Genomic DNA, 144179 nt, shown 5'->3' on the forward strand with positions numbered 1-144179 from the left:
GCTATGTTAGCTTTAGTTTATGTTTGCTAATGCTCATATTGATAAAGCTAACTTAGCTATAGAAAACAGTGCTGTGTAGCTAATGGAGCTATGCAGCAATCAGAGCTATGCAAAAAAAGGTGCTACTGGCTAATTTAGCAAAAGCTTAGCTCACAAAGCAGCTACGTAAAATATGTATCTATGTTATCTGTGAAGATATGCTAGCTAATCCAAATTTGCTAAAGCTAATGTTGCTAAAGCTAACTTATCTATAGAAAACAAGGCAGGGCTATGTAGCTAATGTTGCTATCTAGCTTAAATAGTTTACATAGCTTATACTTATTTCGCAAAACAGCCATTTAAGCTATATTTATATATTATCTATGTAGCTATGTTAGCTCTAGCTATGTTTGCTAAAGCTCACATTGCTAAAGGTAACTTAGCTACATTGGTCTTATGTGGTATAATTAAGTAGCTAGTGTAACTATGTTAGCTTTAGCTAAAGCTAACAAAGCTAAAGTGAGCCACAGTTCGTGCAACTACTTCTAAAACTAGTCTATGTGTCTAAGTCTGTAATGTTTTCATTGTGGTTAAATAAATATAACTGCCAGACTTTGCTTCTCAATTAAAATTGGATTAAATGAAAAATCTAAAACTTGGAATGCATTGTACCGGCAAATTACAGCAATTCCTTTCTGAGAGATACAGCGTCTTAGATGAACTGGTCAGTGATAAAGTTGTGTGCAAACATATGGGTAGTGATGGTTATTCTGTTTCACTGATGATTTTGAATCATCATAGAAATCTAGCCTTGATAATTTCTTCATCCTCATCATTGTAATGCACATTGCTGCACAGGGTGCTTATTGTAATCATAATAATGGAACTATGGATGTTTCATTTTGATGACACAGCAGAGCACATTTCACTTCTTCAGCAGTTATAAGTGAGCGTTTTTGGCCTGGGAAAGGTCTTACCTCTGTCTGGGCTGTAAGAACCGTTCTGGGATCTGTCACTGTTGATCTTTCCTCCAATAACTCACCATTAAGCATCTGCTGCTGATCAGGAGGCTCTGACTGAATCAAGTCTAGCAGTCTCATCTATGGGTCCTCCTGCTGTGACTTGATACGGTCCGACTTCCCCGCAGTGCAGGAGAATGTACACTTGCAGACACGCAAAGAAAAGTTAAGGTGACAGCAAACATGAACAATTCTGCAGAACTAATTCAACAAAATGAGCATTTACTTTCTGATGCATTGTGGGTTTTGTGGGTGAATAAAGTTTTGTTATTTATGATAGATATTTTTACCTGTGAGCTCTTCATTTAAATCTCTAGCAAAACGCAAACTGTCCTTAAGTCCTTCTACATTATGACAGCAAAAATAGAAAAAATTAAACGCTGAGCTTCTTAGCTTGTTTCCTTATCCATTTTTGTATTATCAGGAGTGCCTGTACAAAATAACTCCCATTTATCTCATTGCGAAGCTTCCCCTTCTCTTTTTAAGAGTCTATAGACATCTGGGAAGTGAGGAGACCAGTTGCCAGAGTTTTGGGAGCAGCATGTTGTCCCATTCTTGTCTGATGTAAGATTCTATCCAAATGTTTTCTGCTGATGACTGCAGCAGGCCGGCTCAGTACCTGGACTCTTCAACTGTGAGGCCATGCTGTTGTGTTAGATGTGGTATGTGGTTTAGCATTGTCACTTTACTTCTCCAGCCTTTTGTTGCCCCCCTACTTTTTTTGAGATGTTACTACCATCAAATTCAAAATGAGATAATAATTTTTCATGAAACGGTAAAACGGTGTATCCATTTCAACATCTGTTATGTTCTATTGTGAATAAAATATGGCTTTATGAGATTTCCAAATCATTGCATTATGCTTTTTATTAACATTTTACAGTGTCCCAACTTTTTTGGAATTGGGGTTGTACTTATCCTTTAAAACAACAAAATAAAGCATTCAGACAGTGTCAGAGTCACACACCCACTTTTTCTCGTTTTATTCAGTGATAAATAATTTCCTATGATCATAGGCTTTATGTGAAGACATCCGATCAAGGCAAGAGACAAATTAGAGGGCACACGTTGCCACCATTAGAAAATAATAGCAGAAACAAAAAACAATGAGGTAAGAAGTTCTCTTTTTTATACATTTGTGGTGCTTCTATTTCTGTTACCTATACTGTTGAATGCACAGTGCTTTCTAATACAGAGATCCTGCCTTTTGTGTCTGTACATTATTAAACAAAAACAGGTCATGGCACAATACTCAACCAACCAGACAGGGCACTGCAGAGTGGATAGTTAGCAGTTTACATCACCAGGCTGAGAGTAAGAAAAACCGAGCAGGAAACAGAAATACGAAACAAAACTCCAAGACTGAACCACTGAGCTCCGTGATTGACCTGACACATAAAAACACACACTTCAAAAAGTGGTAGAAGACGTTTGGAGTAAATCTCTGGGCTTTTGAACTTGTCTTTGACAATTCAAAGTTAAGTAGTGGCTGTAAATACGTGGACTTTAAAATATTTGTGTAGAAATGGAGATAATCACTCAACTTTTTCTAATGTCAATAAGAAATCTGATTTTTGATCAGTTTCAAAGAAACTCTTCATATCTGCAGATAAACCACAAATAAGAGCTAGTATCAATTCTGGGATACGTCATATGCTTTAGAACAATGGTTCCCAACCTAGGGTCCGGGCCCCCTAGAGGGGGCACCTAAGATCTCAGGGGAGGGTGCGGGACCCTGTCTGCTCTGATGTCAAAACTAGATGTACATATATATATATATATATATGTGTGTGTGTGTGGATATAGATATAGATATAGATATTTTTAAACCATGATAAGAAACATAATGTATTAGGGCCAACCTAAAAGATGAAAAATAAAGAGAATGTTTTTTTCAGTCAACATTGTAGAGAAAAAAGAAATTATAAAGCTCTTATACTTACAAGAAATCAAACCCAGAATTTCTGAGATTAAAGTAGGAAATTAACAAGAAAAACATACAATTTTCAAGTTTAGTAAGTCTTACATTTTGACACTAGAACCTCAAAAATGTCAAGCTTTTTAAAATCGTAAATTTACAACACCTAAAGTAAAAAAATGCAAGAAATTAAACTGAAAACAGTGGCTGGAATCTCAAAATTCTACGTTTTGGTTCACATGCATTTACAGCTATTAAAGTAAAAAAATCTTTTTTTTTCCTTGTGATTAACAACTTTTCTAACTTGAGAATTTTGAGTTTTTTCTTGAAAATTAACAGATCCTTTTTATTATTATTTTTCTAGGGTGGCCCTAATACGCCATCGTAATAATGGACAGATTATACATAGATTTTTTGTCAAGAAAAAGTGCATGTAGCTCTATCATGTTGTGAATTTGTTGATGAAAAAAATTAAAATTGATGTTTACTTTTTCCAAGTGGGTTCTGGGTTGGGCTTAGCTTTTGTTAGGTATAAGTAGGGGAGCCCTAAGGAAAAAAGGTTGGGAACCACTGCTTGAGAATGTAAGTATCCAATATAAATATAAATACCCATGTATGCCTTATAGCAAACATAAGTAGCTAAAATGAAGACAGTGGTAAGATCTAGCCCTAATAAGGGGATTTTTACAGTACAGTGTGTGATTCTGGGTGTGTTTTACAATCATGGGCCTCAGTGGCAGCACACTGAGGCACAGCCCCATCAAGGACTGGACCTGCAGTCCTGATGCCTTTACTGTTCCGACAAAACAAGACAAAAATTACTCCTGGCTCTTTTCTTTTCTGTCCAACATTAAAGGAGAATACCACCAATATTCAGCATTCACAAATGTTTTTTTCACTCCTTAGGTAACAGCAGTTTCTGTGTAGAAAATTTAATACTGTCTGCTATTATTAGAGATACTGACTGAGATGTAACACCACAGTGAAGTCTGAAAATACCATGAAAAGGCCTCTCTTCCTGTGGTTATACTTAGAGAGCATTACTACAAATACAAGAGGAGCGTGTATGATCAGATGGTTATTTTCTAAATTCACAGTTTTCTAGTTATTGGCAAATGATGTGTATCAGTGTCATGGCTTTATCTTAGCAAAAAGCTGTCTACACTCGCTAACTTCAACATAATGCAAAGTTTTAAGCCCAGTTCAGACCAAAAATTAACGAGACGGGTTGAAACTTACAGCTTCTACTGACAGGTTGCTCTGCGATAATCTGTGAAATCTGTCTCTACAAGAGGGTCAGAACTGCACAGTCACCGTTTTTTCATGTTTTTGTCATAATGTTTATCATTTCTATATAAGTTTCATCACAAAATCTCCGTGGTCATCAATTTTGTAAGGTGGCAGTGCAATTTCATGGCACATCTAAACACATAAAAGCTTTGCTAGCTCAGTTTTGTTATAACTAGTGATGCTCTAAGTGTGTAATTTCACCTCTGATTACAAGCTAAACATAACTGCTTTAACCTGACTAGTCCAAAGCCAACTTCATACTATAAAGGTAAAACATCACACTGTAGCATCTTGAAGTTGGCTTGTAGAATAGGTTAAAGTTAGCAATGCTAGCACTGTCAGTCTTTGATCGTCTTTGCAGCTTAACGTCCACAATCCTGAGCTGAATGTCATCATTTAATGTTTAGGTTACATGTGTGAGTATAACCTGACACAGCCTCTGGACAACTTTATCCCCATTTTCTAGATCATTGTAGAGCTAAACTGTGCTGTTCTTTCAAGATGCTATTGGTGCTAAAGCAGTTAGCGATTGTAAATATCAGAATAAAGAGCATTGTGGCTGTGCAGTAGTCACTGGGAAAAACTACAGTGCCTACTTGTGGCAGGTGACTGCATTACAGTTTAGGTCAGTGGCTCTCAACTGTTAGGTGGGGTATTTCTAGTGGCAAATTCACCTTTAAAAAATAAACTGTGCCAGACAGTATCTCTGATGTATGTAAATTCTAGGCTGACAAGTTTCTATGTATTCTATTTTACACTATTAAAAGTAGGGATGCACAATAATTACTGGTACTGATAAATAACTGTCCGATATTGCAAATATTTTATTATTCTGATAATAAAATATTAATTGATAAAATACACTAATAAATAATGGTTGTAGTTTCTTTCCACAGGAGATTAGACATTCTGAAACAGTAGGTGGCGTCACAACATGTGACCCGCTCTCTCAACCTTAACGATGGACTATCAACAGAATACGAAGCAGCAGTAACCACTAGCATCAGCGCCAAGCTGAAGGCTCAATGCCAAAGGATTGCTGAGTCAGCAGACTTCTGAAAACAGCAAAGATTGCCAGAGATGGCCAAAAGGCAAACCATCAATGACTAAATCAATCTGACGCGCTCCTGATCCACTGCTACTTCTTCAGGCTCATTCATGTTCTCTGTTTGAAATGTATTTGGTTACAGACGGACCTTTCTGTCCATACTCTGCATTCATTTTTAGTTCGTTCTTTCAAAGCTTACGGATAAGGACAAATGTTGTAATACCACCATCTATGGTAGGGGCAGTGTTGAGCAATGTGGCCAACAGTTTAACAGAGTAGCAAAACCAAAGGAAGAAGATTCATTTCGTGGGAAAAGGTGGAACTTAATCGAGTTTTCTGAGAAAATATCACTGAATATTGAGGGAGTTGTTAGAAAATATAAACATAACCATGATGTAAGCTTAACTGGGCATAAAGACAACCAAATCTACATTTTTGCAAATAAATAGGGTGAAATAACAGGTTTGCATGCATGTCCTGTTTTGGTGGTTGAAAAATCATTTATGGATTGATTTTGGGCATTTGGGTCACGATTTCACATTGTGGTTTTCACACCAGTTAAAACCACTGGTTTAGATGGAGTGTTTGACTGGGATTATGGGCCTAAATGATTAAAAATTAGCATCCCTAGTTATAACAAAAATATCTGCTGGGAATAATTAGACAAATTTAGCTCCTACATTCTTGAGTTTCTCATGTATTATCTCATATAATACCACATATCCTGCTTTCGTGTGCAGATAATGGAGACAGGAGTTTTTAAGGGCTTAAGATTTTCTGGGAAAAGTTAAAAAAGAAAGATATCTTTTTCAAAAATTCACTGTGTAAATATGAATATTCCACTTTGAGCAAATATTTATTGGTGTTCATAGCCTATCAAGACAAGATTTCCATTTCCCATTTATCTGCTTGGAACAATCTGTCTGCAATTGATGAACAGAATCAAGTCGAAATCAGACTGCCTGATTCAAGCTGCGAAAACTCAGTTCAGACAGCTGCGACTGCCATTAGTGTCGCTCTAAAACACTCTTGTTGTGCTGAGAATCTTTGGTCTGAACTGGGCTTTACATTGAGTGGCATTCTCCTTTATGGTTCCTCCTGTTCAGCTGCACAGGGAGCCCTCCTCTCCACCGCTGCTACCTGCTCCAAAGCTGCAGCGGGTTGGAGATTAAGATGCAGCACACCTGCTGCACCTTCCTGTGGTCCACAGCAGCCCACACAGCTGCTCCCACAGCTGCTCTCCTCAGAACCCACACCTGGAGCCTTATGAAGTGACAGGCGAGAGAAAGAAAAAAAAAAACCTGCTCTAAAGCCAAGCCGGCAGAACCCCCTCCCCCGAGTTCCCCTTTAAGGACCCAGCTCAGTGAACCTCAGTGAGCTACTTCAGTGGAAAGGCAGCAGGGGGCGGAGGGACAAAGGAAAACAAAATAAAGAACACAAAATGTACAACAACAGAAAAACACACAACTGAAATAGCAAAGAGGAGCCAAAAATAGCAACAGGAGCGGCTGTGACGGCGCAGATGTGTGCTGAGGGCGGGCGGGCAGGGGGTCAAGTCGAGGAGTGGCGGTAGTGGTCCTCAAGAAATGTGTGCCAGCATTGTGACTGCAGTTGCCATGACAGCGGCACATAAAGCACCCTTTTCCGACAGATCAACGACAGAGACACGGCCATATTTTAAATCAACAGAGGCAGGATGCAGCAGTGACCTCGGCTGCCCCTCCCCTCCGCCGCTCTGTGCCCACACCCTGACTTTAGTGTTTGTTCTTTTCATTTAGGTCTTCCGAGGTGCTGCGGTCCCTTGACACATAATCCAAGACATCCCTGTTTGGCTTTCCAGGCAGAGTTTGTTGTCTTTGATTTTTCAGTCATTGTGTGTTATTTTTTTTGTAAATCCCATTAAACTTTCAGAGCCTCCTGCGGCAGTCCAGAGGCGAGCACGGTCCAGTCCTCAGCCCGGGAGGCAAACTTTGCCTGCAAACAGAAGTCCCACTATGGTGAAGAAGATGGAGAGGACGAAGAGCACATACGAGGAGCCGACCACTGTGTTGTTGGGCAGCTTGTACGGCTGGCCTCCCACCTCGTTGATATAGAAGCCTATGGGGAAGATGAGCGCCGCCATGCAGAACAGGATCACTGCAGGGAGGGAGCAAGAGAGGACGTTTTAGTTTCATGCACATATAAATAAAGACACATATTCAGATTCTTAGATATTCAAGATCATCTGAACTACCCTTCTCTGACTAAATATAAAAAAATCAAACATCTAAGATCAAATTAAGCTGACAGTATAAAAAATTATCTACAAAGTCTTATGATTCAAAAACTATCATTTTTTTAAAGTTGTGTTTAGCATCAGCTTGATTGTGTCGTGGAGTGTGCAGGGGGTCATAAGGACCAATCATGGCCTGACCAGCTGCTCCCACCAGTTTGTAGAATTTCTGGTTTGTTTGAAATTTCTTTCAGGGCTTTTGTTACCCTAAATGCACCATTACAAAATGACAGTGTCTAAAATCCCAATAGCAATAACAAAAGGGATAGATATAATTAACTATAGTCCTTAGTCCTTCGCTGTTAATACTTTTCTAATACAAAACTTCATTCTCCACACCCAGGCCTGTTTACAGCCAGACCCCTCGAATCAAGAAATCCCTTAAAAGAATGGCATCTATGGGAGAGTTCCATGGCCAAAATAAAGACTGACTAAGGAGAAAACAAAAGCTTGATTCACACTTGACAAAAAACATCTTTATGATCCAAAAGACTTTTGGGAAAATATTCTGGCGACTCACAAGACAAAAGCTTTTTGGTAGGTATTACACTTGGGGCCAGATCCTCACAAGGATTGCACTGCTTTTGCGACCGCTAAACCTGTGCAAATGACAGAAAAAAAAAGCGTGCAATCCTCAAAGCATACGCAAAGGGTGAAATGCACGCAAACTGAACACAAACTGCACTGCCACTCCTCGCTGCGCCGGTCCAATTTGCATGCATGTAAATTAGGGAATATTCATAAATTCAGTGCAAAATTGCCCCCTTCCTATGCAAATGAGCCTCATTGCAAATACCACCTAATCCTCAAAGACCAGCGCTAATTGCCACAGGCAGTAAAGTGGTGCTATTTACCGCCAGTGAGACCCGTGTATTAAATCCACGCAATATCTCTTTCTCTCTCTCTCACTCTCTCTCTCGCTCAAAATGATTGCAAATTGCTCTCAATTGGTGGTAACTGTGGAGCATAGCCTATATAAGGGCTGTCATGCCAGGACTCTGCGGTAATCATGGCAGCAGTGATTGTAGCCAGGCGAAGGCACCGTGGCAGGCGAGATGGCAGGCGAGATGGGAGGCGCGCACAAGAAAGGATTTATCGGAAGAGAGTATCACTTTTTGATCTAAGCGACAATGAAATCATCTGCAGATACCGGTTGCCAGGCCGCATGATCCTTGCGCTACTAGATGACATCAAAGATGACATTGAACCTGCCACTCAGAGTTCCCATGCGTTACCTGGCATTGTCAAATTAGTAGCTACATTACAGGTTCTTTTCCTGCCTGACTCTGCCATTGTCGTGTCAACTGTGATCTTGGAACAGAGCCACTTATATGCCATGGGGCTTATTGCAATCAGAGGCGCAAATAGCGCTCAGCTGCCAAACTGTGGGCGTGTTAGCACCTGCATATGATTAGAGCAAATTCTTTTGAGGATAAGGCGCTAAAACAGGGCAGATTGCGTGAGCTAATTCTGCGCAAATAACGGCGCTATTAGCAGGAGCAATCCATTCTTTGTGGATCTGGCCCTTGGTGTTAAAATAACACAGCATTCCATAAAAGAACAGCATACCAACAGTCAAACATGGTGGCGGTAGTGTGATTGTCTGCGGCTGCTTTTCTGCTTCAGGACCTGGACCTAAGGGCGTCATTGATGGAACAGTGACAGCAATGGAACCATGAATGTCCAGCCATCAGTTTGTGACTCAGGCTCAAACATACAATAGTGATTTCAAAAAAGGCTTTAAAGAGGACTTACACACAGACGCTTTACGTACAGTCATGGACGAAAACATTGGCACACCTGTAACTTTTCCAGAATATACACCATTTCTCCCAGAAATTGTTGCAATTACAAATGTTTTTGGTATGTACATGTTTATTTCCTTCATGTGCATTGGAACAACACAAAAAATCCAAAGAAAAAAGACAAAATTGACATAATTTTACACAAAACTCAAAAAATGGGCCGGACAAAATTATTGGCACCCTTTAAAAACTGTGGGTAAATCATTTTATTTCAAGCATGTGATGCTCATTTAAACTCACCTGTGGCAGTAACAGGTGCTGGCAATATAAAAATCACACCTGAAGCCAGTTAGAATGTCTAAAAGTTGACTCAACCTTTGCGTTGTGTGCCTGTGTGTCACACCAAGCATGGAGGAGAGAAAGAAGAGCCCAGAATTGTCTGAGGACTTGAGAAGCAAAATTGTGGAAAAATATGAATAACCTCAAGGTTTCAAGACCATCTCCAGAGATCTTGAAATTCCTTTGTCCACTGTGTGTAATATTATCAAGAAGTTTATAACCCATGGCACTGTGGCTAATCTCCCTGGACATGGCTAGAAGAGAAAAATTGACAAATGAATGCAACGCAGGATAGTTGGAATGGTGGATAAACATCCTCAGTCAACTTCCACACAAATTCAGGCTGCCCTGCAGACTCAGGGTGTACAAGTGTCAGCTCGGACCATACTTCGTAATCTGAATGAGATGAAGCACTATGGCGGGAGACCGAGAAGAACCCCACTGCTGACAAAAAACTGCTGTTGCAAGAAGCACCCTTCAAATCTGAGAGACCTAGAGCAGTTTGCAAAAGAAGAGTGGTCAAAAACTCCAGTTGAGAGGTGTAAGAAGCTTGTCGATGGTTATAGGAAGCAATTGGTTTCAGTTATTTTTTTCCGAGGTTGTGCAACCAAATATTAAGTTGAGGGTGCCGATAATTTTGTCTGGCCTTTTTTTCTGAGTTTTGTGTAAAATTAGGTAAATTTTGTTCTTTTTTTTCTTTGGATTTTTTTGTGCTGTTCCAATGCACATAAAGGCAATAAACACATGTATACCGAACACATTTGTTGATAGCAACTATTTCTGGGAGAAATTATGTATTTTCTGGAAAAATTCCAGGGGTGCCAATATTTTCGTCCATGACTGTATGGGAGATGCATTTCTGTCACTGTAAGGTTTCCACATTTCAGTAAAAGCAGATTAAAAGTCAGGACTATTGTGATTAATGTAAATGTCAGAGTCAAAGCTGAAATAATCTAAGTGTTTCAGCAAAACCAGAGTCTGGCAGTTCATCATTTGGTTCTTCCAGATGACAAAACGACAGACTCATTGCTCGCCACATTGCTCACAAATACAAATCTGAAAGGTGACAAATGAGGAAACTCACGATTCATTTGAGAGACCTTTCTTTTGTGAGAGACCAAAAACAGATAATGTCAACTGGAGCACTGCTGCTGACATAAATATTCACTTTAGAGAGCTCACCTTGACTTCCAGGAATAAAAACTTCTTCAAAATATTGCTGATATTTTTCTAACCATACTTATCCTAAAAATATGATTTCTTTGATTTTCAAGAGCCCTTAATTGCCACGATTCCTGATCTGCCCTTGACCTTTCTAACCCAGTCGTGGGCTGTAGATAGTTCAGAAGTGCCAAAGAAGTAGAAGATTTAAGACAGCAAAGATTCTAGCTAAAATAAAGCACTCTAACTTGCACAGAAGACCCATGAAGCTGTATTACTCTGAGGCTGTGCTGCCAAATTATGTCCCAAAATACTCTTCAAACAAATAAACAAGAAAAAAAGGACATAGCTGAAAAGTTTCCATGATTAATTCCCACCGTTGCAGACACAAACTTGCGCAGACAGCCAGAAAAATACAGGTCAGACATATTATAACACACATAGACACTTACAGGTCTGCAGCTTGGTATGGCAAGCACATGAACAGTCTGTAAGCTGTGTTAGATACTGTCATGTTGAGTACTAATGTACAACGACAGGCCTTATGTTTAAAGACAGGCTCCTGGAACTCAAAATGACGGGTGAGTCGGCCTTTCTGCTGTGTTGTATTGCTTTAGTAAAATCTTTCTGATTGTAAATGCTGAAGGAAACATTTCTCCACAGTCACTAAAAGCATTAAAAAGCATCCTTCTGATGACGCATGTTGAGCTTTTGTGGAGCATTTAGCTAAACTTTGTCACTACAAACAACTCCACTTGAGCCCAACACAGATTAACATCATTTCCCAAACTACTTGCATGCAGACATGAATGTTTCTCTGCCATTCATAAATAAGCTCCTTCTACCACCACAGGCTGATTAATATGGTTTAAAATTTCTCTACATGCTCAAAGGAGCAAACCAGTAATCAGATTTCAAGCTTTCTATTTCTCTATATGCTGCTTCATTTCCTTCATGCAAGGAAGTCTGCTCCTGAAATAAAATGTCCTACATTAAAGAAATGACAAACTTTAGGGGGGTTTGAGGAAGCCGTGCTTGCTGATGTTGTTGTAGTTTTGTTACGACTACCACTAGATGTTAGACAAAAGACAGAAATTAAATGAAACATCTTTTACAAAATAATTCAGACACATTACTGTGACCCTAACCCTCAAATTCCACATACTCCATCGTGTTCCCAGATTGCGATTGTTTGCTCCAACTGCTCCTTTGCTCATGCCCTCAGCTACCAGATGTATTCCTGGGGGAAAGCACAGAGGAGCAGGCAACAAAGCAGCTGGAGACTTGAGATCACAAAATCATGGAAGAACTATGAGTTTGCATGGGAATAATATGTAAACAACAGAGAACTGCCTCTGCTGTTGGTTAGTTAATTATGAAGCCAAAAGGTCTATATGCTCTAGACATAAAATGCAGTTTTACATAAATTCTGTGGTTTTCCATCTCAAAAATGATCAGTTCTGGGGTCCAGATAGCCTAGAGGCTTGGCTATGCTTTCCACATGGAGAGCCACACTGACACCGAATGTAGAAACGTGATGCTGAAATGTCAGGTGCATTTATACCGAGCGCTTGCTTCCACCTCGCCACAAATGGATATTATTCTAACAGCTAGGGGGCAGTGTCTTCAAAAATCCCATTCGTAACAAGTTTTATACATCTGGCATGTCTGCAAAAAATTCTAGAGATGTGTGCAGAAGGGGCATGTCTGAAGATTTTACGTCAAATTTGACGTGTGGACACTCGCGACTCTAGCATAAAACAGGCTTAATGGTGAGGTTGTGCCCCATGTTTGAAGGCAGCCCAAGTTCAAGTCATGCCTGCTGCCCCTTTCTCACGTTTCTACCTTTCTTTCTCTCATCCCCGTTTCCAACTCTACCCACTGTCCTCTTCTTTAAAATAAAAGACATAAAAAGCCCATATCTTTTAAAAACAACCTTTTCTTTGTCACTGGTGTTGTGGTACCCTCTAGCCAAATGATAACCATTGGCTTGGATGGGACTAATGTTGATATTGTGATGAGATTTACAGTTGGGAATCTGTGCATTGTGTTTTGTTTTGAAACAGGCCGAATGCTTTCATTCTTCTGGGATCATTCTGCTCTACAGGGATTGAAGCATTTTTGCAGGGGCATCTGGTGACAACAGACCTGCTGCACTGGTCAAACAGAGTGGAGAGGTGCTTCTGGCACACCTGGAGCCAACTGGAGAGCATACAGCTGAACTGCAAAGACTGGCTAAAGAGTGATTCGCTCTGGAGCACACTCCACTTGCAGACCTCAATCCAGCCTTTTTGCTCTGATGCTTTTTTGTTTTCTGTTTGCATCACTTTTTAAAAATGTATGAATGTGTGAACTGGAAACAGTCCTGAACTGACCTCTCTTCACACCATGCCTGTGAAGAGAGATTATTCCAAAGGCAGAATGGATCATTTACAACTTCCTGCAGATGAACTAAGTGCTATCCTTATAACTGTTGAGGTAACTTCAGGCTGCAAGGAGACATGGCAGTAGCTTAACCAAAGTGTGCTGAAAGCAAGAATAAGGCATGCAATTAATCATGTTTGAAAAAAAAAAGGTGCTTTAATTGTGTCCCTTAATTATCTGCAGTTAATGCACCAGCCCTAAATACATCCAGACACAGCCTCTGGATAACTTTATCCCAATTTTCTAAATCATAAAGCGCTAACTGCACTGTTCCTACAAGATGCTACTGGTACAAAAGCAGTTAGCGCTTGTTAATATCAGATTGAAGTGCACTTTGGCAGCAAGGTAGTAGTCATCAAGAGCAACTATAGTGGCTACTGGTGGCAGGTGGCTGCAATAAAGTTAAGATGGAGCATTTGACCGGGAATGTGGCCCAAGCTGATAAAAAATGTTAATATAACAGACTTGTAATTCTAGTGCTGAGGACAGGATTGTTTAACTGTTTAGCCAGGTATTAATAATAAATAAGAATACATAAAGTACATTTTTAACCAATAATCATGTAGCCTTTATACACTTTATATATACTAGTCAACAAGCTGCTTAAAGTAATCATGATTTTTAAAAAATTATATCACTACTATCAATGGAAGGCAACTATTTTTGTATTTTATAAATTCCACTCCCTTGTAATATCTGTTATCACTTTACCCACAATGCAACTGACCTCTACTAACAGGTCAAAACATTAGGCGTGTTATGCTTTTAGCAGCAAATGCAGCCTTGACCAGAGTGAGGAGGAAACAGAAGTCTCTAAGCTCATTTCTTTCTCACCACAAACAAAAACTTGTATCAAATTTCCCAGCTGTCTTTTGGGTCACAGCAGTTTTTATTCAACATTTTTCCACTCATGCAGTTCACCTTCAACCCAGTTTCTAATTGGCCTTTAACATTTTACCATGGGCAGTAAAATTCTGCAGAAAAGCAAAAGTGCTCATTTAATCTATGGGGAGCTTGTTGGGATGTTGTGCACAGCATGGCTCCTCTGCAGAGGTCATTGGTGACGTCATTACTGTATTGTAGGCGTAACCTGTCACTATGAGAGGGGTTAGCTCTTTCCCGTCTCATTAGAAGATGTTCATACTGAAACTTTTGGTCTTTCTTATGCAACACAGAATGATATTTAACAGCAAGGCAAGCTGTGACTTTATGAAGCACAGATCAATGACTGTGCAGGATCTGTGGAAAACGATTCATGTGCTTAAAAATAACTCGTTCTTGGATTCTAAGAATACTGCAAGATTTCTCAGCCAGCATTTCTTCGAGAATTGATTGTCTTTGGGAGGATGTTGAGTGTGGATGAATATCTTTAGAGTTAACTGACACATTAGTGAATTATTTTAGTCATCTGAACAGTGATTAATCTCCTTGGTGACAGCAAGTGAAACCATTTTTAGCCCATACTTTTTCATTCCAACCTGCATATTTTCAGAGCTGCTCAGTGCCTGAGGGATGCCTTTTCCTGGTTTCTAAAACCTCACTAATGTTTCCTTAAATAGTTTCATGCAGCTTGAAAAGTCTGTAGCAGCATAATGGGATTAAGAGACATTTTGTGGTTTAAATATTTAACAAAGTGGAGGGTGATGTGGATACAATCCTTTGTGAGAAACTGTGACTGCAGAAATAGAACAGATTTATTTGTTTGCAGGTGAAGTGGCAATACAAATGCCTAGAAAATCAAAATACATATGATTTTTAGTATTCTCATCATTGCAGAAATTACATAAAAATGCAAACAGCAATCAGCCTTGGTCCTTCACTAGCATCACTTCCCCTCATTATAATAAAACCAGGGATATTTACAAGGTGGTTATCATAACATAAACTCTATGCATCACAATGAATTTAAATCACCCACATTTTTGTACAGAATTTGAATTTGAATAGCCGCTTGTAAAATAGCTGCACATCCCACAGTACTTTCTGTTAAACTAAAACATTGTTTACACAGTGCATACAATGCATTAAAAATCTAGGATACCAGAACAACAAGAGCTGGCTTTCTGTTTTATTTTGGATTTAAATCAGGGCTGGCAAAAGATTATCTTTTTAAAGATTATATTTTGAGCTGTCTGACTTTATTTTGATAGGACAGCTGAAGAAATACAGGAAATATGAGTAGAGAAAGTAGGGGAAAGACCATTTTTAACCATGATTAATCTCAGAGTGTAGTGTATCACAATGAATCACATCCCATTGAGAGTTCCTAATCAAATTTCAGACTTTTTAAAATCTGAACTTAGAAAATGTAATACCATGTCATAAATGCCCAAATTTGATTAATTCTAGCACGTTCAAAAACCTCTACTCTAATAAATCTCCCATGGTGATACTCACTGTAACACATTTTTGTAGATGTGCTGAGCTGATTCTAAACAGTTTGATTGTTAAAAAGGCAGAATTCAGCTTTTTGTCAGTTAAGACCCATCAAAATAAGAGTGGGCTGCAAGGATTTTTAAGTGGGCAACAACCCAGAGGTTAGAAAACTGGACCAGAGTTCCACAACAGTATAGAGATTTTTCAAATCCCAGTGAGTCACATTAAATCAGAGAAGGGTCCCTCACCCAGGAAACTTAGAACATCCAATACTGAATATCCTGAATTATGGAGAATATTTATGCAAAAATTTATGGAGGAAGACGATTCAAATCATATAAGGATGGCTAGAAAACAAATATTGGGTAAGGGTATTGGTTACATGCACTAATAATTGGGATAGATGTCCTCCTTTAAAACCAATTTCGGTCAACCCTTAATTCTTAGGATGCATTGAGCTTCATCCACACCTAGAAATAAGGATGACCATTTGGTATCCAGAACCCCAGAACAGATATAAATCCCTGTAAGTCTCTGTCTTGTAGAACAAGAGGGCTTTAACATGGATCACAAACAGCCAGATCCATGTTGTGCTGACTTCACCCAGCCAAGCGTTTGCTGCTGAGCATAAATTATGTGTCTGGTAACCCCGCATCGACATGCACCCAGAAAAATATTTATGTCTGTCATTTGTCTGCTCATTGCTCTGTTTATCTCTGAGGGGGGTGTGATTGCAAAAGGATGCTGTGAAAGGTAGGTGAAAGTGGAGCCAGAAATACGTTCCTCTGCATTATTCCTGCAAGCTTCACAGAGGTAATTGAAGTGCAGCTCATGGTCCACTGCTTCTCTTAAGTGGCGAAACTGATGACATACGCTGCCCCACTCACCTGCTGCTGCTGAGACTAATAACTTAAAGTTACTGCTGTACAGTTCAGCAGTATCCCAAGAATTTACATAGCAGTCCTGCAACGATGAGTCAGTGTTATTAATTACTGCAACTTCTTCAGAGGTCAAGTAACTGTTCTCCTTTTCTATGTGAAAGGACCAATGGTATTCTATTTCCAGCCTCTGAAATGTGACGACTTTAGTTTTGTTGTTTTATGAATGTAAGCTTGAGACTCCCCTATCTATGACTGCTCAGAAGAGACAACAATTTTGAGGGAGGTGCAATGGGCCTTAAACGCAAAAATACCACCACCAGAGGGCTCTCAATGAAAACAATAACAAAAGATGCCAGGTACAGAGACGCTGTTCAGCTCCTTCCCATCCCAATTCACTGCTTCCTTCCTGTTTTGAATTGAGAGCTCTGGGTCATTTTTAACAGCTTTTCTCCATCACAATGAGAAATTCATCCATGAAACAAAAACAGTGGTTCAATGTTAACTTTTACATCTCTTTCGTAATTATGCCTGTTTTTCTATTTTATGAGTACAAATATATTTTTGGGAATGTTAGCATTATCAATAAAAGAGCTGAAATCAAAACACAGGAAAAAAAAGACCACAAAGTGGCTACAGTACACTATGTACAAGGGGCAAAATCATCAAAACATCTCAGCTCAAGCTAACTTTCTACTCTGGGGCCATGCAGGGTAAAGTCTGTTTATTGTTCAAATAATTTCAAAATTTGTATTCTGGTATGCAGCCCAGTAATGTCCACAGAGCAGCGCAGTGCATGAGTGAGAGGCATTCAGGTACCTTATTCAACCTCTGTTACAAAATACCTGCACCAACCATACAATGTAAATAAATGTGGATAAAGTCTAAAGCCTAGTTTTGACTTCTGCACTCAAGCTACTAGGCTGTCATGAGCACTACATACTTATGCATTCCTGTGTCCACATCATTTTTGCAATGTGGACACACTACATCTTAACGCCAGCCTGATTTTTACTCCAGTTTCTGGTCCTGCTGCCACAAGTCCTGCTTATTGTGCACAGAAAATCATGGCAACTGAAACCGAAGGTTTTATGTTGGAGTTACAGCTGATAAATACTATGCTGTGTTTATTAAACTGCAGTTATTGCAATAAAAGAGATTTGAGACATCGGAAGAGATGCAAAGTACACTGAATCAGCTGAGACAGAAGAAGGGGGCATTTTTTTGCACTTGTTCAGCCACAGAGAGATACATAGACGAGACAATGCAGATCTAATCTATTTGAAGGGAGGGGTAGATTTGACTAACTGTGTTGTTATCTGCAGCCATTTATCTCAATCTAGAGTACAAAAAATAGGCCTATAGATGCCGGCAGTCGGACAGTGCTTCCTAGCACATCAATCTTAGTGCTTGTGGTTCACATAATTTTGATTCATAGTTTTGACAGGATCTGTCTATCTTCTTCCACTTATCAGAGGGCGGGTTGTGGTGGAAGCAAGTCAACCCAAAAATCCCTCCCTCCAGTGACACTTTCTGACTCTTTCTGGGGGATCCTGAGGTGTTCCCAGGCCACTCTGGGTCTTCCTCAGGGCCTCCTTCCAGCTGGGCCTGCCTGGAAGACCCCCAAAGGGAGGCCTCCAGAAGGATGCCCAAACCACCTAAGCTGGCTCCTTTCAGGTGGAGGAGCAGCGGTTCTACTCCTACCTCTCTCCAGATGTCTGAACATCACCCTATCTCTAAGGCTGAGCCCAGCCACCCTCAAGAGAAAACTACGTACAGCCGCTTGTATCTGCAAATCTCAGTTTTTCGGTCATTACCCAGAGTTCATGATCATAGGTGAGGGTTGGGAGGTAGATCAACCAGTAAATCGAAAGCTTTGCCTTCTGGCTCAGCTCCTTCTTCACTGTACAAGACTCTGAGATACTTGAACTCCTTCACCTGAAGCAGAGACTCACTACCCACCTAGAGAGAGACAACTTCAACACATTCTCCCCCAACTACTTCTCAAAAAATGTACATTTACCTCTCATTTGAAGTTCCAGCTCAGGTATGACCCTTTCATTAATCTGGGCATGATGCTACCTTAGTGAAAAACAGGATTAAATATTGTAGATATACTGCACAGATGTTTTAAGGTCTGGATGACAAAATATTTTTTTTCTCTAATAAGAAAGCTCTGTTGCAATGAATGTTAATCAAAGGAACCAGAACCAACAGATGGACTGTTAATGTAATTTAATCTGATTAATGCTGAAGGTCCTCCCAAAGCCTTTGTATATTTCTGTCCAAATAATAAAGGTATTCGGGGCTGTCACTCATACCTGAATGCAGTTAAATCTATGATTATTCCCACACCTAAAGATGACAGTCGTACCTTTGGGAAACACTACTGATGTGTGGGGAGACAGAGGCGGGTCTGTGCAGATCGTACAAAGCTGCCCATTCAGATGTGGATGATCTGAACCTGGTCATGCGACAGACTGCCCACCTTCTCTCAACCTGCATCACCTGTTTGCCCTGAATGAATCACCCGCTCTTCTTAAAACCAGCTCCACTTTATTTCAGCCTTTCCACTTGTGTCTTTACATTGGCACCCACCTCGTTGCTCTTGACCTCTACAAACATGATTATTCACTCAGCCTGACTTGTTTACTTGTCTCTTCTTAAGCCCCCGCCCGTTTCCTCACTTAACCTCTCCCCTTCTCCCCTGCTCGGCAGAAAGCAGAGAGGTTCTTGCCATCAGAGCGTAAAGGAAAGTTCAGCACCATCAGATGGAAAAAGCTTGAGGCTTGGCACCTTTAATGCCTCCCCTACATTTCAAACAGGTTCTTGAGATACTTGAGGATCTTTAAAGTGTCAGCTAATGGTGTTTCTTGAAGAGTAACTAAACATCCAAACCACTTTTTCAGATGAAAATGGATGAATGTTGGTATTTTGTAGTGTTTTTGATCAATTCCAATCAAAGTCGACATACTATGTCAGATGTATGAATTGCAACTGCCCTGACTACTGCAATTTAATTTTTCTATTAGCTGATCTGGAGGCAGGTGGCTCAAACTTTTTCAGCAGCGATGGTTTGGAAAGTAAATTTCCTAATTCAACGCCTCTGTAGTGAAAAATTACCGTCAACTTCATTGGTAGCAGCCTGAGATTGTGGGGACAGTTTATAAATCCATGGTTACAGTGGATTCAACCAATCAGAGATGTAGCTGTGACTGGTTAAAATCAAAATAAGACAAAAGGTATAAAAAGAGACCAGCATCAGGCATTGAATCTATAAAAAACTTGTTCTAATAATACACCTCTTTTTTAATATGGCCAACAGAACCTCAGCAGCAGGACAAAGGTGACAATTTCCCTCTGTTTCCATGGCAACCGCCTCACTTTCCTCTGACTGAGCTCGTTAAACAATGACTAGATGGCTTCCAATTTAGCCTGTGACACAGATTTGTGCTTATTGGACAGACAGTTTGTGGAAGGGCTTGGCGTTTCTGTAAAGTGGTGATTCAGAGGAAGTTTGTTAGCGATTAGGAAGTGATACAAAACCTAATTATGACTCTAGAAAGCACAGTGTTTAGAATCTACCGTATGAAAAAATAATAAATAAGGCACAATGTTCTAAAATATACACACAGCTTAATATGCAGCTAATAATACAGCACATTTTGATTTGACATCTACTGCTCTATCTGTACATGTGTGCTTCCAGCTGTCTGATTCCCCATCAAATCTGAACCTTCCCACACAGCTTTACCAAAAACATCAGCCCTGCTACAGTACAGAGGATGGATACAGAGTGCTGAAGTGCATGTACACAGAAATCAGGTTGAAAACACAACAAGAGAGTGGTGATACTGAAGGTAAAGAGGGAAAAACAACACCACAGAAGAGCCTGAAACACAAGCCGCCCACTCAGGTACCAAAGGAGCTGCATTACTCAACAAATCAGCTTCAGGGAGCGAGAGTCGTCGTCATGTAGCGGTCAAAAACAACGCTCATATTTGTGCAAATTTATGCAACAGAATGCAAACACACCCCCACATTTTCACGTCACTCACGAAACACAAACACAAAAGGTGCTGTGTATAGCCCTGGATGATTTATGTCACACTTTATCTACTCATCTAAATTAGCAGCACATAACTGGGCTAAGACGGATTTTTCACACTGATTCAAGCTCCTCTCCTTTTATTATTTGTCGCCCTAAAGGGACTATGCTCATGAAAATACTAACATGGTGAGGATGACTTGCTAAAGGTTATTTCAGGACAGATTCGCTGAGACAGAGAAGACGGTGCAGTAGGATGCTCTAGTAAGCCAAAACTATTTCATTCAGTGTTGGAATTTCATCGTCTCTTTCACTTACTGCCGGTAAAGGCGATCCAGCGGGCGTATTTGGTGGCTTCTCGGCGCCAATGTGACGCCACCAGCAGTCCGCAGGTGACTGTGAGGGAGATAATGCCCATGATGATGAAGAAAAGTGTGGTGACCCACTCAGGAGGCAGCCGTGGAGGAATACAGGTCCGGTCTCGTCCATGGATGGTCTGGCATTGCCGGACTAGACCGACCGTAAGTGCACCTGCAGAGAGAGGTGAAAAGGTAATGAGGTGACCTGTTACTGTAAAATCTTAAATGTGGAAGATGCTTTTTATTTCACTGAAAATTTGTCTGTGTCCTTTACAACTGTGCAACCAATATACAAGAACAAAGTGCTGAGAAAGTCACTGTCATGAAGTTCAGTCGCCACCATCACTTAGTACACAAGACCTCCATTCAGTGCAAGAAGCTGCTTCATAGCTCAAAACATGCAAGCAAAACAATGGCAGTTTTGCACAGCTTTCCTTTCTCATTATATCAACAACAATCAAAGATAAGATCATAGAGTTTAGTGTGTAAGCCTTGTTGATTACTGGTTTGACCAGAGAATGTGACCAGCAAAGGTGAGTAGTGTTACTGTTGGTCCGTACTTCTCAACCCTCGAATGTTACCCTGGGCTCAGAGCTAAACTCTTTTTATGATACCTTGCAGGATTGCAAACTCCACATGATGAAAACAGATTGTACTAAAAGAACTCAGCTGCACAGAAACTAGTGCAGCACGATTTAGTAATCATGCGCAACTGCAATTATACTGGAAAAAATTGCAATTTTGCAAAAAGGATATAACATGCAAATGCTTTTAGGAGTCCACTTGCTTGGCTATCAGGAAAATGCAGAGAATAATGATAGTTTTGAATTGTGTATTTCTTGACAAAAAGCATACAATTATTTAATAGAATAAGTGGGAATATTAAGCAGAGAATCTAAAGTTTTTATCAATAGTGCTTTTAAAATAACTTTATTTTCTCAACTTATTTCTGTGTAGTGCACATTTTGAACACAGAAAGTTTAGAAGGCTTGGAATGTCAGCATTAGATGCCTGCAGAAAATTTAAATGAGTTTATGAAGCATTTCCATAGCAATATCGCACATGTAAGATTGCTGCACGATTTGGTATTAATGTGCGATTCTACAAGACAATATTGTAATTTGCGGTTTGAATATAATACAAATGGTATCACGAGTCTTCTTGCTTAGTTATCAAGCAAGAAGAAAAATGCAATGAACCAAAGAATAATTACAGTTTTATAGAGTGTATTCAGTTAGAATAAAACAATACAAAACCAGAAGTGTTTACCATATTGCTTTCAAAATAACTATGCTATAAAGTGCAATAATGGCACTGTTGTAACCTTAAAGGCCATCCTGCAGGCATTTTTCTAAACTTTTCAAGCAATACTTAAAACAGAATAATTGCAGCCTTTTATGCGATTATGAAATTCCACAGCCTAACATCACATTTGCAATTGGATTAATTGTGCAGAACTAACAGAAACTGCAAACTGTAGACTTCACTGAAAACAATGGAAATTGTTCAACAGGAAGGGTGTTAACCTTTTTTCAGTCTGGAATCCCTTTAAAATCTTAAATAACAGCCTGAATTATACTCAAAATTTCACAGTAACTGGTTTATTCTTATATGAAATTCATTTCATCATCATCATTTACTTTATTTAAGTCCTCGGAAAGCACACTGAGGGACAAGCCTCATTTTCAATGGAGCCGAGGTGTACAACAGAGCAGATACAGAGAAATCAAACAAATACAACAACAACAACGGCAGAACATGAAACAGATGAAGCCTGATAATTCTGAATAAAACTAGTAGAATCATTTAGAGATCAGGAATAAAACAGTTAAACAGTTAAAATACTAAAAGCAAAAAAAGGTGAAATCAATAAGATCTGAAGTTAGAGCCTGGAAATGCCTCAGTGGTATTAGTGTGGTCAGTTTAAAATGTTTCTGAAGCAAATACCAGGTATTCGGTGCTTAATAACTGCAAGCAGGTCTTCCTTACTCTGCATTATTAGGATTGTATAAAGGATAACAATCGCTAATCAAAAGCACTGTCTACAAATCTATTTATTGATTTACTCTGTCATGTTTTTCAGGTCATGTGGAGGTGTGGCTGCTCCTCGATGAGCTTGTGGACCTCCTCAACTCTGAAATCAGCAGAAGACAGCAGCACCTTTCAGGGGTATTTTGTTTTCTTCAGATCATTTGATATTACATACTGATGCTTATTAGATCATTTATCAGACAATGTATCAACTACAGCAATATCAGTGTATCCTGATATAACCATTATCATTGACCATGTATCGTGCACCCTTTCTGATCATTAGATACAGCCCCCATCTGTTATGTTGTAACTGTTCTGGCCAGTATTGGAGCCAGCTGTTAGAGCAGTGATCCAGTGTCATGGCTTACATCTTTGACAGTGAAGGTGTGCCTAAAGAAAAACATCAAGAAGAGAAAAATATGAGGGGAAAGAAAGTCTTACACTGAAGAGGACCAGTAAAATGAAGATAAAATTGGTTCCTCAATCCTTGAAAAGTTGCAGGGATGCAGGAGAAAAACCTCCACAAGAGTGAGAGAGGTAGAGGTAAAGGAGGAGGAAGAGAAATGAAGAGAGAGGAGCTTTTCTAATTTGTTACCAGTACAGTTCTGGCGAGGAGCTGGGGAGTAGCTCACTCCACACTGGTGGGTCCAATTATGCTGGCAAAGATTGTTTTTCTGCGCCTTCACACTGAAGGAGAGAGTAAGGACTAAATCAATCCTGCCAATTACTGCATCCATCCCACGCAGGTATGGCACACAACACAGGCAGTCTGTTAAAAGCTGTAATAAAATCAGTGACATTTTCTGGAGTTTTTAAGGCTCAACATCTCAGTGAATACAGGAACAGGCCTTATATACTCCACTATAAAAGATCCCTCTCCTCTGTCTCAGAGTTGTGGTGACTATCTTTGGATGTTTTTGTATGCACATGCAACACGGCATGACTTGACATTGCACTGTACCAATCCATCACTGATCAGACAGGAAGACTAATGGATTAATGCCTCACTCTGAGTCATGAGCAGAGTGCTCTGCTAGCGCCTGAGTGTGAAGGCCAGTACTCAGAGAAAGAACATGCTCCGATGGTGCAGCAGCTCTGGAGGGACGCCATTCAATTAGAGCGCGTCCTCTAGGGGAATTTCTACCCGAGTAAGCAGAACGGCAAACAGATCAGTCAAACCTCTGCTGATCAGAGGTCTCGGACAAAACAAAGGCAAAATATGAAGGACAAAGGTGCTCGTTTAAAACATTAGAAAGGGTGTAGGCATTAGGGGTCATAGCAGTGCTGACGTGTATGACGCGTAGCATAAGGCTACATGTTTGTATAAACTTCACTGTCCTTTGTGTCTATAGGGTTGGAAAGTGTCAAAACTTCAAATCAATTTCATATGACAGGTGCTTAGGAGAGGAATGAGTGCATCAAAAGATGGAGGGAAAAATCTTGCACACACCAAGAAGTGGTCAGTATTTTAGTCAGTTTACGCAGGAATCAATATGGTTTGCTTTTTTAAACTAGATAAATACAGGGGATATTTTTTTTCATTAAATTTTGAAGTAAATAACAATACATATTTCCTTATTTGTGTCTTCCAGTACAGTATCAGTGCAGGCATTGCTATCGTTTGCTTTTTTAAAGTCTTTAATAACAACTGTGAATGTTTCATATTACTGAAGACAAACTCATTCACTGCACGCTTCAAGACTGCATTCACACTGCAAACTTCAATGCTAAATTCTAAGTTGTACAATTTTGAAAAAAAAAAATCTAATTGTGATGATTTTGACTCATTTTGCAAATTGGTTATGAACTCTGGGAATGATCATTTTGATGCAATTCTCATATTTAACAAGAAAATCACAAAAAATGAAGAAAACAGGGTTTTTTTGTACACTATTCACAAAATATGCCACTAGAATGATTGCATGATATGTAATGCTTAACATCTCTGCTGCAAAAAAACTTTTAAACTGGTATTTTGTCACAAATTTCAGGTTATAGAAATATTGCACCATCTGCAATTTGAAAATTGCAGGACATGATTGCGATTTAATCTACTTTGTGATTAATTGCCCAGCTCTACAAAGAATCAGGTTACCTTGACCCATAGTGTGAATACAGCCTTACTCTTTTCGTAAACAAATATCAGGACTCCATTAGACAAAGTCAGAGAAATAACACCACTGCCCATAAACGCCTGCCCCCTCTTCATTCCAACAAGGACAGTAAATCGGTATGAATGCAAACCTGCTTCACCTTTAATATGCATCTCAGAGCAACACCTTTCATCAAACTGCAGTTGTTTTCTTTGTGTTTTACTGCACCACCTCATTGCTCATTCTTGCCATTTGCTCATCAACAATATGTGAAAGTATCTTAAGGTATAAGAAAGTCAGTGTGTTTTATAATATGTTCTTTAGCTATTTTGATAAATAATAGAATCATAAAGTACCTAAGCTTTGAAAAATGATATATATTTTATGAGATATGTGGATAGAAATCTATCAAAAAAAGCAAATTAACTGCTGCACATTCTATGAGCTGCACTGTTGTATAGTTGAGATAGTGTGTGAGTTTACTTTCATTTTTTATAATAAAGAGAAAGAAGCTACACAAAATTGGATGCCTACGACGTCTATTTTGTTTCCATCTCAAAGCCAGTATCTGATGCTGTGACAATCCTTGTCAGAAAGAGACAAGGACCTGTAAATCTTTAAATAAACCTCTCCTGCTATTTTGAGCAGCTCAGAATAAACACTGTGTGGTTCAGTGTGTTCTAACCAAAGGGTTTTACTGGCAAATATTCCTCTCACAATAAAACAAGGACATCATTTCTTCACATATTTGAAGCACAACCTGAAAGAAAAACTAATGAGCAGTAAACACTCCGCTTCTGACCACAAAACCACTGGTTCTCAGAGAAGGCGAGCCTGTGTGGGCGACATCATAAAAGCCCAACAGTGGCTCCGCAGGTGGGCGGTATGTGCATGAGACAAGTATGTGAGCTGGGATTTCAGAAGGTCAAGCATGTTACTTGCTCTGTCTAGCACCTGAATGCAGGCGTTTCATAACTTGTCTGATAATCTTTGTATATTCTCCCTTTGGATAAACAGCATGATGCCTCAGAAATAAACAGCCTGAAATATATGAATCCTGAAAGAAAAGTGAGAGAAGTGCTCCTGTTTGGCCAGGGTGTGGTGGGTTCTGCAGGCTATCCAGAGGAAATCCTGCCCCCCTTAATGACACAGTGAAAGCATTGCTTTTACAAGAACAACCCACACAAACAATGCCAGATTTTCAAAAACAAAGGCCATGGGAGTCTGGTCATGTAGATGAACAGCAAAATAAGAACTACAAACACGTACAACTGATTGAAGTGCACATGAAATTTTTGGTGAAACTGAACAAAACAGCAGCTGAATCTTTGGTACATGCACTGAGGTGTGTGGGGAACACTGCATGTCACGTGTGTTTGAATGGCATAAAATATGAAGTGAAGGCAGATACTGGCTCCCTATCAAGTCCCGTATCAACTACAAAGTCCTCCTCCTCACATACAAATCTCTCCATGCTCTGGCTCCCCAGTATCTTTCCGATCTCCTCCATCCATACACACCATCCCGCAACCTTCCATCTTCAGACACCGGCCTACTTTCCATGCCCAAAACCAAACTCCAAACCTATGGAGACAGAGCCTTCAGTGCTGCAGCTCCCACCCTCTGGAACACTCTTCCTGCAGACATTCGTATCGCTCCACCTCTGGACATTTTCAAAAAACGTCTCAAGCACCACCTGTTCACCACAGCCAACAGTCTTCACTAAACCACCCCTTACACTCATCCTACCCCTCACATAGTTTGTCCATGTATATGTGTTCCTGTAAAGCGTCCTTGGGTTTCTTGAAAGGCGCTATATAAATTCAAGATATTATTATTATTATTATTATTAGTATGTCCAAGACAATGAACGTTCTGGGCGCCCATGCGCATCAGAAACGTCTGAACTCATTCAACAGATTGAACAAATCATTAGGAATGATTGATGACTCAGTATAAGAATGATAGCATAGATGGTCTCCAGTGGTAAAAAGACAGCTTGGCAAATTTTGCATGAAAATTTGGACATGACAAAAGTGTGTGCTGAGGTTGTCCCAAAACTTCTGAATCCTGCTCAAAAGGAAAATGCAAGCAAATTTGTGGAGACATTTTAGAAGAAATTAAAGGAAACTCCCCTTTTTTTTTTTTTTTTTTTTTTTTTTTTTTTAGAAGGAGTAAGTACCTACCATGAAACTCGAATCTTCAAATACAATCCTGAGACAAATCTATTGGAAAACACCATCTTTACCAAGGATAAACAAAGTATGACAGAGCAAGTCCAAAACAAGGCCATGCTGCTTGTTTTCTTTGACATTTAGAGTGTCATTTTGAAGGAGTGGGTTCCAGAGGGGTAAATGATGAATCAACACTATTGGTCCAAACTGGTCCGAGAAAAACTAGAAGAAAGAGACCACAACTGTGAAAAAACGACTTCATTCTTAATCAAAACAACGCACCAGCTCACACTGCGCTCACGGTGAAGCTGTTTCTGTCCCAAAAAACAAATCACAGTGCCTTATCACCATCGCTACTCAGCTGATCTAACACTGTGTGACTGTCCTTGTTTCTAAGATCAAATCTGTGCTTAAAGGAACATGTTTAGAAAAGAACTAAAGAGGTTTTGAGACAACTATCCGAAGACCTACTGCACTGCTTTGATCAGTGGGAGACCTACGTGTATCAGTATTGGTATTGGCTAAAATGAGTCTGGAAATATCTGCATATTGGCAAAAATTCAATATTGTGCATCCCTAAAGCAGACAATGTTTGTGGTGACTGCCAGCTAATGCACACATTAACCTTCTTGAAAGACATTGACAACAGCGACTACAGTGGAATGGGAGTATGAGAAAAGATGAAGTGACTTGAGCACTGATAATGTGATAGTCATAAGTTGCCGTTAATTATTTTGTCTCACAGTAGTGTGTTTCAGTCTGTGGAGGAGCTGACAGTGAAGTTTTGACAGCCTTGTTCAAACTACAGAGCTCTGGCTAGTGCTGATGCTTTATTTATTGATGTAATTTAGGTACAAATACCAAATTACCATCACTTTTTCATTTCATTTAGACTTGAAGAACTAATGGGCAGCACACCACAAAAACACAGCATAGTATGTGCAATGTAAAATCTTTTTAACAGTAAAATATAAAAAAGTGAGAACCCAAGTACTTACTCACCTTCACAAATACATTTTCAAAGGGGCTAGCAGGGAAAATTTAGAATGACAAAAAAAAGGTCAGCCCGAAAAGTTCACAAAATTTTCAGGAGGTTTGTGTTAAACACACAAAACTGTGTATAAAATGTAGCTTAAAGACTTCACAAATATTAGGGAACATACTTTCCTACATCTAGAAATGAATGCAGTCTAATTTTATCTCATCATCTGCACTATTGCCATAGCAATTCATTTCTCACTGTACTGAACACTTACGCAATAACATTGAAAAGAAAAACAGTAAGGTCAGAACTTGTGACAAAAATGGCCCTCTGAAAGGCTCCCAGGCTCACTCAGAAGCTTTTTTTCCTGAAGTCAGCTCAGTATTAAAGCATAACCTTGAGCGAGTCAAAGAACAGAAGGGACTGATGCCGGGAACGAGAGAGAACATGAGGTAAAAGTTTGAAAGCCGCAGTTAATGGCACCTCTTTATGACCGTTTCCCCAGATCCTCTGGCCTCCTGCTGTTTCACGAGCTCTCTGTGGAATTCCTGCCTGACAACAAGCAGGCACGCCATGGTCCACAGATACAGGTAAACAACACAACAACTAGACAAAGTCAGGCTGTTGTGGTTTGAGGTGGACTGTTATTTCAACATAAGGAGTTACATATCTTTAACTCAAGCAACTTTGCTTTAACAGCCTCAGTTGTTTTAACTTGTAAAGGACGAAAAAACATTTGATAACTTGGGAAGTAGGACTGCACAACAAATAGAATTTTAATGTTATCTCAATACAAGCTTTCACAATAAAATGCCCATATGATTCTCTATCAGTCACACACGCTGGAAAAATGGTCCGAATCCTCTGTACCCCAATCTCTTCGTGTTAGCCTGAAGTCTGTTCTGCACTCTCAGTGATCAAAATACTTCTCTCACCATGCCTCAGCCCAAATGAGAGGAAATGAGGTCTGTGTCTGCTCATCCTCTGCATGATGATGTTGTCATTAGTGGAGCACAGAGGGTGCAGCAGTTTTAGAGCTCTGGACGGATGAGTCAAACGGGCCTCTGAACCGTGGTGGGCTGCAAGAAGGAAAGCTGAAGCAGGCAGACAACAACAAACGCTTGTTCTGTTGCTGATGCGAGAGGATTTTACAGCCTCACTTACACTGTAGAGGCACGGGAAAACAGATGCTGAACACGGCCCGAACTAGACAACAAAACATTGGAGGCAGACTGCTGTTAAACACACAGCAAATGTAGGAAAACAATTATAACTTAAAATCCAAACAGATAAAGCCAAAGTGGACATCCATCCCTTACTATTGGTAATTGGTAATGCCATATGTGGCACAGTCTAAATTTGTCTAGACTTGTTTTCAGTATCAGGCATGTCGTTTTTCGTTTCAAGTACATGCTTTGATAGTACCGCCTCATTGTAGGCAAAGGTGTCATGGCAGAGACATGAAAATACATGAACATCCAACAAGAAGACAAGGAAGACACTGAGGCGATAGTTTACCAGGTTCAAGGTCTGTGTTTTTCACAGCCAAAGGATGAATTTTCCCTAAGCTTCAAAGCACGTTCAGCTATTTTCATTTATTGTTTTTGAGAATGATGTGAATTCATAGGGCTGTCAGCAAGTCCTGCATTAACTGCGACTAATCAGAGTCCATAATTAGAGTATTAGTTTCTTTTTCCTGATTATTCATATGCTTTTTGTCTCTTTCAGGACACCATGGTTAAGCCACTGAAATATCTCTACACAGCCACAAAATAAGTCCACTGCTGCATCTTAACCTCCTGAGATCTGAGCTTTTATTTTTGGATTCATTTTTAGATTCTCTGACTTATTTTTGGTAGGCAGGACCTGAAAAGATTAAAAGCTCAGGCTTGTCTTTGAACAGGAATTAATTTTGAGAAAAATGATGTCCAAAATCAACTCAAATCCCCTTAAATTTCAAAGAAATTAACTAAAATTTCTCTGAAAATTCTTCAACATTTTCTTAGTTTCCCATTAATTGTACCCCAACCAAATATTGCAGTGAAACTTTATTATAACGCCTTAACATTCCGAAAAAATTTACATCAAATTTCCATGTAAATTTCAGAAAAAAAATTGCCAACATTTCAAACAAATTCCCAAAAATGTATGAATGTATTTCCCAAGAATCCATGAAAATGGCAGAAGATTCCATAAACATCCAATGAAATTCCCTGAAATTACCATAAAAATTCTGGAAAATGCAAAGGACCGTGCCCCCATTTACCAATCAAATAAACAAAATTAACAAATTCCTCAAATTTCCAAGAAAATACCTAATAACTTTTGAGAAAACTGCCCCCAAAAATTCAATAAAATGACCAAAAATTACAACGACATTTCCCAAATTACAAGGAAAATTCCTTAAAAATGTGCAAACAAATTATTCTTTAACAAACATAAATTATTTAAACTTCAATGGACATTCTGGACAATGTTCTCAAAAATTCTAATCGTATTAATTATTACTATGTTGTGGGAAAGCCAAAATGTAATTTCCTCATAAGTGCATAAGGGACTTAGTAGGTTTGATCTCATTTCACTATAAAAATTCCACAGACAGCTCAGTGGACAAGTCAGAAATCATCTGAACCTCCTGTTATCAAACATTTACATATGACTCTTCCTCTACTTCCTTTTCAATCAGTAAAAATGTTACTTTATCTATGAGTAAGTTAATGTGGTAATATTTGATCTACCCAAAGTTCACTAGTTACTTTAAAAATAAAAGCAGGCCTGTCGTCAAACAGTAAGTCAATTATCCTTAGTTTAAAACAGCACAAAAATCCAAAATGAATCAAAACTTGTTATTCAGCACACACCAGAGCTCACTGTCTACACAGTGATGTTTGTTACCCACAAAAAGAACCACTTAGAACCTCACCTGACGTGATGACAAAAACTACCAGGTACAATCTCTGATGGTAAGTTTTAAATTAACAAGTAAAGAAAAGTCAAGCTGGTGTCACATGGCAGAAAACCACCATATCATAATAATATAAGTAACTTAAGAACCAAACGTGCACTTTAACTGGTGGTGATGGCATTGTAAAAATATTTTTCATGGTAGAAGTAATATTTCACAGCTTATAGAAATGGTTAAGAGCCCGAGTGCTGCATGATTCCATAGAGAACACATGAAAAGTTACATTTTCAGATCGTCCCTGCCTGTTGGTAAGGAACAAGCTGTAGGACAAACTGCTGGCTTTGCAGCTCTGAGATGGATGATATTGGCTTTAGCAGGTTTCAGTTACCCTGAATCAGTGTGTCCTTTTGTTTGTAAAGGGACACCATAATAACAATCCTCTTATTAATTACATCAATGAACACCAGTGATTGGAAACTGAGCATTTTTCTGCCAGAGTTCATTTAATGTATTCAACACATACTTATTGTTCCATTTACTAAATCATGCTCTTTGATTAAAAAACACATGATATTCTGTGTTCAAAAGGTCGGGTTCTTGCTCATTAAATGCTTCAGAAACTTGAGATGATAAATGATCTAACAACCACAGTTGACTACATCTGCTAATGCAGCCTCTTTGCACTGAGGGGAAAATTAATGTGTCTGTTTATTATCATACAAGGGGAACTGGATTGCATGCACTTCGAGGTAATAAATGTATTCTGCCATGAGGGAAAATGTCTGAGTGTGAAGATTATTTATAACCATGATGATAAGATGATGAAATCAGGATGACAAAAATGCAAATGGCACTCATCTCTTCTCAAATTATGGCATGCTTGAAAACAGTGTAACATGCTCCTGTTGTTACTTTCACACTTTTGCTTCAACAACAGTCTTATCTCTGATGCTCCCTTCATACAATCAGTTTGCAGAGTAACCACAGACTACCGCTCAGGTGGCTTACAAACAGCTCAAAAAAAGGAGAGAAAGACAAGGATTTCCATATTAAATTGTTGATTACTGTGATACTGAAATGGTCCCTGATATGGCAGAGTCGAAGAACAGGAGGTTTAAGCAACAGTGCAATCTTTCCCTCTTCAAAATATGAGTTCCAAAGTTGACCAGACAGTACAATGACTTTCAACTGAGAGAATAGCATCTTCCCCATAGTAGGGCTGAACAATATGCAAAAATAAGCAAATTGCAATTTTTCCCCCGATATTGCAATTGCGGTTTTATACATGATTATTATTAGGTTTCACATCTTATATATTTTTCAACAAATTACAGCAAAAAAAATTTCTATACTATAACCTACATTCAGTCAGGAACACTCTCATCGTACATTCAACCATTTTATTCAAAATGGAGTAACAGTTTTACTTGGCAGACAGCTCTATATGCTATAAAGGAGGCGGCTGGGGTGGGGGATGTGAAGCTTTGCCAGCATCAGCAGCATGTTGTATTAGCATTGATGCAAACAGGGATTAGTGAGCAGTACGTCATAACTTAATGGACCACTGTGTTGAGAGAAAGAGCTGTGACTGGCTGTGGGAGCTGGGAGAAAAAACTGGCTATCAGGTGATCGTGGCTGGGGGTGTGACTTCTGTGAACTAATGCTAAGTTTTATCAATATTAAAAAGAATGAATGAGGGCAGAGCAATTACAAAATACCTAATTAGATTTATCTCTGCTCAGGAAAGGAGGATTTTTGTAAACCATTCTGAAAGAAAAACACTTGAATGTTTGCATAAGGGCATAAAATCTCTGCTACTGCAAAACATGAATGTATCAAATTGGTAATTTGACACATTTCAAGTTAAAGGAACATTTCAACTTCTGGGATGTGTAAATTGTAGCACACCATATTGCGATTTAATCTAATTTGTGACTAATTGTCCAGCCCTACCCCATATCCACAGAGTGCCTATGTCCCCTGCTTCCAGCACTATCTAGCTTTAGCAGCAGTGGTGGATCTTTTGCATTGAATGCACATTGCTTCATAGCTCTAATTCAGACAGTTAGCCTGCCTCAGTCTGATTAGTTCAACAGCTGAGGCTAAGAGAAGAAACCGGACTAGAGTTAAAATGGAACAGGCTTTTAAAATTGGCAAGACCTTGAATGCAAAAGTAGTCTGATGACAAACTGGCTATGTTGTTTCTGACAGTTACAAACTGTTTTTACTGCACATCCAGGAGATATTATTCTCTCTCTCAGTTAACGAAAAAGTAACAATCAGAAGCCAAATGTACATCCCTGCAGAAATCATCCAGACACTTAAAAGTTACAGCACTAAATCTATTCTGTAACAGTGTAGTAGTGCTATGAGACCTTTAGCAGGCATCAAGTACACCAAACCCAACTTCTTCACGTTATTGCTTTAAAAACTATCCGAAAACAATTTCTAAATCTAATTTAAGAGACTGTCCCCGTTGAAATCAAGGTTCAAACTTAAGAAAATCCTTCAAATGAGCAGATGGTGTGAGAGCCTATCATTATTTCTGTTCTTGGATTCATTAGTTAGATTAAAAGTCAGTCTGTACCTGGATGTCATTAAACATTTTTATGTGGGAGTGTTTGTGTGCACAACACTTGTGAGGTTATTCAGGCCATCCACTGTGGTGGCAACTATCAGGGGGAGGGAAGAATCACAGTTTGACTCTGACACTGCAGGAACAATGGCTTTGTCTTGAACCTCAGCACAGGAAATCAACTTCAGCTGTTACTGCCTGAGGATATCACACTGAAGTGAGGACAGTGTCATGAATCCATGTTTTGTCTTTTGTGCTAATTAACAACTTCTCTCATATTTCTCTGTCATGGAAAAACAGCATCCTTTAGGGTGTCAATTCCTACATGAAGGAGCATTTCCATTATCAGAGTAGATGGGTATTAGAATCAGCAATAAATCAGTGCACATAAGCCTTGAAGTTCTGATCACCTCACAAAAGCTTTGATTTAATCACTTTATCAAAACAGGAGGCAAGTGTCACACGCTCCTTGAGCAAGGTTAGCTTTTATCTGTGCTGACCGCCTCGGGGAACATGCCTGTTTCTCCACACTCTGAGTACAAAGACGACACACTGAGCTGCTACAAGGGCAGGTTGATGAGCAGCGAACCCCTCTGATAAAACGACAACAAAGCAGGGAACCAGAGATCAGCTGATTGGAGGTAACACAATGAGGGGATTCTTCTACTAGGTAATAAGTTCAAAGAGTTCCTCAGTCTGCAAATGAAACCGCCCACAATAAAATTAAATCTGAAATAGCATTACATTAACCATCACTGTAGGAAAGTAAACATAGATCTTATTAGGCTAAATCCATTTAGTAGGACACCAAATGCAATAGTAATCAAACAATGAACAATTCTCAGAGCTCAAACTGACAGAAGACTCATTTTAAATGTAAAAAATGTGAATAACCATCTTAAAACCAGGACAAAAAGGCCTCAAACTGATTAGCTATAGCAACTAAAGAAGGATCAAGGTCAACAATGAGATTTTGTTGTTTTACACTGTAACCACTATCAAGAGGATTTCTTACAGCTGTATTTTACTGTATTCTCATTCATAGATGTCGTAACCAAAGCCCTTATAGACTTATGCTTCTGCCCAGTCTAAAACCATGCTCATTAGACTAATTAGTTACTCTGACTTGTTAGCAGGTGTGAATGTGAGCATGTCTGCTTGTTTTTCTCTTTAACTGACTGGTGATCAGTCCACAGGGTACGCTGCCTCTTAACCCATGACAGGACGAGGAGAATAGACGATAAATGAATGCGAGTTTTGTTATGCACATATGAAGTGTCAAAACTCTCCACCATATTTAAGACCTAAGAAATAAAGAACTTTGAAACCTTGTTCAGTGCTTGCCACAGGATGACACTATACCTTGCTGGCAGGGGTGACAGAGGGGTTATCCCACCTTGACTTGTTTTGTAGTTTTATTTTTTGTTCATTTCTGCCTTTTTTGACAGAATTCATCGGCAGTTCTTTGTATAAAAATGTTTCACTTGAAACTCTGCAAATATCCATGATGAGGTAACATATCACAACCATCATCCTAGATTGCATGATAGTATCAGCAGCAAGCTGCTGCAGAAAAACAACGGCATAAGAAGCTTCATTTTTAACATTTAATGCAGCTCCTTCAATAGTGGCCTTACTGGAGGGACAAAATAGTGGACTCCTCTCTCTCATACCGTGATGGTGATACATGGATATTTAGAAAATAAGAAAAACAGTCAACAGATATTCTTAGGTGGCTGTAAATAAATGAGGTTGGCTCAACCAAGTAGGTCCATATGTAGGAAACACTGCCATTAACTGCATTATAGTTGGAGGAAGTAGAAGAGCTCAGTGATCTGGAGTGCAATGGCAGAAACTGAGACCTCTGGACAAAGCCATCTATGTTACTCCGTATGTTTATGAGCACAGTTAAGTGGAGCTACAGTTTCAGCTCAGTGAGGCATTTTCAGTTAACTCTAGTCCTGATGTAAAAGCACCAGTGGTGAATTAATTTGTTGGAAGTATGTTTAAATCCACTACAGTCAGTGGTGATGTGCCCCCTTTCTGCTTAGTAACCACTGGATCTTGTTTTGGTTGATCCTGCTTACAAGTTAGCAAACAGCTGAGTAGTTAAATGTGGAAATGTGAAAACATGGACACCTTTACAACTCAGTGTATTTTCTAAGTGCTCGATGCTTTACTTTTGGTATCAGTACAATGCACGCTATCACTCTAGCTTAGTGATGACCGAGGCAGGCGGCAATGAGACTTACTGTGCAGAACGTCCAGTGCAGCTTGGGTTGGTAGGCATGCAAGAGAAAATCAAACTCCAGCTGCACTATCTAGATGTGATAGGCTGGCCATACACTAGACGATTTTAAGCCCAATTTGAGGCCATGGGGTGTATCCTGGGTGGAGGCTCACCACAAACGATTTTTTTTGTCTGAATAACTCTCAAGTGTGTGGTATCAACATGATTATTTTGCAGCTCCAAATGCAGCTCATAGCCATCCAGTAATGCATATGAATACCTCCAACAACCGATGAGAGCAGGCAGACTGGGTAGCAATAAGTCCCACATTTTCACAGCTCACAGCTAACAGACCTTTCCTTAATTCAAGCCAGGATTTCACCCATATTTTTTCCCTTGATTTATGATTTTTTGCTGCAACCGTAATGCATGCTAGTACAGCCTGCGGTGAAGGGGGAGCAAGCCAAGGATATCCATAGTCATTCATGTTTGTTTGAATTCTAAAGTCACATTTGGTCACACAAAATTTAAAATCAACCTTTTGTGCTTGCATGTCCACCTACTGACTTACTATTTGGCTTCATCAGTAACTGGAGCCCTATTCACACATGCCCAAAAACTCCTAAAAATCAAAATGTTAACATGTTTGAAAACCTATTAGTTTAAACTAGATGGAGGCTAACATTAAGACGCTTAGATATTAGTTAATTCAAGACATCAGTGTTCATTTTAAACATAAAACCATAAGATAAAATTTACAAGTTTACATCTACTACTTAGCATTAATGCTGTAGCTCTGTCTTTAAAGCTGAATAAACATGAAATGTGGTCCAATCGCTCTCTGGATTTTCAGTAGGGACTGAAACCTTTTGTTCATGGCAGAAATCTATTTTGAAGCTAACTACTTTTCAAGAACAAACAACACAATAATAGATTATTGATCAAAAAAGAAAGCATTACTTAACTATTATGAATTGTTTTCTCAAAATGATGAGGGGGAAAAGAGTGAGAGAAAGGGGGGATGTACGTCATTTGTGTTGTAAAACAATCAGAGAGCGGTCACATCTCAGTCATCAAAGGGAGCAGCAGAAACAGTGAAGGGAAGTGAGAACAGAGGTGGAAGTTGGTCGCTGTTCGACACCCACACTAGAACAACACCCACACTGGCCACAACACTGCAGTATAAATATAGCAGGCCTTCAACTTTCTGTAAATGCAGGTACAGAGATGCTGTGCTTGTCCTAGAGGGAAGTAAATGAGCATGTTTTTTGGCTGTGGCATGCTAATTTTAGGTCAGAATTTATCCAAATACAAAGGTTCATTTTGGTCTTCAGTAGAACCAGCTCTATTTGACTGATCATGGTGGCCTTGTTTCATTTGCATCCTATTATTACTATTTTTCAGGCTGCTTATTCTACCAATACAGCCTATGTTTGCAATGGTGGATGACTGACCCTCCCTGACCCAGTTACTAAGCTGTCATCCTGCAGAGCGAACAAAGAGGAGCAGCTGTCTATCAATAGCCTGAGTGTGTTTTCAGGGCTGACACAAATAAATCGGAGGACTGGCAGCACGTGTCTCTGTTCAGACTCAGCAGGGACGCCGCAAATAAGCACCTGCTCTGGTTCCTAAAGTGATTCTTGATTACATCGATCACATAGAGGTCACTTAAATTGCAGAGTCACCACTGAAATACAGAAGCACGATTAGTTTTAGTGCATAACCGCTGAGGTGCTTAATCGATGAGCTGTTCTGCGGACAAAAGCTGCAACTAACACAGATTCTCATATTATGTTAATCCGCCCATGCAGGCTAAAAGGAGGACAAAAATAGTGGAAAAAAGCCAATCCAGACTGAGGCACAAAAATGTGGAGGCTAAATTCATGAACTAGTTTTAAATTATTTTCAATTATTCCTTTTTTAAAGAGAACACCAGTGTGGTCTTGATACCTTTTTTTTTATCTGTTAAACTTTCTGCTCCTTTACTGTTTTTTCACAGTGAACTGAATTGTTTGTTTTAGGCGAAACAAGAAAAGAATGGCATGATTACAGCTGCACAATAAATTGCAAATGGAAACATTATCGCAATATGAGCATCTGCAGTTAACACATCACATGAGGCTTAGGGATGTTGGAAAAAATGACACTTCTTTATCTTTTCTTTCTGGAGTGTACATTGTTATATCAAAAATACAGAGCGTTAGATCCAGATAAAGTGTGTTTCTAAATGGTCGATTAACATTTGAATTAAACAAGAAGACTTTAGTTAAAAAAGAATGTGATGTGTATATTTTGTGATATGTGTTATCAAAGTAACGACTCCATATTAGCTTTAGCTACAACAGTATGTTTGTGATGACAAAATGAATAAAGCATCTTTTCACTGCTCAATTTGCATTAATTACTCTCAGGGTACCTGATAGCTAGTATAGCTAGCTGACTGTGTGAAAATGGTGTAAGAAGCTGTAAAAAGTCACATTTTGGGTGGAAAAGTATAACTTGGATAAATAATTTATTTGCTTATTGCAATAAATTCAGTTCATTCAAAGTTATGATTGACTGACTGTCCTGTATCACATTGCAAAAATCCAAATTCATCGCAACAAATAACCACATCAGAATATATGAAGAATGAACTGTTTTCTAGGTAGTATGTGCTCATTTTACCTGTTTGATCTAAGGTAGTATTTTTTTTGCTTCAGCACCATGTAAATGCAGTCAGATAACACCCGGTCTAACTATGATCTAACCTTAGATTAATCTGTGCCTGTTTGATGGTTTAAAAAAAAAAAAAAAAAAAAAAAAAAAAAAACTGCACTGTTAGCTTTAGGAGGGACGCGCAGCTAACAATTATTGGACATAATAGTCATAAAAAACTGATTTACAGCTAATGTGCACTTGTTAGTACTGATTTATTGCACTTCATTTTGTTATCAAAACATCATATTAAGTATATTGCATATTGTTTGAATTTCTAATGTCATGCAGGCCTCATTATTAATGATGCATGATACTGGATTATTGCTGATCACTGATCTGCTGATATTGCCAAACTTATTCTAAATGACGAAGACAGAACTTTGATTTTGTAAAAAAAAAAAAAAAAAAAAAAAAAAAAAGGTCCTGTACTGGAATTGACCTGCTATTGAAAACAATTCTTCCCAAAAACAGCAGATTTGCATGGTGGATTCCAGGGATCATAATGACAAAGTGTTTGAAATAACACAACAGAAATGCATTATTCTCAAGTGTAAAAAAAAAACAAACTCCGACCTACAGTTCAGACCTAAAGCTTCAGCCCTTGGAGCACATTTGAACGTTTAAGGAATGAGGAGGGAAAAGAAAAAATGCAGCTAGAGTAGGATCATCAATTTTACCTGCATAATCTTAATTGGAATTTCTTATTTCTGCCAATATCTAGAGCTGATACATCAGCTGTAAGTGCTGGCAAAAATGTTCACATATGCCAGTACAGATAACTGAGATTTTAACCATAACAATATCATGCTAATACTATTGTACATTCACTTATTCTTGTAGTTTGATTTTCTGTATTTCTCTTACTGCAATGCATGTTGCAGCAACTCAAGCTATCGTAATGTCTTGTCAATATTATGCATTAGGAAGGCGGTATATTATCGTAAAATTATTAGTGGTATTGGCTCAAAAAAGTGAATTGTCATATTGGCAGATATGAATATTTCTCATATAGTTATAACTGACATTTTGGCTATAAAATCTGCATTAGTCAGCTAGTATTAGTATTAGCTGAGCGAACAAATAAATAAGTGGAGTTTTCAGCTGGAAGAGCAGACTTACATCAGTTGATAGTTAGAAGTCTTCAGTCCAAACTAAATTTTAATATTGGTATCAATATTGGCTTAAATAATATTGCAGATATCACATATCAGATGCTGGCTTGAATCCAATATTTGAGGAATGTCTATAAGCATTTTGACCATTTTCTGACAACGTGGGGACCAAATCAGCAATAACCTTATCAGAAAAAGTAATGCATAATATATTAAGTAAAATATTTTTTGTTGCAAACACATCTAATAGTGTGCTATGAAACAGCAAAGTGCCTTTCCAAATTCAAGTACTTTCAAAATCAAACTTTGGCACTTAATAATACTGTGTACAAATATGACTAATTAGAAATGAATAGTTCTTAATAAATTGAAAGTTTGCTTGATTCTCATCAGATGTGTCTAACTGCTCCTCATGACAATCTAGCAGTGCACAGTTAGCAGTCTACTCTACTTCTGTCATCCTCATTTATGTTAAATTACCACAAACTCCAAATTCACCTCCCTGCTCAAATAATGAGACAAACATTGTGCTGTAATATGAGTTTGTGTACAGTATTGGCAGTGCTGCTTAGTATCTGCCGGGATATTGATACTGGAATTTAACCTTATTCTTTACTCTCTTTTATGTTTACATGGGTTTATTTCTTTATCTTATCGTCCTAAAAACATTCAAGTACATAGGAGGAAAATACAAATTGACTTTCCTTCAACGCAGTAATGATTTCTGCTGTTAGAATTTTGAGATAACCATCTAGTTTTTCCCACTAAAGTTTAAGTTATTCGCTAGACATGTTGGGAGGAAATTTTAATGGAAATTCTAGGGAATTTGTTTGTATATTCTGGGGGAGTTCGCTTGGAAATTTTCAAGTATTTTCATAGAAATTTTGGTCATATGACAGTATATTTTAGACCATTTCATTGGAAGTTTTGGGGAAAAAAAATATTTTAAATTTCTGGGGCATTTACATGGGAATTTTGGTACTTTTTTGGGATGTTTGGGGGAATTTGCTTGGAAATTTCAGGGCATTTTTAAAGAAATTTTGAAAAAAAAGGAAAGGAATTTACTTTGAAATTTTGAGGACTTTGCTTTGAATTTGGGGACGAGTTATTGGATTGCTTTTATGGGATACTCCATGAATTTGTGTGGATTTGGGGAAGGAAAATTTCCAAGAAAGTCAGAACTTGTAGTGGGAATTTCAAAATAACGGAACAAATGACTCCTCCATCCATCTTTAAATGACTAACATCATTTCTTACTGACTGAAAACCTCCTACAACTAATCAACCATCTCACTCACAGAAAAAAAATGATGCTCTAAAACCTATCCAGTGCTTTGTTTTCTGCAGAAACATGACCTTCAGGAGATTTGTGGACATTGTTTTAAGTGGTTTTGGCTATTTTTATTACTCTTAATGTTATAAGTTTTCTGTTTTCAATCCTGTAAAGCACTCTGAATCAGTTTGTGTATGAATGGTACTCTATAAATAAATTGCCCTTGCCTTGCCTTCATTTTTGCTGTGAACAAAACAAGAAGAATTTCATCAAGTGCTCTGTTTTTTTTTACTATTTTCTGACTTTCTGCTAACCAAACAAATCGATAAAAGTATAAAGTGTAGAATAATCAACAGCTATCATTATTTTGGTTGCATGTAAGCTACAAGACAGTGTTAATCAACCCTGTTCAACCAAAGAGTCAAAATGTTGAAAATACCTTCGCAAAAGCCACAATCTAAGTGGGGAAAATGGCAAAAATGGGTTAAGTGGCAATAAAAGTGTGTTAAAGGTGGCATAAATGGTCAAACAGTGAAAAATTGGGTGAAAAGGGCAAAACATAAAATGGCAAAAAACTGGGTGAAAATTGGCAAAAAAAAGGGGGGGGGGGGCAAAAATTGTTAAAAAGTAGCAAAAATGTTGGGGAAAATGTATCAAAAGTGATTAAAATGGGCAAAAAAGTTTGAAAAATGCGCAAAAAGCAGCAAGGAGTGGCATAATGTAAAAAAAGTAGAATTTAATGGCAAGAGGCAGCTCAAGTGGGCAAAAAGAAGCACCAAAAATGGGCTAAAAGCTGTAAAATTGTTTGGAAGTGGCAAAAAGGGGGCAAAAAATGCAAATAAGGAAAATAGAAATATACTGACAAAAATAAAGGTTGAAAAATTTATTTGACTTGAAAAATCAGCAACAAGTGTGGGAAAAAAATTGTTAATAAGACTCACAATGGATAGTTTCTGAGGACAAAATTTCATTTTTTAAGGTTTTCTGGGGAATAATACTTCAAAAGAGCCACAAATCATCACAGAAGAGCCACATGTGGCTCGAGAGCCATGCCTTGAGTATCACTGCCATAAGACAGAAATCCTCTTCATGCCAAGGAAGCATGAGGGATGTGATATTCAGCAGTTAAGACTTGACAAATGAATTGATATTTCACTCTCTTATCATTATAATTGTTCTGAAAAGTGAATTAAATACCTTAATATTTAAAGGATCATGTAGATTCCGGTTTATTTTGTGAGATTTTGCTTATTACTACTACTATATTTATTGAACATGAATGTTTTTATGGGTAATGTTTCTCAGTTTTTCTCACCCGTTTCAGACTTTTTGCAAAAGCCATCACGTGATCAATTATTCAGAAGTATAAAGTGCATAAATAACATTGTTTTGGATGCTTATGTATCAAAACAATTAAAATGCTTTAAGACATGAAAATCCTCCTTGCATCAAGGCAGATCTAATGTTTGGTTTTGGAGTATCGGGTGGTATGACTGGGGTCTTTTCGATTACAACCATTTCCTTCTCATCTATTGATTTAAAGGCGTAAAAATAAAAATCGTTTGCAGTCATGGAAGCATAAGAGGCCAACCATGCTCATCAATAGGTTACTATTGCTCTACCTGTCATTACTGTGTTGCCATTTTTGATCTGATAGTCAATAAGAGCCATACAACAACACAGCTGTGGAGGACAAAAGATGCGACTGCAGATGAAAGCCTCCACACAATGACACATATTTTTGTTGTGGAGATTATCTGATAGGGGCATGGGTATGAAATCCTAGCACAGAACTCATATCAGTAGTTTTAAATGGCCCGAAAGGTTTACCTGCTGATTCACCAGTGTTGATCCAGTCTGGGTTTGCAATGCTGGCTATTGCAAAGATATCTGCTGCCAGAAACAGACATCCTGAAATGATCGTTAGTTTATCCATACTGCCAGCTGATGGAGAGGGGAATGACGGGTAGAAAAGGTGGTGGTCGTTGTTCAAATGTAATCCCGGGGTGTTTAGAGACACAACAAGGTGGGCTGTTATCAGTCTAACCTCGCCCCCTTCAGCAGGACCCCGCTGTTGTGGTTCTGCTGTTCATTTTGCAGCAACGTTAGCTTCTCCAGCGAGAGCCTCTAGCTACAAAATGCTCAAACACGACACACAAAGGCATCACATCTCAAAAGCTCGTTGTAGTCCAGCACCGTAAAACAAAAGCTCACTCAGCAACAGGGCCCTTGTGTTGTCTCCTTGATCCGTTTAGCAGCAGCAACAGCAGCCGCAGCAGCAGCAGCATCGGGTACAGCTGCGGCTAGCAGGTAGCTAGCTAGCTATTTCCCAGATTCGGGCTCGGTGTGCCGAGCTGCGGCCCAAAGGCTGCTCGACGGCCGAGACCGCGACTGCGCTAGCATTTCAGACACAATGTCACACTGACGACAGTAGAGAAAGGGGCGAACCAAGCTCCTGTGGCTTCACAACACGGTATCCGTATTTCTAAACAAAGGTCCAATGGCAGCTAGCTAACCGTCAGGAAAACGGGAACCCATCACCGTCTCCTGCTTATTCGAGCCCGATCTCCTCCGCTGGAATAGCATCTGGTACTTTCAGTCCGTTAGCCAGCCAGCCTCTCCCCCTCCTCTTCTTCTTCTGTTTCTTTCTACGGTGGAAAGAGTGTACGCGTTTTCACGTCGCGCGTTAAATAAAGGGGATACGGTAGCTCCAAAGGTGAACGGTTAAACGGCAACGTTATTGTTATGCTTCGCACCCGTGTGCCCACCGTTAGCTCTGCCTCCCCTCCTGCCAAATGACATCAGGCGAACACCCCCACGCAGCGGCGCACACACTCACACAATTCAGCTGGTGCGTTCACATGTTCATCGGAGGCTTAGAGTTTCCTAATTTAGTAGCCTTTGGTCCGAGTTCGCTTTATTTTTAAGCTTTTACTTCTCAATTTTGACCGCCGCTGAGAAGAAATTGTGTATTCTATTACAATGACAATTATCTACGTTAATATACCCGCACAGTATTAATCTTAACGGCTTACTTGTGGCCGCAAATCACCATAAAACCCTTATATTGATGATGATTACGTCAAAAATCGCCCCTTTCAACATAACTAGCGTGTATTTGTTTCAGAACCCTTGTTTTCTCGGATTACTTTGGATTTATTGGCTGGCTTCAAAATTTGACGCATTTATTTATAAAAACAATTATATTTTGCATATTTGGCTATCATGAATTGACACAGAATGCATGAAACTCGAAAATCACATCCGATAAAGTCAATTTATACCTTTCCCATTTATTGTGGACATCAGTCGTGCTTGCCTTCTGCTTTGTCAGTTTTTGCGCCATCTTTAGGTAACCTTCAGATGAATTTTGCCATCTAGATTTCCCTTTCCCTATTGTTTCAGTAGACCGTGAACGCAAGCTGTCTTCACGTTCAGCAAGAACCGGGGGGGGGGGGGTGGTTCGCTTTCTTCTCGCGATATAACGCAAGAAACGGGGGTCATGCTGTCTTGAGTCGCCCTGCTGTTTTTGTAATTGAAGTAAGTGTAGATTCTGTGTATATTCACAGCTAAACGAAATCCCAATAATGTGACACCTATAGAATTATCTTAGTATAATAAAAACACCTGATTTGTAATATATATATATATATATATATATATATATATATATATAGCAGAAATATTGCTGGTCTGTTGATACAGTACAATAATCTGGCAAAAATCAGTGGAAAGTAAGTAACTGCATTTACTCCAATTACTGTAATTGAGAATCTTTAATTCTTTTTAGCACATAGAGGGAGTATTTCACATCACATCCCAGACCAGCTGTTGTATTTCAATTTATTACAAATTAATCTAAATTTAAATTGAATTGCAATGTCCTGCTGCAATTTACAGATCGCAGAAGTTGCAATATCTCTTTGTCATGAAATGTGAGTCCAAAAAAAAAAACAATTTTTAAAACATTTTTGCATCACAGAGGTTCCACTCTACACACTTTTCAAACACTTAAGCATCAAATTTTTTGAGAGGTTTGCAAAAAATTCAACTTTTCTTATCATTGTAAATGTTTTTTTCTTATTTGAATGAAAATGACATAAAAAAAAATCAAATAACAGACACTTTGTTTTCAAAATTGTCCAGCACAGCTTTTCATGATGATTGCTACAAGCCTTCCAAGTTTAACAATTTTAGTAAATTTACTACAGTGACTTAAATACTGAAGTTAAAGCATGTAGTTCATTCTCATTCAGGCATCATGTTATGTCATCCTTACATATCAGCCTGGCCTACAGGAAAGAATGGTTTATGTTTAATCTTTCTAATATTGTGTTGGTTATAATATAGTTTTTGCTTGTGTTTGTTCAAAAATAAAGATGACAAGGAACTTGGAAAATAGCTGCATGTCAAATTGCAAATTGGAGAAAAAATTGGAGAAAAAAATAAAATCAGTTTTATTTTCTGAAGTTGTTTAGCCTCAGTATCTACTCAGTAATTTAGCTAAACTTTAAACTGAATATTTTTAACTTTTACTTGAGAAGATATATATAGTCCATTACTTTTACTTTTACTACAGTAAATTCACCCAGAGTAACTGTACTTTTTCCTCTCCTGGTAAAAATAAAAAAATTCAAGGCCTTAACACAGACAGTAAACCATCTACAAGTCAGTTACTAAATTTATTGAAGAAAAACATCAGTCAATATCTTAATAACTGAATTTGGGATAAATTTGTCCTTCAGAGAACATCAAAAATGTACGCATTTGATTACCAATTGAAAAAGATATTGTATACTGCTGGTAGTGTGCTGTATCCAGTTGAAATCTCACAGCTAGGCTGTTTAAAATTCCCACTTTCTTGATAATTTATCATCAACGCACTTTAGAAGTCATAAATCAACCAGAACATTAACTCTATGTTAGCTTTACATGAGCAAACTGATGCAATCTGCATCTTTGGCCAAATCATTTTAGTACTTGAAGAGTGAATAAGCAAGGTTAAGAAGGCAGTAGACATGATTTGTAAGAACAAAAATTGTTTTGAGATGATTATCAACCCTAATTCAAATACTATGTACATGTGCTCTTATTACTTACATCATAATATAGTTTTATTCTATTGTGTTAAACTGCTATTCACAAACCCTGCCAGAATAATATGGTACTTTGAAATATGAGTGTATGAAACATACAGTACATGCAGTTTGATAGCATTGGGCAGAGCTAGTTCATGGCGCAACCTTTTTGTGTTTCTCAGTGAATCAGTTAAGAATCCTTTGATACAGTTTTGAATACATCACTCTGACAGCAGCTCATGCATGAAGAAGCCTTTAAATTTGGTTTTCATGTGCATTTTCTGCTACCTTTACACTAAACAATGATCTCACTGCTTTTTCCACAAGCAAAAACAAGGTGGGTGTATTCTAAATATAGCACCGACACTAGTTTGAAGGCAACATGCTCTGTGTCTTTTTGGCTCCCCCTACTGGTCGACAAACGGAACAATATTATTCAAGTTCTAAAAATACCTGCAGCCTTTTTAACCACTTTATAACCTCACACTCCACCCTAAAACACAACATTAGTATTCAGACTAGAACAGAAATTCAAGTGATAACCGTCTGTTATTATGTCATTTCTTTAATTTACATAGATATACAGTTAAATGGACAAAAATAATTGCATTATGGTTTTCCAGCTCCCTGTTGGTGCTTACAAGTATGGCAGGACAGGTTACAAATGATTTGTGACGTCAGATGAATTGTTGCAGGAGGCTGTGGCTCTGAGGTCCTCGTTCCTTTTTCTTAAGCAGCCAGACACAGCAGCATGCCCTGGTTAAAATCACTCTCTCCTTAATTTATCTTTCATACTTCGTCCACAAACGGCGTATTGATGAGGTGTCCGCTAGCTGCCATGGTCTTCTTGCCATCTACAAATTTTTTTGCAGCCTGTGAAGAAAAGGACAAGGTTGTTAAATTTAAAATTAACTTCTTAGTCAGCTACCTCTGTGAAAAACTTCAGAGCAACAAAGAAAATTAAATTATCTAATAATCTTTCCCTTACCATTAATAAATTATTCTGCAGGACAGTTTCTACAACCATGCAGCCTTAGATTAACACTACAGGCAGAAAGGTTTGTTCATCACTGCTACAAAGAAGCTTGGCAGCTTCCATTTAACAGCTTAAAGCTGCATAATATTAGAAAAATATACAATGTATAATGCGGAGTTGACTGATGTAGGTTCTTTTTAGTCAGGTGATTCTGATGACACATGAATGTCCATTAGGGGGGCCAGGAAGTAGGGGACAGCCATTAGGAATGAATGGGAACAAAGGAAAGTTGGAACTTTACAGCTCTAAATGGACTTATATGCTGCAACCGTCATCAGACATGTTACACACAAAAAGTATGATCCCAACTCTTTGCAAAAAAAGTGTTTTTTTCCCCACAATTTAACAGATTAAGTTGGCGTGGAGGCAATCAATATCACAATTTCCTCAGTAACGCACACCTTCTAGCATTTAGCGTCGTCTAGCCAGATGAAGGGAGATGAGCATAGAGGAGTCTTGTGCTGACCTAAGAGGCTAGCTGAGTCCCTTTAAGATATACAAAATTCTTAATTCTGTCATAAACATGCTTTTAACTGAAATGGTGATATACTAACAAACAAATAAATCTTGTGTGGTAATCAACTGAGTAATGAGCTATCAAAAATGAGTCTGTGCTATTAAATGGCTCTTTAATGTGAGTTGCGGTAACTAGTTCCCATTTGAGAACCAGTTTCCTTTCCTCCATCCTTTGAAGTTTTTTTAATCGACATTTAAAAAGCCAAACTGTGACCAAATGAAGAGCCATACAAGCAGCTCTACTGAGAAGATCAAATGATCTGGATCTCTTTTTTTTTTTTTAAGATTTATTTTTGGCCTTTAATAAATAGGACAGTGGATAGAGTCGGAAACAGGGAAGAGAGCGGGGAGAGACATGCAGGAAATAGTGCCACAGGCCGGATTCAAACCCGGGTCGTCTGCGCACATGGCGCGCGCCTTAACCACTCCACTACCGGCACGCCCCATGATCTGGATCTCTTAAAAAGACGGGTTTCCTTTCTCTTTAAATCAGAGATTAATGTGCCAAACCATGACAAAACTGGACTTAACCAAATCAGACGGTTTTGTGGAAAAGGACCATAAACGAATGTGACACTGCTTGTCCAGACTTTAGTCAAAGACTTCTTTAAATCCTGTCTGCAACTGTTTCTCTGCAAGTTTTTAAAATTTTTGCTGAATATTCTACTACTTCTGGGACCCAAAAGTAGCCTAGGAATAAAGAATGTTTTTATTTTTTCACTCTAAATGCTTGGAATAGTTTTTAACAGCTCAAAACGTGGCATTTTTTGTAGCATTTCTATAAGCAGAAATCACAACCTGGTCTTCATGGGAAGTTCTCTGCTACTGTGTGACATCAGCTGCAAAGAATCTGACGGTTTTTCTGGGTCAATAATGGTTAAGATTATCAGTAATTTATGAAAAATGATAATGGATACCATGAACCAATATGCACTTACTGTAAAATGAGCCATTATTAATTTTCAGGGACGTTTCTTATTTCTAATAAATTTGCAGGAATTAAATTTCTGTTTAAACTTTAACATGGTGGAGTGCTGAGTGTAGATTAACCAGAATAGAAATTAATCTTTTTGACTGTAACATCAGGCTGCAAAAAAACAAAAATGAAAATAAGTGGAGGGGGTCTGTATACTTCATGAATGCACTGTAAGTGAGGACTAGCTAAAATGTTAAAGTTACTGATTATTTCTGCCATTTGGCTGCAGCAGAACAAGCTCTAGCATGATACTGAAACATTTCCATCGTATAAAGCTGTTAGGATTTACTAGTTAGTGAGAGATTTGCACAGTCAGAAGACATGGAGTAATGCTGGCATTAAGTTGGAGCAATTTAATGATTATGAATGCAATGTTTATGGTACTTCCTGTTAAAGCAGCTCTATGTTCTGACATATTTATGAGTGTTTGCTTCAAGTTGGTACAGGCTATACTGCACAGTAGGTCATATCTGAGCATTTTTGCCAATAGAGACAAAAACAAGCAACCCTGACGGTATGAAATACATATCTGAGGCTTCACTAAAGTAAAACTGAGATAAAAACAACACAGGAAGTACCAACCTTCACTACATCATCACGGGTGACGCCATCTACAGCTTGAAGAACAGCGTCAGGGAGCTGGTACGACGCAGTGGTCAGAACCTGAGCACCGATCTCCTCCAACAGGCTCTCAGAACTCTCTATAGACATCAGGTACTCTGTTTTCACCTGGTTCCTACACGGACAAACCATCAACAACATTAAAAAAGGGTCTGGATCTTTGCTCAAAGCTGCTTTACCTCTGTGAACTCACTTTGCTCTGGTGATGTCAGCATCAGAAACGTTTCCCTCAGCCACACCTTGCACTTGAGCGATGGCAGCTTTGATCACCTATAGCACACAGCAGCAAGCATTAAATTCATTGGCTATTAAATCTGTTCACATATTAGACACTGATGCATTTGTCTTTAATTGAATCCTGAACTCACCTCTCCTGCTGAGTCAGCTTGTGCAATGGTATAGACACCGAAGAGGCCAGAGTCAGAGTATGAGGCATTGAAGGCTGTGGCCTGAAAGACAGTCAGAGGTCATATGACTTCTCAACGACTAGCTAAACCCCCCAGACCACTATTTAGCCAATGTATGTGTGTATTAAGCAGGGTTGTTGATCAATTCGGATCAATATCTAACCGTGTGAGTACCAAGAATTACAATTCTACATATTGTATTAAAAATATAAATAGAAAATACACTCAGCAGGCTGAACCCTGGCTGATCTAAAGGCAGGTGAATGTGGTGCCACTTTCATCAACATGAAGCTCAACATTGTCAGCAGAATTTTTTAGCTGCTCTAGTTTCTAAAGTAAATTTCCTCATTCGAATCGTCTGTAGTAAAAACAGCATTTGGCTCCAAAATGTCGCAGTGACACTTGGATTGAGGGTAATGTAGTTCTGTTCCATGATCAGAACATAAAACCAAGTTTTTCCCTTTAGAATTCCAGGTTAAATTAGTCAAAAACACCTATCCTGAAATACACAAATCAAATTGAATGTTGAATCCAAACCACTTAAGAGTACACGCTCAAGCAAGGTGTCTTTAGAAAGGTAGCACTCTGAAGTTTCTCCTCTAACAGTCAGATTTACTGTTTATGCTACTGGTATCGGGTAATACAACAAAAAATATCATTTTTCCCTTCTGAATTTGTATTGTGAATTAGAGCCCTGTGGATGACTGTAGCTGGAGAGGTATTAGCTCAACTGGACCAAATGCATTATCAGTGGCTACTCTGGTGGTTTTATGCAGGAGTTGATTTTCTAATCAGAATCCTGAGAAGCAGAGCTTTCCGGTGATGTAGAACATGTGGTATAATTATGAACAGTTATTTTTAAATAACGAAAGTTAAATATCTGCTGGCCTGCTGGTGGGCCCTCAGATTTCTAAAGGGTTAAAGTGAGCTTGATAACATACAAACCTGTGTCTTCTAGAGAAGAGTACACCACTACTCTCAGGTAGATTTTGGCAACTCTATTTTGGATTGTTATATGATATTATAGCTGACAATCGATTCAGACTGGGTGTGTGTGCTGCGTGCAGCTACTGCGTGTGTCCACTCTGGCTTGCATTGTCACAGCTTTCATACATATGCTGCATCTCCCTGCTATTACAGCCCTACCCTTCTGCACAAGTTTTATCTCATTAAATCCCCCTACAAGTGACTTGACTGACTGCATAGTCAAAGTGAGCCGTGAAAAATTCCAAACAAAAGCATTCTGTACAAATGAGGTGAGTTTCTCCACCGAAATTTACCTTTTTACTTTGAAAAGTACAAACTGGAAGTCTGGTTGTATTGTTTTCATCTTGCCTTTGACTAAGGATGCACAGATACCAATACCAACCTTGAGGACTTGTACTCATTAACATTGCAGATATTGTACTTGGTATCATTTAAAGCATGTGCTGGCCTCTCATTATGCAAGTATGTAGTCACAGTTGGAACCATGTCTGCAGATAACAAAAGTAGAGAAGAATAAAAACTATGCCCTAATAAATAGTCAAGAGGAGGGATGAAGAACATCAGATGGAAAAAAAAACTCTCAAAACAGCTCTAAAAACAGGAAATCTATTGAGTAGTCAAATATAAGTGCTTGTTCTCCAGTGATTATTAACTGGAGGCCACATCAGACCCCCACAGCTTCCCATCCAGCCCCTAAAAGCTCCATTAAATTCAGAAAAGGTGCTGAGGAAAAAAACATTGCTGTATTTATGGCATATTTTCTTCCTTTCCTTTTATGAACTCTACAGATATTTAAATAACTCCAAAAAGGCAACAACGGCTTCCATCACAGTCATTAAGAAACCCACTGCAAACAAATGTGACTGTTTTGGACACATATCCCCTGAGGAAAGGAATTTTACTGGCTGTTTTGGCCAGCTTGTGAAAAAATAGGTAAGCCCCCTTTCTCTAGTTAAAGCTACACTTGATATTTGGTTTCAGGTGTGTGAGATGTGATGCTTATGCAGGCAGTTATAGTCCTGGTATGTTAACAGGCAAGCTGAATAGAAAATCAAGCCATGACACTGTTGAGAGGCATCTGAAATGGGCTTGATATTTAAATATGCCATGGAGAAAATTAAAGGCATTTTTAATTCCTAGCAGAGCTGCACTTATCACCTTGATGGCATATAGAACATACAACAACACTTTAGTCCAGGCTGAGTTTAAACAGAGTTTTATCATATTTTATTGATGTATTGCTGGGTTTTAAGTGAGTTTTTGGGGGTCTCAGTTTTAACTAACGTGTATCTTCTTGACTGCTTTGACAATTTTAGTGATGTCCTGCTGCTAGTTCTGTTGTCTTAGTGTTTTTGTTTTTCTATCTTTATGCATGAGGCACTTCATCACTGTTTTGAAAAGTGCTCTATACATTAATTATTATCATTACTAACATTTAAGTGCTCTGGGTAGCATCATCTATTTAGTGACATTCTCCATCCGCTATTCCTCCATGTCCTTGGCATCATCTGTCTCAGCAGTCCCAGCCTGTGCTAATGGTTAAAATACGGCTCTGGATTCTGGGGGAAGAGATGCCCTCTTCTTCAAACTATTTCTCTGCTGCAGAAGTGGCACTGCTGCCTCTCAGGGCCAAATAATCTACATAAACCTCTAAATCAGTTTATGCATGCATGTTTGTGTTATTAACTGTATGATGCTGCCGCAGATGGAGACGTTTGAAGGATTGAGTGGGTGTGTCTTATCCCTCCCTCCCAGCCGTGTCTATGTTGTTCTAAAGGTATGACTTAAAATTCCACCTCAGCCAAAACACTGCAGTTAAACTTTGAGGAAACATACTCTCTGTATTTCTAAAAAATTTAACAACTTTTCCAAAGTCAGAAAAGCTAAATTAGCTATTTCTCTGTCCTTTGTGTTTGAAACTTACATCAAAGGGCTGTGTGGTAGCTTTAGCTATACCCTGGCTAAGTTTACTGGTGATGTTAGAGCCTCTCTTCACATGCGGTCCAGCTCCCAGGATCCTTTGCAGCACGCTGAAAGCATTTGCTTCAGCACTCCCTGACACACCGCCCTCGCTTGTAACCAGGGCATTGACCAGGTCATTGTTGTTCTGCATTCTTAGCTCACCTACACAAAAACACACACTTCAGCATCATGACACTGGGGCAGTGATACGTCTGGACAGTGTACTGTTACTTTAACAGAAGATTTTTACCTCCTCGGTACACAGCCTTGGCCACAGGAGCTCCAGCACCACTGCGGGTACTCAACAACCCCTCCCCCACCTGCCTCAGGACAGAGTGTTTTACACCTGGATGCATAAATCAGACAATACTCATTTTAATTTACAGAGAACTTTTATGACGTGGAAATGCCTCACATTCCTGGGATTGAACCCTTAATTGAACCATGTGTCATTATAGAGACATGCCAACACTTGCAGCATCAAACTGAAGGCAAAGTCAGCCACGTTACATTTTACAAAGGCCACACAGTTAGTAATTCTGCTAATTAATTTACATATAATACATAAGTCAACCCGGTATATAAGCCACAGTCTGTTTCTGACAGCTCCCAGAGGGGATAAAGGTTAAAATAATCATCCTGTAGTTGAGCTCTCAGCCTACAGTGATGACCCCCGTCACAGCCCCGTCCACCGTTGTCTTTATTGAGGAGCTTAAACAATGCTCCAAAAGGTTTATTCTCTTAACGGTACACTTCCTATTCTCTTAAAATGGCGGTTATGACATGACAAAGGGAGGAAGCAGTTACAGAGTGCCGGCAATCCCTGCTTACAAAACCTTATGAATGGGGATGACTTTTAATCGTGTACAGCCAAATGCAGTAACAGCTGCACGCACATGCTGTCATGACGTTACATGTTATCACACTTTATACTGGTCAATCAAAGTGTGTAAGCTGCAGCCAACTTTTTAGATGAAAATAGATATCAAAAGTGTAGGTTAGGCACCAGATAACAAAACATGATGAATGATCACATTGTGTAATATAGTTATCCCTTCGGTGGGATATTTGTTGCATTGCTCCTTTAGAGGTTTTGCACTTCTCCATCGAGGAAAGTGATTAAAAGCATGTTGTTGACTATCAGGATGGCATTTGTGCTCCTTTAATCAGGTTACGCTGCCACCTGCAGGAGGTCCAAGGACACTACAAAGCTAAGTAGACCAACTAACCGCTGGACAAGCAGCTGCAACAAAACACAAGAATGCTTTGCATCTGTATGGGAACAACAAAACCAGCCATGACTGGTGCATCCCTAGTCTCCACTATCAAAAATTGAACACTGAAGTACAAAGCTTCACAAAAAAGCTAAGCACAATAATGCAGCCACACTAAGAAGCACTAACGCACACTCACCTAGTCCTACAAGAGCCATTCTGCCAGTGATAAAGTTCTCTTCAACAAAGGATTGCAGCTATAAGGGGAGGAAAAGGAGGTGTGTAAGAGCAGAGCACAGACTGACAAATAATGACTGAGACACTCAAGAAAAATATCATTTATCACTATGATAGAGAATGTAAGTAATGAGAGCATCATACTTGATCAGAGGAGATCTGACCAACCATGTAGTCAGGGCAGTACAGAGAGTTAGACAGGGCGTTTTTGTACGCTGCTTCGTGCAACTTCTCAATAACACCTATGACATAAGAACAGAAAAAAACCCTATGTTAAGAGAGAAACACAAATCAGAGCATGAAAAAGTCAGTTCAGTTGAATACACAGTGAAGTCAAATAACAATTTTAGCTCAGTTAGGCCACTTAACTTGACTATAGTCCTTGTCCTAGTATACAAGCACCCTTTCAGCTTTGCAACTATTGGACCTTTTCCAGACCTGACTCTCACCACATAACTTGGTTGTTTGGTTAAGGTCAGACACTTGCAGGGTAAACCTTGTACACCGGTATCAAGATAAAGACGTTCAGTTGTCTTAAGCTTTTCTTTGGTTAAAATCCAGTCAGTAAAGAGCTCTGCTGCTGTTCTAGGTACTGACCTATCTGAGGACACTGCTCAGCCAGAGCCTTGTCAATCTTCACCCGGGGCGTCAGGTCGGCCACCTCCCAAGGTCGAAAGTCTTGCGCTGATGTCATGTTCACCAAATGCTCTAGTAATGAATCTCTGTACAAACACCAAAAGATCAAGTTTAGTATGAGACAAAATTTTAACTCATTAAACATTTATTAAGACAAATAACGACTCAGGCTTTGCATGAAGACAGCAGCACTTACAGGTGGTCTCTCAAGCATTCTGCGCTGTAGACCATGGTCTCTCTTGATGATGTCACACTGCAGATAACAACAATGTAGATTAATGGGGTTAATCACCATTAAACCATAGTCTCCTCATTGACCACTGCAGCATAGGCTTTTTAATTTATCAACTCTTTCAGACCACACACATTTACATCAGCTAGCAAAAGCTGAAAAACCAAGCTGTTTCCAGAACTCCAACTCTGAGGTGTTTGAATATATTTAGTGAAGAATTTTTTCCCCTTACAAAGCAGCTGGGATGAAAATCTACAAAATTTTTATGTCCTATGGATGAAACTGCTGCCGTTTTGGACGTAACGGGCAGTTTTATGATTTGCTGCCCATGCTCACTTTCAGTCAGTGATCTTTTGTAGCCATTCTAGTGAAAATGCAGCTGTTTTCGGACAAGTTAGCATAATGTTGTATAGCAGGATTAGAAGAAACAGGACCAGAGACGAAGGATGTCCCATCATTCAAGAATCATGCAGTGTGCCTCAGAAGAACAGAAACCCTCCTTTGGTTTGTTTTTTAAGCTATGCGTTTATGTCTGACAAAAACTGCTTAGAAAATGACTATGTAAATCTGGCACTTACTACAGTGTCAGATCTTAATGGTTCTTACTGACTTTATCATCCTAAGATTACCTTCATTCAAAAGCAAAGAAAACTACCTTAATTTATTGAATATAGAAGCTAAACCAAAAAAGGAACTTGTGAAAGGAATGACCAGGCTTCACACATAGCAGTTATGTGATTATGAATGGCAAAATTTGTTGATTCAAATTCAGCCAAAATGGGTGACAGACCGTTTGATAAAATGGCCTTTCCCATGTGGTACTCGGCTATCATAACATGGCAGCTACATAACATTTGATGGCAATTCTGTGGCAGGCATTGTAGGTTTTTTGTATGATAATTTCAAATTATAAGTGGTGCCACTGCAAAGGCATCATTGATATAAAAATTATGGTGACACTGCTGAGTATGGATGCAACTTTTTGGAGGGGAATGATGGCAGAAAGTTAGTCTGGAGCCCTGGAAAAATTCTCTTCTGTTGGTTCCATAAAAGGACAGCAGAGCATCTTATGAATATGCAGGTGATATCTGAGACTGGCATATAGCAGAAAGAAGCGTTTCTTCACTTTTCCACAGGTTTGCAATGTCATGTAAAAGCTATGAATGAACAATGAATTGGAGAGAATTTTTAATCCCATCAGGCTTTCACTCTGTAGCGCCTACACTCTCAGTTTTGACGGTTCATGTCTCAACATTTTAAACAGGTACAGTGCATCTGGAAAGTATTCACAGTGCTTCACTTTTTCCACATTTTGTTCTATTACATTCCAAAATGGAATAAATTCATTTTTTGCTCAAAATTCTACACACAACACCCCATAATGACGACGTGAAAAGAGTTTTTTTTTTTAAGTTTCGCAAATTTATTAAAAATAAAAAACTAAGGCATCACATGTACATAAGTATTCACAGCCTTTGCTCAATACTTTGTTGATGCACCTTTGGCAGCAATTATGGCCTCAAGTCTTTTTGAGTATGATACCACAAGCTTGGCACACCTATCTTTGGGCAGTTTCACACATTCCTCTTTCCAGCACCTCTTAAGCTCCATCAGGTTGGATGGGAAGCGTCAATGCACAGCTTTTTTCAGATCTCTCAAGAGATGTTCGACCGGATTCAAGTCTGGGCTCTGGCTGGGCCACTCAAGGACATTCACAGAGTTGTCCTGAAGACACTCCTTTGATATCTTGGCTGTGTGCTTAGGGTCGTTGTCCTGCTGAAAGATGAACCATCGCCCCAGTCTTAGGTCAAAAGCGCTCTGGAGCAGGTTTTCATCCAGGATATCTCTGTACATTGCTGCATTAATCTTTCCCTCAATCCTGATTAGTCTCCCAGTTCCTGCCACTAAAAAACATCCCCACAGCATGATGCTGCCACCACCATGCTTCACTGTAGAGATGGTATTGGCCAGATGATGAGCAGTGCCTGATTTCCTCAAAATATGACGCCTGGCATTCACACCTAAGAGTTCAATCTGTGTCTCATCAGACCAGAGAATTTTGTTTCTCATGGTCTGAGAGTCCTTCAGGTGCTTTTTGGAAAACTCCAGGCGGGCTGCCATGTGCCTTTTACTAAGGAGTGGCTTCCGTCTGGCCACTCTACCATACAGGCCCGGTTGTTGGATTGCTGCAGAGACGGTTCACCTTCTGGAAGGTTCTCCTCTCTCCACGCTCTGACAGAGTGACCATCGGGTTCTTGGTCACCTCCCTGACTAAGGCCCTTCTCCCCCAATCGCTCAGTTTAGACAGGTGGCCAGCTCTAGGGAGAGTCCTGGGGGGTCTGAACTTCTTCCATTTACAGATGATGGAGGCCACTGTGCTCATTGGGACCTTCAAAGCAGCAGAAATTTTTCTGTACCCTTCCCCAGATTTGTGCCTCGAGACAATCCTGTCTCAGAGGTCTACAGACAATTCCTTTGACTTCATGCTTGGTTTATGTTCTGACATGCACTGTTACCTGTGGGACCTTATATAGACAGGTGTGTGCCTTTCCAAATCATGTCCAGTCAACTGAATTTACCACAGGTGGACTCCAATTAAGCTGTACAAGCATCTCAAGGATGATCAGTGGAAACAGGATGCACCTGAGCTCAATTATGAGCTTCATGGCAAAAGCTGTGAATATTTATGTACATGTGATGTCTTAGTTTTTTATTTTTGTTAAATTTGCAAAAATTTCAAAATAACTTTTTTCAAGCTGTCATTATGGGATGTTGTGTGTACAATTTTGAGCAAAAAAATGAATTTATTCCATTTTGGAATGAAGCTGTAATGGAACAAAATGTGGAAAAAGTGAAGCGCTGTGAATACTTTCCAGATGCACTGTATAATGGTTGCATTGGTAACTTTTCAGATTTTAAAAAAGGTACTAAAAGTGCGGCATAAACAGGGATTTTCACAATCAAACTGTGTGCGTGAAAGTGTTTCCTCACTGACCTCAGGCTGCCTCCCAGTGCCTCCACACTACGACAGATCTTGAAACCAGATGAACTCTTGTTGGTCTGCAAAACAAAACACACAAAATGTATAAAATCCCCAGTTTGCTGGTTGAGAAGAATACAAAAGAAGTGCAATGAACAGCAAAGTGAAAATTAGCAGTCCTTAATTCATCAGAATTAGCAGGGAACATGCCGGTATTTCTTCTGGTTTACTAGATAGCATTTCAATCATGGCAAGGTAAAATGCTAAGAGAAGACACTGCTATGACTACATCAATGAAAGCTTTACAGATTTTTGGACCGTAATTGAAAACATATTACCAAGTTTCCTGCCAGTCGCAATACATGAGTGATGCCCTGGTTTTCCATGGTCTCATAACGACTCCCAGCTTTCACAAACACACCAACGCTGGACAAAGGGGAGTAATTCTCCAGCGATGCAATCACCAGACCATTTGGAAGTTTGGACACCTGATGCACCAAAGAAAGAAAATTTCTGATCAAGCTATGAACAAATATGTAATTTATATTAAATGTTCCATTTAAAGAGCTTTTATCATCCAAATAAACTTTAGAAAGTTTGAACGCAGCCTGAAGGTCGTATGATAAATACACTGTGTCCCAAAAGTTCGTGCACCACAGAAAAAGTCAACTCAGATTGTGAATACTCAACAGAATGCATTTATTCCAAAGCCAGTGTATCCCCCTGCACCTTAAATACAGCCCTCAGCCTGTCGGATATAGGATGCACTCATTTCTTCCAAACCGAAGGCTCAGTGTTGCTCTACTCCCTCACAGCCCTCGCATTGAGCTGCTTTATAGTGGTAGGAGGTGGGCTGTGGAACACCCAATTGTTCAGGATACCCCAGCAGTTTTCAATCGTGTTGAGGTCTGGGGAGTTGGGTGGCCATTGCTCTTTGCGCAGAAAGCCAGAAAGCCACTTAGAACGCCATTGCTGAGTTGTATGAGCAGTATGTGCGGGGGCACCATCTCGCATGCAGACCTATTCCGCACGCCTGTTGAACATCGTCCTAGCAGTGATGGGGCCCGGTTGCTTCTTTCTGGTGAGTATGGGAAGTAGCAGTGGCTGGAGAATGTTCTTGACATAAAACTCAGCATTGATGATGTTGCCCTGGGTACAACATGCAATTCAGACAGCCCTGAAGCTGACATCACCCCCAGACCATGCAATGGGCACTGAACTTGACTCATTCAGATGGTGGCACTCTTTTCCGATCGTCAGTGTAGATGCAGTTGTTTTGGATTTTGGGAGATGGACATAAGTAGAGTGGGCACTCATCAGAGAAAACCTAGTTTTCCCAGTCTCTTGGGGTCATTTTGGCATACTTCTTTGCAAAAGCCAGCCACTTCTCCTTTTGCAGTTTGGTAACGCAAGGAATCCGCTGTCTTCTTTATGCTCTGAGACCCAGTTTCTTAGTCAGAAAACGATGGATGGTACTTTTCGAGACTGCCTTCCCAAGATTCTTCAGCCTTCAACTTAGTTTGAGGCAGGATTGGTGTCTCTTTCCCTTGGCCTATTCGAATGAGGTCCTTGGCTCTTGAACTCAGGACAGAGGGGCAACCTGCACAGGGCTTGTCTTTAAGGGAGTCACAACTCTGATGTCTCTGCCACCACTTCTTCATCCATTGTATGCTTCTGCCAAGGTCCTGAGCTACCTCCCTGCAAGTTTTCCCTGCCCTGCACAGGGCAATGGCTTGAACGTGAACCTGAGGCTTTGAAAGAGCAGCCTTTCCAGATTTCTGTTTGGCCATCTTGGCAGTGCTACCAAAATGGTTCTCTCAATGACATGCTCCTTGGTCAACTGAGAAATTCATTGGCCTCTCACAACCAGATGCACTAATTGAACAACCTCACAACATCTGGCTGACCAGATGCAACCCATTTTGGAGAGAGACCCACAAAAATGTTGCCCATTGGGGTGCATGAACTTTTGGGACACGGTGTAGAAGCTCATACCTGGACATTTTGAGGAGGGAGTGGCGCACTTGCAGGTGGTTTACAGCCTGGCAGCGGTTCAGTCAGGGCTTCATTCCTCCTGGCGGCCGCATAACAACGTTTCTGTAGGAAGTGGTGACACCACACACAACAAATGACCTTGTGAGCAGCTGTTTATCATTTTCTGTTTGGTGGTAATCGGCTGGAGTAGTCACATTTCACCTGACTTGACCATATCATGCTTCTGTGTTAAAGTAGTCCAGCAGTAAGCTGCAGTAATGTTCACATTTTAAGTGTTCATCATTATTCCTTAAGTTTCAAAGTGTGATCTAAGGACTGAAGTTTAGTTTCTTTTTTCATTGTTAAACTTTAAAGTGTGTATTTAGTAGTGCTGCATGATTTGATAATAATGTGTGGTTGCAATTATACCGGACAATATTGCACTTGTGATACAATACAAAAATGGTATAATGAGCCTACTTACTTGGTTATCAAGGAAAATGCAGAAAATAACGGTTTAAGTATATAAACTCAAAACATACAAATACTACGTAGCACAAATGACAAAAACCTGAAGTTTTTACACAATGGCCTCCAAAATATTTTCTGATAACAAATGTAAATCTACAAAGTGCAAATCAAGAGGCACTATTGTAAACCTGAAGGCCTTTCTGCAGGCATTTCTGTAAACTTTTTAAGTACTACTTAATACAAAAATAATTGCAGCCTTTTATGTGATCATGTAACTGTACAGCCTGACTGTGCAATTGCAAATGTGATATTATTAACTGTGTAGCATTATTGCTACTGATACTTTCAGATGGTATTGATATCAGTAACGGATAGGGCTGAACGATTTGGGAAATAATCAAATTGCAGTATTTTCCCTAATATTGTAAATTTGCAAATATGTGATTATTTTGTCTTAAAAGTAAAAAATCACTCTACATAGGGCCGAATGAGTTTGAAAAAAATGCCATATTGAGTGTTGTGTTGAAGGGAATGTTTATGTTTATGCTATTCTTATTCTAAATATGAAAAACACACAAAAATTAGGACAGTGGGTTTTCTTTTCAAACTACCCTTGAAAGAAATTGCACTTGAATACACAAGTGTAGAGCATGCTAAAAAAAAAAAAAAAAAGGTATTAAATTGGTATTCTGACACACGTCAGCTCATAGAAATACTGCATCTTCTATGATTTGAAAATTGGGGTAGGACATATTTCGATTTAATCTAAATTTTGATGAATTTCCAATCCCTAGACTATCAGCTCAAACAAACTTGAAAATACCAGCAAATCAAATATCAGCAAAAATCCAACATCCTTATCCTTATTGATAAAAAATATAACTGAGACCATTGTCTGGATGCTCTTTCTGTAAAGTGGAGATAAAATATGCTCTCATCTGGCACTATACAAATAGACATTTACTTATATCAGTAACCAATGGATGTTGCCCATGTATTTGTACAATGAAGACAGAGCTCTCTCTCTCTTTTGCTCTCTGCCTTTTGTTAAAGATGTTTCTAAAGACCTGAAGTATTTTATAGTTTCAGAATGTTCCTTCACCACCATTCACTGCTACACAGAGACAACATCTTTTAATACACACGGGATCGAGGTGTCATCGTATCAAAAACTATGTCACCCTTACTCTACAGTGGATTATATTACATTGTTTTTCTTAAAAACTACCTGTTGTACTTCAGCTCTTTTCCTAACTGTCAACTGTCTTTAAAATTATGTAGTTAAATGTTCATAACTGAGTAAGTGCCTTGTAAACATGTCCATGTTTGGCTCGTCACACAGCAGACATACTGTCATAAAGTGAAGTGGGGTAAGGCCGATGTGTCCTAAAATGACCCATGCAAAGTCAGTACATTGAGACTACAAATAAACTGAACGTGTCCAGCCAACAAAGACTGGTGACACTTTAACAGTGAAGAGGAAAATATGAAAAATTCAGAGAGTAATTCGTGTCAATATAAGAGAGGAAGGATGATTAATTGAAGACAACTTCGACCACAAATATGAGATACTCGAATCCGGAGATGACCTTCAGGTTACATCCAGCTGAGCAAAGAAGCTACACAGAACGGCACCGCTGTGCCGAATAAACAGACTAGTTTACCGCATAGGTACCACGTACTGTCCCTGGAGGCAGGTGAATAATTCAGGCGATACTTTATTCAACAGTAAAACCAGGTAAGCAAGCTTCAACAGTTAACGTTTCGTAAACCCGCATTAGCTAGCCACCTAGCATGCTAACTAGCCGGCTGGCTAACTGCAGCCGTTAGCGGTTTTTCTTTTCAACAGTTTCAGGAAAAATAACAGTAAAGGGTTGATTCAAGACGGTAGACATGTTCGGTTTAATATGATAATTTAAGAGACTCACAGAGAGATTGTTTAGAGACCGGATTCCTCTCATGACTCTTCCAGACTCTCTCCTTCAGATAGATATGGCGGAGGGCTGACGTCTTACCCACAATGCACTGCGCCGCGCAGAGCAATCAAAGATGATACAGGAAGTCAAGATAATCGAACTGGGAAGGCAGTTTCATGAAACAGAAGCTCCATTGTTTTTTTCAGGCGCTCCATTGTAAGGGAAAACCTTTTTTTCCTACAATTTGAGAGGGAGACTGACAGCCTACAAGAGGGAGGGGCCCTGGATCTGAAAAAATATCTTGAAAAGAAGTTTTCTCAGGGTTTGAGTTTCTTTTTCTCAAAAAATGTGCACCATCTACATCATAGAATAGGTCATCAATTACATTTGTGCAAGGGCCAGATTTTGCCTTGACAGATTTTTTTCAGATGTAAGACTTTCAGTTAACTAAATAGAATACATTTTTTAATCGTATTAACTTTTTATTGTTTTAGTATACTTATTTTCATCCAAAACAAGAGTAATTTTTAGGCATTAACGGTGAGATCAGTCCCTAGAACCTATACAGCAGCCACCTATGAAGAGGTCATTGGAATATTTTAACTACATATTTCTAAAGCTGTCAGGTTGTCTGATGGTGATATGGTGTGCCTTATTAGGTGAAGAACGCATGCAGGAAACAATTGTTTTGTTTTGATTCTCAAGCAGGAAAATTTTACTCTCCAAGAGTACTCTCCAAGTGGGGAGATTACAACAAAAACTGCAGATTTGCTCAGAACTGGACTGATTATGTGTTTATTATGCATAATATTCACTAATAATGGATGACAGGTGGAGTTCTGTAAAAACTGGATCAGAAATCTGTTGCAATGTAAGAGGTATCTTGTGTCACGGGTCTGCAAGCTACTACTTGATACCTTGAATTTCCCTCAGGATTAATTATCTAAGATTCTGACAGCCTTTATTGGGGCATATGCTTAGAAGTGTGACTAAAGTCATCATACAGGGATGGCTTGGGGGTGGTGGGACCAAATGTTTTTAGCTTTTGACGAGAACCAGAAAACTTATTGACACCCCTGTAGATCAGTGTCAGATTTACAGAACTGCAAATTAATAGCAGAAAAAGTTGACAAAGTTGAATAATAGCTACAAGAAATTTATGTAAATAACATTTGAAGGGCTCAAAGGATCCATCACAACCTTTTAAGTAATAAATCCTGACCAAAATTTCCAAAATATTTTGATCACAACCAAATGTTTTTTTGTGAAAATTAGGACAATTTGGACTTGAGATACAACAAAGATGTACAGAACTTAGAGACAGAACTGCACAAGCCCTTTTCTTCCTCACTTAAGTTTGTGGGTTGTTTTTTAGCCTTAAGTAAAGAAAGAAACAGGCAGCAATTATAACAGAATTATACATCATTTATTAGAACCTAATTCCATTTAAAAACCACTAAAAGGCATGATGCACACTACATTACAAAAATATACTCAACATATCACAGGTAGTGACAATTGTTCTGAACTTATAAAGTTTAAATACAAAAAAAAAAACAATGCACATGTAAGACATCTCGTTTTCCACAGGTAACCTTTGAAAGTATTCACACTGAGATTCTTTGGCCCACAGAGCATCTTTTACTGGACTGAAATGATTCATAGTTTCTTTTAAAGTTACGACACCCCAATAAATACATCACAAAATAATTGATACAAAAATACACTATGTTGGCTGGGAGGAGCGTCACAGATTCAAGGTGCTGGGGCAGTAAAACGTAACCCTAGACATGTTCACATCTTACGGAGAGTGGGTGCAGACTGCTGACTGAGTCCTTGATCAGTCCGTCAATTAATCTATCCCTTCATCTCCATGTATGACACTTCCTTTGTCACCAGAGGAGTGAGTAAGACTCCACCACTTCCACCAGCAGCAGCACAATCATTGTGCTGTGTCCAGGCCTCCCTCTGCAGATTGCCGTCTCCACAGTTCCGAGCGCTGTAGACCGCCATCCTCCATGAGGGTGCAAATAACCACAAAAGTCAATCTTCTCAGCACAGTTGCTCAGTTATCATTGGGTGTGTCAGGACAGCTGCTCATGCAGATGTCCTTCCTCAGCTGGAGAGAGACGCAGCTGAGCCAGCTGCGACTCGTCGGCATCTCTCCAACGATCTCCCACGTGTCCGTTTCATCACAGTACCTCTCGATGGTGTCGTGATACCTGCAGATAAAAAGGTCATCAGAATTAAGAAAGATGGACTTTCAACCTTTGCAAGACAATTGTCTTTTAAGTCTTTTGAATTAAAGGCATTGACCTAACAGCATATCACTGTATTCTTTAATGCAGCTTTATAACCTTCTGAAGGATAAAGGATGTTTAAAATGGGTGCAGAGAGCCTGGTCTTTGTTTCCCTAAACACTGTTCAAAGAGAAGCAGATGCCTGTAACATACAGTCACATATAGTGGGCACAGTATTTTATACTAGCTTATTGCTGACACAGTAATATAGGGACCAAACCAATGTTAAGGTGAAAAATTAAGGGGGGTCCTAACCATGAATCCTGGCAACCTTAGAGCACACAATGCTTCATGCTCACCCTGAGATCTTTGAGAACAGATGGGCTAGGATAATACACAGAATATATGATATCACATGTCTTAGTGTGTTTGAACATCAGACTACTATTTAGTTAAATTTTAACATATATGGCAATTAATGTCTGTTGGTTCTGAGAGGATCTGTCAGGTAGGATGATCTCTCATGGTTTATGCTAAAACAGATGGTAAGGAAACATAGTCAAAACACGTACAGCTTAATCAAGTTTTTAGTTTTTTCTAAACACTGGTGCATTACAAGAAAATCGTGTCAATTTTCATCCTGATTTCATCCAACCTACATCAGCAAAAGCCCAGTTATGATGGTTCTGAAGACAGTAAAACAAAAGACACCAACATCAGTAGATGAGTACTGGATCCAGACTTGTCTGAGGAAGTGCACGTGGCCTAAAATGTCTCTTGTTGTAGATAAATGCTTGAAATGGGAGCTTCCTGTTATGTGGACCCCTCTCCTTCCTTCTGAAGATTATCTTGCCGGATTTTGTGGAATTTGGTGTATTATGAGCGAAAGACAATCTGAGCTATTAGAACTTGAGATTCTAAATATTTAACAGGTTCAAATGAGAGAAGTGGACAGCTGAGCAGAATTGTTTTGTGGAATGGAGCAACAGCCAATCAGGAAGCATGCTGACCAGACCGAAGGAGGAAGCACAACAAACACCGCCATGGCAATGGTAGTAAACATGAAGCATAAAGTAAGATGGGCATCTTAAATGAAGGACCAACTTGTTGATTAGTGGAAAAACATTTCTGTTAAAATAGATGTAGCAGGTACCTCAGCTTGTTTACTGTAAAGACACGATTTGTAGTTTAGAGAGTGGAGACTTGAGTTGTTGGTGAATAAATCTGTTAGTATGTGGTGTATCGGGCAGATCATCTTTTTGCACACCACACACAATGGAACAAGACAGCTAAGCAAGCCATTATTTGTGTAGGGTCTCTCTTGTTGAAAAAAAATGGTTAAAATTTAAAAAATCTTTTAGAGTGCCAGGCTTCAGATGGCGACTGACACATCTGCATTGGTTCAAATTAAATCCATGCATGTTTAGATCTAAACCAGTCCAGACACATTTTCTGTGTGAGCAGTTGTGTAAGCTGTTGTGATGGGAGAACCGACTTTGCTTGAGCTGAAATAATTCCAGTAAACTGTGAATACCAATGGCTTCTGGGCTCGTGGTAATCTTCTGCATGTCATGCATAGCATGTTTTATGTTAAATCCCTCACCTGTCCCAGCCTTCTTCTCCTCCCAGGACGTAGATCTTTCCGTCCACGACAGCAGCACCGGGCCGGTAGCGTCGCTCCTTCATGGGGGCACACATGGTCCACTGGTTGGTTTTAGGATTGTAACACTCGACTTTATCCGTGTTCTCTGTGGAGGCATGCCATCCACCTGGGAAAACAGTGAACAAGAAGACTGGGTTTAAAGTGGTGAAGTCCAAGAGACTGGATGAGTAAGGCTGTGAAAAATTCACCCTGCAATTTCTGGTATTAAAAACAAGACACTGGCAGCCTTAGACTTCTCTCTTTGCCGTAGGTTCAAAACTAAGCATCATTATGACTGGATTTTCACTAGGATCAAATAAAAATTTAAATTCTTGTATTCTGACAGCTGTTATGCTGTGCTTGATTGGTGAGTTCTGTGTTGTGTTACATACCGATGACATAAAGTTTTCCTTTAAGAGTACAAGCAGCTGAGCCAGAGCGAGCGATCTGCATCGGAGCGATCTCCGTCCAAACTGATGTTTTAGGGTTGTACACCTGAGCCAGGTCCGTGCCGTCACCATCTTCTAGAACTGCACCGCCTTCACAACAACAATAAAAGTTTATTTAGTGTGTTTTTAATTGGAAAGCAGCACAGGATGTGTCTAGTCTGTGTTTCCTACCTGTAACATAGAGCAGTCCATCCAGGGCGACCACGGCAGGACTTGTGACGGCCATCTTGACGGGCTCTGTGAACTGCCACAAGTTGGTGTGAGGGTTGTAGCACTCGACTGAGTCCAGGCGAGAACGTCCCTCCCATCCTCCAACGGCATAAACAAAACCGTCCAGCATCACCAGGCCTGAGGAAAAGGGAAGGGATGAAAACAACAAATGCATAATGCAGGAACTGATTATTTTCTCATTGCTTTCATGTGTTTTGGGGGAAAGAAGCAAGGGTGCCACCACTATAGACTGTAGCGTGTTGGTGTAATAAAGATAATGGGCAGAAAGTGCTCATTAGCCCACTCATCATCTCTGCTGGAGGTTTGTGGAAATATTAAACTCTGAATCTGAGTAAGTATGATGCAAATGCAAAAGCTGTATCTCGTGGTGCTATAAGTCAAAAATATTAATGGGAAAAAACAAAACAGTTGCATGCTTGAGTTTTCATTCTGTCTCACCTAACTCAGAGCGAGCTACGTTCATCGGCGCCATCTCGAACCAGGAGTCAAAGCATGGGTCGTAACGCCACATCTCCCTGCTCGCTGAGCCGTCAGGAAATTCTCCTCCTGCCAGATACAGAGTGGAGTCTGCAGAGACAGAGAGAGGGTTGTATCTCGTTTTAAGACGGGAACAATCAGTGGTCACTTTTTTTCATCTGATCTGTCAGCGCTTCCTCACCCGACACCACCAGCCCGTGTTTGCTCACAGCGAAGGGGAGGCATGCCAGATTCTTCCACTGATTGGTCACAGGATCGAAGCTCTCGACGCTGCGCAGCACCACCTTGTCATCCTCCCCACCGACTGTCACTATCACTTCAGCTGTCCCTGTTGCCATGGTGACAGGGGAAGGAGAACAGAGGAGGTGTGAGCCAAAGAATACAGGAAGTGACAGATGCAATGCAGTGGTGTAGAGATGAAACTCCAGGTAATTTTATTATTAAAAATATCTTTAATAATTTCTTTATTCATAATTTTGTCGTGAAATACTACGAGAGAAAAATACGCCATCAAAACTTCTCAGGACTAATATAATCAGATATTTTGGCATTTTAGTTCCACAGATAATTGGTTCAATCTTTCTTTCATAGAAGACCAGAAAAACAGTAAATGACCATCCAAGGTGTGTTAAAACATGTGAATATAGCTAAAAACTACTTAATAGTGAACAAAATAATAAGAATACAGCTCTCATTCTTTTCAATAAAATGAAACAGAAACATGAAAAGCACAGAATTTGGGAAAAAATTGTAGTTTCAGCAAAATTAAAAACTCGTGTGATTGCTGTCAGTCAATGTGAATGTAAAGGTGCTACTCAGTTTACCTGTGGACCTTCGTGGCCTCGCTCTCGGGCAGTAGAGTTCCCCGCGGCGGTCCTTTAGCAGCAGATAGTCCTTGGCCTCAGAGATGAGCCTCTGGCAGGCCTGGTTCTCCTTCACCACATCTAGAGACTCGATGACGTCGTGGAGGTAGTAAGGGCTGATCAGAGGCAGACGGATGTGTTCAAGGACCTACAAGGAAAAAACAAGAGGAGAGAAACCTCATAAACTGTAATATTACCCCAACTGATCAATAATACTTCACAGATACAGATCTAAATCATATGAAGAGCAATAATAAAGACTAGAGAAGTTAGGATTATCCTGCAAAAAATACCACACAGCAGAAGAAGGAGGGTCATCTTACATGGGCCTCCGTGTCATTACTGTGTGTAGTATTGGCTGACAGTGTTGGTATGTAGAAAGTGATTTATGAGAGCTATAAACACTAGCAGCTGCTGAGTTGAGGGCTTTTACACTGTGCTGTCAGTCCCAAACACGTGCTCATCTTTGGAGTGTGTTTACACTATCAGCAGCAAGGAAAGGAGATTGAGAACTGAGAACTGAGAGCGGTGTACACATTCATGCTTGCAGACTTGTGTAAAACAGAGAAATGTACCTTTTCAAAGCTCTGTTTGCGGGAGGGACATTTATTCAACCACAGCATGGCCGCCTCGAACACCACCTCCTCTTTGAGCACATTGAGATGGTCACTGGCAAGGATTTCTGTCAGCTTGTCCACGCACAGAGAAAGAAACTCCTCCTTCAAGAGACAAAACATGTAAAACACTTAAAATTATTACGTTTGAGTGATAGTCCACTCAACCTGCTCCCTAAAAAGACACAAACCTGCATCTGTTACTGTCAAAAAACTACAAATCCAGGAAACTTTACATACTGCAACATGTTAGGACAACAATTTAGAAATTATGTGAAATATTCAGTCAGAAACATGCAGGATTACGTCATTGTTTATTGTATAACAGCAAGTCTGCAGCAATTTCCTAATAACAAGAACAGAAAAACAAGTAAAAGTGTTGTTTTCACGCTCCAAGCACTACAGAACTTCTTACTTGTAGTGTCAGTGATGTTCCCGTTCTGTGATTTAAAGCTCCTGAACAAACCAAAGTTCCAAACTCCATAAAGGGGACCATCTCAGGGGCACGTGAATGCAGCATACAACTCAACAGGCCTAAATCACTGGTATGAATGCTGACCGGCAGGTGGATTATCTTTGTTAATCCCCTTTCACACATGAAACACACAACAGTGCCAGCTTATGCTCTCCTATGGAGGTGTTTACTGGGAGCATGTGCAGAGGCAGCGCTGTATGAACCTGAAGACCGTGTTAACAAGGTTTTATGTTCAAAGTTTAAGGCTTCTTCGGTACCTTTTGAATCACATATAAGTGACAGTGAAATCAACTTTTGTTTCTTTAGGACATAAGAGCAACAATATGTGTCATGATACAAAGTGTGAACTTTTATGTGCTTTTGGCAGCTATTTTAAATTTGATGTGTCTTTAGATTAAAATTTTTTTATTCGTTTTTTAAGACTTTAGCTTTAGTCTCATTTGAGATGAAAAAAAAACTAAAGATTATAAGTCTAGTTTTAGTCAATAAAATGCTTATATTACCGTCTTTACTTTTAGTCAAAACAAAGCATGTGTGACGTCAGCCGTTTGATTACAATAGGAGGATTCAAACAGCTTTTCAAGCCAATCTGCGGTCACCTCCATATTGAAATTGCTGTCTCAACCAAACTTTGGACCAACCTAATAGCAGACAAGAGCCCGCCCGCTGAGCTTGACTTCCTGTCAGCTAAGCTAGCTAGTGTTCTAGTTGACAGATAGGTAGCGCCTGCCTGTCAAGCTACCTGCCAATCAGTGGGAGACGTGACAATCAGTGGGCAGTGAGGTTTTTCCTAAATATAATCAACATGATTGTGATAACAGCCCCCCACCCCATACAGTGAGAATACATGAAGTGGAAATATTGATATCATTTAATTTTTCTGAGTGTCAAAAGTCTAAAATTCTGGCATCGGGACAAACATTGAACATAAAGCTCTAAGGCTCCGTCAGCCTCTCACCTGCTGGTAAACATTACTGAAGTGCTCCAAAATGTAGTCCATGCTGCTGTTCTCCAGCCGCTTACAAGAATGAGCCTCAGCGAAGCAGTGAATCCCCACACAGTTCATCTCATCCATCTGACGCTCCATGAAACGACAACAGGCCTCTCGCACTGCCATCACGTCCAGCAGATTGGCTGCTGCCAGCAGAGCCTGTAGCAGAATAAAAGGGAGTGTTCAGCACAAAGATCGGCTCTAAGAGGGCTGGGAGAGTAGGGGAGAGCAGATCCTTTACCTGCACATTAGCTTTGGAGATGTAGACCTCTGATGTGTAGGCGTAGCTCACCAGCATGCCAATCATCTGAGGCTCAACGCCGTTGATGGCAACTCGCTCCTGTTTAGACTCAATCAGGTCAGTGGAGAACATCGCCTGTGGAGATGAGGAGAAAAACACAAAACACAGAGCTGTTTGTGATCTTACTGAAATGTTGCCAGTGTTTTTTCACAGTTTAGACAGTGTTCATTAGTTTCTCTGAAATATTCCACCTAAAAACTATAAATTGTTCCTTGTTGGGTGTGGAGGACTTCAGTTTTCAATGCTGTGGTATCATACAGGTATCAATATTGGTAGAAATATTGAGGAACCATTCAGCTAAGATAATGCTTATCAAATGGTCGAGTTTCAGGACCCACCACCACCTTATTGGTAAAATGTCCAAATACCAACCATACTTATCAAACTAAACATGTTAAAAGTTTGGACCTTTAATGGAAAAACATGTAATTTAAGGCACCTTCAGTGGGCATACAACCATATTTCTCTTTTTACCCTAATAACAAAAAGAACTGTTTTCTCAAGAGCTGGAGAAATCAACAGATCATCATGGGGAAAACCAGCTTTGTTACGCCATGATAATAAGATAAATAAGCTAAGATCTCAAGAAAACATCTAAAATTTACTCCTTATGTCAAAATGGAGTGAAATATAGTGATGTATGTCGACTTAGGGCTTTCGTACATCAGAAACTTTTTGCCCCAGTTTTCTCCAGGCATACAGTCACAACCCAATAACAAAAGCCTTGTGACCCACTTTAGGGTCCCGACTCACCAGCTGAAAACCACCGAGCTGAAGAGTATTGCCTCCATGGTTAGTGCAATAAGGGGGAAAAGCTGCAGTCCCTTGAGTGTCAAAAATGACTTTCCACACAAAGATGATATTTAGGAGCGTCATCCAGATGTATTTGCAGCTACCCAAGTATATATTCAGTTCTTCTTTTTTTAAAATTTGTATGCAGTATCTGTGCACACAAGAGACATCCACCAGCATTACAATAGCAAGGGTCTGTTTATAAAAATGTTTTTTTGAGGAGATAGCATTTCAAACTATGAATGGGCTCTGATGTTGGAATTATTTTTTGGTTCAACTTTTAACCTCCTTGTCAAAACGATTTCCGCCAATTTTTGCTTCTTCTTTTTTAACCCATCTCTGCAGTTTGCTGCCCAGTAAAGCCACTTTTTGCCTCGGTTGTTGTCATTTCAAACTGATTTTTGCTGTTTTTGCCATGTACGCTCATTTTTTGCCAATTTTACCACTTTACCACCGTTTTGACACCATTTGTCACTTTTAATGCATTTATACTATTTTCGCCATTTCATGCCACTGTTTTCCCGCAGTTTTGGAATTTTAAGTACATTTTTGCCACTTGTAACCATTTTTTCCTTTTATATGCCCTCTAATTCCACTTTAGCCACTGTTTTACCAGTTTTATTCAATTTTTAACCACTTTTTGTCCATTTTGACATAACTTTTGCCACTGCTTAATGATTTATGCTCTTTTTCGCTCTTGATGCCACTTTTATGCTGCTGTTTTGCCAGTTTTATTCAATTTTTTACCACTTTTTGCCCATTTTGCCTTTTTTTTTTGCCACTTTTAACCAAATTTTTCTCTTTTAACACCCTTTAATGCCACCTTTTTGCCACCGTTTCACCAGTTTTATTACACTTTTACCACTTTCTGCCCATTCCAGCATTGTTTTTCCCCCTTTTCACTGGTTTATGCCATTTTTGCCCTTTTAATGCAGCTGTTTTGCCACTTTTATTCAGTACTTATAACTTTTTGCCCATTATAACACTGTTTTGCCACTTTGAACCAATTTCCTGTGTCTTTTGTCCATTTTGCAAACCCCCCCCCCCCCCATTTTTGCTACCTTGATTTGCCAGTTTGGACCAACTTTTGCAACTTTATGGCCATTCCTGCCACTTTTTTTGCCAGTTAAAACCTTTTATTCCAACTTTTTCCACAAATTGTTTACTCTTTTCACACTTATGTACTTATTCTCCATTAAAGTTGTCTCAGTTTTTCTGATTTAATTTCTGGCAGCTGTGGCTTAGCTTAGAAATCTGACATTACTTTCCAAATGCTTTAGTTCAGTAGTTCAGTGTGTCCATCCATGCTGTTAACACAACCAATAAAACTGTGTTTTGTTTTGTTTTTTTTTAAGGGGGAGGGGGGTCACCAAAAAAAGGCTATGTATTGGTATGACATCATGAAGATTGAATGTGTTGCTTTGATAAGAGTGGCTGTTATTCAGGTTGAAAATAGAAAATGGTTATCACAGCTTTACTTCACAATGGACCGTGATTTTACAGACCTCCACGGGACTCAGAATGTCCCCCCAGCCCTCCATGGGCGCCTTGATTGAACATCTTGCCTTCCCATCCCTGGTGTTCAACAAACCTGTTGCTTTAGTTTTACCTGAAAGTAGGAGCTAAAAGAGGCCAGCACGATTCGATGGCAGGGGAACTCCTGTCCTCCACAGCACAGGGTCACATCACAGAAGGCGTTGTTGAGCCGCAGGCTATTGAGGCCCTGCAGGACGGTGTTGGGGTGCCTGGCTTCCACAAACAGGTAGTCGTCGCTGCTCAGGGAGGCTGCAGGAGGAGCTGCAGCGGCGGTGCTGGCGTCCTCTGGCACCGGGAAAGTGACGTTAATAGTGGATGGTGAGGGCAAACCAGCGTTGACAGCACTAATTTCAGCCATGTCTCACTTTGTTAGGCAAGCCTGGAAAGAGGAGGAGGAGGGGGAGGAGGAGGGAGACAGACAACATTGTTAGGACACTCTGACGTAAACTGTCACTACAGGTAACATTTGGAAACAACCTAGTCAAGCAACTGTTGTAAATTAGCTCCTAATGATCTAATTTAAGAGTGACGTTTGTTTAAATCTCGACAGAGAAGAGCTGAGATTGTCTATTAGCTCACTAATGAGGCTTACCTCCGGAGTAACGGCTCGGCTGCCTCTTATCGACTTACACCGCTCGGTGGTTTCAGGTAAACATCCACAGACAGGTGAGAATGAACACTTAGGAGTGGTGCAAGTGAGACATAATTACCTGTTTGACATAATCGTGACCAGTACGGCGCAAAACACGCTCCCCCACATCCAGTTTAGCGTCAAACAGTAACGAGCAGCATTTAATGACGCCCCTCAAAAGAAGGACCGCCCATCTCTGCGGCGGATTTACAGAGGAGTCACTGCAGAGAACTTCCGGTTTCGTCTCAGCTTCAGCGCCGTTGAAATTGAATTAGTTTTTCTGTTCTTCAAACTACTGAAATCCAAATGTACCAGGGAGCTATATAAAACTTTAATAAACAATCTTACAAACGGAATATCTTAAATTGTTTCTTGTTTATTTTAAATCTTTATTTTCCCAAACAATAAATTTATTTATTGACCGTGCTGTTTATGTCTGTGTAGTATTTTGTGCTTTGTTCTTACATATTTATTTATTTATTTATTTATTTATTTATTTATTTATGCCTACTCCGTTTAAGGCCTGCTTTGATTGTTTTAAATGTTTGCCTAACAGTTTGTCGGATTTAATTTCCAACAAAAAGATATGAAAACATTTTTGAATGGATTGATTGGGAGATAATTTAAGGAGTTTAATTTGATTTAATATTTAATGATTAGGGAACTTTTATTTTGACTTATTTTATCAATTTCTTATTTTATTGTTTTTAACCTAGATAGTAGTTGATTGTTAAGCTTTTTCATTGATATTATATTTTCTAAATCTTATTATTAAACTGTTTTCATACCATGAACACTACTACTACTTATTATTATTATTATTATTATTATTATTATTATTATTATCATTATTACCTCCGCCAAGGAGCTTATGAGTTCGGGTTCATTTGTTTGTTTGTTTGTTTGTTTGTTAGCAACATAACTCAAAAAGTTGTGGACGGATTTGGGGACGGATCCAGGGAATTTTTATGAAGGATTCTTAACTATTGGGAGACAAGGCTGATGGCGGAGGTCCGTGCTTTTCTAGTTATTGTTATTATTATTAAAATTACCATTACTATAGTTAAAAGTAGAAGTAGTTAAAAGGATACTCAACATTGAGGACTGAAAAGTTTTCAAAAGTTACAGAACAATAAGGAAAATCTATGGAAGCCTTGAGTGGCCAAACCCCCATAATATTTTAACTCAGGCATAACTGTTGTTGTTTTCTTGAGATATCAAATTACCTTTGGCATCATCTCCAAGCAACATTCATGCTTTTTTTCTGTAATAACAGGTTCATTTTCTGAGATCTTGAGAAAATGACAGAAATTAATATTCACCACAGGAAAACAACATTTTTCTTTTTTAGAAATGAGATAAAAAGGTGTGGATTTCCAGGAAACAACCTAAAATAACTCAGTTGATGGGAAGACTAAACAAAATGCATGGATGCATAACCTTTTAAAATCCTGTTGAATATCTATAATAAAACCTGTCTTTTGAATGATTGTGTATGAAATAATGTTTGGTTCTGTGATGATAAATAATTTCGGCTGAATTGTTCAGTTAACGCTGATTTATCACCAACAAGGCATTCAACAGTTCATGTTTTCATATGTTAAAGTTGCTGTATGCTGTAAACAAACAATCAAACTGACTGACTGACTAACTCACTAACTAACCAACCATCTAACTGACCACCAGGGATGCACTGTTACCATTTTGAGAATATTTACAGAGGGACAGACTGTCTTGTCTTGTGGTGCAGTGGTAAAATATTACACAAGAGCCAACTTATGTAGTTCCATGAAGTCATATGACAGGAAGAAAAAATGCTCTGTGCTCTCTCTGTGTATGAGTAAACAGGGATAAAGATTAATCTGCATACAGGCAAGGCTGCACATAAGGGGGGCTGAAGGGGGAGAGCTTTCTGGGGCTCAGCCAAACTGGGGGCCCATGGAGGTCAGGAAAATCGTGCTCCATTGTACCGCTAAGCTGTGAAAAGCATATTTTATTTTTTATCAGAGCAATAACAAAATGAATGTTATTATTTATGCTGTAGCATGAAACCCTTTTTTAGAAATGTACAGCCCTTTATTTCAAAACAGAATTTCCATTTATTTGGCAATTTTAACAATGTGAATGGGCACACTGATATCAATGATTGGGAAAGTGATGTTAATCGTCATGGCTGAGTCATGATTTACACAAATGCTAGGGTGCCAGAAAATAAATTCAAACAAAAAACTGAGACAGCATTAATAGAAAAACTTTTATAATTGTGAAAATTGGCAAACAGGTGGCAGATAGGTTAAAGGTTGCAAAAATTACCAAAATGCAACCAAAAAAGTGCAAAAAAGGGTGAAAAGCAGAAATAAATGGTTATAAGTGTTTCAAAAAAGAGGAGCAAATAAAGAGGGGAAAGTGGAAAAAAACATTATAAAAGTAGCAAAAAAAGTAGCAAAAATGTCAGGAAAAGGTTAAGAGCAGCAAAAAGGGTCAAAAAAGGTTAAAAGTGGCAAAACTAGTCGCAGAGAAGGGCAAAAAGTGTCAAAAAGTTGATGAGAAATTTGAAAGTGGCAAAAATTGGTTAAAAGTAGGAAAAACAGGTGAAAAGGGCAAAAAAGTGTTGAAAGTCGCAAAAGATGTGGTAAAATGGGAGGAAAAACCCCATATAAGCAGCAGAATATGTTGAATTAATTACGTCATTGTGCAGATATTGATTGTTTATTTTACAATTATTCAGCAAACACTTGAAATAATTTAACATGAAAATACAAATGCACAACTAGATCAGCCACTGACTCTGCTAACTTGATCATGAAGCAGCTGCTAGATCTGCATTTTTTACACGGTAATTTCATGATTTTAAAATCTGGCTGCCTGCCACAATCCCCCCTCAACTTTGTGCCTGATTTTTAATGTCCTTTGTTGATATTTCATCACTTTTATTCCATTTTAAATATAAATTATAACACATAATAGACACTGGATAATATTACTCCATCTATGACCCCGTTTATATCTCGCATCAACATCTTTTTCAGGCTTTCTGATACCACATGGTTACCTTTAATGTTCGGTGTGAATGCACCTCAATGCCTGGTGGGGATGCTGTGATATCTGTGAGCTCAGACTGCACAGAGGCGCTCTGTTGTATAGACATGCCTCCTCAGACCCTGCATGCACATATGAGGACATTACATTATGGCTTTCTACAACATTACAGCGGGCGGAAAGTAACTAATTACATGTACTCAAATTACTGTAATTCAGTAGTTTTTTACTTCTTGAGGTTTAACCAGAGTAACTTTAACCTGAGTGCAGTACTCTTGTACTTTCTCCTCCTCTGTTGACTAAACCTTAGCACACAGCTTTAGCTCGTGTTTCTGATGGACTGCTGTTGTTTTTGATGTGAGACACATTTGCACCATGAGTGAAGTTACCCACTGAGTTAGAGATACACCTGTGACTTTAGATGAGCCTAAGGGATGAGTGAAGTGTAGTTTAACTTTGTGTTGTGAGGCCCCATATAGACAATTTTAAAGTGTGGGATTTAGCTCTATACAAGTTACACTGTCAGTTTGGTTGAAAAGGCTTAGTTTTACCTGATCAACCTGGTTGGAGATCTATTCTCTTGTTGTGCTTGCCCGTAAGAAAAGATAATATTTTACTGTAAAACTCTTCAGTAGTTAGTGCTTAAACTAAACTTTAAATCAAACAATTTTTATTTTTATGTGAGTAGATTGATAGATCAGTATTTTTACTTTTTCTTAACTAAGATTCACCAGAGTAACTGTACTTTTACCTGAGAACAGAAGTTGTGTTCTTTTTCCGCCTCTCCAACATAGCACTAATTTCTATTAGAACTTTTGAAATAGTCGTTCAGATTGTTCATTGGTTTTAGTAATTAGCTTGAAATGTAAGGCTAATTATCTTTTTGCAAATTTTCATAAATTTATTTGGAAGTAATCCAACATTTTCCTAGAAATTAGTGGATATATTTGGATTAGGCCTTGAATTTTCTGCATCTTCATGGGAATTTTGAAAATTTATTTGCAGTATTTTTACAAATTGGATAGGGAATATGGGGGCAGGAGTTGTCCTTTGAAATGTCCAGGAATTTTGGGGGAGAGAATATGTAATTTTTGGGGGGAATTTGCGAAGAAATTTTGGGGCACATTTGCTTTGTAGTTTGGGGTAATTTGCCCTAAAGTTTTCAGGATTTTTTTCAATCTTTAAATAAAATTTAAAAAAAATTCAGAATCAATTTTTAAATGATTTTTTAAATTTAAAAGTTTAACTTATTTTATTTAAATTTTAATTTTCATTATAATTATTTAAAATTTTCAGGATTTTTTGGGGACATTTTTAATGTCTTTTTTAGACTATAATATAAAGTTTCAGTTGAAAGATGAGTGGACTATTTTTAAAAAAAATTGGGGGACTTTTTTATCAGATATTCTAAAATATTTTTTTAGCAATTTTCACAGAAATTTTAGGTAATTTCTTTGTAATTTTATGGAATTTGTTTTGGTTTTTGAAAGGAAAATTCATAAGAAATTCTTAGGAATAAGCTGAAGAAACTAAAAATGTTTTCCAAACAAAAATTCAGGACTCAGGAGGTTGAAGACTACACAGCCAAAGTACATAATAAAGTCTGCTAATAAGCAAAAGGTGTAGCTTATTATTGTCCATCCAGCCTTTATAGCTGTTAAAGAGGCACTCTTAGGCTACATTCACACTGCATTCAAAAATGACCTGAATCTGACTGTTTTTGTCTAGTATCTGATTTTTTCCTGACAGTGTGAACAGCACAAGTCACATTGAATCAGACCTTTTTGAATCAGATTCAGGCCACTTTGGTATGTGGTTCTAAATCAGATATGTATCTGATCTTTTGGAAGTTGACTGCAGTGTGAACTGCCAAAAAAAAAAAAAAAATCAGATCTGAGAAAAGATCAGAACTGAGCATTAAGGAAGTGGATTGATGTAGGTAGCCTTGGTAAGCCTGACAGCTAAGGAAAGGATGCATGGGCTGAGCTTGCATGTACTGAAGTGATGTCATCTCAGGTATCAGATTACCCAGCATGAATGTTTAAGTAAAAAGGAAAACAGGGTCTTCTCTGTGAGAATAAATACAAGTTTGATTACGGTAAATGTGATAAATATTGTTGGAGACAGACTTTGCCAAATCATCTTTTACAGAAATCGAACTATCGACCTTCTCTCCAAAAGTCACAGATTCATTTTAAAGATTACAATCCTCTGTCCATGTTTTTGTGGATCACAAGCAGCTGTCCTTCATGATCCCAGGATCCTCCAGTGCGTTCTTCCTGCGAGCGGCTGCCTCCAGGATCTTCTTCCTGGGTCCCAGCTGGATGCGGATGCCTTTCAGGTCTTCATCAGAGCAGAGCATCAGCGCCTCCAGGTCCAGGTGCTCTCTGCTGAATGCAAGAGCAAACTCTGGCAATGAGATGGCCGACAAGAATGCATCTAAAGGAGAAGTTTCCTCATCTTCATCGTCATCCAGGCCAAGATCTTCTTGTTCCCAGGGCACATCGGCGTCACCGTTCCCCTCGAGGCCAGTGGCGTCCTCCTCCTCCTCGAACAACTCGTTCTGAACAAGATAACCAAGACTTTCATTGGCCCCGCCGGGGATGTCGTCTGACTCCAGCCCCATCTTCTTCATGAAAATCAGACCTCCGAGGCCAGGTCGGTTGAAGATGGACTGTTTGACTTGGCCTGAGTCTTCGTTGTCATCGTAGTCGTCATAGTCTCCCATTCCTTCATCATCTATGCCTTCTTCCTGCTCATTGAAGACATCCATGAACTCTGGTTTTTCAGAGGTTCCATCATCCTGTTTGCCAAAAAGGACATTTCCATCTCCTCCTGCTCTCTGTAGCGTGCCTTTATCTTTCTTCCCCAGCCTCTTCTGCAGTGTGCCTTTAACCCTGGCTGTAAGAGAGCCTGACTTTTCAACAGCAATGAGCTTGGAGAACTGCTCATTGACGCTGTTTATGGTGCCCCCGTTTGAGAATCCCGACGCCATGCTGGCCTCTGAAACAGACCCTCCTTTTTGCATTTTATCCATCTTAGTCTGGTGCCTCTTCTTAACCTTCTCGCACAGTTTCACACGCTTCTCTGCTTCTTTGACGGCCTCTTTCTTCAAGGTGGCGACCTTCTTTGGATTCTTGTTTGTCTGCTTTGAGGCCGCGTCATCCAGGAAGCGCACACAGTCCATACGGTCACGTGAAGCAGCCACGTCCATAGCTGTGTGGAAATCATTGTCGAGGGCAAATAGATTTGCACCAAAGTTGACCAGAAAGCTGAGGATGTGCATGTGGCCATTTGCTGCAGCGAGGTGCAACGGCGTGTTTCCCCAGATGTCGCTTTTGTTGGGGTCTCCTCTGTAAGACAAGAAAAAGATTTGACCAAAGTCATGAACTGTAGGTTTCTATTAACTGATGGGGATCTAATTCATTAATTTATCTGAGAATCCAAAAGATAACAACCAAGAAAGTCCTGGGGTTAAATGAATCGATTATTGCTAGAACAATACTAGGTTAGGCTGACCACAACCATCTGAGATTCCTGTTGTAATGCTGGACAGGGGAGAGGAGTAGCTCCGCCTACTATCCCGAGCAAGGCATCCACAACGTTTTAGACAGAGCATCAACCTGACATGCCTGTTTCATATATCCATGTATTTAACATTTATCTGGCAAAGCTCCCATAGAAAGTGTTTGGGAAAGGGCGGGACTTGTCAAATGATTCTCAGAAAGCTATTGGACAAACATTCTGTCAGTCAGGCCAATCAGAGCAACAAGACAAAATGACATAAGTCTGTACAGCTTGAACTCTGCAGGAAGATGCTGTAGTTTATGAACAATGGAGCTTGTTGATGGATAAAACTCATGCCAAGGCCAGTAGGGAGAAGTGTGTGGGCCTGCTCCTCCTTCAATAAAGAAATATCCTAATAAAAACTATAGCTAAAGCTACATCTGAGCTAATAGCCTTACAGACAGTCTTCAATGATACTAGCCTGCAATACAACCCAACCCTGCCCGTAACTACTGCTTACTCATGCCAAAGAAAGTCTTAATCTTATTTATTAATGATGTAGGACCAATATATAGCCTTTTTTCTGATGGAGATTTAAACCCTATAAAATAAAAAGAACTATAATTTATTGGTAATGCTAACAATGTGGTTGGGCACACTGAACTAAACCATCTGAAAAGGAATGTCAGACTTCATAGCTAAGCCACAGCTGTCAGAAAATAAAGCAGAAAAAACAGTCTGCTTTGATGGAGAGTATTTACATAGTTGTGAAAAGAGATGAAAATTTTGGGGGAGAAGTAAAAAAAAAATGGATTTTAATGGCAAAAAAGTGGCAGAAATGGCCATAAACTTGCAAAAATAAGTTCAAACTGGCAAATCAGAGACATGAAAATGGAAGGAAAAGCAGCAAAAATGAGTTAGATGGCTGGACAAAAGGCATCAGAAATGGGTTAAAAGTGGCAAAATGAAGCCAAAATGGGCAAAAAAAATGTTAAAAGTGGAATAAAAGTGCCAAAACAGCGGCGAAAAGTGGTATTAAAAGCAGAAAAAAACAGCAAAAAAATAATTTAAAGTGGCAAAAACATTAGCACAAATGTACACCAAGCGGCAAAACAGCAGAAAAAAGTGGCATGAAAGAGCAAAAAAACAGCATAATTGGGTTAAAAGTGGCAAAACAGTGTCAAAATGAGCAGAAACTGGTAAAAATTGAGTAACAGTGGCAAAAATTAGCGTGAAGTGGCAAAACAGCAGCGATAAAAGTGACATTAAAGGGCAAAAAACAGCAAAGATTGGTTTAAAGTGGCAATAAAGGGGAAAATGTACATAAAGTGGCACAACAGCAGCAAAAAACAGCCAAAATTGGTTAAAAGTGGCAAAAAAAGGGGGGAAAAATGTACGTAAAGTGGCACAACAGCAGCAAAAAAAAGATAAAATTGTTTTAAAGTGGCAAAACAGAAGCAAAACACGTAGTATTAAAGAGTGAAAAATAGCAAAAATTGATTCAAAGTTGCAAAAATGGTAGAAAAGTAGCAAAAAGGGTAAACAGACACAAAAGGCTGCTTTTAAGCACAACAAACTGCAAAGACGGGTTAGATGTAGTTAAAAAGGAAAAAAAAAGTATCAAAATTTGCAGAAATTGTGTTGAAAAAAAGGGTTAAAATTGCACCAAAAAATAATTCCACCATCAGAGCCCATGGATATTTTGATACGGTTTTCAGGTCCAGAATAAGGTAACTGTTAGCTCGGACGCTAGCACTGATGCTACTGATCCAACACTGATGTGATCAGTGAATCACAGCTGGAGTAGGGATGGGAGAAAAACTCGATACAGCATAGTATTGAGATATTTTGTCTGATGATTGTATCGTCTCATCCACCAAGTATCGATTATTTCAAATCAGCCTCTCATATGAACTGAAGTCTATGATAAAGGGAAAATAAAAGCAATTGTTTGTCCAGTGAGGTCGGCAGACGTGAAGCTCATAGAGCAAGAGGAAGTTAGTACAACAAACATGACAGCACCAGGGGAAGGACATTAGGAATGCAAGGAGGGCATGAATGAGATGGACATGACACATGAGGTCTGCAAGAAGTGCTACATGAAGACAAAATACTGCAGAAATAGGACAAACATGAGGGCAAGACTAATGCTGAATCAGCTAAACAGTTGAAATAATTGTATAGATCGCAGTATATCACAATATGTGATATCGCAATACTCACTGTATCACAAAATGTTTAAAATCATAATAATACCGAATCGTGACCCAAGTATCGTGATAATATCGTATTGTGGGGCCACTAGTGATTCCCACCCCTAAGCTGGAGGGGGCCCGTTCTCTGGGTGTTTAGGGGCCCGGTCAAACCTGTGGACGGCCCTGATCATCAGCATTCAGACTTTGAAGAGACATTGCCTTAAGTGTGGTTATAGTGAGGAAAAATACACACTGACAGTATCTGGGAGAAGACTGATCCAGCTTTGTATCTCATAATTTACAGATTTATAATTTTGTAAATTTATGACTTTGTAAACAAACAAATTTTGGGTGTTTAAGTCAAAATGTATAACTTTCAAACTCACAAATTCTGAGTTTGGTTTCTTGTAAATTTGCTGCTTGTTAAACTTAAAAATGAGAGTTTTTTTCTTAAAAATGAAGGCTCTATCTTATTTACTTTTATTTAAAATGGCTCTAATATGCCCTCATAGGTTTTCCCTGTTTCACCGTTTACTGAGCTAAACTTCCCCAGACTTCATGCTTATGGCAGAGAAATTAATCCAACTCTGCAAGAGCATAAAAATAAGTCATTTGCAGACCAAACTACACCTTAAAAACCTCTGGAGAATTTGGACATTTCTGAGGATAATTGGTAAACTATTAAGATGTAAAGTCCTCCAGGGCTGGGCCTCATCGCCGCAGCCATAAAAGCCTTAACTGCTGTATTCCTGCAACGACTTGTCATAAATCCCAACTCGCACTGCTGATGAGCAAAGCGGAAATGGATAAGATAATCCAGGCCACGTATGTGAGCTGTGAGAAGTATCCTCAAACTTTAATCTCATTTTTCAGAGACTGTCGTGCTTCTCGTCAGCGTGTCTTTTGTTGAGCTGAGAGATAGATGGAGGAGGGGGTGGTGGGGACAGATAAAGGGCTCTTTTGTTTTACAGGATGGTAGTTGCTGATCAGACATTTGGCACAGCAAGAGAGGGAGAGGAGGGAAGTTTTATCTCACATTATTATGGGCAGTAACATGAACACTGGTGTATGCTGTTAAAATCAGAAATAGTCAAAAAAGATATGACACTGAAACATTAGAGCTATTTTAAGCTATTATACATAGAATTTTAGAGTAGAATAATGTGTTTATTTGTGTCTAGTGGATCAATAGCTGAGCTGAAAGATGTGACACTAATATATACATACAATATATGATATGTCTAAAAGTTATCAGTGTCTGTAAAGTAAAGGAAACAGGAAGTCTGGGCTTACTCTCTGCTACAGATGAGCTGAAGAGCATCGACGTGTCCGTGGAAAGCAGCCAGTAAAGTGGGAGTCATGCCATCCTCATCCGCAGTGTTCAGGTCCTTCCTTGTGGCCTCCTTCAACAGGTCCAAGTACCCGTCGATGGCCGCTTTGTGGTACCGAGACATCTCCTCAAAGACAAAAACAGAGAGAGCCTAAACAAACCTGTCACTTTCCTCCACTTTTTCCTCTCCTCTTACACCGCAGACTCAGACCCGAGCAAACAAAGTGATCACTGGGCGGCAACATTTCAGCAGCTCAGGGCCATAAAACAAAAGCAAAGTCCAGGTCAGTGCTGTCGGTTTCCACCAACACCCTCGCTGCTCCGGATCAGTGCTTCAGACTTCATTATTATGACATATAAGTGACATTTTTCATTCTTAACCGAGGGGGAGTTTGCAGTGCTCCATGTTTCTATTGCCATACAAGTTTGTGTGGATGCTTGGGGTCTTATTTAATTTTATTGCCCCATTCACACTTGGAAAAACCTCCGGAAATGTTTCTGAATTTACCTAGGTGAGCTACATGTGTGAACACAAACAGCAGAGTTTCTCCACCTTGATTTTACCCTGACATTTCCCCGCTAACCCCCTATTTCCCCCACTCATCTTATGGGTCAATTCCACTGAGCGGCCCAAGCACAGGATGTATAATTTAAAACATATTGATTTTACCCTGTTTCCTGCGATATTGGGAATTTTGGTTGTTTTCCAGAGATTTTCACCTTATTAGAAACAGCTTTGTTATTCAGAGAAGCAGAGATAACAGGTTTTAATTCTATGAAAATAACCCAAATTAATTCTTTATCCTGGTAAACTGAAGTAATAAACATATGGATGTCTTCCTGCCTCGATGTTTTGCAGCTATTTTTTCCCCAAATAGGCTCCATGACTTACTTTTGGATCCCAACCCACCTGTTGAGAACCACCTGTAAACTAATGACCCAACCTTTCACTTTATGAAATATTTTACATCTATGAACGAATGTTCATTTTCCAGATAGGTGATATTTATTACCAGGGCTGTCATTGTTAATGCATTTACTGTGATTCATTAATGTCCATATGTAAAAATCAAAGTTTAAATGGTGTGGTAAATTTTTGGGAGTTTTCATTAACTAAAACTAGACTGAAACTAAAAAGGGTAGAAATGATTAAAATAGGACTAAAACGTGCATTTTATGATCCAACACATTAGTTCTAGAGTCATTGCTTCAAATTTGCAGTTTTTCCTCTTCGTCACCAAATGTTAGTCATGTCCCCATTTTGAAATGAGGGGAAATTGCATGCTTGCTTATTAGTTTCCTATACAGACAACATCCTAATCTTATAAATTCTTACAATATAAGTGAAATAAAAATGTATAAAATGAAAGCCGTCGCTCATTTTTACATATTTAAGGTTATGATAAATCCCTTTGAGGAAATCCAATTTGCAAGTGTTAGAGGTCAGTTAAAATGTTTTTTTTATTGTTGACCCGAGTTAACATAAGGGACCCCCCGCTCCCCCAAACTAATTTTGTGAAATTCACTGATTAATGCACTTGGATTAATTTACAGAGGTTTTAGGATATTTAAGTTAATGTTTATACAGTCAGTACTCATTTGTTTTTCTCAGCTGTCACGCTATTTAAGCTGTTGTTACCCACGCCAATGAAATCGGCAGGGGGTTATGTAAAGGGTTCCGTATCTTTCTATCATTCTTTCTTTTTTTCTTTGTTCGTTTGTTTGTTTGTATGTGTACAAGATAACTCCAGAACGGAAGGTCGGATCTTCACCAAACTTTCAGGGCATGCTGGGATAGTGACAGGGAAGAATCGATTAGATTTTGGTGATGATCCGCGCACCCGTTCGGTTTTTCTCGGACTTCAAAATTTTGAACACCATAGTAATCAATAGGAGCGTCAGTCTCTCGGTGTCGCTGCTTAGGCGTGGGTCTGCCGCCTCTGACGGCCATTCTAGTTTATTTACCTTGCAAAGCTTCGGGTGTAATTCACAATTTTCGCCACAAGGCGTCATCAGTGAGCAAAGTTCAGGCTGACACGGAGTTGAGTAGAAGAAGACCCTGCTATTATTACGAGTGATAAGCAACGAGAGAGCAACTATAGTAGGCCTATATATCGGCAGCCAGAGAAAACACTGATAAAAAGTTAAATAGACTTTGTTATCTTTTTCTGTTCAAAATAAAGAAGAAAAGACTAGAGAAACTTCTATCGGTGTCCGCCCATGCTCTTGGCTGCAACACAAAAAATCTTTAAAAAACACACAAACAAACAAAAAAACAACAACAAAACAACATTTTTTGTGTTTTTTTACATCACAAATAAAAATGTCCCTTTAATTGGCTTTGACTAACTAACTAACTAAATAAATAACTACCGAAATAAATAAATAAATAAGTAAATATTAGGTATTTGCAATTTATTATCATGTCTGATCCTAGTAAGAAAAAGTCATGCAAAAAGTGAAAATAAATAGTTTATTCTATTTCTATTTATGCATGGTGTCCACGAACACCCTCAGTGTAAAAATATATTCAAATCTTAAAATTGAAAAAAAAAAAAAAAAGCATCCATAAAGATGTAAGTTGTTGGTCATTATTTACATATTCAAGGCTGTGACATATCCAATTGCATGTAGGATATTTTAAAAACGCAATTTTTACATTACAAAAAAAGGAACAGGTTTTTGCACTACAATTGGCTTTAAAAGGGTAACATTACTGGGGAAAAAATAATAATAACCAATATAAGATATTAGTGATCTGGTCGGATCTTAATTAAACTAATTCATGCTCAAAAGTGTAAAATTAATTCCTTGTGTAATATTTTATTGCTATTTATATATTGTGTCCATATACACTCCCTCTCAGTGTAACACTTTATCAAAATCTTAAAAAAAAAAAAAAAAAAAAAAGCTTTGCTGATATTATTCACCTATTCAAGGCTGTGATAATCCCCTCTGAGTAAATCTAATGCATGTAGTAAAATGAAATGAAAATGTTTCTTTTCTTTTCATCACAAAAACAGGATTTTGCGCTTAATTTATGTATGTTATGTATGATTGAGCGCAACATTTTATTTTACACCATCCAAGGGTTAAAAAAAAAAAAAGTCAAATATCACCTTAACAAACGTAAAGTGTATTTCTTTTGCAGGGTTAGTAATTTCTTCACTTCCTTGCATTCTTTGCATCTTCAAACCATTTCTGTCCAGTAGGTGTCAGTGGTGCGTAATATTAGCGCCAACATAAGAAGAAGAAGAAGAACGACATGAAGAATCCGGTAGAAGAAGAAGAATCTGTCAACCCGGCTCAGCCAATGAATGGAGACTGGGAGGAACCATTTCTCAACAGTTTTGTTCCGACATTGATATTTTTCTCCTCCTATCCGCCTTTGAGTTTGTAAATACCATGGAGTAGGAGCTGTGAATGTTTTTCTAACCTTCCCGCCGTGTCGTAGCTTGTTAAACCAGACAGACCGCTAGTTAACCCCCCCCTCCCTCCGGGTCCCTCCGCGGTTACTCTCGGTCGTTTGGTCTGGTTGTGGTCCGACCGGCGGAAGACGCTGCAGATATGTCCGACAATGGTGGCACGGCTGTCGGCCTTCTGTCTTACGAGACGCTGGTCCATGCGGTGGCAGGTGCAATGGTGAGCAGAGCTAAAGTTCAATAATGTTTTAAAGTGGAGGAGGAAGGCGTGTCTGGTTCCTGTCTGAGGAGAATCATGTTAAAAATGGTGGCGTGGAGACACAGCGGGGTTGTCACAATAGTAGTATTAAACTTCGATCTGATACTACTAAAAATAAAACCATGAAGAAACCAGTCTGAGTACCAGGAACAGGTGGGGCTGGGAAATCTATGCAGTTTCCATGTACCTCATGTATCGTTACGTTTCATGAGATGAAAATCGTTGCAAGGCACAAATTTATAGTTTTTCAGTAAAAAATCTGTAATATGCTCATTGACTATAAGATAAAATGTGTTAAGTCTAAATGGAGCGCAGTCCTTTCAGAAATGTATTTTTTCAGGAGTATTTGTGTTAATAGTAAAAATCAAATCATATTGTTTAATACCACAGCAAAAAAAAACAAAAAAAAAAAAGTCTCAGAGACCCAAAATCAGCCTAAGGTTGTAGCCAAACTCTTGCACACTTGTGACTGAAGGTGTACATGTTGATTAGGGGTTAGCTGATATTGTTTTTTCAGGGCTGACACAGACACAGTTATTAGCCGTCATGAGACCGACAACTGATACTTACAAGTTATGCACATTTATTATGATGTACAAAGTGTATTTAATATGGCAAAATAAAACTGTGTGACCAAAAAATTGAAGGAAGATAAACAATTTTGCCTAAACTTTATTGGCATGAGAGATAGCAAGGAGCAACACTGTAGCAGCAAGAAAACAGGAAGTGATGCCATACACTCACCGACACCCAGGATTAAGTGTTGATTGGCTAGTGCTCTGACATCTAGCCAATCAGCTTGTGTTGAATAAAGGATATTGGGTGAGACAATAAGCAAAATAGAAGACATGCAAACCTTGTACTGGTTGTTTCTTGCCTTTAATTGTTTAAAATTGAAGGCAAACTTTTGCACACTATCTAATTTGCACAATTACATTTGGACAAATGGTTGGAACCGGCATTACTCTCATTTTTGCCTATCCCACACTATTTTTAAAAATGTTGATGATAATTTTGTGCGATTTAGATTGTGATCTCCCTCTTGTTGAAAAAAAATCACTAAGCTTATCAAGTTTCTGTAGCCTACATTTTAATACCACTTATGATTAGAAAAATGGTTATTTTCTCATTTTGAAACACAGAACAGCAAATGTTGACGTCAGTAAAAGGAAATGTTGCGAATGGTTTTTTATACAGTTTGTCTCTCATGTCCTTTAATTATTTTAGTATGTTTTAATGTTTGTTATGTGGCCTGAACACGACATGAAAAATACCCATGTCACTCATAAGTTGCAACATTTAAACAATAATACAATTTATTTACATAATTAGAATAAGTTTACATTAACCAAGGGCATTCAATACCTCAGGATGAATCAGAGATAACAAATAAAAGAAGGGAGAGACCATCAAACTAATCTGCAAGTAACAGAGCTTTTATTTTGTATTTGTGGTTAGTATAATCTGTCAGTGATGTTTCAGCTTTTTCTTCTTAGGGGAGTGTGACAGCTATGACCGTCTTCTTCCCTTTGGACACAGCCAAAAGCAGACTGCAGGGTGAGTTGGAGGTCTTATCATGTCGGCCAGAGGTTACCTGATAGCAGCAGCTCTGAAAACAGTTGAAGGTTTACCTCAGTATACATTAAGTTTTACTGCATCTCAAAGATGTAAAGACAAACTCCAGTCTGAGGCATGCTAGCTACACCTGATCACTTCATAAAAGTTGTTTTAGATCTTGATACCAGATTTATAAACTTTAATTTGATACCAGAGAGCTTCAGATGATCACCACCAGTGCTATCAGTACAATTATGCTGGAGATTGTATCGTTTCAAGATAATAGGTGTCAAAAAATATGTGTTGAAAATGTGTTCAACCTTGCTCCAGACACTTTGATTATTTATCCATTCATTATCTATACCGCCCATCCTGTTCAGGGTCATGGGGAGGCTGGATCCCATCCAGGCTGCCACAGTGCACCTTGGACTGTTCCCCTCTAAATCACAAATTTGTTTAATGTAGTTTTTAATTAACATTTTCCTGGTTGTGTTTGGAAGTATTTGTGCTTTCCTGGAGTTTGTCATCTTTATTCTTTTATATTCTTCTTTTTTCTAAACTCATTACAAATATTTTGGAATTTTAATGTAACAAAATTATTTTTTAATGTGATATATATTATCGATTTGGAAATTGACCACTTACAATGTGAATAAAATGATTGATTTTTTTTATTATTGTATGTATTATTATTATTTATAATGATTAGCAAAGCATTTTCCAGTGTATTCAGTTTAATACAGTACAAAGACGAGCCATTTATTATCCAAACTGATTAAGCTAACGTAAATATTTGAAAATATATAGGCATTCTGAATTTTATGCCTACAATAGTTCTAAAAAACTTGGGACAGGAGTATTTTTACCCCTGTGATACATCACCTTTACTTTTAACAACACACTGTAAGCAAGTGAAGACTGAAGACACTAATTGTTTAGTACCTAAATGGAAATTATCCCTCATTTATGCTGGATGTTCATCTTTAGTTTCTCAACAGTTCATGTAACACTTCATACATTCTCAGTGGAAGTCAGGCCTGAGCTGCATGCAGGTCAGTCTGACACCCATACTCTTTCACTGTGAAGCCATGCTATTGAAATCCGTGCAGATTGTGGCTTGGCAATGTCTCTCTGACATATGCCAGGACATTCCTGAAAAAGACGATGTCCTGATGAAAGCACGTGATGCTCTAAAACCTCCATGTACCCCTCAGTGTAAATGCTGCCTTCATAGATGTGCATGTGACCCACGCCATGGGCACTAATACACCATGACACCATCACAGATGCTGAGTTTTGAACCTTGTATTGATAAAAATTTGGATGGTCCTTTCCTTATTTATTTCAGCAAACCTTATGGCCATTATTCCCAAGACTCTCAGGCTACATCACACTTTTCCACTTTGGGTCATTCCATCTCAGATGAGCTTAGGCCCAAAGAGGTCAGCTTACCTCTGGAGGCTGCAGATCTATTGCTTTTTCTTTACATGGTAGAGTCTTTACTTGCATTTGAAGATGCAGCGACTCACTACGTTAACTCTGACAATGGTTTTCTGAGGTGTCTCCAAGCCCGCATTGTGGTAGCTATCACAGAATGACTCTGGTCTTTGACACAGTGCCACCTGAGGAATCGAAGGTTGGTTTTTGGCCTTGCCCCTTTTGCACAGAGATTTCTCCAGATTCTCTGAATCGTTTGATGATATTTTACCTTAGATGATGATATTCCTGATCTCAGCAACTGTTTAGGAATGTTGTTCAGAAACTGTAGGTGTCTGCTTGTGGAGAACCTCACACCATCATTGACTGTGAACGACTGAGACATTTAGAGCACTCCTTTTATATCTGATCATGATACTACCACCTGTTATAAGTTAACCCTCATACCTGTGGAATGTTACAGATGTTTCTGAGATTTCCACAGCTTTCCTGTCTTTTCTGGTCCCTGTCCCAACTTTTTTGGAACAAGTTGCAGGCATTGTCTCAAGTATTATGGAATTGTTGTTTGTAGGTGTTTCAACTTTGAAAATTTTTAATTAATTTTTAAATATATCCATGTTCATGAAACATTATACAGTTGTGAATTTTAATTCTAACATAATATTTCTAGATGTTGATAAGTAATTCTTCCACCTTCCCCTTGTCATTATTGTCTTTGTTGTTAAATTATTCATGTCTGTGGTGTTTCCCATAAGAATTCACCTCTTTCCTTTTGTATTTTCAGTGGATGAAAAGCGAAAGTCTCGCTCTACCCCGGTCATCCTGGCTGAGATAGCAAAGGAGGAGGGCATGTAAGTGTAAAAGTGCTGCTCAGTCACAGAGCAGAAAATTAAACGAATCGTGCTTTGTTTTGTCCTTAAAAAGCCTGTGGGATTCGATTTAAGCTATTAAGTAAATGAAAATTAACTAAATTAATGAAACCAATCAAGCTGTTTAAACAAAAGAAGATGACTTAACCTTTTTTGACACTTAAATGTTAATTGATAAAAAAAAAATAACCTGCAGAGTAAAAGATGATGCCAATTATTGCATTTTACAGTCCCCATCCAACTTTTTAAAGCCTCAGTGTTTGTCTGTCAATGTGTCCACAGGTGAACACTCTTTAAAAACCACTCTCCTCCCTTTTTCCTCCCAGTTTGTCTCTGTACAGAGGCTGGCTACCCGTCATCTCCAGCCTCTGCTGCTCCAACTTCGTCTACTTTTACACCTTCAACACTCTCAAGAGGCTCAACGCAGCTGGACCGGGGAAGTCTAGACCAGGCAGGGATCTGCTCATGGGTGTCGCAGCAGGTAAACTAATGTTCAATAAGGCTTAATAGAAGAAATTAGCTACTAGCTGTAATCAGTAACCGTAGGTGTTGATGAGGTTATCAGTAATCCACAGCAATCTGTAAACATGTCGTGCATTTTCTAACAAAATTATTTAAGAAGATGGTTGTATATTTGCATTACGGTTTTGCTAAACCTAATTTAGGAAATATCTAGACTAGAGACAAATTTGATGAACCAGTTTATGTCTTGGCTTTTATATACACTCATGCCTACTGTCTTGAAGTCTTCCTACCTGCTTTTATTAACTTGTGGATCATTATAGTAGCAATAGACCAATTAAAGGCAGGCATATGTATCACATCACAAAAAGAGCTGGTCTGTTGTTCATGCAGGTGTGGTGAATGTGCTCCTCACCACTCCCATGTGGGTGGTCAACACTCGCCTGAAGCTGCAGGGGGTAAAGTTCAGAAACGAAGACCTTCAGCAGACCCACTACAGAGGCATTTTTGGTACGTCATATGCTAGTTTTTGTTTCACAGTTTAAAGGTTCAGACATGTTCTTCTTGTTCATTAATTTTGTGTTTCTCTCTCAGATGCTTTCTCACAGATCATATCCAAGGAGGGTCCAGCAACTCTGTGGAACGGCACTCTGCCCTCCCTCATCCTCGTCCTGAACCCGGCGGTTCAGTTCATGTTTTATGAGGGCATGAAGAGGAGGGCGGGGAAAGGAGGGAAGAAGGTGAGAGGACACAAGAAAGACTCGCTGATTAGTACATTTTATAGACAAAAAAAATTAAATGGAATAAAGATACGGAGAGTCCATTTCAAAAGCATGCCGAGAAAGAGGAATACCATGCTCTAAAGGATAGGAAGTCTGCGAAGTGAAGATGCAGTATTCTATTTATTCGTCCTTGTCTTGTCATCAATAATGATTTATTATGGGGTAAAAATGTAGCTAAAACATGGTGAGAAATGAGAACTAAATGCTAGTAAAGGAAAAAAAAAGAATCAAAATTACTTACTGAAGCAACATCTCTATATGTATTTGTGTTGCTTCAGAAAATATGGACTTAAAAAGTCGGCCTTCTGCAAAAGAAAGGTCAAGAAAATCAGGTGGTAAATAACTTGTCAACAAACTTTTTCTAACTCATTTTAATGTAAATCTCAGTGAATGTCAGCCAGGGGGCTAGCACTAACACTGCTGATCAGTATAATGATACTATTTGATCAGATCTGAGGAGGAATCAGTGGGTGAGAGGATGCTTAATCTTTGTCTCCGACAGATTTCTTCTGCAGAGATCTTTCTCATTGGAGCCATCGCCAAGGCCATCGCTACCACAGCGACATATCCTCTTCAGACGGTCCAGGCCATCCTGAGGGTAAATACTTTGTAATACAACATCACATCCTTTATTGTCTAATGTCCTGAGTTGTCTAAACAATCTTTTTTTTGTTTGTTTTTTGTTTTTTTGTTTTTTTTTTTTGTAAACAGTGGAGCGGGTTGCATTCTTTAGGGGTCATTGATGTGTGGACACACCTAAATGTGTATTGAAGACAGTTTGATATCCAAAAGCCCAGACTGGATAAAGAGCTGGTCTAGGATTCCTTAATCTGAACTGGTTTGGAAGTGTAGACGCTGCACACAAAGGTGCGCATTGAAGAGCTGTACATCAGCCAGCAAGATCTGGAGTGGCAAATTAGCAACAAGCTAAGAGGCTAGTAGTACTCTTAAACAGCGTTTCGCCTTCATTTTGCCATTTAGATGCTATAATAAAATGTTAATAAGGCCCTCTGTCACTTCTATACATGGAAGACATGCAGATAAAATCTGTGGAGGATGTCCTCAGATGTCATTTCTCAAAAGGCATTAAGACAGTGGTCATCAAATCTGAATAATCATTAACCTGCTTTATGTTTTCTCACCAGTTCGGACAGTACAAAGGTGACGGCAAGGGTGGCGTGATTGGAAGCATCTCAAATGTTTTCTACCTGCTCATGGAGCGAATCAAGTGAGTATAACCTTTAATAAAATACATGGTACATTTATATTCAGTCAGAAAAAGCATAATTATTGTTAGTTTGCCTAAAACTGGGCCTTTAAAATGTGTGTACACTTGTCAGTCCAACTGAAATGTACTCAAATATCCCAAAGTCAGACTAAAACACCTGATAATGTAGTTGGAGATCGATTGATTCTTGCATGTAAACAGTTAAATGGCCTAATAAAGCTAATACCGTAGGCATGTAAACGTACTAACATCCAGATTCACTAACACAGAGAGAACATTAGAGATGTGGCTGCTGATGATTGAGGAAAAACTCTTCCTTTGATTGCAGGAAGTATGGCATCCTTGGTTTGTACAAAGGCTTGGAGGCTAAGCTGCTGCAGACGGTGCTTACGGCTGCACTCATGTTCGTCGTGTATGAGAAGATCACTGCTGCTACCTTCAAAGTCATGGGCCTGAACAAGAAACTCAAGCACTGAATACTCACGCCATGTAAATGCAGTACTGTACAAGTACGTCTGTCTTCAGGAGGCTTTATCGAGAGAATGCCACAATTGTTCCAGTCATGAAAAATAAGAGCTGGGATTGGTGCCTTTAAATAGCTGCAGATTCCCACGCTCACCCAAATCATGCTGCATAACCAGGTCAAGGTTTAAGTCCTCTAATCTTAACTTTCAACTGGTTCTTTAAGTGCAGAATGACCTTAATATTTATTCAGTTGTATTGCTCAGTTTAAATGATCCCAAACAAATTACAGAGGCTCAGTCTAGTTTGATATGAAGAGCAAAATAAAGCCCTAACCAGCTATGAAAAAGTATTTATCCCTCAGTTAGGCCTGTCACAAAATTCACTTCAGTTAGAAGTTTGAATGCAGAGCCAAAACAGCCCCAGTCTTGATGAAATTAACAATACTGGAGGCAAATTTGTTAAACAGAGAGCTTTAAATTGAACCTGTATAATCACCTTTAAGGAAATACATCAGCTTAGAATTAAAAAACAGATTAAGAAACCAACTTATTTTGTAAGAGGAATGGTTTGACAGTTGGAAAAATTAATTTTCACTTTTTTTTTCTGGAGTTTAAGTCATGCTGGCCACACATTAGATGATTTATAGACCTTAAACGGTGCTAAAAACATGGGAGACAACAGGCATGAGGACTGTTTCAAAAAAATTTTTAATCTTAAAAACCTCTAAACGTGCAAACAAGATGACTGCCAGACCATGAAACCACCAGATCTTGTGGGGCCAGCATTAGATAGGATTAAAATCACTCTTGTGTCTGTAACATCTGTACATATGGGGGTAAAGCTAACCTACTCAGCTTCGTCTGAAACAAATGAAATGAAACTCCTAGCTGCTGTAAAGTCTAATGTATCATGTTATATCTTGTTTGATTATTTTGTACAAAAGTCTGTGTTAAATTTGCTCTGGTGTCGCATTTGGCCCGTTAAAATGATTTAAAAACTGGACAATAAATCAAACGGTTCAAAAACTAGCATTTCCTCTTTCACTATCAGTTAGCGGACATTGTGGGCTCAATAAAGTTAACTAAACCACTAAAACCACCTTTTTTCTCAGCTGAAATCCTGTGTAAATGGGTATGTGGGAGTGTTGTCGATTAGTTTGGGTCCAAGTCCTGACAGTGGATTAAAAATGGTTTAAATTCCTGTAGGGTTTAGCGCCCCATTCATTCTTTTGCTTGTTTTTACATCTCTGTAGCACATTATGTTCTGTGATAATATATTAAAAACAAAACAATGCATGGCAATAAACAGAGGGACCAGACTGCAGACCACAGCTCTCAGACGCCCCTTTTTGCAGACCAGTACTATTAGACTCCACCACTGTCAGGAGGGGAGTGATGTAATTTGCCAATACAACACATCATGTTTTAGAAGTAGTTATGCAACTGTAGGCACACTTTAGCTTCATTAGCCATAGCAATGTTGAGTTCAGATATGTAAAATAAATTAACATAGCTCATGTACTGTCACTGACTTTAGCTATGTTAGTTTCAACTATGTAACATTAACTAACATAGCTAATGTAGCTTTATTAGCTTTAGTAGTGTTAGCAGTGTTAGAGTTTCACAGAGGGCAATCTTCTCTAAGTAGGCTGTTTAGTTAGCTTTATTTTTGTAATAAGGTTTTTCAGTTAAGTATTCTAACTTCTGATGTCTTGACCTTCACCCTTTTGTCCTAACCCTCTAATTGGATTTTATTTTGAAAGTTTTTACCTGTATTCCCATCCTGACAGTGGTGGTTTCTGACAGCTGTTGTCTGCAGCCAGACTGGCTTGGGAAAACAGATGAAATGACATAGATAATACCTCCCTTTAATGGTGTAGTTTATAAAATTTGGAATATTTGCAGCAGTTACCACAAGACGTGAGCAATGCAATCTAGACTGACTGTTAGATGGTATTAAGGAAAAATGCATATCTAATTTTTGGTCCCTTCTGTGGTACTGCAGAAACATGCAAGATGCAGTGTGTGAGATGCTGTTTAACTTTAATAACAATAAAACAGAAGGAGGAAATGACTAGCTTCCTATGATCCAGCTGCTACAGACACAAGAGTGGTATCCTCTCATCAAAACCTAGAATTCTAAGTGGATAAACTGGATTCCAGTAAGTCCTGATTCAAATATTGAGACTTATATAGTGACATCTTACAGGGGTGTTGATTTGATCTAAGCTGTAGGACCCAGACTCTCACACTTTTTACGCAGATTCTACTGTTAAAAGAAGCCTCGTGAAATTCCAGCCAGATCGATATGTGAATTGATCAGAATTATGAGTTAGTAGTAGCGACAGGAAGTGCTGCGCTTACATTCATATTTACAAAACTGTGTAAATACATTTACCCTAAAACGGTTTAACTTTACAGTTATAATACATGGTGTTGAGATGAATTTAATATAAATGGGAGTGAGTACTTAAGCTAATACATTTTGAGTGAACAAATACTTCAGTAGGTACTAAGTGCCTCCAAACTGTACCATAAACCTGAACTATGATCTGCTGTTAGTGCTTTAATGACTGTTGATGATTTACACAAACTCATGCTGCACTTAACTGTATACTGTCCTCCTGATTGTATTGGTTTTTATAGACCTTATGTCTTCCAATATACCTCTGCATCCCATTTCCGTACCGTGGAAAGGGCTTGAATTATTTGACAGTATTTTTGTTTTTTTATTACAGCGATTCTGCTCTTTTTTGTTGAATGGAAGTTTCTGCTGCCTTAAAACCATTTGACAGTTGATTCATTCCTTTTTGTTGCTGTGAAAATGTTGTTGACATGCAAGTTTGTATCATGATAAGCAGCGGTGTTTTCAGTGTTGTTGGGTAGTGGGTCTGGGTGATAGGTTCTTTGCAGATGACATCACGTTGTAGCGGATAACTCCTTTGGGGGGCAAGTAGTGATTTCTGCAAAGAGGAACACTACCAAAAAGGCCATTTGTTAAACTGTTTATGACTATGCCAAGCATTCAAAGTGCAAAAATAAAAATAATTTTTATTTTTAAGCAACTTTTGTGCCCCCAAAGTAGTGAACTATACAGAAAAAAAAGTTAAAAAACCTCATGGTTCAGTACAGATTTGTCACAGTTTAGTACATTAAACTCTGATCTTTCCTGTGTTTCTTTAGCTGATGTCTGTCCAGTCTCGCTCCCCGTGATGGAAAATCTGTCTCTTTTTAAAGATCCAGATCATTTGGCTCAGCTTTTTAAATGTGAATTAAATAATGACAAAAAATGGAGGAAAGGAAACTGGAACTCAAACAGGAGCTAGCTACTGTGGCTAACATTTAAGAGCTGTTTTGTAACACATGTGGTGCATTATTACTTGGTTTCTTACCCTACAACGTTTATTCAGATTAAAAGCATATAGCATTGTATGTTAAAGTCTCTCTTTATCTGGCTAGATAAGGAATAAGGACCAAAAATCATAACTCAGTGTTTCTTAGATGAGTGATTATACATGTCGTCATCAAGATACTGGAATTATAAACGTGGATAGAGATGCACCAACTGAAAATTAGAGCCAATATTGATACCAATGTTTAAAACAATTTAGCCAACAATACCGAAACCAATATTTTTTTTCATCCCTTCTTATAAAGCAACAAACCCACTATTCTAACATTTTCTCTCATGTTTGACCATAAAACAAAGATCAAAAATTGTCCAACAGGCACCCTCTGCTGCCCGTTAAGTCATATATCCAACCAAAATTTCACAAATATGTTGGCAACACTTGGAAAAGTGATTGTAACTTCATATTTGTGCAATTTAGACAGTGTGCAGGAGTTTAACTGCATTTTTTGTTATCGCAAACAGAAAATCACCCATTATTTGTTGTTTAAGACCTTTTTTTGTTGTTATGGTATCAAACAAGTATATCATTTAATTTTCTAAAAATGATAAATGCACTATAATTGGATAAAATCAACAAAGTGATTATTCCTCATTAAGGGTACACATTTTAAATCAATTATCTTGAGGCTTTAATCAATCTTTTTGCCAAAGATGCACAGATGCATCAGATTAAATGTCACATGTTATGCAAAATACACTTTTTCAGGCTTTTCTAACAAAAATATGTGCCCCTGGTCTGTCCACAATTCCAACAAGACTCAGAAAAATCCATTCCCTCCCCCCTCTCTTTCAACACCTTTTAGGAAATGTGTGCTAAAACAAGCTATTCTCAGATTTTCCCCTCATAATGTCATATGGGGAGGAACAACAGCTATTCCAGAGAATAAAATCATAATGGGACAGAAGATGTGACTTCTTTGACAGACTTTGACCTTTTCTTTGTGGTCAGAGATGAGAGAAAATTTTGGCATTGTGGGAGTGTTACACCACAGGGAGTGATGAAAAAACATTGGTATCAGCATCAACCCTGATGTTTTAAACCAGTGCATCTCTACTTTTTAGTGAGTATTAGACCTGGCAGACATTTTCCCAAAGTCTGTTGTTGTAAACAATATTTTGTGACCTTGCATCATTCAAAAATATTATGTTGGCATATCTTAAAAACCTGATACTACCCAGCCCTACTTGATAGCATCACCTCTAAAGGATAACAGACTTTTGACTGTTCATTACATCAGTAGCTTCCTCGTCAAAAGGACACAAACATAGCCTGATTTGTGTTGAATAAGTTCACCTATAAAAACATTTGGTCTATGTGGTGCTATGCATTTTGGGTGTTGGCAAAATTGAGACTGTCCTGAGAGGAAATGTTAAAACCTGACTTCCCATGCATGAGAGGGAGTAGACATCCCTGAAAAACAGAAAAGACAGGGTTGACCAAATAATCTATTTTTATTAACTTCCATCATGGAACTCTATGCTTATTGTAACAAAAAGTGCACACAGCGAAACCTTCAGACAGCAGTTGCTAGACAAGCTCTTGGAAGTGTTTTACCCTTACAGCTGACCTGAATATATTTAGTAACTGCTGATCAGATACTTACTTGAAGTCTTTTATTAATATGAATTTTTTTTTACTTTCTTCCTTTGTTTAAGCTGACATAACATTATTTGGGGTTTAAATTATTGGTATAACAAAAGAATAATAAAGAGTGAAAATACTGATCTCTGTCTTTAGTGTTTTATTTAAAAATCTGGGTAAAAAGGTTCACTTCATACTTCTGCAAAGATGCCATCAGAGGAACATGAAGTAAAGATCATAGTGGCCAGATGTAAAGAAATCCTTTAAATGTTTGGTTAATAATCCTCTGTTGGAGGTCTGAATAGGCAGACCTTGTTGACCATGTCTTGGTTGTAAATCAGGACCGAGGCTGTTAGTCTTGACTTCTTGTGATTTCCTCCACATACCACTGAGGCAGGAAGGAGTACTGAGAGTCCCTGTGGATGGAGTAGGTCACATCTCTGTGAGGCTCGTAGCAGAACAGGTACACCACACTGGAAGGGAAACAATAAGGTATCAGCGGTTAGGTCTCACTTCAGGAGCAGCATCCTATAAAGGGCTCTGTGTAGACCGCTAAGGCCAGAACTGAATTAAAACAGTCTGGTCTAAAGAGGATTTACAGTTTTGCAGCTCCAGCTGTCTCTACTTTTACTCTTTTATTTCTTATCGTTCAAGAGTCTCGTTTTCAAAAGTGTCCTGGCCATGATAGGCAACAGAACCGTTTACAGAAAGCAGCAAAGGAAAAATGAAATAATCAAATAAGTAAATATCATTAAAAAACACATAGATCAGATTGAACATCTGGAGAGGGATTTGTCTGCTCTCAAGTCATCCAGAATCCTCTCAATTTGCCACAACCCAAGGCTGGAGAGGTGAGGGAGGCAGCCAGAGTCAAGCACAAAACACGGTAACACACAGCCAAGGTCAAGCTCAACGGAATTTTTTTGTCCAGTCCTTTTCACCCTTGGTCATTTTCCTGGATACCCCCAGCATTTTATGGGCCCTTGGGGCATCCACAGCATGATCAAGGACTCTTCTACCCACCCTGAAGGTACCCTAAGCCATTTTAACCACCACACCAACCCCTTACTTTGTCCTAAAGGTTTGGACTTTGTTATTTTTCATTATTCTCTCAAGCTCCTGGTAATATGCAAGGACATCCAGAGCATGACAGGGGGTTGTGTCAATCCTCCTTCCCATCTGAGGATGCCCTCAGACGGGCTTACTCACCACATCTAAGCCTTACTTTAGCCTCAGTTTTTTGCCAAAACATGCCAAAAGTTCTTCATAGTACTATATATGTATGTATAACTTGTCATTTTGGTTAAGATATCATGTAAACAAAACACAAATGCTGTTAAATGTGTGATTTACTGCATAAATCACACATTCTGATTACATGGGAAGGACTGCATGACAGAGTTACTGCATTAATTAATTAAGCTCTACATTAAGTACAATAAATCGCAATTATTTGCATGTTTTTTGTCCTTCTCACTCCTTTTTTCAATGTTGATTAAATTTAGCTTACTGTCTACAGTTTCTTCTGCATTACGCTGTCTGATTTTTGCCACCCCCCTTTTTAAAATTTCAAGAAGTCAGCAAAAGCTGAAGTGGGAATCCAGCAGGACATATCAGGACAAGTTAACCACAAGCAAGTGGGACGGGGTGATATCTACATCCTGTGACTCGTACTTGAACTAGTGACGTCTGTAATGTAATGAAACTATCCTTCTCCATATTACTCCTTCATGTCCTCCATTTTTTTGTGCATTAAGAGATTATGTCAAACTACTCGTAGCATTTATACATGGACATCATCATGACATCAGACTTGGGTGCGTTGCCTGGTATTTCCTGACTGTCCTTTTAACGTCAAGTTTTGCCTGCAGAGACTTCACCTCCTCCCCTCTGAAAGAGTCTCCTGCTTTAGGTAGGTATGCAGTAAAGTAAATCAGGTAAATTTCAGATACAGAGTGTCCAAAAATATTCTAGAATTCTGTACGAAAACAGCTTCAGAGAACTAAATTTATGCAAACTAACAGAGTAGATACTGAAGCTCACCTTGGGTTGTCTTCAGTCACTGTTTGCTTCACAAAAGAGAGGAAATCACAGCAGAAGTTCATACACACTGTCGGCTTCCAGCAGTTCTGTTCATTCTGTTAAGAAGAGTAAACAAACATAAAAGTGAGATTTCTGGATGTAATATGGTGATCTTGTGTTTTCTCACATTTAAATTTTGTATACATCAGAATGGTCAATTTTAGAACCATTTTTATTCATTTCTATTTGTACCTTAATGAGATGGGAAATCTTAGCGATGGGAAAAGTCTCCACACCAACAACCACTCCATCATGATCCCTGAAACCCGCCACCACCCGAGGGACCCCGGGGAGAAAAGACTGAGCCCACCATTTGATCAGCTTGAACCTGAGGAACACAACCATGAAATAATGAGCAAACATTTATAAAAAAAAAGGTAAAATATTCAACAAAGTATGACCAAAGATTTTCATTGTTTCAGCTGGTACCTGTGGAAGTTACTGCGCTGTTTGGGGGTGCAGATCTCTGCAGAGGTCTTTAACTCGACGTAACACGCAGGAGGACCTGGAGCATTTGGGTCTTTATCCCGACAGTCCACCTCACCTGAGAACACAAGGCGGTGATCTGCAAGCCGAGTTTGCACCACGGTGCAGAAGGCCTCATTAGTGTTGACCACTCCACCTGGATCAGGGGAACTGTGGACGTCATCTGAACAAAAACAGAGTGGTATCAGTTTAACATCTTCTTAGCAATGTTTATGTTTTATAGAATTGTAGTTTGTAATTCAGATGGGATGAGACTAAGTGGTGTGTATGGAGGATGTGGAGACTGATTAGGAATATTAAAAATAAAAACTGTAAGCTAAAACTAGTAGTAAAACTGTATGTAAAAGGCCTGGCATTTAGAGTTAGAATTATATTTTTAAAAAGTTAATTCTTGCTGAAATATTAAGTAAGTATTATGTCAACTAAAATTACACAACTTCAGTTAAAAACCTGATACAAAATCACAAATTTGATATTTTTTGTTCCATCTTCTGACATTTCTGTCATTTATTTACATTTTTTACATGAGCCATGCATTTAAGCTGCCAGGCTGGAGCTTGCTCTATAGCTCTTTCTCTTCTGCAGGAATATGGTTATTAATTCTAATACCACACTACTCTTTTCTGTTTTTAGTGCTGTAGTTATAGCTGAGTTCTTGTTACTTTGACTCAGTAAAATCAAGTCAAATTTTAGTCTTCTCTGCGTTTAAAACTATAATAAACTCAGACATAATTAAGTCCACTTAGTGTTGTTTTTTTCAGGGCTGTCAGCCATGTTTTCAGATTTTAAATAAGAATATTTTGCATTCCACTACAAGTTTTTAAAGTGCAAGGTGACAATGAAAAGCAATTCTTACCAGTGACTTTATTTTGAATAAAAATACATAGAGTTTTATTTTTCTAGGGGTGCACTGTATTATTGATATGACATCAGTCACATATTAGCATAAAAAGTTGACTCCTAGATTTAAACATTTTTGCCAGTATTTATAACTGATATATTAGCTGTAAATATCAGTTGTATGTACAAAGATTGTAGAGTTTTAGGCAGGACAAGCACATCTATGTCAGTTTAAGTCTATTTTTCACCCTCATGTCTTAACTTTGTGTTTTAAGGACTGATTTTTTTTTTGTTCACTGTGAAACTTTAAAGAGCTTTGAAGGAATTATTAGGCCTGAACTACTTTATACCTACTGGTATCACAATCAGCTAAATTAACTTTGTAAATACCAACAGAAATCTAATATTGTGCATCCCTCATTTATGATCTTTACTTTTAGATATATGGTTTAATGAGTGCTGCACTGCTGTACCAGTGTGGTCTGAAAACATGACTTGGATATGGGTGATAGATTCAAAAGGCTTATTCTATCAGTTTAATAATGTTAAACAATAATAACTATGCAGCAGCACATGTAACAAATGACTCACTGAAGTCAATTAGTCACCGTTCACGAGTTCCAGCTTAGTTGATTTTTCTGTGTAACCAACTTTATTAGACCTAACAATTAAGTCCAAAACAAACCAGTGCCAGACTGTTGCGTGGTGACATATGGTCCCCCATTTTCCGTCCCTAAGGCATCAACAGCAGCCAACAACAGACTACCCACAGGCCACTGCATGGCCAGGTGTATGATACCAGAGTGAAACGTCTGCTCAGGGCTTGCGTCCCCTGGAAGTAATAATATAATAAGAGCAGTGGTATTTCACCAGCAGCTAAGGCCCTCCACTTATTCTACACCTCAAACAAAAGATGGGGCTAAATTTCTTATTTTGTTCTCTCAAATAGAGCTGCTACTACAGCAGCCAAGATGGACCAAACAGCCGTTGTCTCATGTGCACGCCCATGTACATCTGGCCACCACCAGTGTGGGTTTGCTCATAGAAAACAATGGGGGTGATGGTTTTGGACAGGTGTCAGATGGTGCCGGTGTGGTTTGGGCTTTAAGCTCAGCCATTTAATCAACAAACCTTTACTTTGTTATATTTTTACTTTTTCATGTTTAATCTTTTAAGCTACAGGTAACCTACTTCCTGTTTGGATAAAAACCTGTTTCTATTTTCAAAAAAATACAGAAACGCTAGTAATGCTGACAGCCCTATATTACTTAAAATGATCAAGTCAAAAATCAGAATGATGATAAGCTACATGAAAACACTTACTAGATTAACAGTTCCTCTCCTTGACTTTAAAAGCTGCACTTTTTTAACTTCAAATTTCTTTTAACTTGCTGTATCTAGACTTAGTGTTTTAAAGGTTTGGAAAACCCTGCTCTAAGAGATATAACCAAAAAAAATCTAAATTTTTTTCCTTTTCTGACTTCTCTGGCTATCATTTAAGTAAAAACGTATATGCTATGCTTGAGTTATGTTTGGGAACAGCACAACTGAGTGTTTGAAGATGGTGATGGATATGATAATTCATCTATAATCAAAGTCTGAAAGAAAACAAACACTAATATTCTGATAGTATAAACCATCTAACCTGCACATGTGTACTGCTCAAACTTATATCCCCAGTACATCATCTCTTCATGCCTCTCTGTTCGGTTCTCTCTCTCCCTCCGAGCAGCCTCCGTTTCCACTTCGCTGATGTAAAGCGTGCCCCTGAACAGTGAGACTGCCAGCAACCAGCCCTCTCGTGCCTCATAGGGGGTCGTCAGAAGTTTGGTCAGGTGGCCCCGCCATGTCACAAAATCCACATCTAAAGCACTAAAAGAAAAGTGGGGCTGATTTGAGAATATGAGTCAAACAGATAATGCACTATAAGGTGGTTGGATAACCTGAGGAAATGAGAACATTAACAGCACGAAAAGGTTAAAAACAGCAAAACAAACACTGACCAAGATTTGTCTGTGGTGGTCTTCGACCTGAGCTTTGATCTATTTGCCAAAATCCACCGCAGGATGTGGTCCAGTTTCTCCTTTATGCTGTCGTCTCTCTTTATAAAGCGATCCTTGTATCCATCTTTAAGGTCAAAATTAGGCGTCCTGTCTGGTTCCACGTAATATCTCAACTGTCGAGTGTCATTGAAGAATCTACGCTTTGAGTCAAGAGAGAAACTTCCTACCTCCACAGGCTGTTTATACACAGGAAAGTCTCTTTCATACAGTTCTCTTCTAGTGCTTAAACACTGAGAGTGGAGTGAGTTTGACCTTGGAGCCGACCTGGGCTGGTCATGGTGACGGTAGTGGTTTGGTCTAAAGTGTTTGCTCTCGTAGTGACCTCTTCCACTGTCCTCTTCTTCTCTTTGGTAGGCTGAATGCCGTTTCTGGTGGTAACTGGAATTTGGATGCTGATATCTGTGGCGGTCCATTACTGTCTAGCTGCAAAAATAGAAAGTGGAAATAACATTTATTGATTTTTGAATGGTAATCCCTCCTGTTGTTGACCTAAAAAGACATCATGTTACAGCCTCAGCTTCTCTTCTATACATGGTGTAGCGCACATTTGTACTATTTCTTGAAATTTTCCTTACTCTGCACTTGCTTTATACTGTACAGATGTGCACATTATTTGGTCATACTTGTGCATGTTTCTTCAAATTGTACTATATAGATATTAAGTACACACATTAAATGAAATTTTTTTCATGGTCCTTTTTTTATGAGGATGCACAATATTGTCAAATAACATTAGTATCAGTGATGTAAAATAAGTCCATCAATGCTCCTTAATGTCTCATTTCACTTTAAAAAAAAACTCACGGACAGCTCTGTAGACAGGTCAAAAGTTATCTATTCATTATGTTATCAAACATATACCTTTTTACCGTCCCCTCACTTCTTTTTCAATAACAAGTTCTTATTTTCCAAGGTTAAGTTTGTGTTGAAACTTGGATCTACCTATGAGTGCAGGTCTGTAGCCAAACAGAAAGTCAATTTTCCGTGGTTTAAGATAGAGAAAACGCCGAAATGACACAAAAACAGTTTGAGATTGAATTTTTTAAATGCATGCGATTAATCGTGGCCTACTACAAAAATTCAGGGAAAATCGTGACTAAAACAATAAATCTTTTGATAGTCGTAGTGTATAATTTACACAATGTTAAATTTGTGTTTACTATGCTTCGTGTTGATTTTAGAGCATCAATTTGAAGTGTTTTAAATTTACTTATCGACTCCAGTGTGTGTGTTTTTTTTTTTTTTTTGTTTTGTTTTTTTGTCTGGCGCTAACTACTGTAATTTTGTTTGTCATAATCTCAAATCTACAAAATCAAACATATCAACTCGTTATCTAGCAAAACAGTCAATGGTGTGTCTATGTTAATGGAACTGTATTTCTAAGTAAGTAAACTTTATTTGTATAGCGCTTTTCACAGACAGTAGTCACAAAGTGCTTTACAGTAGTAGACATCTATAAAACGACCATACAGTAATATAATAATACAGTTAATATATATATATATATGCTTAACATTTTACATTTAAGTTGGTTCGTGGTTTGTTTTAGACGTCTGCAGCGTGACACATCCGTACATGCTTGTTTTATTACTAAACATTGTAATCTTCTTTTCCAATAAGCGTTTTCTGCAAAGTAATATTAGAACAACCGAATATTTAATGAAACCTACCACAGTCAGCATACAACAAAAGTAGTTAATGTTATGCTGTTATCACTGAAAAGCACGTCCTTACAGTAAACGCGATGTATTGAAGAGCACTTCAATAGTGCTAGATAATGCTAACAGCAAACCTAATGCTACTTCCGCATGCAGTTCCTCCTCCAATCCGCTGAGTGTCAGTCGAGGCGCGGCGCTATCTGCGAGCTAAGAGGCGACGAAGAGGATCTTTAAAGTTGTCTGTTGGAGCCGGTTGGATCTTTGGTGTAAACAGTCTATTGTTGAACGGGACTGGAGCTATGTGAAACTCATATCCCTTCTTAAACTACAATACAGGTAAGATTTAATGAATATAGTGTGGTTTAACTCGCCCTGATTACCGTTTGTGTTAGTGTCGAGAAAATCTGCGTTGCTAGCTTAACTGAATTAGCTTTATCAATGAGAGCAACAACTGAATGAATGAACCCGTGGGGTGCGCGTGCCAAACTCTCTGTCAGCAGAATTTGTTTTAAGAGCTGTAATGTCGATATAAAAACCTAGACAGATAGGTAACGTTTACTCTATACCCGGTATATAGTTAAATTTGTATAAGAATAGGTAAAAATAAGCCACTGGGTTTAAGCCCATTCCTTTTTCGGTTGCTGCCCGTTAAATTATTATTATATATAAAATGATTTTATTTTTGTTTTTAAACCGAAATAAAGCATTCATTCACACTCCTACACAACGTCAGAAACTTTTTGCCACACAAAAGCAGAAGTTAAAAAAGGAGAATAACCATTATTAACATACAAGAAGTATGCTGTACTTTGAGTAGGCTGTCAACATTTTATATATGTCGATAATTTAGAAATAAGTATTTGTCAATTAAACATTACTGAGTTTGTAAGCGATGCTTCTGAAAGCTGTTATCTATAGAAAAGATTTTAAATGCTCTCCTGTTTTATTCAGTTATTTTACCTCTTTTGAATATCTTAGTTTTATTGTAAATTAAAAACATCCTGTTTTAATTTTAATCATCTATAGACCTCCTCGACCAAACAAGGATTTTATTCACGAATTTTCAGAGATTTTAATCACATTTTATTTCTAAATATGACAAAACCCTTATTTTAGGTGATTTTAACATACATGTCTGTTGTCCCAGCCAGTCTCTTACTGTTGATTTTATGGACCTTTTAGAGTCTTTTAACCTTACCCAGGCAATGCAGGAACCCACTCACTCTAAGGGCCACACCCTTGATTTAGTTATTTACTGTGGCCTTAGTCTTGAGATTTTAACACAGAAGAGCTCGTCTCTCTTTTTAATCAGACCTGTACATCTGCCCTGGACTCTGTTGCCCCTTTTGAAATTAAGAAATTGAACAGTGCTCCACAGCCATGGCTAACACAGTCCATAAATGATTTAAAAAGAGACTGTAGAAGAAAAGAAAGGAAGTGGAAGGAAACATCTCACATATCACCCCCCCCCCCCAGCCCATATTTTAAACACAAGTAGGGAAATTTGTAATTATCTTAGTAGTTTTGAGCCAGTGTCCTTGTCCCTTTTAGCTTAAATTTTATCCCACATGAAAACAGCTACGTGCAGTCTTGATTTTATTCCCACCAAATTTCTCAAAGAGGTTTTTAGCATGGTTGGACCCAGTATTTTATCAATTATCAATAGTTCTTTGACAGAAGGCGTAGTTCTCTCTGTTTTTAAACACGCTGTCGTCCAACCGCTTTTAAAGAAACCGAACCTTGACCCCTCTGATTTTAATCATTTTAGACCTATTTCAAAACTTCCATTTTTATCCAAGGTCTTAGAGAAGGTGGTTTCTACACAGCTTTTATCTTTTATGTCTCACAACAACCTCTTTGAGAAATTCCAGTTTGGTGTTAGAGTGGGTCACAGCCCTGAGACAGCCCTCCTCAAGGTGACCAGTGATTTGTTTTTAGCAGCAGATAGAGGGGAGGGAGCCATTTTAATTCTTTTAGATCTCAGTGCAGCTTTTGATACTGTTGATAATGCTATTTTAATGGATCGTCTTATAAACTGGGTGGGCATCAGGGACACTGCACTTAGCTGGTTTTATTCTTATCTTTTAGAGCGAACCTTTGCGGTCACCATAGGTAACCACTCCTCCTCTACCTCTATTCTTACCTGTGGTGTACCACAAGGTTCGGTTTTAGGCCCTATATTATTTTCTATTTATATGCTGCCCCTTGGCCAAATCATTAAGAATCATAAAGTCTCCTTTCACTGCTACGCAGACGACACACAGATATACCTGCCCCTGAGACCTGAGGACCCGAGAAGCCTAACTGCTGTCATTGACTGTCTACATGATATTGACTGCTGGATGGCACAAAACTTCCTACAACTCAATAATTCCAAATCTGAAATCATTCTTTTCAATATTTCAAACTCTCCCAATACAATCACAAACAGTCTTGGTCCATTGTCATCAAATATCAAATCAACAGCCTGAAATCTAGGAGTAGTATTTGACTCCAACCTCACCTTCACAACACACATCAATAAAGTTATACAGTCATGCTTTTTTCATTTACGCACAATTGCCAAAATAAAACCAATTCTCCTCCAGTCAGACATGGAAAAGGTAATCCACGCCCTCATTTTTCCTGCCTGGACTATTGCAACTTGCAACGGCTTCAACTTGTTCAAAATGCAGCAGCTAGGCCTCTAACCGGTTTTAACAGACGACATCACATCACCCCAATTTTAGCGTCTTTACACTGGCTACCCATTAGTTTTAGAATTGATTTTAAGATTTTACTTGTTACTTTTTAAGGCACTGAAGGGTCTGGCTCCAGAATATATTCAGAACTATTAATCCCCTATGTCCCAGCCCGCAGCCTCAGATCCTCGGGGGGGAACCTCCTGGTCGTTCCAAAGTCGAGGCTCAAATCGAAGGGTAACAGGGCCTTCTCTATCAGAGCCCCTCGACTTTGGAACGACCTACCCGAGGAGATGAGGCATGCAGAATCATTGACATCTTTTAAATCACTTAAAACTAATTTTTATAGACTTGCTTTAAGTGATGTCATCTTCTTCTTCTTATTATTATTATTTAGTTTTTATGTTCTCACAGATTCTCACATATCTTCGTTTAATTTCCTTTTAATCTCACTTTGACTCCCTGTCAACCTAATTTTATTTCCTTGCCTCTTAGCTGTCTTTAATCATTACTGTCTTCCTCACTTTATTGCTTTTATATTTTTATCGCTTCCCTTTTGTTTACCTCTGTTATAATATTGGTCAATTTTACTGCTTTTATAGTTCTAAAGCTTGTTTTACCTTGCTCTACTATCTGTTTTTGCCCTCTTAATTACATTTTACTGCCTTTTCTTGTTTATCTCCATTTTGTTTTTACTCCTTTCTGTTTGTCTTTTAATGTCCCACGTTTTTAATTTTGGTCCTCGGTCTCAGCCTGTGTAGCTGGGTTCCTGCATTGCCTGGGTTCCTATCCTATCGCTTTATGGTACTGATGTCTGGCTTGCCTGCATCCTGATGATGTTAATGATGTCTTAGTTGTGCAGTATGGCTAATGTCTGCACTCTGATTGACGTCTGTGATGTCTTAGTTTGCATGGCATCTCATGACGTCTAGGTTTTGTTTATATTGATGTTGATAAATTATTATCTCATCCATATTTTTGGTTAGTTCTTTTTAAGTGTTGGATTCTGCTGATGTTGTCTGCCTGTCACATTATGTCTTCTTGTCATGGGTTTGTTGCTTTGTTTTCTGTTTGCTTTTGCACTAGTCAAAGCACTTTGTAAACCCATGTTTTTAAAGTGCTATACAAATAAAGTTATTATTATTATTATTATTATAATAAAGGTGTGAACGCTTAAAGAGTTAAATAAGCAAACTCCTGCTCACTGTCCACGTTGCACAAATACGTTGGCAACGACATTTGTCAGTGGTTTGCTTCAAGTTCTCATACCTGTTCTTGTTCTTTTTGAGTACTTTCTAAAATTTTACTTAAGTATATTTTGGGAACGTGATGTACTGCATTACTATTAAAGATGAACATTAACCACAAATGTTAACTAGCAAAAAACCCTGCTGTTTTGTTTAAGCACTACTGTCTAAAAAAAGCCACCTCTACAGAGTGCAATAGTGGCACATAATTTTGCTTTCCCACAGTTATGTGACAACCAGTGACCAATGTTAACCAGTAAATACTTTGTTACATGAGGTGTTAAATTTAATTTTTCCACAGGGTTGTCATCTGGCAAATGTTGTAATATTTTGGCCATACAAGTAGTTATTTTTTGTTATTCATTGTTACTGTTTGTTATTATTTTTCCATATTTATGTTTTTCACTTATTTATTTTCAGCAAATTGCTTTTAAGTGTTGAGAATCTTAAAGTAAGGATAAAGTATTTGATGCAGATGTAGTAGAATCAGTGAGTAACTCTTTATCAATTGTTATTATGATTTTTTGCTCAAATCAAGCAGCCCTAGTGCCTAGGTAGGACTTCTTTTATGTTGCTGCAGTTCTGAAACGGTTATTATTACTTAATTTTTTTCAGTATTACATCAAACTTTAAAAACGTTGTATCATGATTGACTGCCCTACTTTTGGGGCTGTGGTTTTCATTTTAGCTTATAGATGACTTCTCTGTTATTATTTCTCCTGCAGGCATGAACCGTAAACGAGCTTTGATTTCAGACACTTTCAAGATTAAGAAAAGAAGAAATGGCACTGAGGAGTTTGGAGCTGTCAATGAGGAAAATGGTAAGTCTAAGAGCTAGAAAACTATTAGAGATTTTATTAAATATCACATAGGGATAGGAATTATTTCCATCTCTTTCCACTAAGGACCAACTGACATCAGATCCAGCCTGGAGTACCTCATGACACTGTTTCCCAGGAAGCTCTTCAATGACGCCTTGCCTCAAATAGTTCTAAAGCATCAGCTCTACAGCATACACAATGACAAGACTCTGGTGGACAAGGAGCTGGTAAGATGATCCATCAGTGAAAGGCGATGTGTTAAAATGTTCAAAAACAGCCCACTGACCTCATTTTTGTTCTATAGAATAAGCTACGGGAAAGAGGAGAGCTGCTGATGTTCCAGCTGGGGTTTGATGCAGAAGCTTTCGCGCTGATTTTTGCCTCTGATTACAAGGCTAAAGTGCTGGCTGGAGAGGAGGGCAAAGTGACGAGAGCCACGGTGGAAAAGTTCTTGGAGAAAGTGGTGTCATCTTGCACAGATTTAAGCTTCAGCAAGGACAAGATGCTCAGAGAGTTCCAATTCACAGACTCTGAAATAACGTAAGAAGTACCCCAATCTATTATTTTTGACACATTTATATTTTACTTCTATATGGGTTTCATACTTCTGGAGTGGCTGAAAATGCAGAGTCTCAGACTTGAAATGTGTGGCACATGTTTTATTTTCACACCACATAGGCAGCTGGTAAAGTCAGGAGTCCTGACAGTGAGGGATGCCGGCAGCTGGTGGCTTTCTATTCCTAACTCTGGAAAATTTACCAAGTACTTCATACAAGGTAGGGGTAAAGAAAGACAGATGGCATACTTTTGAGAGAATTTCTCATGCCAGTTTGTAAATTTCTGCACAGATATTTGTCAGCTCCTTGCAAATGACCCGACTGTTTTTTCCCCCAACCATGCTTGTCTTTTTAGGTCGTAAAGCAGTGCTCGGCATGGTGAAGAAGTCCAAATATGGCGAGGTCTTAAAGGCAGATTTGGAGGAGCGGCGAACAACCTCTCTAGTGAAATTCCACATGAAATATCACATCCACGATATCGTGGGGGCAGAGCTGGTAGAAAGGTACAGTAATATTTCGTTGTAAGCTGGTTGATTTTGAGAGTTGCTTTCTCTTTGATCTGATTATTTCCAGTGGAGGTTTGGTGTCACATGGCCTACAAACTAAATGTCAGTTCTCAGGTGGCAAAATATGTGCTGGTTGGTACTAAAACCTGTAAAAAAACAGCAAGTATCTTCACCTTTTTTGCCAAAAACTATACCCCAAACAAAAGCTATGATTCCTAACTATATATCTTCCAACCGATTTTCGATATCACCTTGTATTTACCACAAGGAAATCCTCTTCAGATTTTCATATGATTGTTTTTTTCTTTGCAGCATACCCACGACATCAGGAACATTGTTGCGATTTGTTGACAACTGAACCACCTCAAAAGGACGAGCTGGCCGGTCCTCCATCTGAGCCTGTGTGAATGCTCAAATGCATTAAATGTACAGGTTTTTTTTTTGTCACTTTCTTGCTTTTCATAATAAGTTTTTGGGCTTTTGGGATGGTGGATAGACTCAGAAACTAAGAAGAGAGAGTGGGAAATGGCAGAAGAAAAGAACCACAGACTTTAAAAGCAAGAGGGATAACTTCTGCACATTGGGTGTGCGAAAATAGCCACTAGGCTACCAATGCCCTAAATGCATTACTGATTGTATGAGAATTGTTACCTACCAAATTAATTTAAGTTTTCAGAATTTGATTCTGTGCCAAATGTGTTGTATAAAACCTTGTGGGTTTATAGATCGTTAAAATATGTTGACATGACCTTGTCATAATTTATCTTGCAATAAAGATGACTTTCTGTCACTCTTATGTGAGAGGTTTGTCTCTGAGCCGTTCCATTTTTTCACTGTAGGTCTTTTTTCTTAGTTTTTTGTAAATGTAGTCCATCAAATGGTTTCCATATAGATATACACTATATTGCCAAAAGTGTTCGCTCACCTGCCTTGACTCGCATATGAACTTGAGTGACATCCCATCCTTAATCCATAGTGTTTAATATGTTGGTCCACCCTTTGCAACTCTAACAACGTCAACTCTTCTGGGAAGGCTTTCCACAAGGTTTAGGAGTGTGTTTATGGGAATTTTTGACCATTCTTCCCGATGCGCACCCGTGGGGTCACACACTAATATTGGACGAGAAGGCCTGGCTCTCAGTCTCCACTCTAATTCATCCCAAAGGTGTTCTATCGGGTTGAGGTCAGGTCCAGCTCCTGAAAAACAACCCCACGCCATAATTCCCCCTCCACCAAACTTTACACTTGGCACAATGCAGTCAGACAAGTACCGTTCTCCTGGCAATTGCCAAACCCAGACTCGTCCATCAGATTGCCAGATGGGGAAGTGTCATTTGTCACTCCAGAGAACGCGTCTCCACTGCTCTAGAGCCTAGCGGCGGCATGCTTTACACCACTGCATCCGACACTTTTCATTGCACTTGGTGATATATGGCTTGGATGCAGCTTCTCGGCTGTGGAATCCATTCCATGAAGCTCTCTACTCGCTGTTCTTGAGCTAATCTGAAGGCCACATGAAGTTTGGAGGTCTGTAGCGATTGACTCTGACCTCTGCACACTATGCGCATCCGCTGACTCTGCTCCGTCATTTTACGTGGCCTACCACTTTGTGACTGAGTTGCTGTCGTTCCCAATCGCTTCCACTTTGTTATAATACCACTGACAGTTGACTGTGGAATATTTAGGAGCCAGAAAATTTCAGGACTGGACTTGTTGCACAGGTGGCATCCTATCACAGTACCAGAATTCACTGAGCTCCTGAGAGCAAGCGATTCTTTCACAAATGTTTGTAGAAACAGTCTGCATGCCTAGGTGCTTGATTTTATACACCTGTGGCCATGGAAGTGATTGGAACACCTGATTTCAATCATTTGGATGGGTGAGTGAATACTTCTGGCAATATGGTGTACCGCTGCCCCTGTCTTAGTTACACTTAAATTCTGTGGTAAACGCTGATTAAACAGTAAACTGGTTTTTAGATTTGTTTAACAATTTCATAATCAGACTGCCAAAGTACTTGATCCTTCATGATATGGTATTTTAAAATGATACAATCCCTGTTATTTTAATGATTGAAAGTACTGATAGCATATATGCTTTTTAAAAACAACATTTTTCTTTTAAATGTACTTAGAAGAGGAAGTAGGTACTCTAATTTAAAAAAAAATCATTGACACTCTGCTTTGGATTTCTTTTTTTTTTTTTTTTTTTTTCAGGAAAAGTGAAACATTTTTGAACTGTGTGAATTCATAGCAAATATACACTGATGTTTTACTGTTCTATAATCTGCTGGTATTCTGCGCATTTTAAGTCTGCTTTTATATGCTTTTAACACTTTACTAACCTGAGAACAAAGACAGGAAGTCACACAGTTGCTTGTGTTGCTTATTCTGACGTTTTCATCGCTTCTTAGTTCTTTTACTTTTAGTCACCACTAAGACTTCTTGTCACTGTGTGTGTGCAGAGCACCATCTCCTGGTCAAACTGAGTATAGCATATAAGCTCAACAGATATTGCTCAATTCACTCACTTTTCATTTTAGAAAATACACATGAATTTACACACACAAAAACAACTTTAACATTTTTAAAGACTTTATAATGAGCTTGTTCAATTAAACGAAACGCAATTTCAAGACCTGTACAAATATGTAAATAAATAAATGTGGACTTAAAAGTAAAAATGAAATAAATACAGAAATATTAAAAAAAAAAACAAATATATATAAGCATATAAATAAATACCGAAATGAGTCATGAAATGTCACGTTATTTTTGTATTTATTTCTACATTTATTTATCAATTTATTTTTACTTTTGCCTTTTTTGTCCCCCATAGTGTGTGGCCACTTTGGCCCCTTTTCACTCATTTTTTGCTGCTTTTGGACCATTTTTGTCACCTGTAACTCATTTGTTGTTACTTCTCAGCCATTTTTTCCATGTTTTCTTCTCGTTGTTGCCTTTTTATGCCTATTTTGCCCCTTTCCCCCATTTTTTGGCCATTTTGCCACCTTTAACTTATTTTTATTGCCACTTAAACCCTTTTTGCCACTTTTCATAATGTAGATTTTTGCTATTTAGCCATGCTGGAGTTAGCAGTGACTAGACACAGCTGAGTGTCTAGTAGTGAGGTAGTGGAAGGAGTTGTGACTTAAATGAAAGCTGTAGCTAGCTGAAGCCAGGCCACTTTGGGATTGGTGAATGCTATTTTTTTTTTTACCAAATGGTGAAATGCTATTTTTTTACCAAATGATTAAAGCAGAGTTGCACGCAAGCATACATCAGGGAATCAACAGCAACCATATCCTGGAGTCAACCTGCAGACCCTCGAGCCCGTGACCTTCGTTTGCATGTTCGCGTCTAGGCTCTGCCGGGACGCGAACTCTTGACCATTGGGTTCGCAGGCGAGCACCTACGCTGCCGACCGTCAACAACTACAAGGAAGTCTCAGGGGAAAAAAAGGAGTTTTTTTTTTTTTTTTTCAAAATTTTTTTATTCATAACACTCCAGCAGATGATCGTATACTGTGGGAACTGGTGAATCATATGGAGAACAGTACCCAGTGAACAACATGTAACCCAGGTCACAAAATTACCACATTAATATTTTTTAAAAAAGAACTAAATTTTTAAATTGTAAATTTAGAGAAAGATATTTTAAAATATGTGAAATACCATTTTAAATGTACCAGCCAATGGTAGCACACATTCAGTGTTTTAAGTAGGAAGTGGGATACACACAGGGGCCCAATCCCAATGTCCACACTCACACACTCACTGACTTTGGGGCATGCTCCTACGAAGTCCGTGAGGGCTTAGGGCTGTCCCACTGTCAAATCATAAAGTGCGTGAGGGATCTCTGCTGACTTTTTGTGCCCATCATGCACCCTCTCCACGAGTGGGCATCTCTGCAGACTGTGTGAGGGAATTACCCATAGTCCATTGCATTGTGACGTATGACAGGGATTCTCGGGGGATTCCTGCTGGTAAACACTACAAAAGTGAAGTGAAAAGAGTGAAATTGTAAACAAAATATATGGAAGGTGCAAAAAGGGGTGGATGTTGCAAAAAAGAAGTATTTTTCCTGTAAGTATATTATATAAAACAGCCTTCATCCACTAAGAAAACAGGTCTATAGGTGAGGCACGCTTGTTTTTATCTTTGTTTAAAGCTGGTACAAATAAACGTACCATAACTTAACTGTCTTAATTGCAGACAGGCAGGGATACACGGGTTGAACCACTCAGGTTAGCAGGGGCCCCAAGCAGCGGGTGCTAATGTGTTAACACATAAGATCACTATTTACACGATAAAAATGAAGAAATAGAGTCAAAAATGTACAATGATGCCAAGTGAAATTATTAACGTTGTTCAACTAGGTAGAAATTGGTAGTAACACAGCTGTCTACCCTGCTGTGGTCTACAAATCCATATTGCTCAAATATACATCAGTGTTATACATAATTATTGATCAGTGTTGTCCCAATACCACTGTCATTCAGCATTACAATGTAAGGTGTCAACGATATTGTAATACTGATCAACATTTTTTTTCAAGAGGGTGGCCTAGACATAAAAACAACTATAATCATCATTGGCTCCCTTTTATAATGAGACAAAGTTGTGATATAGAGAATCCAACCAAAATGTACTTGTCACCACAGCAAAAATGGAGTTGAAAATATTTATGGATGCATGTCCCTTTGGGGCTTCCTCACTGTCCATAGCTTACTATGTAAAATGTGCTATGAAACATTAAGCTACTTCCTTTATTTTCAGCATAGGTCCTTTGTGCAGAGTATAATATTGTCTGTAAAATATATAAAGAATATATATTTTTTATCTGAAAGGCCTATTTTCTACCATTTGCCTTTATTATGCTCCAGAGAATAAATACACAAATTAGACACATGGAAGTACAGAAAACTGTGGAAAAAACTACCATTTGACAAACAACTATATGGAAATAGGCTACATACATAGTGGTAAATAATTATGGTTGAGTGTAGTGCTCTGTTTTGATTTTGTATTGTTTTGTTTTTGAGGTCCATTTAACTTTGTTTAATATAATACATCCCATGAAATATATAAATTCAAAATTGATAATTGTTTTTACAGTCCGTTGCGTTTCTTTCATAATAAAAATGCGAACAAAAAGTTTGTAATAAAGCATCAAGTTGTTCTGGTTTTGCCATAATCATGAAAATATCGTCCAGGTAAAAAAAAAAAACAACAAAAAAAAACTTTCTAAATAGATAAACACGGCCAACAAACCCTGACTTCAGTTTAACGCTAACGTAATGACAACATCGGCCTGATTGCTACCGCCGTTAAACGGAGAAGAAGAAGACGACGACGAAATTGGCCTGCACAGACCTCACCCAGAGAAGACAAAAAATTACAACCAGTTTGCAAATAGCTTTGAAACAGCCCTTTCAGCCCATTCAGGAAGACGTTGCCAAAGCTATTATTAAGGGTAAGGCAGTTTATCTGTAGCTATGCTATTTAGCGTGAAATCAGCCGAAGTAGAGTGCAGAGGCCCCTTGTCCAGATCTGGACCCCGACAGCCCCCAATTAGGGCTTACATGGACGACCTAACAGTAACCACAACATCAGTGCCTGGGTGCAGGTGGCTTCTTTAAGGTCTTGAAAGGCTCATTGCTTGGACAAGAATGAGCTTCAAGCCTGCAAAATCCAGGTCCTCAGAAAGGGCGAGGTAGCAAACCAGTTCCACTTCTCTCTGGGGGACGCAGAGATTCCATCTGTGCCTAAGAAGCCAGTTAAGAGTTTGGGGAAGCTCCTCACTGGCGACCTGAAGGACACTGCATCTCACCAGTCAACCAGTGATGACCTCAACTCTTGGCTTTCTGCCATGGACAGGTCAGGACTTCCTGGGAAATTCAAGGCCTGGATTTACCAACATGGAATCCTGCCCAGACTCCTGTGGCCTCTTCTGGTACATGAAGTTCCTATTTCCACCGTGGAGGAAATAGGAATGCTTTCTGCATTGCCCGTTATGGGCGCAACACCAAGCTGCAGCTTCCATTTAGCAGTCCAGTGGAGGAGTTCAAGGTGACAACAGCCAGAAAAGTCCTGGTCTATCGAGACTCAGCTGACACCGGGGGGGGGGGGACACTCGATGGGACGGTCACAACGGTTACGGCTACGGAAAACACATGGATAACCAGACGGCTCACCCAAACCACACTTACAGGAAAAGTGTTGGATTCAAAGAGCCATTGTGGAAGGCAAATTCGCCCATTGCCATAATTCCTATAATCTTAGTAATAGGTTCGTTACCTTTAGTTGTCCGTGCAAGCTATTTTTAGATGGGCGCTGCCGAGTTTGGAGGTGCTGTGCCACCCTAATGTAAGCAGACGGTATTTCCGGCTTTCCCTCATCAACTAATCAAATACACAATCCAACAACTCCAAAACGCTCTCGTGGACAAGTTGTGACCTGCACATTCACCACGCTATGAAATAATAACAAATAATTATGTAACATTATGACAAATGAAGCAAATACTTGGAACTGTTTCTTGAGTAAACCACTGGGCAGAGTGACAGCGCAGCAGCCATGTCTGGAGTATAGTTCTGGCTTTTATTTTAGCTTTAAAACATCTCCATCTCGTAATGTTCCAAGATTATTTCATAGGTAAGTATTACCTGGGGACCTCTGTTAATTGGTAATATTCACAGGACGTCTTTTAATCCCTTGAGTATTGATCATATCTATGATTTGTAAATTAGAAATTTCAGAGCAAATACTAGGCCACATTATCTGGCTGACTCTTGTTAACAGTGTCTATGTTTTTGTCATTGCTTCATTTTTTTAAGACTATGATTTAGCATCACAATAGGAGTACAGGAAAAGAGGTTAAGAAAAGATGAGTAAAATGGTTTGGGGGAAAAATGACAGTCATGTAGAAGACTTATGCTAATAACCTACTTCATTTGATTTATGGCAGAGTTGCAGCCTGGTCAGTGGATGCTGAGGTGCATAGTGCACAGAGGTCGCCAACTTTCTGCAGAGTCAATCGCTACAGATCTCCAAATTTCATGTGGCCTTCAGATTAGCTCAAGAACAGTGAGTAGAGAGCTTCATAGAATGGGTTTCCAGCTGTATCCAAGCCATAAATCAGCAAGTGCAACACAAAGTGTTGGATGCAGTGGTGTAAAGCACGCCGCCACTGGACTCTAGAGCAGTGGAGACGCGTTCTCTGGAGTGATGAATCACGCTTCTCCATCTGGCAATCTGATGGACGAGTCTGGGTTTGGCAGTTGCCAGGAGAACGGTACTTGTCTGACTGCATTGTGCCAAGTGTAAAGTTTGGTGGAGGGGGGATTATGGTGTGGGGTTGTTTTTCAGGAGCTGGGCTTGGCCCCTAGGTTCCAGTGAAAGGAACTCTGAATGCTTCAGCATACCAAGAGATTTTGGACAATTCCATGCTCCCAACTTTGTGGGAACAGTTTGGGGATGGTCCCTTCCTGTTCCAATATGACTGTGAGAATTTGGTGTGGATGAACTTGACTGGCCTGCACAGAGTCCTGGCCTCAACCCGATAGAGCACCTTTAGGATGAATTAGAGCGGAGACTGAGAGCCTGGCCTTCTCGTCCAACATCAGTGTGTGACCTCGCAAATGCACTTCTGGTAGAATGGTGAAAAATTCCTAGAAACACATGCCTAAACCTTGTGGAAAGCCTTCCCAGAAGAGTTGAAGATGTTATAGCTGCAAAGGGTGGACAGACATCATATCAAACCCTATGAATTAAGACTGGGATGTCACTTAAGTTCAAGTACGAGTCAAGGCAGGGGAGCAAATACTTTTGGCAATATAACGTATTCCTACAATATCAATAAATGTCTATGGGCCAGATCTACTAAGATCCTAATTTGCGTGTACTAATTTGCGTGTGCAATCTAGAACTTTGTGTTTGGGGTTGGACCGCGGTTTGCGGGTGATTTGCTAAGAGTGAAAGCGCTAATGACAAGAGGTGCAAACGTGTTGGAGACACACCCATCTAAATGAGGGTTTTGCGTGTTTCAGGGTTTGCAACATGGTGAGTTTGGAGAGCCGAATGCGCAAAAAGAAATGAGCCATTAAAGTAACAATCTGTACATGTAAACTAAGTCAAAAAACAGGAAAATTAAATAAATAAGCCGCAGTTACGATTGGAGATGGTAAAGAGTATCCCGGCTGGGCTTCTGGACGTGGACACTGAGTGTGCGTCAGGGGGAAGAAAAAGAGTTTTCCCTGTTTGATAAATCGCTTTGCGCCCCATATTGCATATTCATTGCAGCAAATGTACTAACTGGATACAACCGCGCTATTTTGCACCTTTGAAAGACGCAACCCTTAGCGCACTGTTAGTAAATCGGTTTGTACTTTTTTTTGCGTGTGCAATGAGTTTGCACACGTTTTTATACACACAAACCTTTAGTAGATGTGACCTAATGTGTTATCTCTAGCCAGATTTGACCGGGTGTACAGTTTTGAGCATCATGTAAATGTATTTAAAGCTTGTTGTATTAATCCAGTAGGTATATCAGACCATGCTCTGCTTCAGTGCTCTATCTTTATAAAGAATATCAAATGTAAAAGTGCTTACTGGCATTTTAACAGTGCCTTGTCTGATAATGTCTTTAAGAATGTGTTCAGGTCTTTTTGGAGTAACCACAGACAGACTAAATCAGAGTACAGCTCCTTACAGCAGTGGTGGGACGTGGGTAAGGTCAAAATCAAACAGCTTTGCCTACAGTACACTCTCAATGTCACAAAGGACATGGCCAGATCTCTGAGAGCTCTGGAGAGAGAAGTGGTGGAGCTGCAGGATTTAGCAGACTCCACAGGAGATCCAGAACAGATTCAAGTTCTCAAAGTAAAAAAAATAAGCTATGTCTGAGCTGCTGGGTATCTCTGCTCAGGGTGCACTTATTCCTCTCACTTTTTCTTCAGTCTAGAGTGTAAGAATGGTCAGAGGAGGCTGATTCACTCCCTCAGGTCTGACACTGGACAGCTGCTGCAGGAGTCAGCAGACATTCGGCAGTGTGCTGTTGATTTTTATGAGAACCTCTATAGGACAGAGTTCCAGGAGAACCCTGAGGTGTCTCAGTCCTTCTATAAAGGCCCTCCTCAGGTCTCTGAGGAGAACAACTCTGAGCTGGAGGCACAGCTCTCTGTTCAGGAGCAGCAGGAGGCCCTGCAGAGCAGGAAGACTGCTGGGATAGACGGCCTCCCTGCTGACTTTTAGAAAGCCTTCTGGGCTGTTATTGGTGAGGATTTGTTGTGTGTTCTCAGAGACAGTCTGAGTAAAAGGCGGCTGCCTCTGAGCTGTAGGAGGGCTGTCCTTACCCTCCTCCCTAAGAAAGGAGACCTACAGGACATTAAGAACTGGCGTCCTGTCTCTTTACTGTGCACTGACTATAAACTGTTATCTGAAGTGTTGGCCACTAGACCAAGGAAGGTGATAGAGCATGTCATCCATGTAGACCAAACATGCTGTGTACCCAGCAGGTTGATAACTCACAACATGGCTCTAATTTGGGACATTTTGGACCTCTCTGGTTCTTTGGGCACTGAGCTTGGTCTGATTTCTCTTGACCAAGAAAAGGCTTTTGACTGGGTTGAACACCAGTACTTGTGGCAGATGCTGCAGGCAATTGGGTTCAGCTCTGGTCTCATAGCCCAGATCCAGGTCTTGTACAGTGACATTGAGAGTGTACTGAAGGTTATTGTGGTTGAAGTGGTTTAAGTGAAGAAATGTGTTGGTCTGGCGAAGGCTGAGTTAACATTCGGCTAGTTCACAAGCATTTACACAAGCTCCCTTTTCCCCACAACTTTCACAGAGTCATGCCAAAACAACTCACCAGAGGAGTGAAAACATCTTTCCCAACATTAAAAGCATATATGGTTGTTTTAGTCTTTGGGTGTGTTTGAAAAGACCAAAAAAGTGACCTCCTAAGTCCTTTCCTATTCACTTTTCCTTAACCCCGACGAAAACCGTCACAGGGTTAAGGAAAGGTGGGAGTAAGAGGATAGGAAAGGAGAACTGTGGTGATTAAGGAATCCCACTGCACTTTCCCTAGGCGGATGTTACGGACGTGACGTGTGTTTATCGTGTAAAAACTACAATTTAACGTTGATGGACTACAAAATTCACATCTACCACTCAGTGAGTTCTCTGTGTTGTTATGTGCTGCGAATGAAACGCTAAAACGTCAGAGATATGAGCTCATTAAGATTTTTATGTCTCTTCAGGAAGAGGAACTGTGACTGTGAACATCCAAAACAGCAGACACTTTTCTCTTAATCTGAACTTTCTGATAAGTCAATACGACTAGTTAAATAATGTCCAAGACCTTTTAGTTCACAACGAATTATTCTGCTTTATTTCCTACTGATCCTTTTTTTCTCTAATTTTCTCATCTGTTCATTTTGTTAGTCTACTCTGGTTCTGTCTTCCTTTCAGCTCCTTATGTGAAAAGCTCTAAACCATGTCTTCCCTGTGTAATTATGATGATGGATATAATATTCACAATATGGCAACATGCCGACTTTATCGCTTTAATTGCTTGTGATTTACAAACTCATCACATTTACTTTAATATTTCAAAATAGCAAAACAAACAGTTGAAAATACTGACTGATCAGTTTACTGTTTGAATAAAATGGAAATGAGAAGAAATGAGATTGTGATCATAAGTTGAATAATAAAGTTTTCATGTCTGTAATATTCCTCTGTTCATCCCTACTGCCTTCCGTTTATCACATGGATTATAAGTTTGACTGAATTTTACAGTTTAACTCTGGGCTAGGAAAGTTACAGTCAAGTTATTCACTTGCTCTGATGAGCGGTCAACAGGTGTGTCACTTTAAATGAAGTTTACGCAAAGCATTGTGGGTCATCTTTTCATCTCTCCTTTGGTAAAGGATGATGGTCCGGTGTTTCCTAGGCTAAAGGAGATAATAAAGGAAATAATGAAGCTCCTTTCCTTTTCAGTTGGAGAATTCCAACAGCCTTTATCATGGCCGACACTAAAATGCTTCCGGGTCGTTTCACTCAGTTAGGAACCTTCCTAAGCAAAATGGACTTTATGAACGCAACCTTTGTCATGCAGAAATGTGGCCCAGTTCTGGTGAAACAGGCTAAAGCTATATCTGAGTATTCAGAGCCGGAGGCAGCTATGAAAGGACTGTCAGCATGAGTAAACCCCGCCCATAGAGCAACGCTGTATGGATTAGCCATACATAATGTTAACTGGAGCTTTGTAAAAACAGCGGAGGCACCCATGACCAACAGCATTCAGTACAAGCAAACGCAACTCTGTAATGTATGCCTTATCCGAAAGCGTCGCTCACTGAGTCACTAACTGACGGACACACTCAGACACAGAGCCATCTGTAGTGCTGCCCTCAGCGGTCAGCCAAAAATAGTGTGTTCCTTTGTTAGGTTGGTTGATGTGATGGCTTGACACTGGATGTGTTTTTTGTCAGACTGAGACAAGGTTGTATTTACTTGTGACTGTGTGTGTAAACAGTGAGTGGGCGATGCAAGTCATTTCCAAATGGTTAAAAAAAAAGCATCTCGCTCACCCGCCCCCATACATCGGCTTGACATGCCATTACCATCCGGCCATCAGGCCATTTCTAGATGATGCCAAGGTTACACTTGGATTTGTGGCGGCGTTAAGTGGAATCGAACCCGCGGGCTTTGGATCCCAAGACGAGCGCTTTAACGCGAGAGACCACCGAAGTGGCATTTCAAATAGGCGAAAGAAGGCCATTTATCTCTTCCATACGAGTGCGTACTGACAGTGACTGGCTGTGTGTTTCGGACAGCGTCTGTCATCGTTTACAGCTTTTTGCAAACTACAAAGCTCTTTTTCTTACACTCGTTCATACTTCATGTTTTGCTGGAAACCTTCTCTGTCATCACACGCACTTTCACTTGCCCGCTCGCCACTTTTTCTTCCTTGTTTCCCGGTTGCCGCCGCCATTCAGCTCACAATGGCGCTAAGTATTGTCTCCGGGCTCCACAGATATTCACCGACAAAATAAGGTAACAAGCATTAGATGACATTTTACAACAATAACAACTTAGCGCTTAATGCCTGCACAATAAGCTAATGCCGATGCTAGTCCAATCAATGGGCCGTGGACGTTTACTAACCTGCCTAGCAAATCGCTCCTGTCATATAACATCAGTGACATCATATTAATACATCTTTTATTCATCAACTATTACATTCACCTTTTCAAAACGTTCATCCCATATCAAGAAACTGACGATCCATGTAATACTTGTACAATGTAATGACAGTAACCTGCATATCGTGCCTTATGCTAGTTAGATAAACCAGTGTTATTGTCATGCAAGTGTTTGAAGTTATCGGCGAGTCAGACTTGACTTTCGGAGTAGTAGTATTAAAATAAGCTGTTCATTTTAAACACTCGATAGCGATTAATATGTGTGTAGAGACGACGATAAACCTGTAGGGGAGAGTGGGGTGAGTTGTGCCAGTTTTTACTCAAAGTGACTTTAAAGTGAGGCCATAACAGTAATTCCTCCAACTGAAGTACATACATATATTCCAGGATGTGGTGCATCCCTGGGAACATTCACTTCGGATCTGAAATGAACTGTTTAGGAAATATAGCTTTTGGGAAAAAAGTGGTCTCGTGGCGCAACCTGCCCCTGGTGCCCCGGTGCACTTTATTCTTATATGTTATTCTAACATATAAGAATAAAGTGATTTAGGCCATTTTCTGAACATCCCATTGTGACTTAGTCCACTTAAAAACTGAATAAAACTGCCCTTTAATAACAGTGCAAACTCAGAACTGAAATCAGTGTAAGCTAAATTAAACAAATTGCAGGTAAATCAAACAGTGATGAGGCATGCCCTTCTCCTCACTTCTCCAGCTGTTCTTGGCCCTTCTTTGCTGGGTTCTAGGTGTGTAGGTCTCAGTGTGTGGTTGTGTGGATTTGATAGGGTAGGTGTGTTGTTGTCTTGGTATGTGGGACTGGGACTGGGTGTGTGGGTCTGGGTGAGAGGGTGTGTGGGTTAGGGTCTAGGTCTGTTGGTCTGGGATTTGTGTCTCTGGGTGTGTGGGTCTGAATGTGTGGGTCTGGGTTTGTGGGTATTTGGGTCTGGTTGTGTGGATGTCAGGGTTCGGGTGTGTCTGTGGGTCTGGGTTTGTGGGTGTGCCACTGGCGCAACTTAACCCAGGCCCTTTGGCACAAATCCCCCCAGCCCCACCATTTAAAAAGAAATGGCATGATCCAGCAGTTTAGAGCTAACATCATGCTAACTGTTTAGACTCATTGTGTAGCCTGCTAAAGCACTAAAACATGTGTGAAATGTTTTAAAGTTGTTTATAATTGTTCAGACACAACAATCAAAAATCCTTGATCAGAGAAATTTTACTTTGAAAGGAAAAAAACAGTTTTTTGAGCTAAAATGTGCTTACCTCTCATGCCATGTGTCTCTCTTTTATGCAGAATGAGTAAAATGGATAGTTCTTCAAAAATATCTGATGACATGACCAATTTCTTCTATGGTTTTCTATAAACAAGGGGTGGCACTGCTTCCCCTTTGGCACAAATCACCCCACCCTCCCCTATGTGTTTATCACGTTTGTAAGGCTTGACAGCATCTTAAATACAGCTATTTTAGCTGTGGGGGGTTACTGTTTTTCATAATCTATAACAATCGATGATGTCTTTTAGCAGAATAATGCTTTTTTTGTTTTGTTGTTGTTGTTTTGTGTAAAGCTAAAAATAATGACGGTTTAAACAGAGTGGGGTTTTAATTGTGTAAGGTGATGTCCATAAGTTGTGTTTTATTTTAATGACATGCACATAAATCAGTGTTTTCCCTTTACATTAGAAGATGACTTCCAAAAGTCACAAGGCTATGGGGAATGGATGTCTGGCCTCCAGAGGTGTGCTGCCTCAGGTGTCTGGCCTTCTGATGCTGGAAAAAGGCCTGCCCCTCGGCAAAAGAAATGGTTGGACCTCTTCAATAAGGCCACTCAACTTAGTTGAGACACTTTAAAGAAGTTGATGTCACATTGGAATGCAACATTTGTACAGGAAGTTTCTAGAATAATCAGTCAGATCAATCAATAGAGAAATGGGCTAATATTATTGTGCAGATTAAAAAGTGTCCTCTACAGTCCTGTGGGCAAAGGAGTCTTTTTGGAGGATAGCAGACATGCACATGTGGATTTGACATTTTGAAGGTCCAAGAAACATAAATGAAAATGTGTGAAAAACATCCTTACTTGTATATTTGACTTATTTCCATTTCTATTTTGTCCAGGCTGTGAGCACAGCTGTGACATCAGCAACAGTGTCCTCCACATCCTGGACAGCAGCTCAGAGTCCCCAGAGGAGGCCGGCCCTTACATTGTCAATGGTAGTCTTTTCCTCTTATCAATCTCATTTGCTGTGAACTATGAACAATTTTATACATTTGTAAAAATGCTTTGGTTTTGCTCTCCTTTCCCACTTTGATAGGCCGCGTTTTGGTGGATGACATGGTGCAGTAGCCACACCCAACTTAGTGACTGGCAAAACTGGTCAGGTAAGAGCATTTTATTTATCCAGCCACTAGTACCTTTATTTCTTCAAGGCTTTTACCTCTGGTTTCATTCAAAATCTTGCATCCTAATTTGTTTTTTGATGTTTTATTATTATTATTATATTACCCTTATTTTACCCTTAGCCACAACTAAGACTTCTTGTCAATGTGTGTGCAGGCCACCATCTAGTGGACAAACTGAGTATAGCATACACGCTCAACAGATATCGGTTAATTCAGTCACTTTTCCTTTTAGAAAATACACATGAATTTACACACAAACACAAACAACTTTAACATTTTAAAAGACTTTTTAACGAACTTGTTCATTTAAATGAAATGCAATTTCAAGAAGAAATATAAATATAAAATAGAAATATAAAATAAACAATAGAATAGAAAAATAATTAAAAAAAATAATAAAAATAGAAATATAAAAATAAACAAATATATATGCATATCAATAAATAAAGAAATGAGTCATGAAATGTCAAAAAGACAAATATTGACACATTTTTGCATTTTTTTAAATCATTTATTTATTCCTGTATGTATATATTTATTCATTTATTTCTAGCCCCAATTATTTCTGGATTTCTTTCTACGTTTTATTTATTTATTTATTCTTTTGTCATTTTTGGTCCCCCATAGTGTGTGGCCACTTTACTCATTTTTGCTGCTTTTTGGCCATTTTTCTTTCCTGGAACTCATTTATTGTCACTTCTCAGCCATTTTTCTTATGTTTTCTTCTCCTTCTTGCCTTTTTATGCCTATTTTGCTCCTTTCCCTCCATTTTTGGCCATTTTGCCACCTTTAACTTCTTTTTATTGCAACTTACAGCCTTTTTTGCCACTTTTCATCACTTACATTGTGGCTATTGCAGCGGTATTTTTCAACTATTTGGCTCTTTGCTTGAGCTGGGTTGAGTAACACTGCTCTAGATAGATGTGTTAAAATTCTATTTCAAGATATGTCTGATATGATTAAACTTGCTGATAGGTCCAATTGTAAAATGCCCATGTTCTGTCCTCATGTAGTTATCAAAGTGCCCATTTGTTTAAAAAAAAAAAAAAGAGAGAGAGAATGAGAATCAGTGAGACTAAATAGGATTGTTGAAGTGCTCTTAATCTGTGGGCATTTTGGCTGTAACACATTGTGGGATTAGCTGTGTGTGTCAGTGTAGCCTTGTTTGCTGAAAAGTGTGAAAGCTGCTAGTTTTCGGCATGCTGGAGTTAGCAGTGACTAGACACAGCTGAGTGTGGATAGTGGAAGGAGTTGTGAGTTGAATCAAAGTTTTGGCTAGCTAGCTAGCTGAAGGCAGGCCAATTGAAAATGAGTAAAAGTGTGTTCCTTGGTTAGGTTGTTTGATGGGATGGCTGCAGCTGGCTGTGTTTTTTGTGAGGTTGAGCGGCGGTTGTATTTAGTTGTGATTGTGTGTGTAAATAGTGAGTGGGCGATGCAAGGTATTTCCAAGTGGTAAAAGTGGACCCACGTAGAGACCCGCAGTTACATCTGCTTCATGCACGGCTTTGACGTGCACTCCACCACTTTCTTGCCTGTGGTGGAGCCTTGCGGGGCTCGAACCCGTGGTGTTCGGGTTGGTAGGCAGATGCCCTACGCAGGCGGCCACCGAAGTGGCTGACAACTGAGGCAGAAGAAGTGCCCTTTATCTTTTAGATATGAATGCGTATCGGCAGTGATTGGCTGAGTGTTTCGGACAGCGTTTGTCATTGACTGCTTTTCCTGTTTTCCATCAGGATGGAGAGACTCTGGAGAGATGTTTATGTGGGAGTGCTTGATCTTTTCTACACCATCTTTACCTGCATTCAGAGGGAAATCGGTCTCCACTCCAGCTGTGGACTCGCCGTGAGCGTGAGGCACTCCAGGATCCATTGCAGGTTTAAATGAGTTTTTGTGTAGCTTTCTCACTTATCTTAACATTTCAACAGTCATTTTAGTTTTTTTCTTTTAGTTTTCAGCACATGTCGATTTTTTAGACACATTTGACCTGTCTCTTTATCACAAATTTTTCTTAACAGACTCTTTTACTCCATCTACTACATCCACAGGTTGACATGGAGTATGGAGTAGACTGGACTGGACTGGACCAAGTGGTCTTCGGGAAGCAGATGCTGTTGTTCCTGAAGTTGAACTTGAGCGCTCACTGACCGAGCAGGAAGTAGAAACTCTACCCAGGCCTGATAGTCCTTGGTCAAATGTGTTGGATATCTACATAGAAACTATGAGAAAAATATCAGAAATGCTTGAGTGACTCACAGACTGGAAAGCCACATGCCCTGCAGAACAGAGGAACATAATAAAGAGAACAAAACCCTTTTTTGTTACTGCTCCTTATCTAAATACATACTGTAATGCCCATCTCAGTGACCACATTGGGGATATTTCTTTATCCTAAACTATAGTCAAATTGCATCTCATTCAGGGAAGATTTCTTTGAACAGTAGCACCTGATTTTTTTTTATCAAAGAAATCAGGCATCTTTTCATTTAAGAGGACTGAACCTGAAAAGATATTTGACAAAAGACCTTTGTAAAACCAAGCTCAACATATCCAAAGCACTGTCCAGTGACCAGATGAGGCATCATCTAAAACCTTTTTGTTTAGAACAACTGTTCAGAACTGTTTTCAACGGGTATATTAACTAGTCTCAGATAGATATTTTCAACTTTGGGACAATGACACACACGTATTCTGCTCAGATCAGTCCAAAACCAGTATCAACAGTCCCAATAGCAGCAAGGAGGTCTCTATTAAAGACACTGTAGTCTGTGTAATGTCCAGGGAGTTTCAGCAGATGGAAGCAGGTTGAAGAGCCTGGGAAGGAGCTCTCCACAACTTCAACATCCAAGTGTCTGGGAAGCACATCCTATCCCACCCAAAACTGCAGAAGTTTTCCAAGCAACTTTGGAGATGCTGCCACAGAAGAGAGAAAAAATCCTCTATTATAAACTGAAATTACTTTTTTTGTTTTTTAACAGCATTGAAAGTTAGGATAACTAAAATGATCAGCAAGTTCAAAATGTTCAATCATCTTAAAGAGACAGCTCCTAGAAGCAGCGTGAGGCTCTGGATGGCTCCTGTCTAGAACAGGGTCTTCAGTACAATTGAAGTCTCCCCCCAGAAACAGGTAGTCTTCACTGCTGAGTCATTCTATAATTAGGGCTACATTTTATGTCCACAGTTTGTATTGACCAGTTTCATAAAAATATTCACTTCAAGCAATGAAGCAATTAAATATATATTAGTGCAAATTTCAGCATTTATTTATTTATTTATTTATTTATTCATTTATTTAGCCAAAAATTGCATTTGTTATACTGGAATTACCTTTTTTTGTTCTGTCCAGTTTGCTAAGGTTCAGGTTTTGCTCTTTAAAAAACACAAAGATAAATGTTTTTATCAACTATTTTCTTCATTTTTTGTTCAAGAAGAATACTTAAAACATGAGATAGGTATTTTATATATATATTTTATATATATATTTTATATATATATACATATATATATATATGTTTCCAGCATCAGAAGGCCTCTTGATGCAAGACATCCATTCCCCCTCCCCCATAGCCTTGTGACTTTTGATTTATGTGCACCTCATTAAAATAACACACAACTGAAGGACATCACCTTGCACCGTTAAAACCCTACTCTGTTTAAACCCTCATTATTTTCAGCTTTACACAAAAAACAACAACAAAAGCATTATTCTGCTAAAAGACATCATCGATCGTTATAGATTAAGAAAAACAGTAACCCCCCACAGCTAAAATAGCTGTATTTAAGATGTTGTCAAGCCTTACAAACGTGATGAACACATACAGGTTTATCGTCGTCTCTACACACATATTAATCGCTATCGGGTGTTTAAAATGAAAAGTTTATTTTAATAGTACTACTCCGAAAGTTAAGTCTGACTCGCCAATAACATCAAACACTCGCATGACATTAACACTGGTTTATCTAACTAGCATAAGGCAGGATATGCAGGTTACTGTTAGTTCCTTGACATGGGATGAACGTTTTGAAAAGGTGAATGTAATAGTTGATGAATAAAAGATGTATTAATATGACGTCACTGATGTTATATGACAGGAGCGATTTGCTAGGCAGGTTAGCAAGGCTAACTCCCTAGCAAACGTCCACGGCCCATTGATTGGACTAGCATCGGCATTAGCTTATTGTGCAGGCAATAAAGTCTAAGTTGTCATTGTTGTGAAATGTCATCTAACCTTTGTTACCTTGTTTTGTCGGTGAATATCTGTGGAGCCCGGAGACAGTACTTAGCGCCATTGTGAGCTGAATGGCGGCGGCAACCGGGAAACAAGGAAGAAAAAGTGGCGAGCGGGCAGGTCAAAGTGCATGTGATGACAGAGAAGGTTTCCAGCCAAACATGAAGTATGAACGAGTGTAAGAAAAAGAGCTTTGGGGTCGTCCAAAAGTTGGAAACGATGTCAATACGCAGTCATATCTAAAAGATAAAACGCATTCCTTTACTTCTATCAAACGCCTCCGCGGTGGCCACACGCGTAGGACGCCCGCCTCTCGACCCGATGGCCACGGGTTCGAGCCCGTTTGATCACCAAATGGCCGACAGGCCGGTGAGGCAACGTGGCGTCTGCAAAGCAGGTGTACTCCGGGCGCCTATGCGAGTGAGATTTTTTCCCTTTTGGAAATACCTTGCATCGCGCACTCACCATTTACACACACAATCACAACTACATACAACCGCGGCTCAATCTCATTAAAAACACAGCCAGCTGCAGCCATCCCATCAAACAACCTAACCAAGGAACACACTTTGACCAACTGGCCTGCCTTCAGCTAGCTAGCTAGCCAAAACTTTGATTCAACTCACAACTCCTTCCACTACCCACACTCAGCTGTGTCTAGTCACTGCTAACTCCAGCATGCAGAAAACTAGCAGCTTTCACACTTTTCAGCAAACAAGGCTACACTGACACACACAGCTAATCCCACAATGTGTTACAGCCAAAATGCCCACAGATGAAAGGCATTTCAACAATCCTGTTTCATGTCACTGATTCTCATTTGTTTTTTGTTTATTTTACAAATGGGCCCTGCTCAAGCAAAGAGCCAAATTGTTGGAAAATACGGTTGCAATAGCCACAGTGTAAGTGATGAAAAGTGGCAAAAAAGGCTTGAGGTGGCAAGAAACATAAGTTAAAGGTGGCAAAATGGCCAAAAATGGGAAGAAATGGTCAAAAGAGGCATAAAAAATGAGAAAAGTAAAAAGAAATACATAAATGTAGAAATAAATCCAGAAATAACTATGGATAGAAATAAATGTTATTCAATAAATAAATACAGGAATAAATAAATGAATTGAAAAAATATGGAAATATTTGTCTTTTTTGACATTTTATGACTCATCTATTTCTTTATTTATTGATATGCATATATATTTGTTTATTTTTATATTTCAATACGTGTACAGGTCTTGAAATTGCATTTCATTTAAATGAACAAGTTCATTAAAAAGTCTTTTAAATGTTAAAGTTGTTTGTGTGTGTTTGTGTTTGTGTGTAAATTCATGTGTATTTTCTAAAAGGAAAAGTGACTGAATTAACCGATATCTGTTGAGCTTATATGCTATACTCAGTTTGTCCACTAGATGGTGGTCTGCACACACAGTGACAAGAAGTCTTAGTTGTGGCTAAGGGTAAAATAAGGGTAATATGATAATAATAATCAAAAAGCAAACAACAAATGAAGATGCAAAGTTGTTGAATTTTAAAAAAATACAATACAAAAGACCAGAGGCAAAAACCTTCAAGAAATCAAAACAAGAAAAAGAGACTGCAAAGGCTACTTCAACTGTGCTCATTTTTAGCTGTTAGTTTGCAGTCTCTGAACCATCTAATAGGCTAAAAGGAAATTCATGTGAGCAGAAATGATTCACTAACATTGAGGTACTAGTGGCTGGATAAATAAAATGCTCTTACCTGACCAGTTTTGCCAGGCACTGAGTTGGGTGTGGCTGCTGCACCATGTCATCCGCCAAAACACAGCCTATCAAAATGGGAAAGAAGAGCAAAACCAAAGCACTTTTACAAATGTATACAATTGTTGATAGTTCACAGAAAATGAGATTGATAAGAGGAAAAGACTACCATTGACAATGTAAGGGCCGGCCGGTAAAACTGATGTAGTTGACCCCTCTAGTATAAATTTGTAATGAGGCTGTCTATTTTACTTTACCAGGTTAGAATTAGAGGCCTCACCCTGGAGCAGCTGCAGAGATGACTGAGATCTTCATCACCGCTTTTATGTTCTACGTATATAAGAGCTCACCTTAAAGGTCAGTTATTTGTTTACCATGTGCAACTACTTTTTACTGTGAAAAATATTTGACTGTTCCTTACATGCCGGCAGCCTTTGGTGATTCATTTTAAGCACCTTAATAAGACAATTGCAGTGAAATGTAAATTATTATCAGCTCTGCTTTTTTTGCATCCTGTGAATGGCTGTGTAGTTTTATCACTGTCTAATAAAAAATCTTGAAGGCATTACTGTTCTGGTGTCTTTACTTGATATTGGTACGAAAACAAGACTCACAAGATTTACTCAGGGACTTTACTCCTTTGAAACCTGAAGCATTTACAGCAGTAAGAAAAAGCAAATATTAATATGGCTGTAAAATAAAAAAAGTAAATCAACAGATATAGTTATTAAACAATGGCCATGGTTATTTAACTGCAATGAAGATCATTAACCTTAATGTTTAATATTTGAAGACTTTATATTTAATAGGGTTGTTATCAAGGACTTTTACTTGTTTTGCTGCATTTTCAAAGTGTGCTATTTTTGACCAAAACAGAGGCTCACCACTAAGAAATAACTAGCCCGGTGAAAATGTTCACTAATACCCATTTGCATCTCACCACTGTCTTAATTTAATCCTTTTAATAGTAACACTGAAGCTAATTTTGGAGAATATGCGTAATTTCTATGTTACATTATATATTATATATAAATTGAGAGTGCCACTCTACTCTCTGGGCCAGATTTGAAACATTTTGTGCCAGGTTTAATACATAAGGTGTGTGTAGTTAATTATATTTGTTACATAAAGTCAACAAACTTTACATAGTTACACTATAAGTCAGTAAACTGACTGTCACTTTCCGGGCAGAGATCAGCTGATCCTCCGCCGCCCAGACAGACGCAGTATTTACAGTATCTGAAGTTCAATTAAGTTCAATCAAAGTTGCGCCTGCGCACCTAAGTCTACAGCAGCCAGAAAACGGGATACTGCGTATACATGGCACAGTATCCCGTTTTCTTTTGGAGTTCTCCAGGTAGCAAAAACGGCTTTCTCAAAAACGGGATACTGTGATATCCTGGTTTCTGCAGGTGTATACACGAACAAAGAGAAAACTGGATACTCAAAAAACCCGACAGAAAACGGGACACTCAAGTCCATGTAAACGCAGTCAATGACAAACGCTGTCCGAAACACTCAGCCAATCACTGCCTTGCGTGCATGAAGCAGATGTAACCTTTACACACACAATCACAACTAACTACAACTGCGGCTCCAGCTCAACAAAGACAGGAATAAATAAATGAATTTAAAAAATGCAAAAATGTGTAAAGGTGGCAAAATGTCCAAAAATGGAGGGAAAAGGTCAAAAGAGGCATAAAAAATGAGAAAAGTAAAAAGAAATACATAAATGTAGAAATAAATCCAGAAATAATGATGGATAGAAATAAATGTTATTCAATTAAAAAAAATACAGGAATGAATAAATGAATTTTAAAAAATGCAAAAATGTGGAAATATTTGTCTCTTTTGACATTTCAGGACTCATTTCTTTATTTATTGATATGCATGGATATTGGTTTATTTTTATATTTCCACATTTATTTCTTGATTTTGACTTTGAAATCCACATTTATTTATTTCCATATGTGTGCAGGTCTTGAAATTACATTGAATCTAAATGAAGAAGTTTTTTTTTTGTTTTTTTCTTTAAAAATATTAAAGTTGTGTATGTGTGTGTAAATTCCTGTGTATTTTCTAAAAGGAAAAGTGAGTGAATGAAGCAATATCTGTTGAGCTAATGTGCTATACTCAGTTTGTCCAGGAGATGGTGCTCTGCACACACAGACAATAAGTCTTAGTGGTGGCTAAGGGTAAAAGAGCTAGGAAGAGATGAAAACGTCAGAAGAAGCTACACAAGCAGCTGTGTAACTTCCTGTCTTTGTTCTCAGGTTGGTAAAGTGTTAAAAGCATATAAAAGCAGACTTAAAATACACAGAATAGCAGCAGGTTATGGAAGAGTAAAACATGAGTGTATTTTTGCTAACTATGAATTCACAGAGAGAGACATTTTTGTTGATTTTTCAAAGCACACTGTAAAGGCGTCCCGTACACGACTGGCTCTTTTAGAAGCCAGAACAAAGAGCCACAGTCCTTCAGCCTGTCCTTCTTGAAGAGTCCCCACACTTTTAACAGTCCCTTATAGATGGTGGGGAAACAATCCAGTTTAAATCCAGCAGGTAAAACCAGCCTAGTAATCAGTCCTTTACCCACGGCTAAGGCTTCACTTTTCCTCGTTAACTTTGGCAGAGGACATTTGACCCAAATGACACACAGTTTTATTTAAAACATTAACGTCATGTTAGTTTTTACAATCCAAATGAGATCATCAGCATGTGCTGACAATTTAACACTATTTATACATCCAGGAAAAGAGAAAGCAGACAACCGTAACCTTAATCTGTGCACTAACAGCTCTATGGCCAGAGAGTACACTGAACCTCTGCTGCAGTTTAGTGAACCCTGTGTCTGTGCAGCAGTGGGAGTCCACATAGAGGAGCTTTGGGGGTTCCACGCATGCCTCTCTGTATCTCTTTGTGAGATCTGCCACCATCCTATCAAGTCCCGCTCCTTCCTCAGCAGTGAGGACACTGATAAGGATCTGGATGTCGACTGAGCTCATGCAGTCATCCCCTTCCCAATCCCAGCCAACTCTTTGTGATCTTAGAGAGGACATAAAAAGAAAGAAAAAACAGATAGAAAACATAGAGAAAATGATGATGGTTCACTGTTAAGTACAAGAAAGTATACAGAAGGCAAATCTGTTTGACCTTAACCTTGTTAAATTTGTTAAGACTTGAGAAAAACTTTAAAGATAAAGAAACATGATAGGTATATTAATTCTGACCTTATGGATAAATCTACCAAAAACTAAAAAATATGGGCCTCAACACTGTTCAATATGAAAATCTTAGTTCTGTGTTAATCAATCAGTTTACTAATGTTTTAGTTCTAATTTGATGCTGTGGTATTGTGTTTTTTTTAAGTAGACATTAAATAGCTCTTTGAATAATTCTTAATACCTTTGTGCTTGAGTCCATTTCCAGACTGACTCTGAAAGTGGACGTGTTGGTGGCCTTGATATGGCCAAGGCGACTCATGATATCCCTGCCATACTCAGATAGTAGCCATCCACTGCTGGACACCTCTGTGGGCTCTGAGGGCTCCTGACATGCCACAGGGAACAGAGCTGGAAGGGCCTTAAAGCCAGCACACTCCTCCAGGTAATGCGCTAACCTGTTGAGCCACTCCTCCCCGTGGTTCTCCTTCAGCTGTTTAATCAGGCGTGTAGGGTTGTTCCCCAGGGTCTGGTCCCACAGCAGGCCAATGACACCAATGTCTCCTACGTATCTGTGTGATAACACACAGAAATGACTTGTTGGTTCTTATACACTGAACCTGTATGCAATAAAAATTTTTTATTGAACTAAGAAAGGAATTCAAATACTGTTGATAATTTGTGACTTTATGCCTACTGATCACACTTACTTCTGTGTCAGGATGAGCCTGAACAACTTCTGATGAGGCAGGCTGAGTTGGTCCCGAACAGTGTTGCTGGTTGCCAGATATGTGAGGCGACAGACTGTACACCTCATTACACGCTGGACATCGCACGCAGACCTTCCACTGATTGTACGGCATCCACACAAACACAAACATCACACATTACCACACTTCCAACAAACATGAAACAGGAGATTAAAAATAAAGTGACAACAATTTGAACTTCACTGTCAAGTAAAACTTACAACAGCAGAGGAAGTGTCCGCAGGAGCTCCTGTTGGTGAAGTCCTCACAGAGGACGTAGCAGGGCTGGGAGGTCCATGGCTGGGACTCAAGGTGACAGAGGAGATGGCAGAAGAGGCAGAGGTTGTGGTGGTGGTGGCAGGGCTGGACAATTGCTGTAAAAAAAGGACAAGTTACCACCAATTAAAATGCAGAGAAAAATATTTTTTTGAAAGCTCTAACTTTGTTTGGATTAGAAATAGCTTATATTCCACAGAAAAGAAATAGGAAACTTGTTAATTAGGGCAAACCTGCAGAGAAAACACACATTTCCTTGAAACTCAGATACAAAAAAATGCCAGGTAACAAAATAATAATAATACCAACAATAACAATAATAATAAAAAAGCAAACAACAAATAAAGATGCAAAGATGTTGAATTTTTAAAAATGCAATACAATAGACCAGAGGTAAAAGCCTTGAAGAAATCAAAACAAGAGAAAGAGACTGCAAAGGCTGATTGAACTGTGCTCATTTTTAGCTGTTAGTTTGCAGTCTCTGAACCATCTAATAGGCTAAAAGGAAATTCATGTGAGCAGAAATGATTCACTAACATTGAGGTACTAGTGGCTGGATAAATAAAATGCTCTTACCTGACCAGTTTTGCCAGGAACTAAGTTGGGTGTGGCTGCTGCACCATGTCATCCACCAAAACGCGGCCATTCAAAATGGGAAAGAAGAGCAAAACCAAAGCACTTTTACAAATGTATAAAATTGCTTCAGTTCACAGCAAATGAGATTTTCAAGAGGAAAAGACTACCATTGACAATGTAAGGGCCGGCCTCCTCTGGGGACTCTGAGCTGCTGTCCAGGATGTGGAGGACACTGTTGCTGATGTCACAGCTGTGCTCACAGCCTGGACAAAATAGAAATGGAAATAAGTCAAATATACAAGAAAGGATGTTTTTCATACATTTTCATTTATGTCTGCTATCCTCCAAAAAGACTCCTTTGCCCACGGGACTGTAGAGGACATTTTGGAGGACACTCTGCACAATAATATTAGCCCATTTCTCTATTGATTGATCTGACTGATTATTCTAGAAACTTCCTGTACAAATGTTGCATTCCAATGTGACATCAACCTCTTTAAAGTGTCTCAACTAAGATGAGTGGCCTTATTGAAGAGGTCCAACCGTTTCTTTTGCCGAGGGGCAGGCCTGTTTCCAGCATCAGAAGGCCAGACACCTGAGGCAGCACACCTCTGGAGGCCAGACATCCATTCCCCCTCCCCCATAGCCTTGTGACTTTTGATTTATGTGCACCTCATTAAAATAACACACAACTTCAGGACATCACCTTGCACAATTAAAACCCCACTCTGTTTAAACCCTCATTATTTTCAGCTTTACACAAAACAAAAAAAGCATTATTCTGCTAAAAGACATCATCGATTGTTATAGATTATGAAAAACAGTAACCCCCCACAGCTAAAATAGCTGTATTTAAGATGCTGTCAAGCCTTACAAACATGATAAACACATAGGGGAGGCTGGGGTGATTTGTGCCAAAGGGGAAGCAGTGCCACCCCTTGTTTATAGAAAACCATAGAAGAAATTGGTCATGTCATCAGATATTTTTGAAGAACTATCCATTTTACTTATTCTGCATAAAAGAGAGACACATGGCATGAGAGGTAAGCACATTTTAGCTCAAAAAACTCTTTTTTTCCTTTCAAAGTAAAATTTCTCTGATCAAGGATTTTTGATTGTTGTGTCTGAACAATTATAAACAACTTGAAAACATTTCACACATGTTTTAGTGCTTTAGCAGGCTACACAATGAGTCTAAACAGTTAGCATGATGTTAGCTCTAAACTGCTGGATCATGCCATTTCTTTTTAAATGGTGGGGCTGGGGGGATTTGTGCCAAAGGGCCTGGGTTAAGTTGCGCCAGTGGCACACCCACAAACCCAGACCCACACACACACCCGAACCCTGACATCCACACAACCAGACCCAAATACCCACAAACCCAGACCCACACATTCAGACCCACACACCCAGAGACACAAATCCCAGACCAACAGACTTAGACCCTAACCCACACACCCAGTCCCAGTCCCACATACCAAGACAACAACACGCCCACCCTATCAAATCCACACAACCACACACTGAGACCTACACACCTAGAACCCAGCAAAGAAGGGCCAAGAACAGCTGGAGAAGTGAGGAGAAGGGCATGCCTCATCACTGTTTGATTTACCTGCAATTTGTTTAATTTAGCTTACACTGATTTCAGTTCTGAGTTTGCACTGTTATTAAAGGGCAGTTTTATTCAGTTTTTAAGTGGACTAAGTCACAATGGGATGTTCAGAAAATGGCCTAAATCACTTTATTCTTATATGTTAGAATAACATATAAGAATAAAGTGCACCGGGGCACCAGGGGCAGGTTGCGCCACGAGACCACTTTTTTCCCAAAAGCTATATTTCCTAAACAGTTCATTTCAGATCCGAAGTGAATGTTCCCAGGGATGCACCACATCCTGGAATATATGTATGTACTTCAGTTGGAGGAATTACTGTTATGGCCTCACTTTAAAGTCACTTTGAGTAAAAACTGGCACAACTCACCCCACTCTCCCCTACAGGTTTATCGTCGTCTCTACACACATATTAATCGCTATCGAGAGTTTAAAATGATCAGCTTATTTTAATACTACTACTCCGAAAGTCAAGTCTGACTACTTGATCCGATCAAACTTCTTGCATGACAATAACACTGGTTTATCTAACTAGCATAAGGCACGATATGCAGGTTACTGTCATTACATTGTACAAGTATTACATGGATCGTCAGTTTCTTGATATGGGATGAACGTTTTGAAAAGGTGAATGTAATAGTTGATGAATAAAAGATGTATTAATATGATGTCACTGATGTTATATGACAGGAGCGATTTGCTAGGCAGGTTAGCAAACGTCCACGGCCCATTGATTGGACTAGCATCGGCATTAGCTTATTGTGCAGGCATTAAGCGCTAAGTTGTTATTGTTGTAAAATTTCATGTAACGCTTCTTACCTTGTTTTGTCGGTGAATATCTGTGGAGCCCGGAGACAGTACTTAGCGCCATTGTGAGCTGAATGGCGGCGGCAACCGGGAAACAAAGAAGAAAAAGTGGCGAGCGGGCAAGTGAAAGTGCGTGTGATGACAGAGAAGGTTTCCAGCCAAACATAAAGTATGAATGAGTGTAAGAAAAAGAGCTTTGTAGTTTGCAAAAAGTTGTAAACGATGACAGACGCTGTCTGAAACACACAGCCAGTCACCGTCAATACGCACTCGTATGGAAGAGATAAATGGCCTTCTTTCGCCTATTTGAAATGCCACTTCGGTGGTCTCTCGCGTTAAAGCGCTCGTCTTGGGATCCAAAGCCCGCGGGTTCGATTCCACTTAACGCCGCCACAAATACAAGTATAACCTTGGCATCATCTGGAAATGGCCTGATGGCCGGATGGTAATGGCATGTCAAGCCGAAGTATGGGGGCGGGTGAGCGAGATGCTTTTTTTTACCATTTGGAAATGACTTGCATCGCCCACTCACTGTTTACACACACAGTCACAAGTAAATACAACCTTGTCTCAATCTGACAAAAAACACATCCAGTGTCAAGCCATCACATCAACCAACCAAACCAAGGAACACACTATTTTTGGCTGACTGCTGAGGGCAGCCCTACAGATGGCTCTGTGCCTGAATATGTCCGTCTGTTACTGACTGAGTAAGTGACGCTTTTGGATAAGGCATACATTACAGAGTTGCGTTCGCTTGTACTGAATGCTGTTGGTCATGGCTGTCTCCACTGTTTTAACAAGACTCCAGTTAACATTATGTATGGCTCATCTATACAGCGTTGCTCTATGGGCGGGGTTCACTCATGCTGACAGTCCTTTCATGGCTGCCTTCTGCTTTTAATACTCAGATATAGCTTTAGCCTGTTTCACCAGAACTGGGCCACATTTCTGCATGACAAAGGTTGCGCTGGAAAAGTCCATTTAGCTCAGGAAGGGTCCTAACTGAGTGAAACGACCATTTTAGTGTCGGCCATGATAAAGGCCGTTCAAATTCTCCAACTGAAAAGGAAAGGAGCTTCATTATTTCCTTTATTATCTCCTTTAGCCTAGGAAATACCGGACCATCATCCTTTACCAAAGGAGAGATGAAAAGATAACCCACAATGCTTTGCGTAAACTTCATTTAAAGTGGCGCACCTGTTGACCGCTCATCAGAGCAAGTGAATAACTTGACTGTAACTTTCCTAGCTCTGATTTAAACCGTAAAATTCAGTCAAACTTATAATCCATGTGTTAGTTTGTAAATCACAAGCAATTAAAGCGATAACGTCAGCATGTTGCCATATTGTGAATATTATATCCATCATCATAATTACACAGGGAAGACATGGTTTAGAGCTTTTCACATAAGGAGCTGAAAGGAAGACAGAACCAGAGTAGACTAATAAAATGAACAGAGACAGTACTTAGCGCCCCCATAGCCTTGTGACTTTTGGAAGTCATCTTCTAATGTAAAGGGAAAACAATGATTTATGTGCATGTCATTAAAATAACACACAACTTCAAATCACAAGGCTATGGGGGAGGGGGAATGGATGTCTGGCCTCCAGAGGTGTGCTGCCTCAGGTGTCTGGCCTTCTGATGCTGGAAACAGGCCTGCCCCTCGGCAAAAGAAACGGTTGGACCTCTTCAATGAGGTCAGTCATCTTAGTTGAGACACTTTAAAGAGGTTGATGTCACATTGGAATGCAACATTAGTTTCTAGAATAATCAGTCAAATCAATCAATAGAGAAATGGGCTAATATTATTGTGCAGATTCCAAAGTGTCCTCTAAAGTCCCGTGGACAAAGGAGTCTTTTTGGAGGATAGCAGACATGCACATGTGGATTTGACATTTTGAAGGTCCAACAAACATAAATGAAAATGTGTGAAAAACATCCTTTCTTGTATATTTGACTTATTTCCATTTCTATTTTGTCCAGGCTGTGAGCACAGCTGTGACATCAGCAACAGTGTCCTCCACATCCTGGACAGCAGCTCAGAGTCCCCAGAGGAGGCCGGCCCTTACATTGTCAATGGTAGTCTTTTCCTCTTATCAATCTCATTTGCTGTGAACTATCAACAATTTTATACATTTGTAAAAATGCTTTGGTTTTGCTCTCCTTTCCCACTTTGATAGGCCGCGTTTTGGTGGATGACATGGTGCAGTAGCCACACCCAACTTAGTGCCTGGCAAAACTGGTCAGGTAAGAGCATTTTATTTATCCAGCCACTAGTACCTTTATTTCTTCAAGGCTTTTACCTCTGGTTTCATTCAAAATCTTTGCATCCTAATTTGTTTTTTGATGTTTTATTATTATTATTATATTACCCTTATTTTACCCTTAGCCACAACTAAGACTTCTTGTCTCTGTGTGTGCAGACCACCATCTAGTGGACAAACTGAGTATAGCATACAAGCTCAACAGATATATCGGTTAATTCAGTCACTTTTCCTTTTAGAAAATACACATGAATTTACACACAAACACACACACACACACACACATACACACAACTTTAACATTTTAAAAGACTTTTTAACGAACTTGTTCATTTAAATGAAATGCAATTTCAAGACCTGTACACATATAGAAATAGAAAAATAAACTAATATATATGCATATCAATAAATAAAGAAATGAGTCATGAAATGTCAAAAAGACAAATATTGACACATTTTTGCATTTTTTTAAATCATTTATTTATTCCTGTATGTATCTATTTATTCATTTATTTCTAGCCCCAATTATTTCTGGATTTCTTTCTACGTTTATTTATTTATTTATACTTTTGTCATTTTTGGTCCCCCACAGTGTGTGGCCACTTTTACTCATTTTTGCTGCTTTTTGGCCATTTTTCTCTCCTGGAACTCATTTATTGTCACTTCTCAGCCATTTTTCTTATGTTTCCTTCTCCTTCTTGCCTTTTTATGCCTATTTTGCTCCTTTCCCTCCATTTTTGGCCATTTTGCCACCTTTAACTTCTTTTTATTGCAACTTACAGCCTTTTTTGCCACTTTTCATCACTTACATTGGGGCTATTGCAGCGGTATTTTTCAACTATTTGGCTCTTTGCTTGAGCTGGGTTGAGTAACACTGCTCTAGATAGATGTGTTAAAATTCTATTTCAAGATATGTCTGATATTATTAAACTTGCTGATAGGTCCAATTGTAAAATGCCCATGTTCTGTCCTCATGTAGTTATCAAAGTGCCCATTTGTTTAAAAAAAAAAACAAAGAAAGAATGAGAATCAGTGAGACTAAATAGGATTGTTGAAGTGCTCTTAATCTGTGGGCATTTTGGCTGTAACACATTGTGGGATTAGCTGTGTGTGTCAGTGTAGCCTTGTTTGCTGAAAAGTGTGAAAGCTGCTAGTTTTCTGCATGCTGGAGTTAGCAGTGACTAGACACAGCTGAGTGTGGGTAGTGGAAGGAGTTGTGAGTTGAATCAAAGTTTTGGCTAGCTAGCTAGCTGAAGCCAGACCAATTAAAAATGAGTAAAAGTGTGTTCCTTGGTTAGGTTGTTTGATGGGATGGCTGCAGCTGGCTGTGTTTTTTGTGAGGTTGAGCCGCGGTTGTATGTAGTTGTGATTGTGTGTGTAAATGGGGAGTGTGCGATGCAAGGTATTTCCAAGTGGTAAAAGTGGACCCACGTAGAGACCCGCAGTTACATCTGCTTCATGCACGGCTTTGACGTGCACTCCACCACTTTCTTGCCTGTGGTGGAGCCTTGCGGGGCTCGAACCCGTGGTGTTCGGGTTGGTAGGCAGATGCCCTACGCAGGCGGCCACCGAAGTGGCCGACAACTGAGGCAGAAGAAGTGCCCTTTATCTTTTAGATATGAATGCGTATCGGCAGTGACTGGCTGAGTGTTTCGGACAGCGTTTGTCATTAACTGCGTTTACATGGACCTGAGTGTCCCGGTTATGAGTCATATCCCGGTTTTTATCATATTCGGGCTACTATGTTTACATGTGCACAGAGAAACCCGCTTATTCATATCCCTGCATACATGACTGCATTTACATGGACTTGAGTATCCCGTTTAGGCTGAGTGTTCAGGACCGCGTTTGTCATCGTTTCAACTTTTTTCAAACCCCAAAGCTCTGTTTCTTACACTCATTCATACTTCATGTTTTGCTGGAAACCTTCTCTGTCATCACATGCACTTTGACCTGCCCGCTCGCCACTTTTTCTTCCTTGTTTCCCGGTCGCCGCCGCCATTCAGCTCACAATGGCGCTAAGTACTGTCTCCGGGCTCCACAGATATTCACCGACAAAACAAGGTAACAAGAATTACATGATATTTTACAACAATAACAACTTAGCCGTTAATGCCTGCACAATAAGCTCATGCCGATGCTAGTCCAATCAATGGGCCGTGGACGTTTTGCTAGGGAGTTAGCCTTGCTAACCTGCCTAGCAAATCGCTCCTGTCATATAACATCAAACCACATCATATTAATACATCTTTT

The 144179-nt window shown here is 39.1% G+C and overlaps 7 protein-coding genes across 9 annotated transcripts; 2 read left to right on the plus strand and 5 right to left on the minus strand.

Moving 5' to 3' along the window:
- Window positions 1–1923: 1923 nt before the first annotated feature.
- mosmoa (modulator of smoothened a) lies at window positions 1924–43725 on the minus strand. Its single transcript, XM_041817572.1, has 3 exons — window positions 42765–43725; window positions 20816–21028; window positions 1924–7390 (listed from the first exon to the last, which is right to left on the minus strand). Exons 1-3 carry the CDS (start codon window positions 42868–42870, stop codon window positions 7206–7208), a joined length of 504 nt encoding a protein of 167 aa, XP_041673506.1. The 5' UTR covers window positions 42871–43725; the 3' UTR covers window positions 1924–7205.
- A 2834-nt stretch (window positions 43726–46559) lies between these two features.
- On the minus strand, window positions 46560–62292 carry LOC121503568 (cytochrome b-c1 complex subunit 2, mitochondrial). The gene is made up of 14 exons (XM_041778037.1): window positions 62190–62292; window positions 59812–59913; window positions 58155–58304; window positions 57832–57896; window positions 54801–54857; window positions 54566–54690; window positions 54113–54210; window positions 53931–53988; window positions 52768–52863; window positions 52480–52679; window positions 49530–49610; window positions 49355–49431; window positions 49123–49276; window positions 46560–46885 (listed from the first exon to the last, which is right to left on the minus strand). The coding sequence occupies exons 1-14, from the start codon at window positions 62220–62222 to the stop codon at window positions 46802–46804; spliced, it is 1380 nt and encodes a 459-aa protein (XP_041633971.1). The 5' UTR covers window positions 62223–62292; the 3' UTR covers window positions 46560–46801.
- An 801-nt stretch (window positions 62293–63093) lies between these two features.
- si:ch211-256e16.3 (kelch-like protein diablo) lies at window positions 63094–73600 on the minus strand. 2 transcript variants are annotated; one of them, XM_041778643.1, is made up of 12 exons: window positions 73381–73518; window positions 72862–73167; window positions 70401–70535; window positions 70127–70318; window positions 68655–68798; window positions 68041–68227; window positions 67398–67544; window positions 67178–67306; window positions 66680–66856; window positions 66452–66598; window positions 66021–66186; window positions 63094–64399 (listed from the first exon to the last, which is right to left on the minus strand). In XM_041778643.1, the coding sequence occupies exons 2-12, from the start codon at window positions 73144–73146 to the stop codon at window positions 64243–64245; spliced, it is 1866 nt and encodes a 621-aa protein (XP_041634577.1). In that variant the 5' UTR covers window positions 73147–73167; window positions 73381–73518; the 3' UTR covers window positions 63094–64242. The 2 variants fall into 2 exon arrangements, with proteins under 2 accessions (XP_041634577.1, XP_041634576.1); XM_041778642.1 differs by having other exon boundaries at window positions 63095–64399; window positions 73499–73600.
- A 4688-nt stretch (window positions 73601–78288) lies between these two features.
- anks4b (ankyrin repeat and sterile alpha motif domain containing 4B) lies at window positions 78289–83679 on the minus strand. Its single transcript, XM_041778332.1, has 2 exons — window positions 83454–83679; window positions 78289–79811 (listed from the first exon to the last, which is right to left on the minus strand). The coding sequence occupies exons 1-2, from the start codon at window positions 83612–83614 to the stop codon at window positions 78689–78691; spliced, it is 1284 nt and encodes a 427-aa protein (XP_041634266.1). The 5' UTR covers window positions 83615–83679; the 3' UTR covers window positions 78289–78688.
- Window positions 83680–86797: 3118 nt separating this feature from the next.
- On the plus strand, window positions 86798–96767 carry LOC121529477 (peroxisomal membrane protein PMP34). 2 transcript variants are annotated; one of them, XM_041817366.1, is made up of 9 exons: window positions 86798–87132; window positions 88668–88728; window positions 90950–91016; window positions 91361–91515; window positions 91890–92006; window positions 92091–92236; window positions 92781–92876; window positions 93424–93506; window positions 93835–96767. In XM_041817366.1, the coding sequence occupies exons 1-9, from the start codon at window positions 87058–87060 to the stop codon at window positions 93980–93982; spliced, it is 948 nt and encodes a 315-aa protein (XP_041673300.1). In that variant the 5' UTR covers window positions 86798–87057; the 3' UTR covers window positions 93983–96767. The 2 variants fall into 2 exon arrangements, with proteins under 2 accessions (XP_041673300.1, XP_041673301.1); XM_041817367.1 differs by having other exon boundaries at window positions 87070–87132; window positions 88654–88728.
- A 2342-nt stretch (window positions 96768–99109) lies between these two features.
- Window positions 99110–106246, minus strand: dxo (decapping exoribonuclease). The gene is made up of 7 exons (XM_041817365.1): window positions 106106–106246; window positions 104376–104858; window positions 104018–104244; window positions 101476–101695; window positions 101239–101374; window positions 101008–101102; window positions 99110–99437 (listed from the first exon to the last, which is right to left on the minus strand). Exons 2-7 carry the CDS (start codon window positions 104846–104848, stop codon window positions 99317–99319), a joined length of 1272 nt encoding a protein of 423 aa, XP_041673299.1. The 5' UTR covers window positions 104849–104858; window positions 106106–106246; the 3' UTR covers window positions 99110–99316.
- A 61-nt stretch (window positions 106247–106307) lies between these two features.
- Window positions 106308–112732, plus strand: LOC121503667 (serine/threonine-protein kinase 19-like). Its single transcript, XM_041778184.1, has 7 exons — window positions 106308–106429; window positions 110747–110842; window positions 110927–111069; window positions 111147–111382; window positions 111521–111618; window positions 111755–111902; window positions 112218–112732. The coding sequence occupies exons 2-7, from the start codon at window positions 110749–110751 to the stop codon at window positions 112261–112263; spliced, it is 765 nt and encodes a 254-aa protein (XP_041634118.1). The 5' UTR covers window positions 106308–106429; window positions 110747–110748; the 3' UTR covers window positions 112264–112732.
- The last annotated feature ends 31447 nt before the right edge of the window (window positions 112733–144179 follow it).

Source organism: Cheilinus undulatus, linkage group 21 (genome assembly GCF_018320785.1).
Source record: "Cheilinus undulatus linkage group 21, ASM1832078v1, whole genome shotgun sequence".
Taxonomy (NCBI): domain Eukaryota; kingdom Metazoa; phylum Chordata; class Actinopteri; order Labriformes; family Labridae; genus Cheilinus; species Cheilinus undulatus.

What these genes read in the sequence shown, in the direction of transcription:
- mosmoa (XM_041817572.1), bottom strand. Translation starts at nt 42,870, where the DNA reads ATGGATAAACTAACGATCATTTCAGGATGTCTGTTTCTGGCAGCAGAT. An exon ending in CAACACTGGTGAATCAGCAG is followed by an intron (nt 21,029 to 42,764) that starts GTAAACCTTTCG and finishes CTCTCTCTGCAG; the next exon opens with GTGCACTTACGGTCGGTCTA. An exon ending in CTGGATCGCCTTTACCGGCA is followed by an intron (nt 7,391 to 20,815) that starts GTAAGTGAAAGA and finishes CCCTCCCTGCAG; the next exon opens with TGATCCTGTTCTGCATGGCG.
- LOC121503568 (XM_041778037.1), bottom strand. Translation starts at nt 62,222, where the DNA reads ATGAGAGGAATCCGGTCTCTAAACAATCTCTCT. An exon ending in CAAGGCTGTGTACCGAGGAG is followed by an intron (nt 52,680 to 52,767) that starts GTAAAAATCTTC and finishes GTTTTTGTGTAG; the next exon opens with GTGAGCTAAGAATGCAGAAC. An exon ending in CTACCACACAGCCCTTTGAT is followed by an intron (nt 49,611 to 52,479) that starts GTAAGTTTCAAA and finishes ACTGTCTTTCAG; the next exon opens with GCCACAGCCTTCAATGCCTC.
- si:ch211-256e16.3 (XM_041778643.1), bottom strand. Translation starts at nt 73,146, where the DNA reads ATGGCTGAAATTAGTGCTGTCAACGCTGGTTTGCCCTCACCATCCACT. An exon ending in CTTTTAGCTCCTACTTTCAG is followed by an intron (nt 70,536 to 72,861) that starts GTAAAACTAAAG and finishes TCATCTCCACAG; the next exon opens with GCGATGTTCTCCACTGACCT. An exon ending in CGTAGCTCGCTCTGAGTTAG is followed by an intron (nt 66,857 to 67,177) that starts GTGAGACAGAAT and finishes CCTTTTCCTCAG; the next exon opens with GCCTGGTGATGCTGGACGGT.
- anks4b (XM_041778332.1), bottom strand. Translation starts at nt 83,614, where the DNA reads ATGTCTCGGTACCACAAAGCGGCCATCGACGGGTACTTGGACCTGTTG. An exon ending in CAGCTCATCTGTAGCAGAGA is followed by an intron (nt 79,812 to 83,453) that starts GTAAGCCCAGAC and finishes CTTGTCTTACAG; the next exon opens with AGGAGACCCCAACAAAAGCG.
- LOC121529477 (XM_041817366.1), top strand. Translation starts at nt 87,058, where the DNA reads ATGTCCGACAATGGTGGCACGGCTGTCGGCCTTCTGTCTTACGAGACG. An exon ending in AGCCAAAAGCAGACTGCAGG is followed by an intron (nt 88,729 to 90,949) that starts GTGAGTTGGAGG and finishes TTGTATTTTCAG; the next exon opens with TGGATGAAAAGCGAAAGTCT. An exon ending in CTGCTCATGGAGCGAATCAA is followed by an intron (nt 93,507 to 93,834) that starts GTGAGTATAACC and finishes CTTTGATTGCAG; the next exon opens with GAAGTATGGCATCCTTGGTT.
- dxo (XM_041817365.1), bottom strand. Translation starts at nt 104,848, where the DNA reads ATGGACCGCCACAGATATCAGCATCCAAATTCCAGTTACCACCAGAAA. An exon ending in ACCACCACAGACAAATCTTG is followed by an intron (nt 104,245 to 104,375) that starts GTCAGTGTTTGT and finishes CTTTTCTTTTAG; the next exon opens with TGCTTTAGATGTGGATTTTG. An exon ending in CAGCGCAGTAACTTCCACAG is followed by an intron (nt 101,375 to 101,475) that starts GTACCAGCTGAA and finishes TGTGTTCCTCAG; the next exon opens with GTTCAAGCTGATCAAATGGT.
- LOC121503667 (XM_041778184.1), top strand. Translation starts at nt 110,749, where the DNA reads ATGAACCGTAAACGAGCTTTGATTTCAGACACTTTCAAGATTAAGAAA. An exon ending in AGCTGTCAATGAGGAAAATG is followed by an intron (nt 110,843 to 110,926) that starts GTAAGTCTAAGA and finishes CTTTCCACTAAG; the next exon opens with GACCAACTGACATCAGATCC. An exon ending in TTCACAGACTCTGAAATAAC is followed by an intron (nt 111,383 to 111,520) that starts GTAAGAAGTACC and finishes CACACCACATAG; the next exon opens with GCAGCTGGTAAAGTCAGGAG.